This window comes from Ranitomeya variabilis, chromosome 3 (genome assembly GCF_051348905.1).
Source record: "Ranitomeya variabilis isolate aRanVar5 chromosome 3, aRanVar5.hap1, whole genome shotgun sequence".
In the NCBI taxonomy this organism is placed as follows: domain Eukaryota; kingdom Metazoa; phylum Chordata; class Amphibia; order Anura; family Dendrobatidae; genus Ranitomeya; species Ranitomeya variabilis.
In genome coordinates, this window is record NC_135234.1 from 622,167,022 (window position 1) to 622,311,200 (window position 144,179).

General features: G+C 45.0%; 1 protein-coding gene across 2 annotated transcripts; it reads left to right on the top strand.

Annotated features, from left to right (window-relative positions):
* Positions 1-30,080: 30,080 nt before the first annotated feature.
* On the top strand, positions 30,081-111,824 carry NR4A1 (nuclear receptor subfamily 4 group A member 1). 2 transcript variants are annotated; one of them, XM_077297425.1, is made up of 7 exons: positions 30,081-30,316; positions 105,053-105,867; positions 107,187-107,316; positions 107,939-108,090; positions 108,208-108,410; positions 108,839-109,017; positions 111,296-111,824. In XM_077297425.1, exons 2-7 carry the CDS (start codon positions 105,055-105,057, stop codon positions 111,550-111,552), a joined length of 1,734 nt encoding a protein of 577 aa, XP_077153540.1. In that variant the 5' UTR covers positions 30,081-30,316; positions 105,053-105,054; the 3' UTR covers positions 111,553-111,824. The 2 variants fall into 2 exon arrangements, with proteins under 2 accessions (XP_077153540.1, XP_077153539.1); XM_077297424.1 differs by lacking the exon at positions 30,081-30,316 and adding an exon at positions 103,334-103,463.
* Positions 111,825-144,179: the final 32,355 nt, after the last annotated feature.

Below are 144,179 nucleotides of genomic sequence, written 5' to 3' on the forward strand. Positions count from 1 at the left end.
AGCTAATCCTGGGGCCATAATAATGGCTCAGCCATACTGCTTGGTCTACATCTCTTCCCAGCCGGCTGGAATAAGAGGGAAATTACTTTTAGAGCCTAGCTTAAATTCCATCAGGGAACCTGACCTCCTTAAAAAGTGTGGTTCTAGTCAGCTTTTTGGCTTCAGCCATGAATTTTGTGTTATATCACTTCCACACCAAACTGGGTATTATGTTGTTTCTCTGGTAGGTTCGGGAATCGACCAGCAAAGCAGTTCTTTAGTTTCTATTAATGAGCCTGTGCATATACAGTGGGGAAAATAAGTATTTGATACACCGCTGATTCAACTGTGAGAGACAGAATCTTTAAAAAAATCTAGAAAATAACATTGTATGATTTTTCCATAATTAATTAGCATTTTATTGCATGAAGTAAGTATTTGCAAAAAAGAACGTAATATTTGGTACAGAAACCTTTGTTTGCAATTACAGAGGTCAGACGTTTCCTGTAGTTCTTCACCAAGTTAGCACACACTGCAGCAGGGATTTTGGTCCACTCCTCCATACAGATCTCCTCCAAATTTTTCAGGTTTCGGGGCTATCACCAGGCAAGATTGAGTTTCAGCTCCCTCCAAAGATTTTCTATTGGGTTCAGGCCTGGAGACTGGCTAGGCCACTCCAGGATCGTGAAATGCTTCTTACGTAGCCACTCCTTAGTTGACCTGTCTGTGTGTTTCAGGTCATTGTCATGCTGGAAGACCCAGCCAGCTGAGGGAAGAACGTTGTTGGCCAGTTTTGTCTGGTTATCAAAAATACAGGCGAACCCATGTCATTTTTTTTATCATTTATTTAGAGCGCAGGTGCTGGCTGATGAATACTCCCATCAGCCACTCCCGATCACAGCTGCAGGCTCACATTGTGATTTGACAGCGTTGGAACCGAGGCTGTCTGACCAGAGTTAATGCACATGACATCGCAACAAACACCTGGTGTTCGAGGGGCCAAACTTGAACATTATCACAGACTTCCTGGTGAAGTCCATGTTCTGTGTTCGTGTCCGAACAGTAGGTGTTCGGTACAGACACTGAACTTTCCTGGTCGGATTCGCCTATCTCTAATAGGTAATCAAATCTGGTAAATATTTTTAGATTCTGTCTCACAGGGGAAGTGTACCTAAGATATGAATTACAGACCTCTCCATTCTTTTGTGGACAAAAAAAAATGTGACAAAATTTTGGAAGCTGGATCAACCCCTCCTTTCATCCACATGTGATTGCATGTTGTCCTATTGATCTCGTGCCTCCAACTGTCTAGGGCAGTGGTGGAGAACTTATGGCACACGTCAGAGGCGTATCTAGGGTTTTGGTTCAGGGGGGCGAAGGTTCTGAGTGGGCCCCTAACCAGGTAACCTTAATTACAATTTGGTGACGCGCCCTAATACTGGAGGAGAATCTCAGCAGATGACCGCGCTATTACTGAAGATAATCTCTATATAACGGCCAACATGGATATTACCGCCATATGGTCAGTGGTAGATACCAGTCCTACAGAACATATAAGAGATCACAGCACAGTTACAGATAATGTCTTACCGCTGATGTTCTCTGATGGAATCGTTCACTTTTCCCTTCTTTTCCATCTGGCCCAGACCGACATGCTAACTTCTTCCAGCCAAGACTCGTCTGCAGAGAATACAACAAAGACACATTTCATTTCTCATATTCCAGCCCCATCACCATCTATCTATTCTCAACCTGCACAAACTCCTCATCCTGCTGATACCCCAATACTGAGCCGCTGCTGCCGTATGTGTCCCTATTACTGCCCCTGATACCCCAATACTGAGCCGCTGCTGCTGTATGTGTCCCTATTACTGCCCCTGATACCCCAATACTGAGCCGCTGCTGCTGTATGTGTCCCTATTACTGCCCCTGATACCCCAATACTGAGCCGCTGCTGCCGTATGTGTCCTTATTACTGCACCTGCTGTGCGGTTCTCTGTGCCTTCTAAATTCTAAAGCACCCCTCTATAATATAGTAATGCCAGGTGCAAGTGCCCTAGAAAACAGTGCCCACATTTTGCTCCCTAGAAAGTAATATTGCCATGTGTGCCCCTGTGATAGTCACAGTAACCTGAGATCCCCTATAACAAGAAGCGCCCACTTTACATTTAATAATGTCCCGAGTCTGCCCCCTGTAAAACTCCCCTATACAGTACAATGCCCCCTCACTCTATAGTATCATCCACATAGTATAATGACCCCTTAGTAGCCCCAAACTGTTTGATGGCTCCAACACTGTATAATGGCCCCTTAACTGTAATCTCCACACTGTATGACGGCCCACTAGATGGCCTCCATATAGTATAATGCACCAGATCATCCTAAATATAGTATAATGCACTCCCCATAGGTCTCCATATAGTATAATGCACTCCCCATAAGCCTCCAAATAGTATAATGCACTCCCCATAGGACTCCATATAGTATAATGCACTCCCCATAGGACGCCATATAGTATAATGCACTCCCCATAGGATGCCACAAAAGGTAACTGTATTGGCGCGCTGCGCGCGCCGATACAGTTACCGTAGCGTAGCTCCGGGTGGGCCCCCTCTGAGCACCGTGCCTGTAATAATTATAGGGGATAACTCAGGAGACTCTTTGCATGGAACAAGACAACTACAGGACACAGTTTTATAAGTGGTAAAGTCTATATTATCACACGGTGATTCAAACAGGTGCAGAGAGAAACTCAAGTCCACAACACTTGGTGTAAATATTAAACGCAGCTTAGCAGTTTATAGGGAACTTCAGAGGAAAATGCAATCAAGCAGAAAGTCTATGAAGCACAATTATTCTTGAGGATACTTGACACGAATAAGTCCTTGCTTAGTCCAAAACACAGATAGATACACTTATAAGGCAGTTCAAAAATATCTTAGCTCAACCAGGGAGGCCTGGGTAATAGTCTCATGTTTTTGCAGAGCAGCAACAGCTTACATGTCCAGCAAATGCAGATGGAAGTAAACACGAGCAGCAGATGAAGGAGGATTACTGGAAACTGGTGTATGCAGCAGGAACTCAGAACAGAGTAGCAGGATCACCACACAGGTTCACAGGAGCAGGTATACAGCCAGGGAGTAATCAGAGTCAGGAGCTGGATGCAAGGCAGAATACTCTAGCACAGACTGAAGGCTGGGGTGGAGTTTTATAGCAGGAAGACATAGTGAACATGAGACCAAAGACGCCATCTTGGAAAAGGGCAGTAATGCATAAAAGGTAAAAAAAATGTTCAGAGTACTGACATTACTCCCTCCTTAGAAGCGGCCTCAGGACGATCCTGGATCTGGTTTCCCAGGGAATCTCTGATGAAAACGAGAAATCTTCTGTTGGGCATTGACATTTTCCACAGGTTCCCAAGAGTCTTCCTCAGGGGGATATCCCTGCCATCTTATCAAATATTGGAGCCGATTCCTGCGAATCCTGGAATCAACAATTTCCTCCACCACAAATTGTTCTTTCCTATCAATCACCACAGGCTGCGGAGGTGGCACAACATGTCCCTTGAAGGTATTAGGAGATACAGGCTTTAGTAAAGATACATGAAAAACTGGATGTACCTTCATAGTCCTAGGCAGCTTCAGCCGGCAGGCCACAGAGCTCACAATACCGTTGATCTTGAAAGGGCCAATGAATTTCTGTCCAAGTTTTTGTGAAGGAACGTTTAACTTCAGATTCTTAGTTGCTAACCACACGGAATCTCCTACCTTGAACATGGGTGCAGGTTTACGGAATCTATCAGCCGATCTCTTATAACGTTCTTGAGCTGTGGTCAGGGATTCCTTCAGAACCTCCAGATTTTGCCTCATCGCAGTCAGCCTTTCCTCCACTGCCGGTACCGGAGAATTAATTGGAGACCTAGGTAAGATACACGGATGATAACCCAGATTGGCAAAGAAAGGTGTAAATTTAGTGGAGGCGCTCTGAGAATTTTTATATGAAAATTCGGCTAACGGCAGCAACTCCAACCAATCATCCTGGAGATGGCTGACATAGCATCTTAGATATTGTTCCAGCGTCTGGTTGGTACGCTCAGTCTGACCATTTGTCTGGGGATGGTAAGCGGAAGAGAGACAGACATTAATATTGAGTGCAGAGCAAAACCCCTTCCAGAATCTTGAAGTGAACTGTACTTGTCATGTCGGACGCTGTTCAGACCAGGTCGTCCGACAGACAGCGGTAATTCTGCTTTTGACCACTATTTGCTCATTGGCGTCTGCTAGATTTTATCTAGCTGTTCAGGGGTTAATTTACCTAATCCTTGGATTGGAAGCTGGGCCATGCCCACTGCCTTTAAATAGTTCTCCTGATCTTTGGGCGTCGCCGATTATAGCTTCTGTCTTGTGCGTTGTTATCTCGGTCTGGTGAGGAGAGCTGGTGGTTGGAGATTCGTTGCTGGTGGTGTATTTTCCTTTGTCTTATTTACTCCTTCCTATATTTGTATTTATTTTGCCCTGCACATTTATAGTGTATTCCTGAGTGACTGCGGCGTGGTGTATATTTTCCTTTATCCTTGTCTGTGCTAACTGTGGGTATTGGGGAATAACATCTTCACTGGGTGGTGGGCGGAGATTTCAGCCTAGGGCTGAGCTCAGGAGACAGGGTGAGGTTCGAGGCCTGGACATGCACACTTTCAGTGTAAACTCCAGGTAGAGGGTCAGTCAGGTTTTCCCTAGTCTGAGGGAAACTGCAGAGGCCCGGGTTATTAGCTCTCGCTCACCTAGTCTCTCCCTGACAGTACTCCATGGTCAGAGATGATCTCATCCGGCACCCCATGCAACCAAAAGACATTCTGTATAACCAAGTTCACTGTATCTTTAGCTGAGGGGAGACCGGTGCACGGAACAAAATGAGCAGCTTTAGTCAGGCGATCAACTACCACCATGATTGTATTCATACCCCCGATGTAGGCAGCTCCACAATAAAGTCCATTGATATAGACCCCCAAGGGCGGGACGGAACAGGTAATGGTTGTAGAAGACCCGTAGGTGCCACATGAGGAGTCTTGTAACGAGCTCATAACTCGCAAGAGAGAACATAATCCTTGGTATCCTTCAGGCAAGTTGGCCACCAGAAGAATCGGCTCAGGAACTCTTGTGTCTTCTGTACCCCCTGTGACCAGCCAACTTGGAGTCATGTACCAACTTGAGGATCTGCAGACGGACGACCTCAGGGACGTAGATACGTCGATCTCTGAAGCACATGCCACCCTTAAAGACAAGATTAATATCCACAGGTGGATTGGCCAGAAATACATCACCGTCATAGGCCTCCCTGAACTCCTTCCACAAGTCCTGATCGTGGATAACTCCGATGAAATTGGAATCAGATAGAATAGTCTTGGATGGGGCTCCAGGTACGGAATCCGCAGCATGGATTCAGGATAAAGTATCAGCCTTCCCATTACGAGAACCTGGACGGTACGAGATAACAAAGTTAAACTGATTTAAAAATAAGTTCCAACGAGCCTGACGAGGAGAAAGACATCTAGCGGATCTAAGGAACTCTAAATTGCGATGGTCAGTTAGCACTATGATCTGTTGTGCAGCTCCTTGCAGATGATGCCTCCATTCTTTGAAAGCCGCAATAATAGCCAGCAATTCCTTGTCTCCCACATCGTAATTCTTCTCTGCTGAGGTTAGTCTACGGGAAAAGAAAGCACAAGGATGTAGCAGACCCTTCTCTCCAGTCCTTTGGGAGAGAATAGCCCCCAAAGCATTATCAGAAGCGTCCACCTCCACAATGAAATAAAGTGTTGGATCTGGGTGTATCAACAGCAGTACTGATGTGAAACAAATCTTAAGCCGATGAAAAGCTTCTTGAGCCTGTGATGACCACTTAAAGGGCTTTTCCTTATTTGTCAAGGAAGTAATGGGACGGACAATATCAGAAAAATTTCCAATGAAGCGTCTGTAGAAATTAGCAAAACCAATAAAACGTTGGACCTCCTTAACGTTCTTGGGTACCGGCCAGTCAAGGATAGCCTGAATCTTACCAGATTCCATGTTCAGCCCCTGGGGAGAGATGATATAACCTAAGAACTGTATCTCAGAACGATGGAACTCGCATTTCTCCGGTTTAATATACAGATGGTTATCTTTCAGACGTCTTAAAACAGTTTTGACATGTTCTTCATGTTCCTGTAGAGAGTCAGAAAAGATTAGTATATCGTCCAAATAGATCACCACAAACTGGTCCAACAAATCTCTGAAAATGTCATTAGCAAGGTGTTGAAACGTTGCAGGGGCGTTACAAAGCCCGAAGGGCATCACAAGATATTCAAAGTGTCCATATCGGCAGCTGAATGCTGTCTTCCACTCATCCCCTGGATGAATACGCACCAAATTATAAGCCCCACGAAGATCCAGTTTAGAGAACACCTTAGCATGGCGGACTCTTTCCAGTAATTCGGGAATCAGAGGCAAAGGGTAACGGTTTCGTACGGTTACCTTATTGAGTTCCCGATAGTCAACACAGGGTCTCAGGGTCCCATCCTTCTTCTTTACAAAAAAGATAGGTGCCCTGCTGGTGAGGAAGAAGGACGTATGAAGCCTTTGGCCAGATTTTCAACAATATACTCCTTTAAGGTTTGAAGCTCAGGTGCCGCCAAAGGGTATAAGTTACCAAAAGGAATAGCTGCCCCATGAAGCAGCTCAATGGGACAGTCATAATGCCTGTGTGGAAGAAGCTGATCTGCATTCTTCTTGTCACAGATGTCAGAGAACTCTTTATATGCTGGAGGTAAAGAAAATACCTGTACATGTGGTTCCGTAGCCGTGGACTCAGGGACAGCTTCTGTTAACGCTGAGTTGCTCCTTGTTGGATAGATAATCTCCTTTGTCTCCCAGTTGATAATTGGGTTCTGAGAACGCAACCAAGGAATGCCTAAAATCACAGGAAAATTAGAAGAAATTAGCAAGAAAGAAAGTTGCTCCTGATGATTAGGCTCCAACAAAATTTCAAGGGGTACGGTCTCCTGATCCACAGGCCCAGAGATTAAAGGTGACCCATCCACTGTTTCCATGGTAATTGGAGAGGCTCTTTGCTGAATTTCAATACCATGTTTCTTGGCAAATGCAATATCCATGAAATTGCCACTTGCCCTAGAGTCAATCATAGCTGCACTGGAAATCCACTGTCCTGAACACAGGATCTTTATAGGGAGAGAACAGTGAGAGTTCTTTTCCTTAAGCTCCTTGGGGGGTGAAGTCATAGAAAGTGAATGGAATACAGCGTTTAAAGGCAGGCTACGGTGGCGCATGTGCGGGCTTTGATGGGGCTGGACGTGCTCTGCTAAGCTCCGCAGCCCGACGTCCACATATACCCTCTCTAAGCACCGGAACCGGAGATATTTTATAGCGATCGAGACCCCCTTGTACCGGAGACTCCCGAGAACTATAATGCCCAAAAAAATTGGTGCTGGACAGCCGGTGAGCCGCCCGATCTCCGAGCTCCTGGCGGGCAGCGGTGCAGGCAAAATGGCCGCCGCGCCTGTTTCCACTCCCGCCCCGTCCCCACAGATCAGTGAGGGAGCAGGTGAAGACGCTCCTACCATCGGAGATGAAGCGGTGGTCTCCACCGCAACGCTTTTAAAAACCCTCCAGGACACCTTCCGTACCGAGCTCCACTCCGCTATGCAAGCCATATCCTCCCAGCTACAGGATATAACTCAGCGCACAGCAAGCCTGGAAGACAAGATGGAGGTCACGGCGGAGGCCCTAGAGGCAGATCAGGAGACCCTGAAACACCATGCGGACCGTATCACAGAACTGGAGCTGAGGAATGAAGATCTTGAAAACAGGTCCCGCAGGGGAAATATTAGAATACGGGGTCTTCCAGAATCTTTTGTAAATCTAAAGGAGACAATTGCCTCCCTGTTTACGGCATTACTACCAGATATGGACCCTTCTTCACTACACATTACCAGGGTTCATAGAGCTCTGGGTAAGCCACGGTCCCCTACGATCCCTCGAGATGTGGTCCTTAAAATGCAATATGAGGAGTCCAGGGACCTCATTTTGAACGCTGCAAGACCACTCTCCACTTTGCCTGGTCTTCCTGATGCTGTACGCCTCTTTTCAGACATTTCACCGGCCACGCTTTTTCGCAGGAGAGCTCTCAGACCAGTCACTTTAGCCTTGCAATCGGCTCAAGTCAAATATCGTTGGGGTTTTCCTTTTTCCCTATCTTTCACCCATGGCAATGAACTACACATATGTCGTTCGTTAGAAGAAGGAAAAAAGATCCTCGAGCAAGCGGGAATATCCTTCCTTGATTCCCTTCCCCCACAACCTCATAGAATACCTCGACCGATCAAAGAATGGCAGACCGTTCCTAGAACTAGGAGCCAACGTTCACAAATTATCTGACTGTCTCTTTAGAACCCTTGGACACTAAGATATAGTTTTCCTTTACCACTCTGTTGCCTAGAGTTGCAATTACTAATTTGAGATAGTCTTACTGTTCCTCTATTTTAAGTGCACCATTTCGGTTCCATGTTTATTACGACGAGCCTGAATTATTACTTGCTCTCCCCCCTCTCCCCTACCCTTCCTCCCCCCTACCCCCCACCTCTCCCCCCTTACCTCCCCCTCCTCCCCTATTCCCCACCTCCCCCTCCCCTCCCCTACCCCCCACCTCTCCCCCCCTCCCCCCCCCCCACCTCTCCCCTCCTCCTCCCCCCCCACCTCCCCCCTCTATCTCCCCCCCCACCTCCTCCCTCTACCTTCCACCCACCTTCCCCCCCTCCCTAATCCCTCACCTCTCCCCCCCTCCTTCCCCCCCTCACCTTCCCCCCCTCCCTTATCCCCCACCTCTCTCCCCCTCCTCCCCCCCCCACCTCCCCCCCCTACCTTTCCCCCCTAACCCCCCCCCCCTTCTTCCTCCCCTATTATATTATAAGCGGGCTCTTAATTGTTATGGGTTGGACCTCGGGCCACTTACATGTTGCCCAACTTTGGAGATTCCCGGAAAGCTTTTTAATATGGCAATCCGGATCGCCATGTGTTCTGGGACTAAATCCCAGTCTCTTTGTCTTTCATTGTTTTATGTGTTTATTTACCCCTGTATCGTCTCCTTCCTATTGTTCTCCCTTAGATCTACTCATTGCTGTCTACCTCATCACCTGCGGCGAGAGGTTCTTCATTGGCTGAGCTGGCTGAGAGCCTGGGTCTACGGGTCTTTAGCGATACTTTTGATCAACTATGTGTAAGGTAATATCCCACAATGTGAGAGGGCTGAATTCTCCTACAAAACGGAAGAAGGCATTTTTAAATTATCAAAAATACAATCCTGATATTCTGTGTTTACAAGAAACGCATTTCTCTACTACCTCCGCTCCTAAGTTCTTCGATCCTGGTTACTCTCGCTTCTATTTGGCCTCCTGGGACCGCAAAACTAGAGGGGTGGCGATATTTCTCAAAAATACTTTCCCTTTCCATCTAACTGACTCCTATTCCGACTCAGAGGGTAGATTCATAATCTTGCAAGGGACTCTACAGGGTAAAACTATCTGTATAGTAAATAGTTATATTCCTGCCAATACTCAATTGTCGGTTTTTAAAAAAATAATATCTAAACTTTCCTCAATCTCATACCAATACATTGTATGGTGTGGAGATTTTAATTTAACTTTAAATCCGAGCCTCGATAGTACTGCTCTGCGAAGATCTGATCTCTCTAAGACTGACAGGAAAATAATTTTACACATGATGAGAGAAAATAGACTAGTGGACATATGGAGAGAGGTAAACGGGCCTATGAGAGGCTACACGTTCTTCTCACCTGTCCACAAATCATATTCCCGTATTGACCTTCATATCACGAATGCGAGTACGCTCGCAGCAGTTTTATACTCACGTCACATCCCCTCGATTTGGTCAGACCATGATCTAGTCATGTCGGTTTTTAAATTTGACATTGCCACATCTAATCTGTTCAAATGGCGCTTAAATGAGTCTCTAATTATGGATCCCTCAATCAAATCCCAAATAGAGGAAGAAATGAAATTCTTCTTCCAAACCAATGAGACCGAGGACTCCACTCCCGGAAATATCTGGATGGCTCATAAAAAGTTTATTACAGGCTCTTTTATTAAAATAGCCTCATTTCGTAAAAAAAGCAGAACTGATCTCCAAAACAGATTGGAGACCAAACTCTCCAAACTAGAACAAGCGAACCAGCTATCCACTTCTCGTTATTTAATAAAACAAATATATGATGTCAAAAAACAGCTAGATGTGATCCTCTCTAATAGAACGGAGAAGGCTCTGGCCTGGACCAGGGCTACTTTCTATAAGCAGGCTAACAAACCATCCAGAATGCTAGCCCGCCAATTGAGAGCCAGAGAATTTGTAAATACCATCCCTTCCATTAAAGATAACAAGGGACATTCATCCGCTCACCCGGAGACCATTTATAGAGTCTTCCAAGAATTCTACCATAAATTATACTCTTCCCCTTCAGAGCACCATGCTAACCTTCTGAATTCGTTTCTTCAGGGCATAAAACTCCCTAAAATTACAGATTCCATAGCACAGCAACTGCAGTCTGAAGCTTCACCTGAGGAAATTAATTTAATAATTAAAAAGTTAAAGACAGGTCGTGCGCCGGGTCCAGACGGACTCTCTGCCCTATACTATAAGAAATTTGGAAATCTCCTTCTTCCTCGCATTAAAAACTTCTGTGATGCTCTCCTTATGGGTTCCCAGATGCCTCCTGAATTTTATGTTGCCCATGTGACTGTTATCCCTAAACCAAAACGCGACAACCTTTTAGTCAAAAATTACAGGCCTATTTCATTATTAAACGTCGACTTAAAAATATTTACTTCACTTATCACTAATAGACTTAATAAAATTATTCCTACGCTAATTCACCAAGACCAGGTAGGCTTCATTCCCAAAAGGCAGGGCCCTGACAACATACGTAGAAATCTTAACATTATTCACTCAGCAAATTATTCCCAAAAACCTCTCATGGTATTAGCCCTAGATATAGAAAAGGCGTTCGATACTGTTTCTTGGTCCTACCTCTTCACAGTACTAGCGAAATTTGGCCTTCCACAAAAGCTAATTACATGCCTTCAACTCATATATGATAAACCAACTGCCTATCTCAAACTTCCTTCGACAAAACCCACCCCTATAACCATACAACGCGGCACTCGACAGGGTTGTCCTCTATCCCCTGCATTATTTGCACTGGCTATGGAGCCGTTAGCAGTAGCTATAAGAAATAATCCAGATATACTAGGTCCCACTGGACTAGGCGCACAATATAAAGTTAGTCTTTTCGCTGATGACCTTCTTTTGACACTGTCTAATCCCCACTCCACACTCCCTAACTTGTTCTCTCTCCTTCAGACTTTTGAAAAAATATCTGGTCTTAAAATCAATGTGGATAAATCGGAGGCTTTGTTTATCAACACCCCCAAGGTTGAGCAGGATTACTTAGTTTCACAATTCGGATTCACAAAGAAAGATCACTCCTTAACTTATCTGGGTATAAATCTTACAACTCATAAATCTTCTCTTTTCAAATGGAACTACGCCCCCCTAATTAGAACTTTTCATACAGATGTTGCCAGGTGGTCACGCATGGCATTGTCCTGGTTGGGCCGTCTACATACTATTAAAATGGTCTGTCTTCCGAGATTTCTCTATTTATTTAGGTCCCTTCCCATAATGGTACCTACAAAATGCCTTCGTGACATCCAGTCAACTATCTCTAAGTTTATCTGGAATGGTAAGAGACCCCGTATCAAGCAAAACGTCATGTTTCTACACAGGAAGATAGGTGGTCTATCACTGCCCAATTTTAAGTTATACTTTGAGTCTGCTCAAATAGCCCAAATGGCCAAGATCAATTCCAATAGTCTTAGTCCCAGGTGGGTTCATCTAGAATCTTTTTTTCTAAGACCATACTCGCTTAGAGGTCTTTTGTGGTCCACTGGGAAACTCCCGCAAAATATTTTCACTATAGCTCCCTTTTCAGCTCTCTCCCTCATCTTATGGAGAAAGGTGAGATTCAAATGCGGCCTACAGTCCAAACTGTCCCCACTCACTCCCCTATTTCATAACCCTATGTTCACCCCGGGATTAGAAATAGCACATTTTACCTGGTGGATCCTAAGGGATATCTCCACGCTGAAACATCTCTGCTCTCCATTCAATTTATTACTTACCGGACAAGAATTTGTCCAGAAATACGAGCCACCACCCAAGGAAGCCCTACGTATAAACCAGATTCTCCATTTCGCCAGACAGCATTCACCCTGTGGAGTCCCATTCAGTCCAACCAATTTTGAACAGAGGTGCATTGACGATCCTCTGGGTAGTGGAATTATATCCCTTCTATACTCTCTGTTTAACAAACCACACGTAGAAGGTAAGCAAAAATATATGCTACAGTGGGAGAGGGATCTGGGACTTACTATGCCCATAGAGACTTGGCACACTTGTTGTGACACGTTGTCAAGGGGTTGTCATCAGACATCTTTGACTGAGACATCACTTAAAGTTTTACACCGAACATATTATGTTCCAACAAAGCTCCATGCCATGTTTCCGCATATATCTGAGGGTTGCTTTAGGGGTTGTGCGGTCCCGGGAGACCTTCTACACATCTGGTGGAGATGTCCGGTGGTTGAAGCCTTATGGAAGGAAGTTAAGCTACTTATTGAACAATTATATGGTAAAACCATCCCGATGGATCCCACCGTTTTCTTGTTGGGCAAGAAACTCCCTGGGTTTTCAAATTGTTAACAGAAACTGGTGACCACTTTATGTATGGCGACCAAAATTCATATCGCTGTCAAGTGGAGAACCCCCTCATTGTCTATATCTTTGGTCAGGGATAGAATGGATGAGATCCTATTATGTGAGCGAATCCAGGCCACCAGAAATGACGAATGGGAAGTCTTTTTCAAGACCTGGAGCTCTTGGATAGATCTTGGCTCGGGCGCTCCTCTAGCTCAGGCCCTCTCGCTTTCTCCATAGATACCTATGACAACTGAGATGTGTTTTAACCTTGTTATTCCGTTCATTTTGACCCTCTAGACCTGGCAGCACTTTTTATTGTATACCTTTCATACAGCTCCTGAAGTCTGTCCGCTTGATACATGTTTAAGTTTAAATTTGGGGCTATATTACCTGGTTTCTCTATATACCTTCTGTAGGGATGTTTACAGTTAAGAAGCTTATTGTCCTCTTGTTCTTTCCCTTTGTCTGTCTTGTCTTATACCTTTCTCATTCTGTATTGATATTTTATGTTTTAGTTGTTTTACTCGATGTACGATAGACTCCCCTCCGTTGCAGATTTTGTACTTTATGAGTGTTGGCTCTCTCTTATGTTTGGAGGAGCATCTGCATTTGGTTTTTGTTATGTTGAAAATTTCAAATAAACAAATTGAAACTAAAGGCAGGCTACATTCAGAGATGTCAGACTCATCATCACAGTTGTCATACTCCCCTACTGCTGCTAGCACCTTGTTAGGCCATCTAGGGCACTTAGGACAATTGATCAAGAATTGGTCAGACTGGCCGCAGTAGAAACATAGAGTTTCACGAAGGCGATGCTCCCGGCGCTCATTGATCTCGCGCCTCTGAACGGAATCAATTTGCATGGGCACCTCCTCCACCTCCCGAGATGTTTTACCTGCAGGCTCTTTGGAAGGAAGGGAAAAGTTAGAAATACAGTTATATGCAGCAAATTTCTCCTGCCTACGCTCAGTAAGGCGAATGTCAATGCACACACAACGCTGTATAAATGTCTCTAGCTCTTGTGGTGACTCAGAGCAAGCTAGTTCATCTTTTACAATACTAGACAGACCACTTTTAAAAATAGGCAATTGTGCATAACTGTCCCAATTGGTATCTACCGCTAATCTCCTGAATTCAGTAGCATACTCAATAACAGAACGTTTAGCCTGGTGTAAAGACAATAAAGCAGATTCAGCGGTTGCATGGCGATTAGGATCATCAAACATTAATGCCATAGCGGCCAAAAAATCATCCAAGTTATTTAACCGTGGGTCACGAGACTCAATCATCGGATTCGCCCAGGCGAGCGCTCGTGTGGTCAGCAGCATTATTACACACAATACTTTGTATCTATCATTAGGAAAACGGTCAGCATGCACATCAAAATATAGCATACATTGATTCACAAAGCCACAAAATTTGTCGCGATCACCATTAAATCTGAATGGGGGCAACTTAGGTGGGCTAGCTGGTGGCGGTTGCCCGGAGGGTAAAGTCGCTTGTGCAGCTATTTGCATGCTTATGTCCTGAAAAGCCCGTCCATACTGGGACTCTATGCCAGCAAGTTTGTTTTCCTGGGCTGCCATGGGGGTGCTTAAGTCCTGCAAAGTCTGTCCAAACACTTGTTGATTGTGTTCAAAGCTTTCAAACTTCTTTTGCAGACCTTCCACATCTTTCTGCAGTGATCTAATTATGGAAAACACCTGCTCTAATCTGCTTTCTGCAGTCATTGTTCCAGCAGTCTCCTCTTTTCTGGCTAGAGTATCCTGTAATATTTATAGGGGATAACTCAGGAGACTCTTTGCATGGAACAAGACAAGATAGTACACGTTAATGTAACAACCGCACATCTTAAAGTATCACACACAATCATTTGCGCAATAAAAGTGGACTAATTTCACCCATCATCATAGACATATAACAGATACTACAAAAAGATGATGCTCAGGTCTTATAGTAAATGTAAAAAAAAATACAAAGCTTTATTATTAAAATACAGTGTATAAGAGGGTACGGGAAAACATAGTTACACACAATTGATCACATACATGAAAACAAAAAATTGGCCACGCCAGGGCCTGGTACCATACAATAGGGATATCACAAGTCGTTCAGATGTAAAAATAGTATATCACCCTATATACATCCCCACTCATAATGCCAAAATCCTATTGATATAACTTTATCTCTAGCCATTAATCATACTACCCAAGGGGAGTCATGTTACAACCAAAGTAAGACCTCACTAGTAGTGAGACACTACAAACAATAGCCAGTAATGGAGTGATCCCATGTTTTACCCACATCCCGGCATGGTAATGGCATTGATAATAACTCCTGATATTTACCGGCAATTAAAGGGGTGATGAGTATGTTCCAGTGCCCAGCGCGTCTGCCCTGACGCGCGTTTCGGACCTTCCTTCTTCGGGGGGCCTGCATGTCACAAAATATGAGCCCTTCTTATACGCACACCGCAGGTGCAGTAATCACCCCACACAAACGGAAGTGACGCGCCTGACCTCTCATGACGCGCACATCCCCACGGCAACCACAACGCCGGACGGCGACGGTGTCACGTGACTGCAGGTCCTAGCAGGACACCACTGAACACGATCAGACGCCGAGAGCCGCACCGAGCGGCGGAGCCAAGAGGAGATGCGCGTCAGGTCAGGAGCAGTTCACTTCTCTATTATGGGAAAAAAACGGTGCACATCAATCAATGATGCCCATTCAACCTTGTGAAAACCACAATACAGTGAATTATAAAAATAACATAGTACAGCAAATAAATCAATTAACAGAAATTAAATTTAATAACGGCATCTAGGACAAGTGTGATCGCTCCATCAGATGCTGTATTCATCATATTATGGGCTTCATCACCATCGATACATTCGTATAGATCAGGCATCTCCTTGGAGTGTGCGGAGCGGTTAACTCTTGATAGAAAGGGCTAAGTGACGTGACAAACTCGAATACATATAAACGCTATCACTGTAAATTAAAAACAACAGAAATAAAATTAATAAAATAATATATTAACATGATGATCACAACGATATACAACTATAACCAGGATATGATGTTATTATCCAAGGCGGAAAACCTATCATAAGAATGGGGCAGAACTTAAATTTTCATTAAGTCCAGATGGATGAACCGTGTCAAGGGTCCAAATCCATCTGGACTCCATTTGTGCCAATCTTTTAGACGCATCACCACCCTGAATACCAACTTCCAACTTATCAATAGCGCGAACCCTCAAGAGTTTCCCATCATAATTGTGGTATTCCCTAAAGTGACGTGGAAGAGTCTTTAACATCAATATGTCTTCCTGGGTTGCTGCAGATTCGATTCCTCTAACATGCTCCCTAATTCGTATTTTTAGTTGTCTCGTAGTTAGACCGATGTAGATTTTGTTACACGGACACACCGCGTAGTAGATGACATATCTATCGTTGCAAGAAATCCTCTTCCTGATTTCAAACTGCCTAGAACCACTTGAATTTGTAAATGTACTACAATAATCAACATTAGAGCAGGCAATGCAGCGGCCACAGGGCGCACAGCCACTGCTCTCTGTCATCGTGTTCAGAAAGGTAGTTCTAGGTTCCCCTACGTAGTGGCTATGAACCAAATAGTCACGTAAGTTCCTAGCTCGTCTCGCTGTAAAGGTACCTTCACACGAAGCGACGCTGCAGCGATAGCGACAACGATGCCGATCGCTGCAGCGTCGCTGTTTGATCGCTGGAGAGCTGTCACACAGACCGCTCTCCAGCGACCAACGATGCCGAGGCCCCCGGGTAACCAGGTTAAACATCGGGTTGCTAAGCGCAGGGCCGCGCTTAGTAACCCGATGTTTACCCTGGTTACCAGCGTAAAAGTAAAAAAAACAAACAGTACATGCTCACCTGCGCGTCCCCCAGCCTCTGCTTCCTGACCCTTACTGAGCGCCGGCCCTAAAGTGAAAGTGAAAGCACAGCGGTGACGTCACCGCTGTGCTGTTAGGGCCGGAGCTCAGTCAGTGTCAGGAAGCAGAGGCTGGGGGACGCGCAGGTGAGCATGTACTGTTTGTTTTTTTTACTTTTACGCTGGTAACCAGGGTAAACATCGGGTTACTAAGCGCGGCCCTGCGCTTGGTAACCCGATGTTTACCCTGGTTACCAGTGTAAAACATCGCTGGTATCGTTGCTTTTGCTTTCAAACACAACGATACACAGCGATCGGACGACCAAATAAAGTTCTGGACTTTATTCAGCGACCAGCGACATCACAGCAGGATCCTGATCGCTGCTGCGTGTCAAACGAAACGATATCGCTAGCGAGGACGCTGCAACGTCACGGATCGCTAGCGATGTCGTTTCGTGTGAAGGTACCTTTAGAGATGCCCTTTCTGGTAGAAACCTAGCAATAATAGGGTCAGCTCTTTAAATATGCCAAGATCTTTCTAGTGCCCTCATGTGGGGAAAATGTGAGTGAAAATTGGTCACAAAACGAACTATATCTTTACTCCTATTATCCTTTGTTCCATATAGCAAAGAGTTTCTAGACGTATGCCTGGCCCTATTAAAGGCCTTCTTAATTTGCCGTTTGCTATAGCGTCGATCCATCAACCGATGCTTAAGGTCTGTAGCCTGTATCATAAAGTCATTATCAGTAGAACACAGCCTACGAAGCCGCAAAAATTGTCCGGTGGGGACAGACTGAATCATGTGGCCAGGATGGGAGGAAGTAGCGTGCAAGAGTGTGTTTGTAGAAGTAGGCTTACAGAAGATGCTGGTTTGTATTTCACCTTGACTATCCCTTTTGAGTACCACATCAAGAAATTCTATTTTTTCTTCGTCACATTTATAAGTCTCAAAGATATTGCGGTCATTGATGTTTAAAGACAACATAAATTCCTGAAGGTGTTTTCTTGATCCTTGCCAGATCAGCAATATGTCGTCGATGTACTGCGCCCATGAAAGAACGTGGCCCACCGACGACGGCTGATCCGGCAGGGTGAGGTCCCTCTCCCACAGCCCCAGGAACAGGTTAGCATAAGCAGGGGCAAAGGATGCCCCCATAGCTGTTCCCTGTAGCTGCAGGAAGAAGGACCCCTTGAAAACGAAGAAACTATAAGTCAAGGTGAACCTAAGTAATTCAAGTATCAATTCCCTGATTGCTGCAGATAGATTAGATGTCTCCAAAAAAAATTCCACTGCCCTCAAACCGTCGTCATGCCTTATGCTCGTATAAAGTGATTCAATGTCTGCAGTCACAAACATTGTATCCACATCCAGGCATATGCCATCAAACTGCCTCAAAAGGTCACCTGTGTCTTTGAGAAACGGCGGCAGTTCCTCCACGAGAGGCTGTAATTTTGAGTCTATCCAATAGTTAACATTTGCGAGAAAATATACCCTGCCTGAAATTAGGTAACAAGTAAAAGTCCGTAGGTTCCGCCACCAAGAGGGCATCGGCCACCTCCTTAGTAATTGTCCCCGCTTCCCTCGCATTATAGATAATCGTCCGTAGCTGTGCCGAGTAGGCGGACAAGGGGTTAAATGTTAATTTCTTGTACCATGTGGGATTGTTCAATTGGCGAAAAGCCTCCTTCTCATAGAGGACCTTAGGCCATACCACAATGTTACCCCCCTGGGCCCTCTACTGGAACCGGCCCCCTGCCTGCTCAGGGGCCCCATAGCGGTCGGCAGAGCAGGGAGACTGATTCTCCCTGCTCTGCCGCAAAAAAGTAACTGTATTGGTGCGCTGCGCGCGCCGATACAGTTACAGTAGCGTAGCTCCAGGTGGGCCCCCTCTGAGCACCGTGCCTGTAATACAGTAATTATAGGGGATAACTCAGGAGACTCTTTGCATGGAACAAGACAACTACAGGACACAGTTTTATAAGTGGTAAAGTCTATATTATCACACGGTGATTCAAACAGGTGCAGAGAGAAACTCAAGTCCACAACACTTGGTGTAAATATTAAACGCAGCTTAGCAGTCTATAGGGAACTTCAGAGGAAAATGTAATCACGCAGAAAGTCTATGAAGCACAATTATTCTTGAGGATACTTGACACGAATAAGTCCTTGCTTAGTCCAAAACACAGATAGATATACTTATAAGGCAGTTCAAATAATATCTTAGCTCAACCAGGGAGGCCTGGGTAATAGTCTCATGTTTTTGCAGAGCAGCAACAGCTTACATGTCCAGCAAATGCAGATGGAAGTAAACACGAGCAGCAGATGAAGGAGGATTACTGGAAACTGGTGTATGCAGCAGGAACACAGAGAAGAGTAGCAGGATCACCACACAGGTTCACAGGAGCAGGTATACAGCCAGGGAGTAATCAGAGTCAGGAGCTGGATGCTAGGCAGAATACTCTAGCACAGACTGAAGGCTGGGGTGGAGTTTTATAGCAGGAAGACATAGTGCACATGAGACCAAAGACGCCATCTTGGAAAAGGGCAGTAATGCATAAAAGGTAAAAAAAATGTTCAGAGTCCTGACAGTGCCCGAGGCAATGGCCCCCTCTGCCCCCCCGGTAGCTATGCTACTGGCACGCATGCCAGAGGGGGCACGCAGAGCCCTCCCGGTGGGCACACATGGCGTCTACTCAAAACTAGGGCTGCCACCACTCTCCTCAGCCCGCTCGTAATCTACCTCACCACTAGTGCTCTGGCCACTCTTCTCTGCTCCTAACTCTCCCATCAGGCCCCGTGCCATTCCATCAGTCTGTGCATGTGCTGAGAACGAGGATCTCACATGGGCTGAGGAGAGTGGCGGAGGTATTGCCGAGATGGCACACATGCCCACAAGTAGGACTGATATATGAAGAGACCAGATCAGTGTTGGAATGGGCAGAGGTGAGTAGTTTTTTGTTTTTTAATGTGAGGCCATTACACAGTATGGAGCAGTATATGGGGCCATTATACAGTATGCAGCATCATGTGAGACCATTATACAGCATCATGTGTGGCCATTATACAGTATGGAGCATTATGTGTGTGCCATCATACAGTATGCAGCATCATGTGGGGCCATTATACAGTATGGAGCACTATGTGGGGCCATTATACAGTATGGAGCACTATGTGGGGACATTATACAGTATGGAGCACTATGTGGGGCCATTACACAGTATGGAGTACTATGTGGGGCCATTATACATTATGGAGCATCATGTGTGGCCATTTTACAGTATGGAGCATCATGTGGGGCCATTATACAGTATGGAGCACTATGTGTGGCCATTATACAGTATGCAGCATCATGTGTGGCCATTATACAGTATGCAGCATCATGTGTGACCATTATACAGTATGGAGCACTATGTGGGGCCATTATACAGTATGGAGCATCATGTGGGGCCATTATACAGCATGGAGCATCATGTGGGGCCATTATACAGTATGGAGCATCATGTGTGGCCATTATACAGTATGGAGCACTATGTGTGGCCATTATACAGTATGGAGCACTATGTGTGGCCATTATACAGTATTCAGCATAATTTGTGGCCATTATACAGTATGGAGCATCATGTGTGGCCATTATACAGTATGGAGCACTATGTGTGGCCATTATACAGTATGCAGCATAATTTGTGGCCATTATAGAGTATGGAGCACTATGTGGGGCCATTACACAGTATGGAGCACTATGTGGGGATATTATACAGTATGGAGCACTATGTGTGGTCATTATACAGTATGGAGTATTATGTGGGGCTATTATACAGTATGGAGCACTATGTGTGGCCATTATACAGTATGGAGCATCATGTGGGGCCATTATACAGAATAGAGCATCAAGTAGGGCCATTATACAGAATGGAGTATCATTTGGGGCCATTATACAGAATGGAGCATCATGTGTGGCCATTATACAGTATGGAGCATCACGCAGGACCATTATACAGTATGGAGTGTCATGTGGGGCCATTATACAGTATGGAGCACTATGTGGGGCCATTGTACTGTATGAAGGACTATGTGGGGCCATTGTACTGTATGCAGCATTATGTGGGGCTATTATACAGTTTGAAGCCTTATGTGAGACTATTATACCGTATGGAGCACTATATGAGGCCATTATACAGAATGGAGCATCATGTGGGGCCATAATACTGTATCAAGCACTATGTGGGGCCATAATACTGTATGGAAGGCAATGCAGGGCCCCGTTATACTGTTTAGAGCACTATGTGGAGCCCATTACACTTTATCCAGGACTATGTAGGGCCCATTACACTCTATGGAGCACTGTGTGAGGCTCATTACACTGTATGGAGGACTATGTGGAACCATTGTACTGTGTAGAGGACATTTTTGTGCACATTATACTATATGGAGAGCTGTGTGGGGATTACCTTTGAAGAATCACACTGTGATAGTCATCATTCTTTCTTGGGGGAATTGAGTGAGGGGGATAAAGTAGGGTCATCATATTGTGTATGGAGGAATACTGTGTTTATGTATCCTTCACATATTTATATCCGGCCATTGGGCTAAATGCTTTTTACTGTTATTACATAACATTATATTATTCCACTATAATTCCAAAAGTTAATTGTTTCATTTGATAAGGAAAAACTTCCTCAATTGTAGACATTTGTTTAAACAAATAACAAGGTTGGCCAGCGACTTTGTCAAAGCTTTTAATTTTGGCACAGTGTGTATTTAGTTTGACATCCCATGCTTAAAGGGTTATTCTCATCATGATAAAGGGTTACAATTGCAAAGAGGTTGTAAAAAACAAACAACTTGGCAATTTAACTTTTGAATTAAAAACCCCTACATTCTCAAGGACAGAGCTCCACTGCAATCGGTGGCTAGTATCTTAAGCTTGGAGTGCAGCGCTTACAAGCTCTTGCTATAGACATTATATTGCACTAATGTAGGAGTTGTTTTTCTAACCTAAAACCTCAGTATTCCGGATAAATTGCTGTGTTGGCACTTTGTGATAATTACGTGGGTTTTAGATTGCAGTTTGGGCACTTGGTCTCTAAAAGGTTCGCCATCACTGGTCTAGGGCGTGGGTGGGCTGGTATTTCTTTATCTACTCTCCATTCTTTGTAGGTGGGAAAACTTGCAAAATCAGCAGTGTATCAAATAATTATTTTCCCCACTGCATAGGCCTCCAAATCACATTTTTTGTGGTGTTGAATAAGCCACATTGGACATAACACAAATGCCCTCTACAATAAGTACCACCTGGCATGTGATGATACAATCCTAAATTATATTTTACATTATTTTGGATAATTAAAGTTCAGCTCTGTTTGGTTGATATGAGGAACAGAGTCATATTTATTATAAAACTGTTTTAATAACTGAGGCCCAATAAGCATTATCCAGTACAAAACACACAATGAAAGCAGGGTTCTGGGTCCTGGTTTTCATAGACCTCCCTGTACAATCAAAATAGCAATTACAACTTCACAGTGAATATATGGCTCATTATTGATGGTGTCTGTCCTTGCCCCATCCAATAACTGTAACAGGAATGTCATTGGCGTCCTGTTAATCACCATCAGATATGACGTCATAATCTGCGCTAATGATGACGCCTTTCTTACTGGACCGAATGGAACTGTAATGCACGCCTCCATAGCAAATAAGGATAAATATGGTCACAATTATACATATTGTAACAGTTATTAATTGTGATTTGAGAGATTTGTTTTTATTGTTTTCTAAGCTTCTTTCCAGAACACAATTTTTTACCAAGCAGCTGAATCCTTGAAATAAATGTCCAGTGCTAAGAATTCCCTGAGCTGAGCACAGAACCTTGAGAAGTGAGTCATACTGTACAATGTAAACAGTAAAACCACTGGAACTTGCCGAGTGTTTATGAAGAAAAGCACACAACACAGAGGAAAGTTTATGTTTGCAGTGCGTCATAGAACAGGATCTGGGGTCTCCATGTTTGCCCAAATATTACTGTGTAAAAGGAGATTATAAAAGAAATCCAATCTAAAAAATAGCTTCCGGATCCGGCAAAAAAGATTTAGCTCCTGGTTTATTAAAGTTTTTGTCTGTCTTCAAACATCAGTTTTAGGCTGGAGTCACACTTGGCGTAAGACAATACGCCACGTATTATACGTCCGTACTACGGCCGTAATACGGAGAAATGTTCCCAAAATAGTGATCCGTAGTCAGGGTGTGTCAGCGTATTTTGCGCATGGCATCCTCCGTATGTAATCCGTATGGCATCCGTACTTCGAGATTTTCGCGCAGGCTTGCAAAACCTACATCTAATGGATTTATGTGCTCAAATGTTAGGGAAAACATATATACAGTATATATGTATATATATATATATATATATATATATATATATATATATATATATATATGTCATTGAGACACATATATATATATTCTGTATTTAGATTTCATTCAGCGCGATATCTGTGAAAAGCCGGTAATTCAATTGCCGGCTTTTCATTTCTCCTGCACAAACCCGACAGGATATGAGACATGGTTTACATACAGTAAACCATCTCATATCCTCTTTTTTTGCATATTCCACACTACTAATGTTAGTAGTGTGTATGTGCAAAATTTCTGCGCTGTAGCTGCTGAAATAAAGGGTTAAATGGCGGAAAAAATTGGCGTGGGCTCCCGCGCAATTTTCTCCGCCAGAATGGTAAAGCCAGTGACTGAGGGCAGATATTAATAGCCAGGAGAGGGTCCATGGTTATTGGCCCCCCCTGGCTACAAACATCTGCCCCCAGCCACCCCAGAAAAGGCACATCTGGAAGATGCGCCTATTCTGGCACTTGGCCACTCTCTTCCCACTCCCGTGTAGCGGTGGGATATGGGGTAATGAAGGGTTAATGCCACCTTGCTATTGGAAGGTGACATTAAGCCAGATTAATAATGGAGAGGCGTCAATTATGACACCTCTCCATTATTAATCCAATTGTTTGAAAGGGTCCCCGCAAGGTGTACGGACATGCTGCGATCTGAAAAGACGCGCAGCATGTCCGGAGTCGCAGGGCCGCCGCGTGCGGGTTTCCACGCATAGTGGAGACGGGATTTCATAAAATCCCCTCCACTATGCTGGAACATCTGGACGCTGCTTGTTTGACGCTGCAGCGTCAAACAAGCAGCGTTTACTTACCGTGGAAACATACCCTAATACTGAACCGTAATATACGGCTAATAGGAGCAGCCCCATTGAGAATAATTGTGCCGTATGTAATGCGAGTTTTACGGACGTAGTTTCTGCGCTCTTACGTCCGTAAAACTCGCATGTGTGACCCCGGCCTTATACAGTTAAACACTATGGTAGCAATTCATTAAGACTGGCATTACAAACACCATTCTGAAAGTGGTTGGTCTTAAAGCCCCACTCCAGCATTTATTTTATTGCACCGCTGGAGTGGTGCAATAAAGTGTTTAATGGAGCTGAGCAGAGGTCACTTTTCAATACAAGTCTATGAGAGCCTTGCTGTGGCTCTCATAGACCTGTACTGAGAGATTGGGACGTAGCTTCTGACTACCGGCCAGTCAGAAGTTACTGTTACAAGATGGCTCTGCGGGGCCGGAGCAGCACAGAAAATCGGTGATGACGCTGGAAGGTGAGTATGTGACCGGGGCAGGGGGCTTACATTTACTGCGCCACTACAGCACCGAACCCCCTCTCCCCCCAAAGTGGTTCTTTAAGCTAGTAGTCTGCAGTGACACTATGTGACTGCAGACTTATGAATCCTCACATCACGCACATTTTAGGGGGCGAACCTACACAGAGGCGTGCCCCTTTGCAAGTGCAGTTTATATGCTCTTTGCAGTCAAATAGCTCATCATAAGACATTCATAAGCTTTTTCCTCCGTATATCTCTGAACTATTCTCCCGATATCTTCCAACATGTAACCTCCGGCCTTCCCAAGACCTCCTTCTCTTCTCCACACTTATACGTTTCTCACCCAATCTCCTCCAAAACTTCTCCCAAGTGCCCCCCATCCCCTGGAATTCTGTGCCTCAACATGTCAGATTATTCAACACATTTGTAACTTTTAACCCTACAGCCTGCATCAACCCCACTGCCACATCACCCAATCGGAGCTACTGAAACCCCCTACCTACTATTTCCCCATTACCCTACAGAAAGTAAACCCACAAGGGCATGGCTATCTCCTTTCTGCACCAGTTTGCCATTGTTAGATTATTGACTGTAATTTCCATTTGTATCTTGTATGTAACTGTCACGATATGTACAACAACCCAACGGGGAGGGGGGGGGGGCGGGCAGCACAACAAACACACAACGGGATGTAAAAAGAGAGAAGGGCCCTACCAATAGGGAAATGAGGGATGGACACCCCCTGAGCTCAAACCTGAGCCAGCCCCTGTACTCCCCTAATGCCCTAAGTGGGTCATTTCCCCCAATGTGGTCAGGAACCTCATCCCTCGCTTTCACCTCACACTGCCCTGGCTAGTGCACTGGCCGGCAAGGGCGCTAGCCTCACCACTGCAGATGGTACCACACAGGGCACAGTGACAAACACGAGATAGACAAAGAAAAAGCACAATAATTAGCTTCCAAGCTCTGCTGCCTAGCTCCACACCGCAGAAGACACAGACACAGGACTCCAAACACCAGAAGTAGCTGACACCAGAGAGATGCAACTGCACAGCTGGTCTCCATAGAGGAACTCTATCACCAACAGTCAGCTAATGCATCAGGTGGCCATTTAAAGGATGGTGGAAGTGGTCACCACCTACATCAGCTGACCTAGCAACTCTGCAGTTACAGAGAGGGAAACTGATATTAACTCCCACTGGCCTGAAAAGTAAAAAAGCTACATTTAATTTATAGAGGAGCCAGAGCTGCCATGCATCCAAAATTGGATCATTACAGTACCCCCCTTTCAATGAGGGGCCTCTGGACCCTCAACAACGGAAATGACGTACGGTGAGGATGTCTTGATTCACTAGTGTTCACTTCTGCAGTCACCTGATCCTCAGGTTTACGGCAAGCACAGCCCAATGAAGATGGCAATAACATAGGCTCCGGAGGCGCCACAAATCTCCAGAGCGTCGACCTGTGGAATTACTGGGGGTAACTGGAAAGTCCCCGAGCTGAGAATGGCCGACACCCGATATGGCCCAATCACTCTAGAACTCTAAGTCCCAGATGCACACTTCCACCTAATGCCCACACGTACTCATTCACACACAGGTCCGGACTTGAACTTTTATTTCCACGCATGCGTTTGCAACGGGATAGTGAACTCTTTGAGGAACCGACAGCAGAGGCGTCCCCCTGTGTCGTCAAACTCTTACCCTCACTACATATAGAGGGAACCACCACCCTCCCCTGACCCCTCCTCCATAGAGGACTCCTAGACTCAGGATTTACTTGTGGTGAGGGTTAAGTCTAGCCCCTACTCCCTGGCAGCACCTCAGCTGCTCCACCAGAGAAGGGGTAGGTTGGAGAAGGACGGCAGAGATCATAGCTCCCAGGCAGCAGTCCTTACACGACTGGTCCTAGCTAACTACTTCCCTGGACCGCCAATTTATGACCGGTTTGTGTTTCTTCAACCAAGATAGGCCTAAGACGATGGGAGTTGGCATATCCTCCAAGACGTAGCATGACAGGAACTCTTGATGAAGGCTACTTATACACAGGTTAATAATGTCTATGACTTGGGTCACCCTCCCCTGGCTGAGTGGGACAGAGTCAATTGCCTGAACACTAATGGGTCTCGCCAGCGTCCTACCCATCAGACCATGGGTCGGGGCAAAGCGACAATCCACCAAATTGACTCACGCTCCACTACCCACAAGCACTGATACAGCATGAGTAACCCCGCCAACCACTGCTTCAGCAGGAATGGTACACTGAGACGAAAAGATGGGGGAAATATACACACCCTGGTCGCCTCCCTCCACACGACCAGGGGGACGCGGCTTTTGAGATGGTGAACATACTATGGTGCAGACATTGATGTAATGACCTGTAAGACCACAGTAGAAACCTGCCCCCATCCCACTGTGAACCGCATGCAACCTAGTCTGAGAAGAGACTCCTCAAACCTGAATGGTTTCATCCGTCTGCACCAGTGTGTCCTTCTCCCTAGCAAGAACCACAGGGGGTAGATTTGGTGTATGTCTCTCCCTGAGGTGACTATCCACCCGGATAGCAAGAGCCATGGAGGCTTCCAACGACCCAGGAGTAGCATACTGTACCAGAGTATCCTGTTATCTAGCTGACAGACCCTGACAGAAATGACTCCAAAGGGCAGGGTCGTTCCTCTGCATGTCAGTGGCCCATCTCCTAAACTCTGGGCAGTACTCCTCAGCTGGCCAGCCCCCCTGCTTGATTTGACGTAGTCTAGACTCAGCCAGGGAGACGCCATCAGGATCCCCATACACAAGCGCCAATACCACAAAAACTAGCCCACCAACTGTAAAGATGGTGAATCGGTCGGCAGAGACAAGGCCCAGGATTGGGGGATCACCCTTGAGAAGGGAGACTATAATCCCCACACACTGTTCCTCACTCCCTGGAGAACAAGGGCGGAGCCTGAAATATAACTTACAGGCCTTCTTAAAAACCAAAAATGTATCTCTCCCTCCAGAGAACCTCAGGGAGAGATATCTTGGGTTCCGGTTGAGCCTGCACAAGAGCGGCGACTCAAAACCCCAACACCTGCTGAAGCTGCTGAACCACCTGACACCGCAGCTCCTTAACCTAATTAGTGAGGGTCTGGATCAGCTGAGCAAAAGCCTGAGCTTGAGCCATCGGTTCACCAGAAAAAAAAGTATAGGTTGGTGATAATGTCACGATATGTACAATGACCCAACGGGGGGTCAGTCAGCGTATGGCACAACAAGCACACAACGACAAACACATAACAGGATGGAAAAGGGGTGAGGAAGGCCCTACCAATAGGGAAATGAGAGATGGACACCCCCTGAGCTCAAACCTGAGCCTGTCCCTGCACTCCCCTAACGCCCTAAGTGGATCCTTCCTCCCACCACCATCCCACTGGCTGGCAAGTGCGCTAACCTCACCACACCAACCTCACCAACCTACAGATGGTACCACACAGAGGGCAGTGACAAACATAAGATAGACAAGGTATAAATACAACACTTAGCTTCCAGGCTCCGCTGCCAAGCTCCACACTGCAGAAGCTGAGCTGCAACTGTACTGCTGGTCTCCATAGAGGAACTCTATCACCAACAGTCAGCTGATGCATCAGGTGACCATTTAAAGGATGGTGGGAGTGGTCACCACCCACATCAGCTGACCTGGCAACTCTGCAGTTATAGTGAGGGAAACTGATATTAACCCCCTGGCCTGAAAGGAAAAAAACTACATTTAATTTATAGAGGAACCAGAGCTGCCACGCATCCAAAATTGGATTGTGACAGTAACCCTTTCTCATGTACAGTAGCATGGATCAATGGTCCTCTAAAAATAAATAATAATAATCCACCATTTTAGATGACTATGACAAAAGCTTTTGTTGATTTAGGGATAGAAATTATCCCCCTTACCACTTGGGCCACTGTGCGACTGCTCAGTTGGCACTGATGGTATTCCAGTCCTGCTCCCATGATTCAGTTATTCAATTAGTATTTAAAATACTCTCCTCTTATAGTATAAGGAATCCTGAACCTTTTACTACACATTATTAGGGATATTAGAAATCAGCCTGTAGTTCCATCACCTGTAGCCTTGTGCTATTATACGGTCACAGAATTAATGAGTGACTATAATTTACAGGGAACTGTACATTATAACTACAGTCACGTGTACCATGTGGGTCCATTAAAGTGTCCAGTTCTGAGAAGTGGCGTACTTTGATGCTCATGGGCCCCAATGTGAAATCTCTAAGAGGGCCCCAAACTATCATGTGTCTGTAAAGCTTTTAGTTTTTTTATTTCAGCACTGGAGTGGTGTCACTAATGTACGTTCCCTGATGCCAGAATTGTACCTACCAGCCACTGTCTTCAGATGTTCCTGACGCCATTCCGTTCCTGTGCTGCCATCTTGTGACACAACTTCTGACCCAAACATAGGTCAAAGGTAACGGTCACAAGATGTAAGTCTATGAGAACCTTGTTCTGGCTCTGACATACATTGAGTTGTGATTCTGGATTGCCCAGCAAACACTGGAGCGATCTGGCAGGTCACAAACTGCTAGAGACCAACCGGAGAGGAGCCAATAACAGAAGAAGATGGCGGCTGGTATAAGACCAAGCGCAGGGAACTTAGATTAGCTGCACCAATCCAGGGGTAAAATTAAAAAAATGCTGGAGTGGTGTTCAGTGTCGGACTGGGTTGCCAAGGGCCCACCGGTAACCAATTTCAAGGCCCCACTTTTCAGCTACATGCAAATATGACATTATTCTCAATCACAAATTTATATAACAATGATCCGGGTAGATAGTTAAATGAATAAGGTGTTGGCATTGTCTGTATGTAGTAATTCAAGTATTTATTGCCAAGTACTGCTCATATAAGAGGATGGTGGCCACTGGCGTAACTTGAAGCTCAGGGGTCCCAAAGCAAAAGCTCCAACTGGGCCCCCAATTATTGCTAGCTTGTAATAGTATTGACCTTTGTCTATAAGCCACATGGAGTTAGGCTCCAGGATCGGGGTGTGATTGCAACCTCTGCACCTATTGTAGTTACACCCCTGGTGGGGGCCCACTCTGGCACAGGGGCCCGCCGGAGGATTCTCCTGTTCTCCTGTGGGTCAGTCCGAGCCTGGTAGTGCTTAATATTCTTCTCCTGAGGGCCAAAGAGATCTCCTCCTTCCCACCCTTCTACCACAGGCTCCAGGACCCGGGGACCCCCACAATAGTTACGCCCCTGGTTCTGAGCCCATAGCCTCCTTTCTGTTGATACGCAGCATTTGTCATAGGCTCCTGTTAACCCTTTCTGGTCCAGCAGGAGCCATATCTGTAAACTCCAGGAGTGGAGGCGACAAGCAGAAGCGGCAGAGTCACAGGAGACTCTGTGTTATGGGAGCTGACGTCTTGAGCCGTCTATTTCAGAAGATAAGGACTTGGCATGCAGTTAGTGTCTGGAATTAGCTCCCCTTGTGCAGGATGAGCCTATAAATACAAGCTGCCCCCATTGTTGTCTGTGGAAGAACTGCTGGAGCTTGTGACACAAAAGGCATGAGAGTTATTTCGGTCCTTTCTTCTGCTCGGCTATATTTAGCTCATTGATGCAGATACAGGGATTCCACTGACGTCAATGGAGCTCGGCGCTGACGTCACCGGCCCTCCTCCCCCGGTCAGGAGAAGGAAGAACCTGGCAGAGAGAATGCGAGCAAGGCTGTGTGCTGTGCGCAAACAAAGGGGCATCATATTTCCATGCCGGTCTCCCCGCCTGGGCAATGGGCAGCCGGCTGCAACCGAGCAGGAGCTCGCCCAGCACAGGAGAGGGAGGCTCAGGGAGGGGGAGAGGGCAGTAAGTCACCCAGGGATCCCCGCTCCTCTCCCCCAGCAGCAGGTGGACGTGCCCGACTCCTGTAACCCGAGACACAGCGAGTGTAAGTACAGAGGCTTCTGTGCCCGCATGGCTCCTCATGCCCGCATGGCTCCTCATGCCCGGGACTATTCTTCTCCATGTCATTCTGTGTCTGTTGTTTCTGGTTTTGCAGTGTAAGAAACTTTTTAACAGTCTCTCCTGGTGTTACCTAGTAGGGTCCAAAAACACCTGAGTCTTAAAGGAATTCTCCATGTCTGTTACCTCCTGGCATTGGTGGGGCAGGAGACTTGGGAGCCATATGGAGATCTCAGACTGTGGGCATCAAAGTGGGCGGAAATGGTGGAGAATGGCGTTAGAGCAGCAGCCATGGCTTCTCTGCTAGGTACCTGACTTACCGTAGTGTATGGCTACTATAGCACCACACATGTATCCTCTGGACGTCCTCTATTGTGGAAGGCCGCTGTGGTACTTAGTTTGTGGAGCCGCTCCGCAATGTTAAGGTTATTAAAGGGGTATTCTGGTCTGAGCAAGTCAATACCCGTACACCGGACCCCTGGCGAATGTCAGAACTGGGGACTTGTGACTCCTGTTCTTCCCCGACTGTGGCCAGGACGGGATGAACACAGTGGCCAGGGCACACACACTCCACTGTCCTAGGTGCCATAGACTATGAATGGACTAACAGGTCTCATGTACGACTTGCCGTCCCATTCTACTCCTGGCCACGGCCTTTCTATCCAGGGGATTAGAGATCGGTGAGGGTCCCACTGATGTACCAGTTATCACATAGTGGGTACATAACTTGCTTAGACCGTAACACCACATTAGGCCACTGCTAGGGGGCTGTGGGCTTTACTGAAGGGCCTCATGAATCGGACGCTGGCTGGGATCTTGTAGCCATGTGTCTTGTACGCTGAAACGCTGCAGCATTTGAAAAGTCGGAAGTGTGGTCCCCGGCAGCTTCTCCTGGCCTCAATCCCCATGACTGACAGGCCTCTCTATGTACACTCATAGGGAAAGTTCTGTCAGTCAAGGGGACCGGGGCAGGGAGAGGCCGCCATGGATCTGCATTGGAATCGTCATCTGAAACTCATAGCTCCCAGCCGGCTTTCCAAAGTACATGAAACATGTCAGAGCAAAACATCACTGTTCCCTAGATGTTCCCCTTATGGAAAAATTATAAAAGGGCCTTGCTACACTCTCATTGATCCCCTCCTTGTTAACTCTGCCTTAGATGTCTCTACATCCGAGAAAAACAATCTGATTGTTCTGATCAGAGTTTGATCTGACTGGCATCAGTTTTTCTCGGACATGGAGAGCAAAAAAATATTCTTCACCTACTCCATTCTGTCAGTTCGTGAAAATCAGACTGGACTTGTATGTCATTTTTTTTCTTGGACATAGACTTGCATGCCAACACTTGGATCAAAATTGGATGTCTATAGACTATCACAGGTATACGTTCTATCCGTGGCAACCATGGGTAGCACTCATACTAGAAGATCGGTCTGGTGTGAGCCCTCATTGTCCTTCCACCTGGCATGTGAAATCATTGCTGGCTGTACAGAGTGGGACGTCAAGAGTCCTGCAGGATCCTGGCACTAGTGTAATGACCACATCTTTACTGACAGGTTCCTATTAAAAATGTTGCAAAACACATAAATAACATAATGGTATAAAGCCAATGGTATATTTTAAACTGATATTTTTTTATTATAAGATCCATGGTAAGGGTGCATTCATATTTCTGCTTGCACATATAATAATATTTTTTTATTTTTATAGCCCCAACTTTACATTTTAGCGGGGACTTGTACAGACAATAAAAGACATTGCAGAATAACAAAAATCAAATAAGTAACAGATAGCAAGAGGAATGATGGTCCTGCTCACAAGCTTACAATCTGATATATACGGTAATACATAAAAAACATAGAAAACATGTTTTCTGTATGATGGAACAGACACATGAAATTCATCCGCATGACAGATCCGCTGCATAACTAATGCACACAGAAGCTGCAAGACCCTGCCGTCCGTTTTATGTCAGCCAATGGAGGAATGTGGTTCTTCATACTGCGCTTCTTCTTCCATTCTAAAAACTGACACAAAACAAAACCCAAATGGACCCCATCATAATTTTTGCATTATTAACACAATAGGTCTGTTTTGCATATACCGTAGATTCCTTTTGCCTGAAACAGACAAACAGAATGTGCAAAAGGAAATGTGAACATAGCCTTACATATCTGGTTACATATGCCAGTGTCTTACTATTCTGTAGACTGTGGTGTGGTCATTACAGATCATGTAAGGCAAAGAACCCTCTGATTTCCTGAAAAGAATTATAGCCCACTTGGAAAATAAGTCGTTAGACCGCTATAGAGACCACTTTGATTTTGCTTTTAGTAGCCAGGCAGTATGTACAGCTGTAGATATACAGTAAGTAGAATTTCTGTGAGCCGTATGTGTAACCAATGTTTTTGGGATGTGATTTTGTACACTTACTAATATATAGCTATTAATGATGTGAGAACGTGCTCAGATAAGGTGTTATCTGGGCATGCTCGGGTGGTGACCGAGTGACCTCGGCGTGCCAGAATAATATGTCCTAGTCCCTGCGGCTGCATGTCTCACAGTTGTTCAACATCTGCAACACATGCAGGGATTACCTAACAGACAAGTAATGGCTGCATGTGTTGTGCATGGCGAACAACCACGAGACATGCAGCTGCAGGAACTCAAACATGTTTTGAGCACGCCGAAAACATCCAGTTAGCACACGATCATGCTCGGATAACACCTTATCTGAGCACATTCTCTCATCACTAAATAGGTATTACAGCCTTCCTCAGAGACTACACAGCTCCTCTGTTCTCAAAATGGCCGCCGTCATCTGAGGTGCACAAAATAACTCTTTTAGGCATTGAAAGTTTGCTTTTATCCTATAATAGGAACTAATATTACACACCCTTTCTCCTATTTTCCATTTATCGTGTTACGCGTGTTAATTTGGATGGCTGGGGTATAATCACATATTTTGGTCAAATCGTTGCCCTCGCTGCAATTCTTCATTATGACCAATAAAACCCACAATCGTATTTATCAAGCAAATTAAGCCATTTTTTTCCAGTAAACAAAGCCCCAGAGTCACAATTTGCATAAAAAGTTGCTTAAATTTTTTATTTTTGCACCATGTTGAAAAAGGGCGAGTGCTGTACATCTTTTAAACAGATTTATTAAACTTTACAGAAGAAAATGTCGCAGAGTCTGACCCAAATCTGCACCTGCTCATCAGAGGAATAGATTTTATTTTCAAACGTCTAAATCTGCTTTACTTGTTAATTGTTGTGCTCCTCTTAATACATTTTGGAGTAGATTTTAAATTGGCGTATTTCAATCTTGAAACTATATTCCCTAAGATTACTAGAGTTCAGCAAAAGATTCGCATTGCCCCGGTCCGGTGTCCAGTCTGGTCCTCCATGGGAACCACTTCGCATAGGCCTAGTCACTAGGCCGTGGCAACATCTTGAAGTGTGTCATTAATGAAAGGCAATGAGCTAAAGGGGGTCTTCTGGATCAATATAAACATGCTTGATTTATGCTATAAGATAAGCTGTTACCAGAGATGTCTACCAATAGCTTATTCCACCCTCATGACTGAAATTTAGGCCACACGTTCATGCTTGTTTATGGTAAAGTTGTATTGCAGGTGAAGGGTGTTTAGAAAACAGTTTTTTTTGTGTGATCAGATGTAAGGCTGGGTTCACACTGTGTCTTTGGCGTCCATTAGACGGACTACGTTACACCGCGGTATAACGCGGTGTAACGCAGTCCGTTAACGAAGCCATTAATTCCTATGTCGGACACATCACTAGCGCGCACCCACAATGGACCCTGGGATGTGGGCTGCAGCGTTTCCGGGTCCGTCACTGCTAGTGCAGATAGAGCATCTGCTAGCTCTATCTGCGCTAGCGCGATGGAATGTCGGCACTTGCGTTAACAGCAGCCCGTTAACACATGTGTTGAACGGGCTGCTGTTAACGCAATGTGAACCCAGCCTTAGGAATGTATCTACTCTCCAATTTAAAGCAGTGTTTCCATGCTTGAGTTTTTGCTGCGGATTGGACGCTGCATACAGCGTATGTTATAGCATAGTGGAGGGGATTTTAAGAAATCCTATCTCCACTATGCATGCAGGGCCGCATCCGGCGGCCCTGCGTATCCAGACATGTGGTGCGTCTTTATAGACCGCAGCATGTCTATTTATCTTGCGGAGACGCTCTGTCTCCGCAAGATAAATAACAGTCTATGAATACGATGCGGTGATTCTGCCTGTGTTCAATGAACACAGGCGGAATCACCGTGCATACAAAGGGGGCAGCACTTTGGGCGGAGTGTGGTATCCGCTGCGGCAGAAGCGCTGCCAATACGCCCCGTGGACACATAGCCTTACTTTAGCTCTAAAGACGTAAAGGTGAATTGGTCCCCTAAATGTGTTGTGATTGTGGCCCATACACCCTTAATATGTACTGGTACCAATTTTACTCAGCCATTTTATCTGACTTTCACACATATGCATGCTTTTACTCTCGGTTGGGAGAGGAAAATTCCTCTGGTGGTGATTTATCTACAGTGAGAATAAAGGATTGGGCATGTTATAATCAAACATGCCTAATCCCCCCTCCAATTAGCTATCATGGGAAGAATTGCACACCTTCTATAAACATAAGACAGTCAGTTTCTGTTTAATATGCCTTAATGTGAATAGGTTCTTTTAAGTTAAAAATGAAATCCTTTCTAAAAGTCCTAATGTTAAAGATGACACATTTCCTTTCCTTTTTAGGCAAAAAAGATATATAGTGTCACTTTTTTTTTTTTTTAATTTAAAAATAACAAAAAGGAATATTGGCCCTGATCCAGCTTTCACAGAGTACTGGGTGCTGGACCAGTGTTTTACAAATCTATTTGCTCTATAGGTGTTACTTAAGCAGATATGCAGTTTCTTATCCATTCAGGATATTGTTTGTCTAGTATGAGGCAGCGGATGTTCTGAGGGATCTCCTCTCAGACCTGGATTAAAGCATCAGTCAGCCTGGAAAGTCTGTGGAGCAATGTGGTGTAAGTGGATGCCACGAGACATGATGTCCCAGATGTGCTTGATTGGTTTCAGGTCTGGGGAATGAGCAGGCCAGTACATAACATCAATGCCTTCATCATGCAGGAACTGCTGACACTTCAGCCACATGAGGCCTAGCATTGTCATGCAACAGAAGGAACCCAGGGCCCACTGCACCTGCATAGGTCTCACAATGGGTCTGAGGATCTCACCCCGGTACCCAATTGCAGTCAGGGTACCTCTGGCTGGCACATGGAGGGCTGTGCGGCCATTTGGCCTGCACAGTGTTTGGCTGTAAGCACAACACCAATTTCTAGACGTCGGGTCCTCATACCACCCTTATGGAGTTAGTTTCTGACAATTAGAATACAATTTGAGCAGACACATGGATGTTAGTGGCTTGATGGAGGTCATTTTGCAGGGTTCTGGCACTGCTCCTCCTGTTCCTCCTTGCACAAAGGAGGAGGTAGCAGTCCTGCTGCTGAATTGTTGCCCTTCTACGGCCCTCTCCATGTTTCCTGGTGTACTGGCCATTCTCCTGGTATCTGCTCCATGCTCTGGACACTGTGTTGACAGACACAGCTACCATTCTTGCCACAGCTCACATTGATGGGCCTTCCTGGATGAACTGCACTACCTGAGCAACTTCTCTGGGTTGTACTATAGACACCGCCTCATGCTACTGTAGCTCTTGGGGTGAGAGGAATGACAAAATGTAAAAGTGAAAAAAAAAAACAATAGCCCAAAAGGATGAGAACAGAGAAATGGTCACTCCCTGCAGAACCACTCCTTTAGGCCGGTTTCACACGTCAGTGGCTCCGGTACGTGAGGTGACAGTTTCCTCACGTACCGGAGACACTGACACACGTAGACCCATAAAAATCAATGCATCTGTTCAGATGTCATTGATTTTTTGCGGACCGTGTCTCCGTGTGCCAAACACGGAGACATGTCAGTGTTCGTGGGAGCGCACGTTTTACACGGACCCAATAGAGTCAATGGGTCCGCGTAAAACACGGACCTCACACGGACATTCTCCGTCTGGGGTCCGTGTGCGTGCAGGAGACAGCGCTACAGTAAGCGCTGTCCCCCCCACATGGTGCTGAAGCCGCGATTCATATCTTCCCTGTAGCAGCGTTTGCTATAGAGAAAATATGAAGAATAGTGTTAAAAATAAAGATCCATGTGTCCGCCGCCCCCCCACCCCCTGTGCGCCCCCCCGCTGGTCAGAAAATACTTACCCGCTCCCTCGCTCCTTCCTGGTCTGGCCGCGCCTCCTACTGTATGCGGTCACGTGGGGCCGATCATTTACAATCATGAATAGTCGGCTCCGCCCCTATGGGAGGTGGAGCCACATATTCATGACTGTAAATGATCGGGCCCACGTGACCGCATGCAGGAGAAGCCGCGGCCAGACCAGGAAGGAGCGACAGCCGACGGGGGACCCGGGTAAGTATTTTCTGACCAGCGGGGGGGCGCACAGGGGGTGGGGGGGCGGCGGACACCTAAATCTTTATTTTTAACACTATTCTTCATATTTTCTCTGCAGCAAACGCTACTGCAGAGAGGATATGAATCGCAGCTTCAGCAGCTTCAGCACCATGCAGAGTGGGTACCACACGCTCCGTGTGGTACCCACTCGCCATACGGGCGGCACGCGTGTGCCGCACGTATGGCCTCCGTGAGTTCCCAGGCACACGGACACGGATAACTCCGGTACCGATTTATTCCGGTACCGGAATTATCTGGACGTGTGGGACAGCCCTTATAGGGGTTGTCTTGCTAATTGCCTATCATTTCTACCTGTTGTCTGCTCCATTTGCACAACAGCAGGAGAAATTGAGTCCCAATCGGAGTTGTTTCATAACTGGACAAGTTGATTTCACAGAAGTGTGATTGACTTCGAGTTACATTGTGTTAAGTGTTTCCTTTACTTTTTGGGGCAGTGCATATATATTTAGTTATTTTTATATATATAGAGAGAGAGAGAGAGAGAGAGAGAGAGAGAGACAGAGAGAGAAATTGGAACAGCATCAAATGTTACCTTAGATGACATGCAAAGCTTTCTCAACCAGCAATCCACTGGTTTCCAATAATAAAGTAAAAAAGGAACACCGCACAAAAAAATTGAAAACTCTTCGGATGTAATATCCTTTCTCAATGATATATAAAACACAAGGCATATTCCTTCTTTGTCAGTATTGATATTTTTTCCCTACAAAAGCTTGTATTAGTATCTACAGTTTCAAAAAAGTCAAAATAGGTGAAAAAAAACAAACACTGAGACAGCACAAAGCGACACCGCAGGAACATAAATAAACATCAGGCATATCTATGCTATGTGTCCACATTTACATCCGTATTTCATCTTTTTGAATTAACCCATGTGAATGAGGGCCTAGGTCTTTAGTCACATTTTGTTGCAACGGAAAAATCCAAATAAATGGCAAACATTTTATTTTATCATGTGCCTAAACCTCTGTCCCAGCATACATTATATGAATTAAAAGGCCTTTTATTTAACTGAAGTTGAAAATTATAATGAATTACTCCATACAATATAATGGATCCAGCAAAAAACAAACAAAGACTGTATATGTAAGGAGGTTGTATGCTCTCCTCGTGTTTTCGTGGTTTTCCTCCAGGTACTCCAGTTTCCTCCCACACTCCAAAAACGTAACGAATCTCTCCAAAACTGAGCTTCTCGTGTTTGGTCCTTTTACTAACCTACCTATACCCGATATTGCAATTGCTTTGCAAATATAACCCAAGCAGCACACTCGCTGTCTTGGGTCATATTTGCTCACTCGCTCATGATATCTGCATCTTAAAAACATGTCCAGAATCTGACCTTTTCTCACCTTTGAAACTGTAAAAACTCTTACTGTAACTCATGTATTCTCGTCTGCACCTTTCTACTGATCGGTCTCACTCTAACCAAACTTTATCCTCTTCAATCCCTTCTGAATGTGGCAGACTGGGTGTATTTCTGTCCAGCCGCTTCACCGATGCCTCCACCTTGTGCCAGTCATTACACTGGTTGCCCATTCGATACAAACTTATCTTTCTCACCCACAGAGCTCTAGACAGTTCTGCACCACCATACATCTCTTTGGTCATCTTTGTCTATCACCCCTCCCGTGCCCTCTGTTCTGCAACTGATATAAGACTAACATCCTCCATAATGTGAACCTCGCACCACTTTCTCCAAGACTTCTATCGTGCTGTGCCAGTTTTCTGGAATGCGCTGTCCCGAACGATCCGACTAATACGTAGCACTCACAATTTTAGGTGTGCTTTAAAAACACATCTTTTTAGATTGGCCTATCACTTCACTAATCTAAATTCCCCCCTTTCTACTCATCTGTCTCCACATCCTCCATGCCCCCATTATGACTTGGTGACTGTACTTAGACACATACTGGCCGATGACGGCACATGCAGCTTTATGTGAAATGCCCTATTAATTATAATGATGGCTGGAGCATACATGACAAGCACTTTCTACCTATTGTGTCCCCATTATTTCCTTATAGATTGTAAGCTGGTGGGCAGGACCCTCACTGCTCCTGTAACTAATGAACTAGGTGTTACTTTGTGATGTCTTTATTGTCTGTACATGTCCCATGTTAATTGTAAAGTGCTGCGGAACATGTTGGTGCCATATAAATAAAATTTATTATTATTATATCGATACGGAAGTTAGATTGTGAGAGAGTGATGATGTCTGTAAAGCACTGTAGGGTTATTACTGAAGTGAATAAAATAAATACTGCATGATAACAATATAAGTCTGTGGTTGAAGTATGGAATATTTTCTATATATACTTACCATGGTTTATTCCTATTTAACCAACATTCATACAAGTCTAGTTGTCCTGATCTGCCCTTTTTGCACATTTTTAGCCCTGTGTTAAATAAGCACAAATTCCCTATCCCCCTGTGCTGTAGACAGATGTCTAGATTTAATAATTATATCAGTCTGACTTCACATAGCTTATGTCACTTGATGATCTAATGACCCTGCTTGTAAGACAGTGTGTTTCAGATACAGTGATAGAAGCCTCTGCGGAGACTCAACAACAGCGACTGATTAGATAATGACCAGCAAAGTGTTCTCCTCCCGCTCTCCTATAGGAGACAGAGCTCGGGGTACAAGCAGAATATGTACTTGTGGGCTAATATTATCCATAGGTGCATGGGTTTTCTGACATATTCCTCATTAAATTACAATTCTGTAGCACCTTTTCTTTGTATTTTGTGTTGTGACACTCCTCTGTTACTCCTCCTGGAAATGCATGAAAAAATTGATAACTGGTTTCCTTTCCAAATACCAAAGGGATGTATCCTATCGGTACTGACGGTGTTAGTTAAGTTGAATATCATCTCCAATTTCATTCATATATTTCCAGGAGGAATAACAGAGGCAAAACAAAAACACAGAGTTCTCAGAAGCGGCACTCCTGCATTGTGCTCTCTCATTACCGTCCTACACAAGCAGCTACAGTCTGTTTATTTAGGTCCCAAAATTCTAGAATTCATTTGGGCAAAAAAGCTCCACTTGTGCACAAAGCCAAATCATCAGACTGGCAACATTTTAAGAGGCGCTGGCCATTTTTCACTCAGTAGTTGATAGGAGAAGCTTTTTATGACTTCTGTAATTTTTTATTTTTCACCCGAGAAAAACGGGTGATACACAGATTTTGAAAACTAAAGCACAGACCAAAAATGGACCCTGCACACTGAAGGGAGTAGAGAGAATCAGTTTTTCACATATGATGCGTGAAAGAGGTCTAACTGTACATAATGACTATGTTGTTAACCTCTTAGTCCAAAATTACATATATTTATGTCAGCACCAGGGTCACCGTGTATGGAGGGAGCTCAGTAGCTACGTTACATTGCCTACATCTGTCACCTACAGCAGCGAGCGGAGTTCAGCTCTGATTACTGCTGTTAACCATTTAGATCAGTGTTTCCCAAACTCCAGTCCTCATGGCCCCCCACAGCTCTTGTTTTCGGGATTTTCCTTAATATTGCACAGGTGATAGAACTGATGCCTTGATAATACTTCTTTCACCTGTGCAATACTATGGAAATCCTGAAAACATGACCCGAGTTTGGAAACACTGATTTAGATGCTGTTGTCAATCTGTAACAGTGTCATTTAAATGGAGCACTTCCATAGGCCCCATGCAACACAAAAACAGAGCACCAATGAGGTACCATGGCTGCTGTTATTGCCATCTTAGGCCTCCAATGATGCTCAGCCATGGACTGAGCTTCACAGGAGACCATGATTTTCACTATACACTGCAATACTGTAGTGTTTTAGTATATAAGGGGTTAGATGATCGCAGGTTCAAGTCCTCTAAGGGGATTACAAAGGTAAAATAAAATTGTTTTACAAAATATATAAACAAATATATATATATATATATATATATATATATATATATATATATATATATATATATATATATATTTGCAATGCCTAAAAAAGTTTGATCTATTAAAATATAAAATTGATCAATGCCTATGGTAAGGAGAAAAAAAAAGTACAGCACCAGTTTTAGGCTATGTGCAGACATTGCGGATTTTGCTGCGGATCTGCTTTCCATGCGTTTACAGTACAATGTAAACCTATGGAAACCGCAATCCGCAGTGCCCGTGCTGCGGAAAAAAACCGTGCGGAAACGCTGTGGGTTACATTCCGCAGCATGTCAATTCTTTGTGCGGATTCCGCTGCGGTTTACACCTGCTCCACAATAGTAATCCGCAGGTGTAAAACGGCAGGTGGAATCCGCACAAAATCCGCGGTAAATCCACGGTAAATCCGCAGGTAAAATGCAGTGCCTTTTACCTGCGGATTTCTCAAATCCGCGCTACGTGTGCACATACCCTTAAGGTTTTTCGGTCATCCCACCGCCCTAAAAAATATGTAAAAATAAGTCCAAACATTACATGTACTCCAAAATGGGATCCATAAAACCATCAGCTCTCCACACACAAAATCAAGCCCTCGCACAGCTCCATCGACCAAACAGTAAAAATGTTACAGGTGTTGAGAAATGTCATTATAATAAAATAGTTTTTTTTTCCCAAGCGTCTGAATTTCTTTGTTTTCCATTACTTAAATAAACAAAACCGTATTTACACAAGTTATGGTATTGCCGTCATTGTATTGACCTGGAGAATCCTGTTTCCAGGTTATCGTTACCATACCATGAATGCTGTAGAAACAAAACTTTTTTTCAGTACATTGTATGGTAAAATGAGTGGTGTCATTCAAAGCTGCAGCTCGTCCTGCAAAAAACAAGCCCTCATTTGGTTATTTGGACTAGAAAAATAAAAAAAAAATCATGGCTCTTGGACGAATTGGGGGGAGAAATGCAAACGTTAAAAAGGAAAATGAGCCTTGTAGACAAGGGGTTAATTTGTAAGTGACTGGTAGTGAGGGTTTAGGAGCAGAAATGACATTATACATAGCGCACAGGGACACTTGTAGGGTGCAGATGGGAGTGATTAGTAATTCATCAGATCTACATATTGATTGAAATCTAAGCTGGTTGTGCTATGTGGCATAATATTCCACGGGTCTCGGTGCCGGCGCTCCGTGTGCAGCTTCTGGTATTATTTTTTTGTAACAAAGCAGAATTTATCAGGCAGGGGCAGGGGCAGACTTTATACCACCATCTGCCTCATTGTCATGGTAACTGCATGTAAGACCGCTGCCTGCTCCACGCCATCACACACAATGAACCCGCATGCATAGAAAAACCCACCCCGCTTACAATAACACTAAAATCAGACCTTACAACAAGGATAAAGCCTCATAAATAAAATCCTAACGTGCCGGCAGTTTCTGGTCTAAACTACACTACAGCATTAGATTGGGAGGTTGAAGTGCGTCTCCTTGAGGACTCGCTCACACGAGCGTATAACTCGGATGATTTATCGGATGCAATAATGTTATATAATGGGACGGTGCCGACAGACCACATCTGTGGAAAAAATAGCAGTGTGCTGCTCCATTCAAGTCTATGGGAGCATGGAAAACACCATACTGCACTCAGATGACATCCGAGTGCAGTCAGACATCAGCGGACTCAGACAATGGAGAAGATGGAGAAAATAAGTTCTCCATCTTCTCACCTGTGCTACCATTTTCTTATCCGAGAGAACTGGAGCACAGTAGAGCACCTCAATCTTTTTCTCTAACAATCCACCAGCAAATGTAAGCTATGATGTTTATTATGTTCTCACGTGCAATTTACCGTAATTGATAGTAGAAAACTGCTTTTAAGATGGCCTCGGTCCTCCTAATGTTACTCCAGTGGCCCACAACGTGCACAATGCCAGTCTTCATGAATCGGCCTTAGTGAGTATATGGACACCTAGGCCAGCTTTACTCATCTGATATTAATGGTCTGCCATGTCTGGACCAACAGTGGCTCTTCTGACCTGAGCTTCACAGCTTCATGAGGCTGGATCAGGAGAGCCACAGCCAATGTGGACATCGTAGCCATTCCCAGATTGTGAATGTCGGCTTAGGGCTCGCTCACACTGCCATATAAGGGTATGTGCACACGTTGCGGATTATGCTGCGGATTTTTCCACAGCGGATTTGGAAAATCCGCAGTGCAAAACCACTGCGGTTTTCACTGCGGATTTTCTCGCGGTTTCTTCTGCGGGTTTTCAACTGCACTTTGCTATTGGTGCATGTTGAAAACCGCTGCGGAATCCGCAGAAAGAATTGACATGCTGCGGAAAATAATCCGCATGTGCACAGCGTTTTTTTTTTCCCATAGGTTTACATGGTGCTGTAAACTTTGGGAAAACTGCTGCGGATCCGCAGCGTCAAATCCGCTGCGGATCCGCAGCAAAATCCGCAGCGGATCCGCAGCAAAATCCGCAGCGTGTGCACATACCCTAACAGAACCGAGTGCTATCCAATGTTTTATCAGCTAGCACTCTTCCCTGTGTGATACTATGGGGCAGAGCAGATCAGTGATTATTGCTTATGCCATTTCCGCATGAGAAAACCAACACAGCATTCTGCGAGGTCATTGGACTGCACTCAGCCATTCAAGTCTACAGGTGCGTGTGAAACATCGGACTGCATTCAGATGTCATCTGAGTGCAGTCAAATGTATGTGCACAGAGAAAATGGAGAACATGGAGACATTAATTTCTCCGTCTTTGTACCTGTGCTATGAGAATTTGATCACACTAGGATGACACTAGGATCAAATTCTACCAGTGTTTGAGCCGAGTGTTCTTAGGATTATTGGCCTGATTCACTCACACGAGACCCGAGCCTTAGGGCTCATACTCACCTGCGAGAAACTCGGATGTGTCTCGCATGTTAATACCCGGCACTGCTGCCGCCACTCGGAGCGGAGCGTGCGGCCGCGTAGCAATACATGCAGCCCCACGTTCCGCTCCGGGTATTGACGTGTGAGACTCATCCGAGTTTCTCGCAGGTGAGTATGAGCCCTTACCATGAGGCCGGCCTCACACTAGCGAGTTTTACGGACGTATGAGCGCATAAACTACGTCCGTAAAATACGCATTACACACGGCCCAATGATTCTCTATGGCCCAGCTCCTATCTGCCGTATATTACGCATCCGTAATATACGGTCTTGTACGGCCATAGAAAATCGCAGCATGCTGCGTTTGTCACCGTATTGACATCGCCAATGAAAGTCTATGGGGGCGAGAAAAATACGGATTCCACACGGACCAGCAGTGTGACTTGCGAGATATACGCAGCGGTGTTAGCGAAAAGCCGGTAATTCAATTGCCGGCTTTTCATTTCTCCTTCACAAACCCGACATGATATGAGACATGGTTTACATACAGTAAACCATCTCATATCCCTTTTTTTTGCATATTCCACACTACTAATGTTAGTAGTGTGTATGTGCAAAATTTGGGCGCTGTAGCTGCTAAAATAAAGGTTAAATGGCGGAAAAAATTGGCGTGGGCTCCCGCGCAATTTTCTCCGCCAGATTGGTAAAGCCAGTGACTGAGGGCAGATATTAATAGCCTAGAGAGGGTCCATGGTTATTGGCCCCCCCCTGGCTACAAACATCTGCCCCCAGCCACCCCAGAAAAGGCACATCTGGAAGATGCGCCTATTCTGGCACTTGGCCACTCTCTTCCCACTCTCGTGTAGCGGTGGGATATGGGGTAATGAAGGGTTAATGTCACCTTGCTATTGTAAGGTGACATTAAGCCAGATTAATAATGGAGAGGCGTCAATTATGACACCTATCCATTATTAATCCAATTGTATGAAAGGGTTAAAAAAAACACACACAAATTATTAAAAAGTATAGAAAAGTTCCCACGCTCGAGTTCATATGAGGACATCCAGCAGAGGGCGCATCACCGCAACTCAAGGTAAGTACAGATCATCCTGCTTTCCTTTCAGCACCCGGGGTTTACAGGCACGAGCCAGTGCTTTAGCACAGCTCCTGGCTGTAAAATGATTTAACCCCTTCAGATGGATTTACTTCGTGGGACGTGACAGATCTTCTGAAGGTATGTATATTGTTGGTTTATTATTTTTCAGAGCGAGGGTCTTCAGGTGGATTGAGAGAGCAATAAAATATTAAAACAACCTGTGTGTTTATTTCATTAAAATACTTTTTAATAATGTGTGTGTGTGTGTGTGGTTTTTTAACCCTTTCATACAATTGGATTAATAATGGATAGGTGTCATAATTGACGCCTCTCCATTATTAATCTGGCTTAATGTCACCTTACAATAGCAAGGTGACATTAACCCTTCATTACCCCATATCCCACCGCTACACGAGAGTGGGAAGAGAGTGGCCAAGTGCCAGAATAGGCGCATCTTCCAGATGTGCCTTTTCTGGGGTGGCTGGGGGCAGATGTTTGTAGCCAGGGGGGGGCCAATAACCATGGACCCTCTCTAGGCTATTAATATCTGCCCTCAGTCACTGGCTTTACCACTCTGACGGAGAAAATTGCGCGGGAGCCCATGCCAATTTTTTCCGCCATTTAACCCTTTATTTTAGCAGCTACAGCGCCCAAATTTTGCACATACACACTACTAACATTAGTAGTGTGGAATATGCAAAAAAAAAAGGGGATATGAGATGGTTTACTGTATGTAAACCATGTCTCATATCCTGTCGGGTTTGTGAAGGAGAAATGAAAAGCCGGCAATTGAATTACCAGCTTTTCACATATATCGCGCTGAATTAAATATGAATACAGAATATATATATGTGTGTCTCAATGACATATATGTATATATACTGTATATATGTTTTAACGAATATTTGAGCACATAAATCCATTAGATGTTGGTTTTGCAAGCCTGTGAGAAAATATCGCAGTACGGATGCCATACGGATTACATACGGAGGATGCCATGCGCAAAATACGCTGACACACCCTGCCTACGGATGACATACGGATCACTATTTTGGGGACTTTTCTGCGTATTATGGCCGTAAAAAACGGACCGTATTTACATACGCTGAGTGTGAGGCCGGCCTGAGAAAGAGAAGCTAATGGAGAGGGGATCGTGGTACAGTTTCTTATATATAAATATTAGTAATATAAATTATTAAAACTTTTGGTCCCCATGCAGATTACATTAATGTCAGGTGATCCCACTAATTTCAGTGGAACGAACCTCCTCACTCTTCCTAGACTGCCATGGGGGAAAAAAGGCTGAGGCATGTAAAATTTCAATGCCCAATCTTTTTGTTCTTTTTTTTTTCCTGGGGAGATAAGATATTCGGGAATAGCTTCCTCCTCTTTACTCATAGACAACCCAGAAACAACCATGCCATCATCGGCTACATTTCTCCAGCCAAAGATAAGCAACCGCAATGTTTTACATAATATAGTGTGGGTTCTGGTCCATCTTTAATGGGTTCACAGCCATTTTTCAAAAGTATAGGGCCAGATAGTGCTGCTGACAACATGTGGACAACACTCGACAGTTGCCGCATGAGTTTGAGTCACAATCGGGCCTGCAGAGCTTCAACAACGCTGCTGCCGGTCGCCCGCTGCACTGACTGGCCGTACCCTAATAAGGCAGAAACACAACTGCAACGGTTAATGTGTCTGTCTGGTATAAACCAGGTATGCATGTGTAAGATTGCAGGGTTACAGCAGCGTTGTGATGGTCTCCATCATATGGACGTTCATCACAGGGGTTAATGCTCTTTGCTCACATTAGAAAACTAGCAGCGATGTGTATGGCACAAGGAGAATGAGGACAGACTTCCCAGACACGGAGTATGGCTCGGCCCCGTCACATCTCATTTTGCATACATCAGTGGCATTATTTTATACACTAATTTAATTTGTTATCCTCCACACATTGTGATTGACAGACCATCTGTCATGAGCCAGTCTTCCAAACTGCTGATGTACGCTCAACCTTGCTTTGTTATTGAGCAGCGTACATCTGCTAATTGTGTTACACGGAATAACTTAATAATGAGGCTGTTTTGGCAGATCTGTCATCTACGGTATCACACCGGACTCTTTTTCCTTAGCTTTTCTTATTCTTTCATCATTCTCACTTCAATGTTTTCTGTTTAAAATATCAAAAATCATTTCATATAACTGCATTGTTTGCTGTGTCATTTTTTTTATTGCAATTACCGTAAGCTAACATGAAGAGTGTTCTTTTTAACTGTTCATTGAGGGTTCTCACGTAAAGAACGTCCCTTTGAAAAAAGCAGGTACTTCTCCCATCCCCTGGGGATCAGCCCTTGTCACTGGGGGACGCCAAGCTGCATACAATCTGCAGGGACACATTCACTTCTGCTGACAGGTGGAGCCAGAACAAAGAGCTATCATTAAATGATGGGATCCACATAAAGGAAAATATTCTCTTATGTATTAGTCCATACATTTAATACGTTCTTAGGCTATGTGCACACGTTGCGGATTTTGCTGCAGATCTGCAGCTGTTTTCCATGCGTTGTAGAGTACCATGATGTAGAGTACCATGTAAACCTATGGAAAACAAAATGCACATGCTTAGGAAAAAAACACGTGGAAAAGCAGTGGTGTTTTTTCCGCAGCATGTCAATTCTTTGTGCGGATTCCGCAGCGGTTTACACCTGCTCCTCAATAGGAATCTGCAGGTGTAAAACCGCAGGTGGAATCCGCACAAAAACTGCGGTAAATCCTCTGCAAATCCGCGGTTAATCCGCAGTGCGGTTTACCTGCGGATTTTGCAAAAACAGTGCGGGAAAATACGCACACCAATCCGCAACGTGTGCACATAGCCTCACAGCAGCTAATGCAAAAACTCAGCATTTACTATACCTAGCATGGTAAGATGTTAATTAGTAATGAGCGAACACGTTATCCGACCATGCTTGGGTGTTATTCGAGTATCTTGGGTGTGCTTGAATAACATGTTCGAGTCCCTGCAGCTGCATGTTTTGCGGCTGTTAGACAAGTAGATAATCCCCACATGTGTTGTAGCCACAGCTGCAGCTGCAGGGACTCGAACATACTATTCGATCATTTACAAGATACTCGGATAACACCCGAGCATGACCGGATAACATGATACCACTCATCACTCATTTTTATATATAAAAAGAGAACATGTCACCTTGAAAAATGTTATTTATCTGCAGATATAGGGATAGTCTGCATATAAATAGCATTTAAATTCTATATAGATGGCTTAACGGAAGTACAGCTAAGGCCTCCTTCACATGTCCGTGTTTCCAGCATATGTATCATCTGTTTTTTTCATGGATTCAACACATAGCCATTATAACCTATGGGGTTGCTCACATGTCTGTATTTTTACACGGTCCGTGGCCCCGTGCAAACCACAAGGAGACAAGTCCATTTTTTTTTCTGGTAGCACAAATGACAATCCATGTGCCACCTTTATGCATGTTTAATAGTGATGAGCGAATATACTCGTTACGCGAGATTTCCCGAGCACGCTCGGGGGTCCTCCGAGTATTTGTAAGGCCAGTCTCACACGTCCAGATAATTCCGGTACCAGAGAAAACAGTACCGGAGTTATCCGTGTCCGTGTGCTCACGTAGGCCATCCGTGTGGGATCCGTGTGATGTCTGTGAGTACGTTTTTAACCCCTTTCTGCCATTGGACGTACTATTCCGTCCATGTGGGGTGGGCCCTAATTCCCAAGGACGGAATAGTACGTCCAGCACGATCGGCCGCGCTCACGGGGGGATCGCGGCCGGGTGTCAGCTGCCTATCGCAGCTGACATCCGGCACTATGTGCCAGGAGCAGTCACGGACCGCCCCCGGCACATTAACCCCCGGCACACCGCGATCAAACATGATCGCGGTGTGCCGACGGTACAGGGAAGCATCGCGCAGGGAGGGGGCTCCCTGCGGGCTTCCCTGAGACCCCCGGAGCAACGCGATGTGATCGCGTTGCTGCGAGGGTCTCCTACCTCCTATCCCTGCAGGCCCCGGATCCAAAATGGCCGCGGGGCTGCATCCGGGTCCTGCAGGGATTACTTCCGGGTGCCGTGCAGGTGCTTGTAAGCCTGCACGGCTGTAAGTGAGATCGGTGATCTGACAGAGTGCTGTGCACACTGTCAGATCACCGATCTGTAATGTCCCCCCCCTGGGACAAAGTAAAAAAGTTTAAAAAAAATTCCCACATGTGTAAAAAAAAAAAAGAAAAAAAAATTCCTAAATAAAAAAAAATATATATATATTATTCCCATAAATACATTCCTTTATCTAAATAAAAAAAACAAACAATAAAAGTACACATATTTAGTATCGCCGCATCCGTAACGACCCAACCTATAAAACTATATCACTAGTTAACCCCTTCAGTGAACACCGTAAAAAAAAAACAAAAAAAAACGAGGCTAAAAACAATGCTTTATTCTCATACCGCCAAACAAAAAGTAGAATAACACGCGATCAAAAAGACAGATATAAATAACCATGGTACCGCTGCAAACGTCATCTTGTCCCGCAAAAAACGAGCTGCCATAAAGCTTCATCAGCGAAAAAATAAAAGTTATAGTTCTCAGAATAAAGCGATGCCAAAATAATTATTTTGTCTATAAAATAGTTTTTATCGTATAAAAGCGCCAAAACATAAAAAAATGATAGAAATGAGGTATCGTTGTAATCGTACTGACCCGAAGAATAAAACTGCTTTATCAATTTTACCAAACGCGGAACGGTATAAACGCCTCCCCCAAAAGAATTTCATGAATAGCTGGTTTTTGGTCATTCTGCCTCACAAAAATCGGAATAAAAAGCGATCAAAAAATCTCCCGTGCCCGAGCATGTTACCAATAAAAACGTCAACTTGTTCTGCAAAAAACAAGACCTCACATGACTCTGTGGACTCAAATATGGAAAAATTATAGCTCTCAAAATGTGGTAATGCAAAAAATATTTTTTGCAATAAAAAGCTTCTTTCAGTGTGTGACAGCTGCCAATCATAAAAATCCGCTAAAAAACCCGCTATAAAAGTAAATCAAACCCCCCTTCATCACCCCCTTAGTTAGGGAAAAATAAAAAAATTTAAAAAATGTATTTATTTCCATTTTACCGTTAGGGTTAGGGCTAGGGTTGGGGCTAGGGTTAGGGCTAGGGTTGGGGCTAGGGTTGGGGCTAGGGTTAGGGTTGGGGCTAGGGTTGGGGCTAGGGTTAGGTTGGGGCTAGGGTTAGGGCTAGGGTTAGGGTTAAGGCTACAGTTAGGGTTGGGGCTAAAGTTAGGGTTAGGGTTGGGGCTAAAGTTAGGGTTAGGGTTTGGATTACATCTACGGTTGGGAATAGGGTTGGGATTAGGGTTAGGGGTGTGTCTGGGTTAGAGGTGTGGTTAGGGTTACCGTTGGGATTAGGGTTAGGGGTGTGTTTGGATTAGGGTTTCAGTTATAATTGGGGTGTTTCCACTGTTTAGGCACATCAGGGGCTCTCCAAACGCGACATGGCGTCCGATCTCAATTTCAGCCAATTCTGCGTTGAAAAAGTAAAACAGTGCTCCTTCCCTTCCGAGCTCTCCCGTGCGCCCAAACAGGGGTTTACCCCAACATATGGGGTATCAGCGTACTCGGAACACATTGGAGAACAACTTTTGGGGTCCAATTTCTCCTGTTACCCTTGGGAAAATACAAAACTGGGGGCTAAAAAATAATTTTGGGGGGAAAAATTTTTTTTTTTTTTCACGGCTATGCGTTATAAACTGTAGTGAAACACTTGAGGGTTCAAAACTCTCACAACACATCAAGATGAGTTGCTTAGGGGGTCTACTTTCCAAAATGGTGTCACTTGTGGTTTTTTTTTACTGTTTAGGTACATTAGGGCTCTGCAAACGCAATGTGACGCCTGCAGACCATTCCATCTAAGTCTGCATTCAAAATGGCGCTCCTTCCCTTCCGAGCCCTCCCATGCACCCAAACGGTGGTTCCCCTCCACATATGGGGTATCGGCGTACTCAAGACAAATTGGACAACAACTTTTGGGGTCCAATTTCTCCTGTTACCCTTGGGAAAATACAAAACTGGGGGCTAAAAAATAATTTTGGGGGGAAAATTTTTTATTTTTATTTTCACAGCTATGCGTTATAAACTGTAGTGAAACACTTGAGGGTTCAAAACGCTCACCACACATCTAGATGAGTTGCTTAGGGGGTCTACTTTCCAAAATGGTGTCACTTGTGGGGGGTTTCAATGTTTAGGCACATCAGTGGCTCTCCAAACGCAACATGGCTTCCCATCTCAATTCCTGTCAATTTTGCAGTGAAAAGTCAAACGGCGCTCCTTCCCTTCCGAGCTCTCCCATGCGCCCAAACAGTGGTTTACCCCCACATATGGGGTATCAGCGTACTCAGGACAAATTGTACATCAACTTTTGATGTCCAATTTCTTCTCTTACCCTTGGGAAAAGAAAAAATTGGGGGCGAAAAGATAATTTTTGTGAAAAAATATGATTTTTTATTTTTACGGTTCTGCATTATAAACTTCTGTGAAGCACTTGGTGAGTCAAAGTGCTCACCACACCTCTAGATAAGCTCCTTAGGGGGTCTACTTTCCAAAATGGTGTCACTTGTGGGGGGTTTCAATGTTTAGGCATATCAGGGGCTCTCCAAACGCAACATGGTGTCCCATCTCAATTCCAGTCAATTTTGCATTGAAAAGTCAAATAGCGCTCCTTCGCTTCCGAGCTCTGTCATGCGCCCAAACAGTGGTTTACCCCCACATATGGGGTATCGGCGTACTCAGGACAAATTGTACAACATCTTTTGGGGTCCATTTTCTCCTGTTACCCTTGGTAAAATAAAACAAATTGGAGCTGAAGTAAATTTTGTGTGAAAAAAAAGTGAAATGCTCATTTTTATTTAAACATTCCAAAAATTCCTGTGAAACACCTGAAGGGTTAATAAACTTCTTGAATGTGGTTTTGAGCACCTTGAGGGGTGCAGTTTTCAGAATGGTGTCACACTTGGGTATTTTCTATCCTATAGACCCCTCAAAATGACTTCAAATGAGATGTGGTCCCTAAAAAAAAATGGTGTTGTGAAAATGAGAAATTGCTGGTCAAATTTTAACCCTTATAACTCCCTAAAAAAAAAAGTTTTGGTTCCAAAATTGTGTTGATGTAAAGTAGACATGTGGGAAATGTTACTTATTAAGTATTTTGTGTGACATATCACTGTGATTTAATTGCATAAAAATTCAAAGTTGGAAAATTGCTAAATTTTCAAAATTTTCGCCAAATTTCCGTTTTTTTCACAAATAAACGCAGGTAATATCAAAGAAATTTTACCACTATCATGAAGTACAATATGTCATGAGAAAACAGTGTCAGAATCACCGGGATCCGTTGAAGCGTTCCAGAGTTATAACCTCATAAAGGGACAGTGGTCAGAATTGTAAAAATTGGCCCGGTCCATAACGTGCAAACCACCCTTGGGGGTGAAGGGGTTAAGGTCCGTGTGCTGTCTGTTTGCTGTCCGTGTGCTGTCCGTGTCCATGTATTGCAACAATTTTTACCATTTTAACCCTATGACAGGAAAAACGCACACGGACAGCACACGGATGTCACACGGACAGCATCCGTGTGCGGTACGTGTTTACACGGACCCATTGACTTTAATGGGTCCGTGTGATCCGTGCGCTCCCACGAACACTGACATGTCTCCGTGTTTTGCAAACGTACACACGGTACGGGAAAAATCACTGATATCTGCAGAGACACATTCATTTTAATTTGTCTACGTGTGTCAGTGTCTCCGGTACGTGAGAAAACTGTCTGTCACTACACGTACCGGAGCCACTGACGTGTGAAACCGGCCTAAGTACTCAGAGATTTAGTTTTCATCACCTCAGCTGAATGATTTACATCTGTTAGCTAGCTTGATTACATGTGAGAATTCCCTAGCAACCAGGCAACCCCCACATGTACTTATGCTGGGCAAGGCCTGTCCCACACGTCCAGATAATTCCGGTACCGGAAAAATCGGTACCGGAGTTATCCGTGTCCGTGTGCTCACGTGGCACATCAGTGTGGCACACGTACGGCAGCCGTGTGCCGCCCGTGTGCCGACTGGGTACCACACGGACCATGCAGGAGACAGCGCTAGAGTTAAGCGCTGTCCCCTGCTTTGGGTGCTGAAGCCGCCATTCATTTCTTCTCTCCAGCAGCGTTCGCTGGAGAGAAGAAATGAAAAATCTTTTTTTTTTTTTGTTAAAATAATGTTCCCGGTAACCTCCCCCCTCCGACCCCCTGTGCGCCCGCCCCCTGGAAAGAAAATACTCACCCGGCTCCCTCGATGCGTCCTCTCAGCATCGCAGCTCGTCCTGTATGAGCGGTCACGTGGTGCCGCTCATTACAGAAATGAATATGCGGCTCCACCCCTATGGGTAGTTACCGGGAACATTATTTTAACAACTAAAAAAAAAGATTTTTAATTTCTTCTCTCCAGCGAACGCTGCTGGAGAGAAGAAATGAATGGCGGCTTCAGCACCACGCTGGGGGGGACAGCGCTTACTGTAGCACTATCTCCTGAACGGCACACGGACGGCACACGGACAGCATCCGTGTGCGGTACGTGTTTTACACGGACCCATTGACTTTAATGGGTCCGTGTGATCCGTGCGCTCCCACGAACACTGACATGTCTCCGTGTTTTTCAAACGGACACACGGTCCGTGAAAACACGCTGACATGTGCAGAGACACATTGATTTTAATGTGTCTACATGCGTCAGTGTCTCCGGTACTTGAGAAAACTGTCACCACACGTACCGGAGCCACTGACGTGTGAAACCGGCCTTACAGATGTAAATCATTCAGCTGAGGCGATGAAAACTAAATCTACGAGCACTAAAAAATACTCGGAGGATACCTGAGCGTGCTCAGTAAATCTCAAGTAACTAGTATATTCGCTCATCACTAATGTTTAACAATGCAAAATACAGGAGAAGCTTTGTATAATTCATGTAATTAGCCATACCGGACAACCACTGATGCCACACTGATGGTAAGGCCGGCGTCACACTGGCGTATTGCATCCGATGCGAGAGCATCGGCTGCGATATGCTGACACTCGGCTCCTGCTCGCAGCAGAGCAGGAGCCGAGTGTCATGCGTCTGTGCTCTGATTCTCTCGCACAGGGAGGATCGGAGCACAGCTGCGGAGGAGGCGGAGAAAAGAATTTCTCCATCTCCTCCGTCTCGGATGATATCCGAGTGGTGTGCGCTGTCTCACTCGCACCCATAGGCTTATATGGGTGCGAGTGAGCCCAGAGTATTCCTCGGTCCGAGACAATCGCAGCATGCTGCGATTGTCTCGGACCGAAGAAACGGCCGACAAAAAGTCGGCTGCTGGGAGCTGCCCCATATGTTAACATTGGTCCGAGTGCAATGCGATTTTTTATCGCATTGCACTCGGCCGTTTAAAACGCCAGTGTGACGCCGGCCTAAAAAAGGACACACGGATGCCACAAGGACCCAAAACCTTGATGACACCGGTACCATTCTTTCACGTGTGTGTTTAAACACAGACGTGTGAAGGAGGCCTAAGCGTAGAAAACAAGGTTAAAATCTCCCAGCAGCCACTTGCTTGAAGTCATTGGGACAACTATTAGGCCACGTTCTTACATTTAGTATTTGGTCAGTATTTTACCTCAGTATTTGTAAGCCAAAACCAGGAGTGGAACAGAGGAAAAGTATAACAGAAACACGTCACCACTTCCGTATTTATCACACACTCATGGTCTTGGCTTACAAATACTGAGGTAAAATACTGTCTGTGTGAACGTGGCCTTACAGCAGCACTTAATCCCTGGCACTGTGATTGACAGCATGTTCTGCACGCACTACAGAGGGGCCGTCGGTCAATGTGCCGCTTAGTGATCACAGCTGCAGTTAACATAACCGGTCCCTATACTACCCCAATGACTGAAAGCGAGTGGCAGCAGGAAGAATAAAGCTTCATTTCCTCCCTCCATGCTTCCAGTAAACCAGCCAACTGTGATTTAGACAAAGTTTACTTGCAGAGTACCTTTATATCTGCAGTCACATAGTGTTTCCCAAGGTGACAGGTTTCCTTTACATGTAGAATGATGTCTCCGCCTGCGGTTGATGCTTATTTTTGAAGATGTACCGCTTTGTGGTTACAAAAAAAAGTAGTTGTAGTGTCTGCTACAGTGGAAATACCATCATCAGATTAGCTACGTGTTCGCCAACTGCTCTGGTAATGACAGTGCTGAGAGGTCGCAGGTGACACGTTACAGCACAGCTAGGACATCATGGCTGCACCATTGAAAGCTATCCCATTAACCCCTTTCTGACATTAGACGTACTATCCCGTCGAGGTGGGGTGGGCCCGTGTGACCACCGACGGGATAGTACGTCATATGCGATTGGCCGTGCTCACGGGGGGAGCGCAGCCGATCGCAGCCGGGTGTCAGCTGACTATCGCAGCTGACATCAGGCACTATGTGCCAGGAGCAGTCACGGACCGCCCTCGGCACATTAACCATGGCGTCCCATCTCAATTCCTGTCAATTTTGCATTGAAAAGTCAAACGGCACTCCTTCCCTTCCGAGCTCTCCCATGCGCCCAAACAGTGGTTTACCCCCACATATGGGGTATCAGCGTACTCAGGACAAATTGGACAACAACTTTTGGGGTCCACTTTCTTCTCTTACCCTTGGTAAAATAAAACAAATTGGAGCTGAAGTAAATTTTTTGTGAAAAAAAAGTTAAATGTTCATTTTTATTTAAACATTCCAAAAATTCCTGTGAAACACCTGAAGGGTTAATAAATTTCTTGAATGTGGTTTTGAGCACCTTGAGGGGTGCAATTTTTAGAATGGTGTCACACTTGGTTATTTTCTATCATATAGACCCCTCAAAATGACTTCAAATGAGATGTGGTCCCTATAATAAAATGGTGTTGTAAAAATGAGAAATTGCTGGTCAACTTTTAACCCTTATAACTCCCTAACAAAAAAAAATTTTGGTTCCAAAATTGTGCTGATGTAAAGTAGACATGTGGGAAATGTTACTGATTAAGTATTTTGTGTGACATATCTCTGTGATTTAATTGCATAAAAATTCAAAGTTGGAAAATTGCGAAATTTTCGCCAAATTTCCGTTTTTTTTCACAAATAACAACACAGGTAATATCAAAGAAATTTTACCACTATCATGAAGTACAATATGTCACGAGAAAACATTGTCAGAATCACCAGGATCTGTTGAAGCGTTCCAGAGTTACAGTATAACCTCATAAAGGGACAGTGGTCAGGATTGTAAAAATTGGCCCGGTCATTAACGTGCAAACCACCCTTGGGGGTAAAGGGGTTAGCATTATTCTGTGTGTGACCGCTATGAATGACCTTCGAGGTGAAATTGTAGCATAAAAAATTGTATGTCTAGTTCTACATAATACCATACACTTCTCTTAGCCTTTTGTGTATTTTTTCCATTGACTTCAATGAAGTACAACCACATATTTTTACATGCCGTACCACACCTGCATTTTTCAGTAGGAAACAGAACTAGAAGCATGGTGACAGGTGTGTGAACTTGGCCTAAGGCAGGCTGGCAGATGAAGGCTGTGACGTAACAAGTTGTAATGAACCATTCCTCCACCATGATCTGATTGTTGGTATGTTGACGTTAGTACCTGCAGCCATACCGTGCTATATTAAACCTCATCTTTTATGTCTTGTCAAACTTCATGACTTTCATGGTTTGCTTTGGGATTACTGCGTTATTAGCATATGATTTTCTGTAACATAACATTTATACTACCTTTGTACGCTGGCTTATCTAGCAATGCTGTGGCTGGTTGCATAAAACATAAGGCTATGTGCACACGTTGCGGATTGGTGTGCGGATTTTTCCGCACTGTTTTGGAAAATCCGCAGGTAAACCACACTGCGGATTACCCGCGGATTTACCGTGGTTTTTGTGCGGATTCCACATGCGGTTTTACACCTGCGGATTCCTATTGAGGAGCTAGTGTAAACCGCTGCAGAATTGACATGCTGCGGAATAAACAACGCTACGTTTCCTCACGTTTTTTTTCCGCAGCATGTGCACTGCGGATTTTGTTTTCCATACGTTTACATGGTACTATACAACGCATGGAAAACAGCTGCAGATCCACAGCTTCAAATCCGCTGCGGATCCGCAGCAAAATCCGCAACATGTGCACAGAGCCTAAATGGCTTGATTCTGTAATAAATTAGGCAGGCAAAAAAAATAACTACAACTTTAGTAACTTGGCACTACACATTAAGTAGGCTTTTTTTTAGGACCCACAGCTATATTAACCCCGAGGTGGTGTTTTATTTACATCCTATATGTTGCAGATATATTTAGTGAGTTAGTTGTGATCTTAGTTCTGTTTTTCGTGTCGGTTTCATAGAGAACTATGAAGACCTATTATACAGGGTGGGCCATTAATATGGATACACCTAAATAAAATGGGAATGGTTGGTGATATCAACTTCCTGTTTGTGGCACATTAGTATATGGGAGGGGGAAAACTTTTCAAGATGGGTGGTGACCATGGTGGCCATTTTGAAGTCGGCCATTATGGATCCAACTTTATTTTTTCCAATTGGAAGAGGGTCATGTGACACATCAGACTTACTGAGAATTTCACAAGAAAAACAATGGTGTGCTTGGTTTTAACGTAGCTTTTTCTTTCATGAGTTATTTACAAGTTTATGACCACTTATAAAATGTGTTCAAAGTGCTGCCCATTGTTTTGGATTGTCAATGCAACCCTCTTCTCCCACTCTTCACACACTGATAGCAACACCGCAGAAGAAATGCTTCTATGCTGTGAAGATACACGATGTGCAGCATCTGAAACAACGGATACTGGAAGCCTGTGCTAGCATTTCTTCTGCGGTGTTACTATCAGTGTGTGAAGAGTGGGAGAAGAGGGTTGCATTGACAATCCAACACAATGGGCAGCACTTTGAACACATTTTATAAGTGGTCATAAACTTGTAAATAAAGTTACGTTAAAACCAAGCACACCATTGTTTTTCTTGTGAAATTCTCAATAAGTTTGATGTGTCACATGACCCTCTTCTCATTGGAAAAAATAAAGTTGGATCCAAAATGGCTGACTTCAAAATGGCCGCCATGGTCACCACCCATCTTGAAAAGTTTTCCCCCTCCCACATACTAATGTGCCACAAACAGGAAGTTGATATCACCAACCATTCCCATTTTATTTAGGTGTATCCATATAAATGGCCCACCCTGTAGTCTCAATAACTAAGGCACGAATGACAAGCAATAAAAGGTCTATAAAAATTCCATATCCGGAAGGATTTTAATTCCTTTTTTTAGTGTAAGCGGTTTTCTTTCTGACTGTATATTAATTCCTATTCCGGTGCTGGTTTTATTGTATGGAAGGAATGTATAGAATCTGCGTGCATTATCACTGAGGTTAGGGAAAACACCAAAAGTTGTAAATTGTCGTCAGCAGGGGCCCACTCACATCATGTTTCTGTCAGTGCTGTGCTTCAATTTTCCACAGTTCAACGGCACGAACAGAAAATGTGGAAATATGTGAATCATCCTGGATACTCTTCTGAGACAGTTATCTAACACTAGTACACTGGTTATAAAGCGGGAATCTTCCTATTCATTGTAAAGTCAGATATTTCTGGTCTAAGAAAACAGACTCAGGCTAGGTGAAAGGGGTTTTTCCACAATATACATTTCTCATCAATCTGCAGAATGTGTCTGCTCTATGGGGGCTCACCACTGGGGACCCTCAAAGATCACAAGAACTGGGGTCTAAAGGTTCCCACACTCGTTGGACTAAAGTTGTCTGAACCCACCAATTTTGGCACGATCGGCTCGCAATGTGTGTGGGAACTTCTCGTCTCTCCCCGACATGTGATGATGTAGGAGAAAAGGATAGAACCTGTAGAATTATAGCAGCCAGTCCTTTGGCCTGATGGGGAGAGGGGTTTTCCCACAATATATGTTTCTCATCTATTTACAGGATAAGTGTCTGATCTATGGGGGCTCACCACTGGGACCGATCACAAGAACTGGTGTCTAAAGGTTCCCATACACAGTAGACTAAAGGTGTCTGAACCCACCAGTATTGGCACAATTGTCCGGCAATCTAATGCATATGGGGACTTCTCTGTTCCCCAACAGATGACGAGGGGGAAGAGAAGGACCAGCCTGTTGAATGGGGAAGAGAAGGAGCAGCCTGTTGAATTACAGCAGGTGATTTTTGGGGGCTGATGGGGAAAGAAGCCACTACCCTGAGAGTTCTTAAAGAAAACTCAGGAACGCTTGGCCTTCGTGAGTATGGGGGAGTCTGGAGCGATAATTGTCGGCTAGCAGCTATCTAATGTGTATGAGCTCCTTAAGCCCCTCACTGTATGAGCGCAATGAGAAGAATTCTGAATGGAGGAGCGGTAAAGTTTGGTTAGCGATTATGGGATTGACAGATGCAGCTGAATACAGCACTCGTTCTTGTCATCAGCCCATAGCCATTGACTATGGAGGATTATTAAGGACTCATTATTAGTGAAGGAGACTCATTCTTAGTAATTGGTGGGGGTCCCACATGTTGGGTGTCAATAGAGTCCCATAACTGGCCATGTTCTTTTGTCATCCAGTGTGCAGATATACAACAATTTCCATTTTATTTTTAATATATAGGACAAACACACGGTGCTTTCATTTTAACATGATGTCTTATACTTACACAGTTGCATGTGCTGAGTGATTACGTTTGTATTACCGGTGTATTTTATACATTATACAGAAACACAAAGTGAACGTTCTCTGTACTTCTGCTCTGTAGTTATGTCACTTCTAACAACTGTGTGTTCCAGCGTTGCTCTTGGTTATGTAATCTGTGGTCGAACTAAGTATCAAAGGTTCAACTCCTCAACTCTCTGCATGGGTAGTTGTGAGCTCTAGCTCACCAAACGGCTGAATGTTGTCTTACAAAAGATGTATTTCTTTTACCTTTCTTTTCTGGGTTACAATTTAACACGTGCTATCTGATATTGTCACTGATCTGATGTCCATTTGTTCCTCCAAAAGACAAATTAATGAACGTTTAACATGTAGATAATCAGAGCTAGTTAAATCCCACAAACCAAAAATGCACCCCCAAAAAAAACATTTTGGGTAATTTTCTTTTAAGTGTATAAAAATATGGCTAAAACTGGATCCTAATTGGCTTTTAACGTCCACAATATTTTGTTTAGCTGTATATTAGAATCCATTGCAAATTACTATATTAATGCAGTTACATGAAGGTGAAATATACATTTAAGCAAAATAAGAGACAAAAAGCTGAAATTACAAACCTCAATGAAATAAACATAATCTCTCAATTTCTAGAATGCCATCTGTGCAGACTTTGCCTTTCCTTAACTTATTGAAGCATGATGAATGCATGTAATTTAAAGTGTTTTTAGGCAGTGGCTAGGATCCCAGAAGGTTGTTGGCAAAGCATTCCATAATAATAACCACCATCACATTCCAAAAAGCAGCAGCCCTGGGCCTTTTTCCAAGAATCCGACGCAAACATGCCGTAAAGTTGTATTAATTACGCATGTGTGTGGACCTGCTTAACAGAACCCAGAGAGGACTCCCAAAATAGAATTTAACAATTGGAAAAGTGCATAACCTATTTCTGTTAGCACTTCCCTGTGCAGCAGTGGATTTCCATATCAACCATTTCCATTGCCAGCTTGTGACAGCATACGGGTATGTTTCAAGTGCAGAGCTTGGTTCTTTATCTGGAACAAAGCTTAGTATGCAAACGGGTGTGTTGATTATATGGTGACTAGGAGAAGTAACAAATATAACGTACTGGTTCATATTATTAAAAAGATATAAAATGTGGAGGTTTTCACATGATGCATTTTTCTTGACTAACCATGTTGTTTTTCATCAGCGAGGAACACAACCAGAGGTGTATGGCAGCCCCCCCAGCACAACCTAGAATAAGATGGTGTGTGTTAAAGAGGTTGTTACACAATTGCAAAGTGCTTGCAAAAACAAGTAACTTTGCAATTACTTCCTATTAAAAATTCTTCTCTGTTCTCCAAAATAGAAGAATTTTAATTTTATAGTGTACAGCTCATTGCCTGGGTAAACGGCCATCCTGTAGTCTCACAGTGGCCAGTTACCTAGGAAAGGGGCATATGATGCTTGCAGGCTCTAGGCTTTTAGATCCTACTTGTGCCACAAAAAGCTGGCCGGATCCAACAATATTTAGTCCCCCTGCGTTTCTCCCATGCCACTGCCTGTTCTAGCAGCCTTAAAGAGCTCTTAGTTCGGACTTGTGGTGCCTGGTTCAATCTGTCAATCGTCAAGAATGCACCCCCTACGGAACAGCGGTGCCTGGCCCAATCTGACAATCTTTAGGACTCCACCACCTCTACTGACCAGTGGTGCCTCGGCCAATCTGTCAATCTTCAGGACTGCACCAGCTCTACGGACGAGCGGTGCCTGGTCCAATCTGTCAATTTTCAGGACTCCACCACCTCTACGGACCAGTGGTGCCTCGTCCAATCTGTAAATCTCAAGGAGTGCACCGCCCATATGGACCAGCGATGCCTGAACCAATCTGTCTATCTTCAGGAGTGCACCGCCACTATGGACCAGTGATGCCTGGTCCAATCTGTCAGTCTTCAGGAGTGCACCAAATCTATAGTCCAGCGGTGTCTGGTCCAATCTGTCAATCTTCAGGACTGCACCGCCTCTACGGACCAGTGGTGCCTCGTCCAATCTGTTAATCTCAAGGAGTGCACCGCCCATATGGACCAGCGATGCCTGGTCCAATCTGTCAGTCTTCAGGAGTGCACCGAATCTACAGACCAGCGGTGTCTGGTCCAATCTGTCAATCTTCAGGACTCCACCACCTCTACGGACCATAGATGCCTCGTCCAATCTGTCAATTTTCAGGAGTGCACCACCTCTACGGATGAGCAGTGCCTGGTCCAATCTGTCAGTCTTCAGGACTGCACCGCCTCTATGGACCAGTGGTGCCTCGTCCAATCTGTTAATCTCAAGAAGTGCACCGCCATATGGACCAGCGATGCCTGGTCCAATCTGTCAGTCTTCAGGACTCCACCACCTCTACCGATCAGTGATACCTCATCCAATCTGTCAGTCTTCAGATGTGCACCGCCTCGACGGACGAGCGGTGCCTAGTAAGTCTGTCAATCTTCAGGACTGCGCCACCTCTACGTGCCAGCGATGCCTGGACCAATCTGTCAATAAGGGATCAGTGTAGTCCTGAAAATAACATAAGAACAGCCTTTTAATGGAATGACTGCTTGTCTTAAACATTTCCACCAATAGTTAAAGTGTACCTCCAGTTATTTAGAAAAACTATTATAGTACAGGTGTTTTTTTTTTTAAATAGCTTGAATAACAGACTCTGCCTTTAAACATACTGGGGCTTCTCATATCTATGCATTTGGAGACCACGCAAACTGCTCTGTTTATTTGGCTCTCGTACTGTAGGGACGTCATTTCTGTAGCATCACATTACTTGCTTTACCCTTAGAGGATGAATTCAGCTGTTACTTGCTAACAGTCCATTCAGTGCATTAAAGAGTCCCATTCTCGGGATTGGTGGGGGGCACAGCGGTTACCCCACAATGTCAAAATTCTTGGCAAACTTCTGTCAATAAATAATCTATACTTTTTTCTGTTCCTGATACATGAAAGCTAATTTCTGTTGACCACGGAACTACGAACTGACATTGTTAAGATAAAAACGCATGTAGATAATTCTGTTGTACGGAATCTGGTGGGTCGGTTTCTTGAGGACTTGAATGTGACCGAGGGTTTATCTGTCTTGGCATCTTTCTAACCCATAACTAGAGATAAACTCAGGGAAAACAATCAGACAGAAACATTGCATCTCGGTATCTCTCTCTTCCCCATGTCGGTTTTCCTACTGACGTAAGCGGCTGTTATCTCTGATGATTACTACTCTTATGCATGACTGCTTGACCATATGCAGCATAGAGAGTAATTACTAAGTAAGTATGATATGGGTTTTGTTTACACATTTAAGCTGGCTAATGACCCATAATCGACACAGCCAGCAGTACAAGAGGCCAATGAGGCCATTATATAGACATAAAACATACAACATTGTACATGTATTTCATTCTCACAGCCAGCGTGACAAAGCAGAAAAGTGCACGTCGTTTCAGGGTGCAGCGAGTTTATTGAGGAAGCTTAAAATTGTAATTAATTATTTCTTAGCTTTTATTTTGTCAGAAACCAGTATGGCTACCGTGAAGCACAAAAGGATTGACCCTGACTTTCCTAGGAATGAACTTCCAAAAACTGATAGGCATTCTTGCATCTATCAGCCTTTTACAGTATATCCCAGGGGATATGTCTTGATAGTCACACCTTTTAAAAGGAAATCTGTCACTGGGTTTTTGCTACCGCATCTGGAAGCAGCATGATGTAGGGGCAGAGACCCTGATTCCAGTGATATATCACTTACTTGGCTGCTTACTGCAGTTTTGATAAAATCACTATTTTATCTGCTGCTGATCTACCAGTTCTCTGAATGCTGAGCTTTGTATAACCCCGCCCACACCACTGATTGGCAGATTTCTGTGTACACTGTGTATAGGCAGAAAACTGCAATCAGTGATGAGGCACAGTTATACAGAGCTCATGAATATGGAGGACTACATGGCAGCAGATTTGCGAGTGCCCTAATGATAATATCCTGCTGATAAAACTGATTTTGTTAAAATTATAGCAAGCACCCCAGTAAGTGACACATCGCTGGAATCAGGGTCTCTCTCTCTAAATTATGCTGCTCTCAGATTAGGTAGCAAAAACCTGGTGACCGATTCCTTTTAAGTGGGGTATAAAGTTTTGATCCCGTAGGAGCCTGGAAAAGCTGTGTGTATTGTAATAGCCAAGTGAGCTGCTGCCAATGTCCCCCAGTTATAAATATGTGGCTCAGAAATATCCAGATAAAATGTTAACAATGATGCAGAAGGAAAAAAGACATTTTAATATTTACATTTTTGGATTGTTTTTTATTTCAGACGTCAAAATGTTAAAAAGCAAATGGGTAAAAGAAGGAGTGTAGTAGAATGGAGAGCGAGGCAGGGCTGTGCACGGTATTAATGGTGTATTTTTCCCTCAGTATCGGTATAGTTTATTGCTCAGCTTGCTCCCCTTCTTGGCGGCTGTCATGGTAACAAGCGTGAGTACGTTGCTAAAAATGCCTGGGTCAATAGTTCCAGGCAGGGTAGGTTACTGTGGTGCTATGTGAGAGGCCTCTATCCTGCTGACCATGAGCGCTGCCATGGCTAACATTTATTACAAAGCCAAGAAATGCCGTCTCACAGTGTTTATTGCTTCTTGTAGCCATTTGCTTCATTTTTTTTTTTTTTGTATGACATATTAAGCGCAGACAGAGAGTTCCTACAGAGGAAGTGTAACCACAATTGTATTCTGTGGTCTGCTGACATGGAGCGTTCTTCTGCTCTCCCCAAAACCATATGCCCTCAGCATGTGTGACATTGTTACTACTCCAATACGTCTGCTGTTCACATCTGACTTCAGCTCGTCTCATGGACCAAGTTTTATTATATGATCTGCAAATTACAATTTTTTTAAATTTTTTATGGGTGGCTCGTATGGCTATTTACTCAAAATAATCAGAACCTATAGTGCCCAACTTTCACAAAAACTTGCATGCTTGTATCGGCCAAGCATGTGAGCGTTTTTATTTTGGTAGAGATAGGATAGGGGAGACTTAAAGGGGTTGTCTGGTCTTATGCTACAGGTCTGCAGTCACACTATGTGAGCTGTGGGGATTCTCCGGTGCCGGAGAGCATTGGGCCTGTGATCACCAGTATGTGATTTTCATACGTGCGGTCACATGCCGACTAGATGGGCGCAGGTCAGAAAAAGTCTAGTTGAAATGTGGCTGGACATATGCAAATTGCATACTTGTAGTCACATGACCACCTGCTTCCAGCATTGACAAATCATCACAGCTTCGTCAGGGGTGCACAATGTAAGGGAGATTATTCACCAGTAGTATGCAGAATGTCATGTTTGTCGAACATTTTGCGTTTAAATCCCTTATGTAATGCAGCGGTTTTCACAACAGTGCGGTAAAGAGGCAGTGACCCAGGTTAGTCTAACTTTAATGTCTTTATTTTGTCAATTCACAAAAATGACTCAAACTTTATCCTCTGGTTCGCAGCCGGATCATCCATAATAGTCCGTATCAAATCTGTTACTGAGGGCGACTTCACCGCCATATCACACTTCTGTGGCGTGTGTTCAGACTAACACAGACCTGTCCTGCATACAACCTCCTGCTCTGCTGCTTGCAAAACAAACACTGAAACACCCAAACCTTAACTGAAAGTTTAAAGGGAACCTGTCACCTCAAATTGGCGGGATATGTAAATGCCTTTTTTCCCGGTCCGATGGGCGGCGTTTCGTCTTCATTTTTCCACTCCATCCGTCTCTGTTGTCCGCAATATGTTTGTGAATTAGAGTACTTGTCCTCCATAGTTCGCACGTGCGCAATGCAATCTTCGCTCGTACACATGCAATATGCTTTGCCCAGCTGCGGGCAAAGCCGAAAAGTATTACTGCGCATTCACCCGTGCACTATGTCCCAGAACACAGCGAAATACTTCCGGGACATAGTGCGCGGGCGCATGCGCAGTAATACTTTTTGGCTTTGCCCACAGTTGGGCAAAGCATATTGCACGTGCGCGAGTGAAGATTGCATTGCGCACGCGCGAACTATGGAGGACAAGTACTCTAATTCACGAATTGCAGACAACAGGGACGGATGGGGTGGAGAAATAAAGACGAAACGCCCCTCATCAGACCGGAAAAAAGGCATTTACATATCCCGCCAATTTGAGGTGACAGGTTCCCTTCAAATGGGAATCGTGGACATGGGCCACTCCCAAGATCCGGAGTGGAGGGAAATATTCGTCCCACTACCGTCCTACAGATATCTCAAAAAATAAAAGCCCATGTCAGGTTTTCCAAAATCTGACTTGGTCTACTAGTAGCTTGACTGAGTCCACACTCTCTTACTTTGCATTGTAACCACAATGCTCTCTAATGGTTTTAGTATGCTTCTATGCGAATCCTGAGGGACACATAACGACCCTCGTATATGATTCCCCTCACTGCCTCACACAAAAACTTGATAAAAGTGAAAACTGAAAATGGTATGGCTTGCTGGGAAGGGTATGTTATATGCTATGTGTGAACGCAGCCTAGTAACCCTGCATTCTGCACCTCATTACCACATCAATACCCAGTGCAAACATTACTTTCTCGAAGAACAAGATTCTTGTGTCATCAAGTCTAACAACAAATCGGGAATTTAGAAATTTCATACAGTAGCTGATTTATTGAGAGTAGAGCAGATATTTAGCCGTTAGGTTTTATACCAGACTGTGAGGGGGCAGAGGTGGAAAATAAATTGTATGACAGAAGATTACGTGCTAAATAGAATAGGTGGGACAGAAATTCACTTCTTCTGAAAAGACTGACGTACGAGATGCAGATTGACTGCCACTTAAAACAATGAGTCTGAGTTATAATTACCAAAGCCAGAAATATATCATTTTGCACATAACACAGCGAATACAAAATCTTCCATTTTATGTTCAACTTAGTACAAAAGTAAAAAAAAAATCCATTGAAGATGGCAGGTCTTTGATATTGAAGGCTAGACCCCCGCAGCACCCCCACCAATATAAATGATGTATGGAGTTGGATTCCTCCGTGCTCCGAGTTTCCAAGGATGTCGATCATGGTGAGCAGGACTTTGTTTATGGCCGTTTTCACACGTCAGTGATTCGGTAAGTGAGGTGTCAGTTTTCTCACATACCGGAGACACTGACACACGTAGACACATTAAGATCAATGTGTCTCTGCACATGTCAGCGTGTTTTCGCGGACCGTGTGTCCGCGTGCAAAACACGGAGACATGTCAGTGTTCGTGGGAGTGCACGGATCACACAGACCCATTAAAGTCAATGGGTCCGTGTAAAACACGTACCGCACACGGATGCTGTCCGTGTGCAGTCCGTGTGCCGTGCAGGAGACAGCGCTACAGTAAGCGCTGTCCCCCTAGCATGGTGCTGAAGCCCCCATTCATTTCTTCTCTCCAGCAGCGTTCGCTGGAGAGAAATTAAAAATCATTGTTTTTGGGATTTTTTTGCGGTTGAAATAAAGATCTTTGTCACCACCCCCCTCCCACCCCCTGTGCGCCCCAGCGCTGGAAAGAAAATACTCACCCGGCTCCCTCGAAGCGTCCTCTCTCCCTATGGGAGTTGGAGCCGTATATTCATCACTGTAATAAGCGGCACCACGTGACCGCTCATACAGGAAGAAGCTGCGACGGTGAGAGGAAGCATCGAGGGAGCCGGGTGAGTATTTTCTTTCCAGCGGTGGGGCGCACAGGGGGTGGGAGGGGGGTGGTGACAAAGATCTTTATTTCAACCTCAAAAAAAACAATGATTTTTCATTTCTTCTCTCCAGCGAACGCTGCTGGAGAGAAGAAATGAATGGCGGCTTAAGCACCCAAAGCAGGGAACAGCGCTTAACTCTAGCGCTGTCTCCTGCACGGTTCGTGTGGTACCCAGTCGGCACACGGGCGGCACATGGCTGCCGCACGTGTGCCACACTGATGTGCCACGTGAGCTCACGGACATGGATAACTTCGGTACCGATTTTTCCAGTACCGGAATTATCTGGACGTGTGGGACAGGCCTGATGGAGTTGGAACAGCACAGCTTCTTATATTGTGACATAGCCACAACTGAACTTCCAGTCATTTAAAGGGAACCTAACAGGTCCATGAGTGGCATGTATCAGACACTGGATGCTTGGATTCAACCATGTATGTTTCACTCTGAAATGTGATGTTTTAGAGAAAAACCCACTTTAAGGCCGGCGTCACACTGGCGAGTTTTACGGACGTAAGAGCGCAGAAACTACGTCCGTAAAACTCGCATAACATACGGCACAATTATTCTCAATGGGGCTGCTCCTATTAGCCGTATATTACGGTTCAGTATTATACGGCTTTCTACGGCCGTACAAAATCGCAGCATGCTGCGTTTGTCAGCGTACTGCGCAAAAAAATCGCCAATAAAAGTCTATGGGGGCGAGAAAAATACGGATTCCACACGGACCAGCAGTGTGACTTGCGAGAAATACGCAGCGGTGTTAGTGAAAAGTCGGTAATTCAATTGCCGGCTTTTCATTTCTCCTGCACAAACCCGACAGGATATGAGACATGGTTTACATACAGTAAACCATCTCATATCCCCCTTTTTTTTGCATATTCCACACTACTAATGTTAGTAGTGTGTATGTGCAAAATTTCAGCGCTGTAGCTGCTAAAATAAAGGGTTAAATGGCGGAAAAAATTGGCGTGGGCTCCCGCGCAATTTTCTCCGCCAGAGCGGTAAAGCCAGTGACTGAGGGCAGATATTAATAGCCAGGAGAGGGTCCATGGTTATTGGCCCCCCCGTGGCTAAAAACATCTGCCCCCAGCCACCCCAGAAAAGGCACATCTGGAAGATGCGCCTATTCTGGCACTTGGCCACTCTCTTCCCACTCCCTGTAGCGGTGGGATATGGGGTAATGAAGGGTTAATGCCACCTTGCTATTGGAAGGTGACATTAAGCCAGATTAATGATGGAGAGGCGTCAATTATGACACCTATCCATTATTAATCCAATTGTAGGAAAGGGTTAAAAACACACACACACATGATTGAAAAGTATTTTAATGAAATAAACACAGCGGTTGTTGTAATAATTTATTGTTCTCTCAAATCCATTTGCAGTCCCTCGCTTGGCAACATAATAAACGCACAAGATACATACCTTCTGATGTACTGTCAGGTCCAACGATGTAATCCATCTGAAGGGGTTAACTAATATTACAGGCAGGAGCCCTGCTATAATGCAGCTGTGCTCCGTGCTTGTAATTCCCCTGCGAATGAATGAAATGTAGGTCATTGACCTACATTTCCTTCAGTCGCGGTGATGCGCCCCCTGGTGGATGTCCTCATATGACCTGGAGCGTGGGAAAAAGTTCCCAGGCTGCAGTTCATGAGAACATCCACCAGAGGGCGCCTCACCGCGAATGGAAAAAGGGAGAAGCTTGGAAGCCTAAGAACACCATCCCAACTGTGAAACACGGGGGTGGCAACATCATGTTGGGGGTTGTTTTGCTGCAGGAGGGACTGATGCACTTCACAAAATAGATGGCATCATGAGAAAAGAAGATTATGTGGCAATACTGAAGCAACATTTCAAGACATCAGCCATGAAGTTAAAGCTTTGGCGGAAATGGGTCTTCCAAATGGACAATGACCCGAAGCATACTGCCAAAATGGTAACAAAATGGCATAAGGATAACTAAGTCAATGTTTTGGAGTGGCCATCACAAAGCCCTGATCTCAATCCTATTGAAAATTTATGGGCAAAGTTGAAAAGGCAGGTGCGAGCAAGGAGACCTACAAACCTGGATCAATTAATCCAGTTTTGCAGGAGGAATGGGCTGAAATTCCAACCAACTATTGTGAGAAGCTTGTGCAAAGATATTCCAAACATTTGACCCAAGGCATTCAGTTTAAGGGCAATGGTACCAAATACTAGTGAAATGTATGTCAACTTTTGACTTTGTCATAAGTAATAAAAATGCCTTAAACATTCTCTCTCTCTCTCATTAATCTGGCATTTGGCAAATATTAATAATTATGGTAATGCTAATTATATGATCACACTAGAGGAGTAGTAGTAGTGTCTCCTGGGTCACATTATTACATGATCACACTGGTGGAGCAGTAGTAGTGTAAATTCACCGCCGGGCCCAGCTCACCGTCTTGTGTCTCCACACAGCCTCAGCTCCTCACGCTCCGCCTCCAAAAGCCGGTAGCCGGCCTCACATGTGCAGCTACTTCTGGCCGGGCTCAGCATACACTGCTCTCTCTGGCTGGAAAGCGATGTAAGAGCCAGGAGGCGTGGCATCCTTATGCAAATCCAGACAGAGAGTTCAGCTGGGAGCAGTACAGGACTAGAAAGGAGGAGTTAGGAGGAGCCAGGTACAGAGTGACGGCGGCGCGCACATTTAATTAAAGGCACACGGCTGTTGTGAACTGTGTTTCTGGGCTCCCTCTGGTGGTCACTAACGGTATTGTGTTAGGTATGTCTTGTTGCAGGCCTGAGCTCCAGCTGTGTCGTTAAGCAGCGGGTGTTTCCTATTTGAGTCTCCTCTGGACTCAGTCTCTTGCCTGGCATCGTTGTATCCAGACCTATTTGGTCTCCTCCGGATTCCTTTCAGTCTGCCTCATGCAAGAAAAGCTAAGTCTGTTTTGTACAATTTGGATCGTTTGCATTATTCAGTGTTTTTGTCCAGCTTGCTTTACATTTGATTTTTGACTCGCTGGAATCTCTAGGGGGCTGATATTCTCCCTCCACACCGTTAGTCGGTGTGGGGGTTCTTGAATGTTCAGCGTGGATGTTTTGTAGGGTTTTCTGCTAACCGCATAGTCCACTATCTATTTTCTGTTTTGGGCTGTTTTGTCGCAAAAAAGTTCTGATGGCTCCGTGATGAAGCCATGCGCCTTCTTTTCAAGGAAATTTTCGCCTGCTGAGCGGAACTACGATGTTGGTAATCGGGAGTTGTTGGCCATGAAGTGGGCATTTGAGGAGTGGCGACATTGGCTCGAGGGAGCTAGACATCGTGTGGTGGTCTTGACTGACCATAAAAATCTGATTTACCTCGAGTCTGCCAAGCGCCTGAATCCTAGACAGGCCCGTTGGTCGTTGTTTTTCTCCCGTTTTGACTTTGTGGTCTCGTACCTGCCTGGTTCGAAGAACGTGAAGGCTGATGCACTTTCTAGGAGTTTTGTGCCTGATTCTCCGGGAGTCTCTGAGCCGGCTGGTATTCTCAGAGAGGGAGTAATTTTGTCTGCCATTTCCCCAGATTTGCGACGAGGGCTGCAAAAATTTCAGGCTGATAGGCCTGATCGTTGTCCACCAGAGAGATTGTTTGTCCCTGATGGATGGACCAACAGATTTATTTCTGAGGTTCATTCTTCGGTGTTGGCGGGACATCCTGGGATTTTCGGTACCAGAGATTTGGTGGCCAGGTCCTTTTGGTGGCCTTCCTTGTCGCGGGATGTGCGTTCTTTTGTGCAGTCCTGTGGGATTTGTGCTCGGGCTAAGCCTTGCTGTTCTCGTACCAGCGGGTTGCTTTTGCCCTTGCCTATCCCGAAGAGGCCTTGGACGCACATTTCCATGGATTTCATTTCGGATCTTCCGGTGTCTCGGAAGATGTCTGTCATCTGGGTGGTGTGCGATCGTTTTTCTAAAATGGTCCATTTGGTGCCCTTGCCTAAGTTGCCTTCCTCCTCTGATTTGGTTCCTTTGTTCTTTCAGAATGTGGTTCGTTTGCATGGCATCCCTGAGAATATTGTATCTGACAGAGGATCCCAGTTTGTGTCCAGATTCTGGCGATCCTTTTGTGCTAAGATGGGTATTGATTTGTCTTTTTCGTTGGCTTTTCATCCTCAGACTAATGGTCAGACCGAGCGAACTAATCAGACGTTAGAGACTTATTTGAGATGTTTTGTTTCTGCTGATCAGGACGACTGGGTTACCTTTTTGCCACTGGCCGAGTTTGCCCTTAATAATCGGGCTAGTTCTGCCACCTTGGTTTCACCCTTTTTCTGCAACTCTGGTTTTCATCCTCGTTTCTCCTCGGGTCAGGTTGAACCTTCTGACTGTCCTGGGGTTGGTTCTGTGGTGGATAGGTTGCAGCGGATTTGGAACCATGTGGTGGACAATTTGAAATTGTCACAAGACAAGGCCCAGTGGTTTGCCAACCGCCGCCGCGGTGTGGGTCCCCGACTTCATGTTGGGGATTTGGTTTGGTTGTCTTCTCGGCATGTTCCTTTGAAAGTCTCCTCTCCTAAGTTCAAGCCTTGCTTTATCGGTCCTTATAAGATTTTGGAAATCCTTAAACCGGTGTCTTTTCGCTTGGACCTTCCAGCGTCTTTTGCTATTCATAATGTGTTCCATAGGTCCTTGTTGCGGCGGTACGTGGTGCCTATGGTTCCTGCTGTTGAGCCTCCTGCCCCGGTTTTGGTTGAGGACGAGTTGGAGTACGTGGTGGAGAAGATTCTGGATTCTCGTATCTCTAGACGGAAACTCCAGTATTTAGTTAAGTGGAAAGGCTATGGTCAGGAGGATAATTCCTGGGTTGTCGCCTCTGATGTTCATGCGGCTGATTTGGTTCATGCCTTTCACGCTGCTCATCCTGATCGCCCTGGGGGTCTTGGTGAGGGTTCGGTGACCCCTCCTCAAGGGCGGGGTACTGTTGTGAACTGTGTTTCTGGGCTCCCTCTGGTGGTCACTAACGGTATTGTGTTAGGTATGTCTTGTTGCAGGCCTGAGCTCCAGCTGTGTCGTTAAGCAGCGGGTGTTTCCTATTTGAGTCTCCTCTGGACTCAGTCTCTTGCCTGGCATCGTTGTATCCAGACCTATTTGGTCTCCTCCGGATTCCTTTCAGTCTGCCTCATGCAAGAAAAGCTAAGTCTGTTTTGTACAATTTGGATCGTTTGCATTATTCAGTGTTTTTGTCCAGCTTGCTTTACATTTGATTTTTGACTCGCTGGAATCTCTAGGGGGCTGATATTCTCCCTCCACACCGTTAGTCGGTGTGGGGGTTCTTGAATGTTCAGCGTGGATGTTTTGTAGGGTTTTCTGCTAACCGCATAGTCCACTATCTATTTTCTGCTATCTAGACTATTGGGCCTCACTTTGCTGAATCTAGTTCATCTCTACGTTTGTGTTTTCCTCTTGCCTCACCGTTATTATTTGTTGGGGGCTTTCTATATCTTTGGGGTTCAATTTCTCTGGAGGCAAGCGAGGTCTTATTTTTTCCCTCTAGGGGTAGTCAGTTCTCCGGCTGGCTCGAGACGTCTAGAACCAACGTAGGCACGTTCACCGGCTACTTTTAGTTGTTTGTGTCAGGATCAGGTATGCGGTTAGCCCAGTTTCCACCTCCCTAGAGCAGTATTTATATTTTTGCTATCTTGCCGGAATATCAGATCCTCTGCCATTGGGATCATAACACACGGCACAGCCCAGGGGCGGACACTGACAGCTTGGGGCCCCTGTGCAAGAAATGTGTCTGGGCTCCCTCCTTTTATGGCGACAAAGCTACGCGCACAGTCTCTGATTGGTCAAGGCCGGATGGCCTGTGCGCGTCGCTGATTGGTCGAGGCCGCCAGGCCGGGCACAGTCTCTGATCAGCGACGGGCACAGTCTGCCGCGAATTCTGGAATCATCATTGTCCTCCACTGCTGTCAAGTGCCACCATTGTGTTGTCTAAGGGTCTAATTGTCTGTCTGTCTTGGATATCAGCTAATCAGCGATATTAGTGCGGGATTTAAACACCACTGACAGCGCAACATACATACATACATACATATTCTAGAATACCCGATGCTTTTGAATCGGGCCAACATCTAGTATATATATATACTAGCTGAAGAGCCCGGCGTTGCCTGGGCATAGTAAATATCTGTGGTTAGTTATAGCACCTCACCTCTCTTATTTTCCCATCACGCCTCTCATTTTCCCCATCACATCTTTCATTTTCCCCCTCACATCTCTCATTTTCTCCCTCACACCTCTCATTTTCCCCCTCACTCCTCTTATTTTCCCCCTCACTCCTCTCATTCCCCCCTAACACTTGTCATTTCGACCTCCCATCTGTCATTTTCCGATCACTCCACTATTTTCCCTCACTCCTCTCATTTTGCACTCACACCTTTTCATTTTCACCTCACACCTCTCATTTTCACCTCAGTATATACATGTTTGTCATCTCCCTTATATATAGTATACACCTGTATGTCATCTCCTGTATATAGTATATACCTGTATGTCATCTCCCCTGTATATCGTATATACCTGCTGTGTGTCATCTCCCCTGTATATAGTATATACCTGTATGTCATCTCCTCCTATATATAGTATATACCTGTATGTAATCTCCTGTATATAGTATATACCTGTGTGTCATCTCACCTATATATAGTATATATCTGTGTGTCATCTCCTCCTATACATAGCATATACCTGTATGTCATCTCCTGTATATACTATATACCTGTAGATAATCTGCTCCTGTATATAGTATATACCTGTGTGTCATCTCCTCCTGTATATAGTATATACCTGTATGTCATCTCCTCCTATATGTAGTATGTACCTGTATGTCATCTCCTCCTCTATATAGTATATACCTGTGTGTCATCTCTCCTGTATATAGTATATATCTGTGTGTCATCTCCTGTATATAGTATATACCTGTGTGTCATCTCCCCTGTAAATAGTATATACCTGTGTGTCATCTCCTCCTGTATATAGTATATACCTGTGTGTCATCTCCTGCATTAGACCTCATTCACACGTTATTTGGTCAGTATTTTTACCTCAGTATTTGTAAGCTAAATTGGCAGCCTGATAAATCCCCAGCCAACAGTAAGCCCACCCCCTGGCAGTATATATTAGCTCACACATACACATAATTGACTGGTCATGTGACTGACAGCTGCCGGATTCCTATATGGTACATTTGTTGCTCTTGTAGTTTGTCTGCTTATTAATCAGATTTTTATTTTGAAGGATAATACCAGACTTGTGTGTGTTTTAGGGCGAGTTTCGTGTGTCAAGTTGTGTGTGTTGAGTTGCGTGTGGCGACATGCATGTAGCGACTTTTCTGAGATGAGTTTTGTGTGGCGACATGCGTGTAGCAACTTTTTGTGTGTCGAGTTGCATGTGACAGGTTAGTGTAGCAAGTTGTGTGCAGCAAGTTTTGCGCATGGCGAGTTTTGCGCGTGGCGAGTTTTATGTGTGGTGCCTTTTGAGTATGTGCAAGTTTTGTGTGAGGCAACTTTTGCATGTGTTGCAACTTTTGTGCATGTGGCAATTTTTCCGCGTGTGCAAGTTTTGCGTGTGGCGAGTTTTCCATGAGGTGAGTTTTGCACGTGTGGCGAGTTTTGCATGTGGAGAGTTTTGCACGTGGCGAGTTTTGAGCGGCGACTTTTGTGTTTCGACTTTTATGTGGCGAGGTTGGTGTATGTGTGGTGAAATGTGCGCTGAGGGTGGTATATGTGTTCGAGCACGTGGTAGTGTGTGGCGCATTTTGTGTGTGTGTTCATATCCCCGTGGTGGTGTGGTGATTATCCCATGTCGGGGCCCCATCGCTATCATTCTTTAAGTCCCCCTTGTTCACATCTGGCAGCTGTTAATTTGCCTCCAACACTTTTCCTTTCATTTTTTCCCCATTATGTAGATAGGGGCAAAATTGTTTGGTGAATTGGAAAGCACGGGGTTAAAATTTCACCTCACAACATAGCTTTGACGCTCTCGGGGTCCAGACGTGTGACTGCAAAATTTTGTGCCTGTAGCTGCGACGCCTCCAACACTTTTCCTTTCACTTTTTCCCCATTATGTAGATAGGGGCAAAATTGTTTGGTGAATTGGAAAGCGCGGGGTTAAAATTTCACCTCACAACATAGCTTTGACGCTCTCGGGGTCCAGACGTGTGACTGTGCAAAATTTTGTGCCTGTAGCTGCGACGCCTCCAACACTTTTCCTTTCACTTTTTCCCCATTATGTAGATAGGGGCAAAATTGTTTGGTGAATTGGAAAGCGCGGGGTTAAAATTTCACCTCACAACATAGCCTATGACGCTCTCGGGGTCCAGACGTGTGACTGTGCAAAATTTTGTGGCTGTAGCTGCGACGGTTCAGATGCCAATCCCGGACATACATACACACATACATACACACATTCAGCTTTATATATTAGATATACACTCACCGGCCACTTTATTAGGTACACCTGTCCAACTTCTTGTTAACACTTAATTTCTAATCAGCCAATCACATGGCGGCAACTCAGTGCATTTAGGCATGTAGACATGGTCAAGACAATCTCCTGCAGTTCAAACCGAGCATCAGTATGGGGAAGAAAGGTGATTTGAGTGCCTTTGAACGTGGCATGGTTGTTGGTGCCAGAAGGGCTGGTCTGAGTATTTCAGAAACTGCTGATCTACTGGGATTTTCACGCACAACCATCTCTAGGGTTTACAGAGAATGGTCCGAAAAAGAAAAAAAATCCAGTGAGCGGCAGTTCTATGGGCGGAAATGCCTTGTTGATGCCAGAGGTCAGAGGAGAATGGGCAGACTGGTTCGAGCTGATAGAAAGGCAACAGTGACTCAAATCGCCACCCGTTACAACCAAGGTAGGCCTAAGAGCATCTCTGAACGCACAGTGCGTCGAACTTTGAGGCAGATGGGCTACAGCAGCAGAAGACCACACCGGGTACCACTCCTTTCAGCTAAGAACAGGAAACTGAGGCTACAATTTGTACAAGCTCATCGAAATTGGACAGTAGAAGATTGGAAAAACGTTGCTTGGTCTGATGAGTCTCGATTTCTGCTGCGACATTCGGATGGTAGGGTCAGAATTTGGCGTAAACAACATGAAAGCATGGATCCATCCTGCCTTGTATGGAGCATCTTTGGGATGTGCAGCCGACAAATCTGCGGCAACTGTGTGATGCCATCATGTCAATATGGACCAAAATCTCTGAGGAATGCTTCCAGCACCTTGTTGAATCTATGCCACGAAGAATTGAGGCAGTTCTGAAGGCAAAAGGGGGTCCAACCCGTTACTAGCATGGTGTACCTAATAAAGTGGCCGGTGAGTGTATATCCACACACACATACATGTATATATAACATAGTCTCAGAGGCATAGCTAGGGTTTTGGTTCAGGGGGAACAAAGCTACTGAGTGGGCCCCTAACCAGGTAACCTTGATTACAACTAGGTGACGCACCCTAATACTGGAGGAGAACCTCAGCAGATGACCGCGCTGTTACTGAAAATAATCTCTATACAAAGAGCAACACTGATATTACCACCATATGGTCAGTGGTAAATGCCAGCCCTGCAAAACATATAACAGATCAGAGTACAGTCACAGATGGTGGCTTACCGCTGACGTTCTTTCTGATGGAGTCGTTCACATTTCCGTCTTTTCTATCTGGCCCAGACCGACATGGCGACTTCTTCCACCCAGGACTCGTATGCAGAGAATACAACAAAGACATGTTTCACTTCTCATATTTTCAGCATGTCGCCATCTATTCCCAACCTGCACAAACTCCTCGTCCTGCTGGTACCCCAATGCTGCTGTCATATGTGTCCCTATTACTGCACCTGCTGTGTGGTTCTCTGTGCCTTCTAAATTCTAAAGCAACCCTCTAGAATTAAAATAATAACGGGTGCAAGTGCCCTAGAAAACAGTGCCCACATTTTACCCCCTAGAAAGTAATAGTGCCCTATGTGCCCCTTTGATAGTCACAGTACCCTGAGTTCCCCTATAACAATAAGTGACCATTTAACATTGAATAATGTCCAGAGTCTCCCCCCCGTACAGCTCCTCTATACACAGCATGATGCGCTCTTATACATAACATGATGCCTCCTCACTGTAATGTACCCCCACACAGTATACTGACCCCTTAGTAGCCCCCAAACTGCTTGATGGCCCAGTCACTGTAATCCCCACACTGTATGATGGCCCCCTAGATAGCCTCCATATACTATAATGTGCCAGATAGTCCTCAATATAGTGTAATACATTCCCCATAGGTCTGTATAGTATAATGCATTCCCCATAGGCCTGTATAGTATAATGCACTCCCCATAGACCTGTATAGTATAATGCACTCCCCATAGGCCTGTATAGTATAATGCACTCCACATAGGCCTATATAGTATAATATACTCCCCATAGGCCTGTATAGTATAATGCACTCCCCATAGACCTGTATAGTATAATGCATTCCCCATAGACCTGTATAGTATAATGCACTCCACATAGGCCTATATAGTATAATATACTCCCCATAGGCCTGTATAGTATAATGCACTCCCCATAGGCCTGTATAGTATAATGCACTCAGCATAGGCCAGTATAGTATAATGCATTCACCATAGGCCTGTATAGCATAATACACTCCCCATAGGCCTGTATAGTATAATGCACTCCCCATAGGCCTGCATAGTATAATGCTCTCCCTATAGACCAGTACCATATAATGCACCCCCATAGGCAGCCAGAACAGTATAATGCACCCCCATTAGGCAGCCAGTACAGTATAGTGCACCCCCATAGGCAGCCAGTACAATGTAATGCACCCCCATAGGCAGCCTGCAGGTATAATGCACCCCCATTAGGCAGTCTGTATAGTATAATGCACCCCATTAGGCAGCCTGTATAGTATGCACCCCCATTAGGCAGCCTGTATAGTATGTTTGCACCCCCATTAGGCAGTCTGGATAGTATAATGCACCCACATTAGGCAGCCAGTACACTATATTGCACCTCCATAAGGCAGTCAGTACAGTATAGCGCACCCCCATTAGGCATCCAGTATAGTATAATGCACCCCATTAGGCAGCCAGCACAGTATAATGCACCCCCATTAGGCAGCCAGTACAGTATAGTGCACCCCCATAAGGCAGTCAGTATAGTATAATACACACCCATTAGACAGCCTGTATAGTATAATGCACCCCCATTAGGCAGCCAGGACAGTATATATTATTATATGATCACACTGGTGGTGGAGCAGTAGTAGTGTCTCCGGGAACACATTATTATATGATCACACGGGTGGTGGAGAAGTAATAGTGTCTCTGGGGTCACATTATTATATGATCACACTGGTGGAGCAGTAGTAGTGTCTCTGGGGTTATATGATCACACTGGTAGTGGAGCAGTAGTAGTGTCTCAGGTGTCACATTATTATATGATCACACTGGTGGAGCAGTAATAATAATAATAATTTTTATATAGCGCCAAAATATTCCGCAGCACTTTACAATTAAGCGGGGACATGTACAGACAATAAATTCAGTACAAGTTAGACAATTTAAACAGTGACATTAGGAGTGAGGTCCCTGCTCGCAAGCTTACAATCTACTGTACAAGGAAATGGGGGGACACAATAAGTGAAAAGTGATTGTTATTTCAGGTCTGGCAATTATAATAAATAGGGATTTTTATATAAAGCTGCATGATCCGGTCATCAGCCCGTGTGTTTAAGTGCAATAGTCAAGTATCAAGTGCAGTTATCGTGTGCATGGAGGGTGAGGAGACAGATGAAAAGTAGGGTGCAGATTCAGAGTAATATTTGGAAGGAGGGAACAGGGCAAAGTTAGTTTACTGAGTAGTTGATGTGGTAGGCTTGTTTGACGAGATGGGTTTTTAAAGCGCGCTTGAATAGCTCGGGGCTAGGTATCAGCAGTAGTAGTGTCTCCTGGGTCACACTTATATGATCACACTGGTGGAGCAGTAGTAGTGTCTCCTGGGTCACATTATTATATGATGACACTGGTGGAGCAGTAGTAGTGTCTCCTGGGTCACATTATTATATGATCACACTGGTGGAGCAGTAGTAGTGTCTCCGGGGTCACATTATTATATGATCACACTAGTGGTGGAGCAGTAGTAGTGTCTCCTGGGTCACACTTATATGATCACACTGGTGGTGGAGCAGTAGTAGTGTCTCAGGTGTCACATTATTATATGGAGCAGTAGTAGTGTCTCCGGGGTCACATTATTATATGATCAAAACTTAATTCTGAGCGGGCACCATCCACTAATCACTAAGGGGATCACCAACTGCATACATAATTAAAGTACAGCCATGAAGAGAGAAAAGCGTATGCAAAAGAAGAAATGGGATCACCACAACAGTATCAATATACAAAAACAGCTTTTATTGAGAACACCACACAAATTTTTTTTTTAAAAAAAAAAACAATTAAAAAAGGCCCCCACCACATGGGTGTTGTGAATTCTGCTCTTGGGTTCCCTCCGGTGGTTGTTGGTGGTAATGCAGTTGTCCCTGGCTTGCAATCCTGGGCAGGTGTCCCTGCTGATTGCAGTGCTGACTGGGGTATTTAAGGTTGCTGGATTCATTAGTCCTTGCCAGTTGTCCATTGTTCTTGGAAGTTTTGGATCTCAGTCTGGTCCTCCTGCCCTGCTACCAAATCAGCAAAGATAAGTGTCTGGTTTTTGTTTCTGCAGCACACATGCTGTGTGCTTTACAGATCAGTGCTATTCATTGTATTTTCTTGTCCAGCTTAGACTGTGTCAGGATTTTTCCAGTCAAGTTGGATTCTCAGGAGATTCAGATATACGTTCCATGTCTTTAGTTAGATGGTGGAATTTTTGTATTATCTGCTGTGGATATTTTCAGGGTTGTAATACTGACCGCTTAGCATTCTGTCCTATCCTTTCCTATTTAGCAAGAGTGGCCTCTTTTGCTAAACCCTGTTTTCTGCCTGCGTGTGTGTCTTTCCTCTAATACTCACAGTCAATATTTGTGGGGGGCTGCCTATCCTTTGGGGTTCTGCTCTGAGGCAAGATAGGATTCCCATTTCCATCTATAGGGGTATTTAGTCCTCCGGCTGTGTCGAGGTGTCTAGGATTGTTAGGTACACCCCACGGCTACTTCTAGTTGCGGTGTCAGTTTAGGGTTGCGGTCAGTATAGGTTCCACCTACTCCTGAGAAAGTCTCATGCGGCTCCAAGGTCAGCGGATCATAACACATGGGTAGAGGTCACGGGTCTACATTGATTAAATATCAGAAAAAAGTACACTGACAAACCGACCATAATTTATAATGTAATCACATATCAATTACCCTCCAACCAGGTATGTACAGGTTGTTAATTCACAGGATATAACCATAATACAAAACAATGGTATAGATGTCCATGAAAAACAAAATCCTGACAGAATAATATGACCTCGTTCATTCAATATACCCGACACAGTTGGTCTGTTCGGCCCAAGCGGTACTTGAAATCAATGTTTGTAGGCGAATCATCAAAAAATTAATTAACAAACATGCCATCTATGATGCACAATACAAACACATCACGATTTCCCTTTGTCAGATATAGACATGCTATTATTTTATAATGGTATACCCATAGCATTTTTAACAAAGGTGTACATGCCCACCAAAAAACACAGAAGATTACCCAACAGGGGCTGTAAAGGGTACACGAGCGGTTAAAGAGTTGACTGCCAACAGATTTTCACCTTCAATATATGCGATCTTACCCAGCCCAACTCGACAATAACCCCTCACATATCGATACACTGAGGTAAATAATAGCTCTGGCAGGCTGAAGTTAGTGTACCAGACCCACGTGTATCGACGCAAAAAACGTCTTCCTCAGGGTCAAGAAGATACCATACTGGTGTGTTCCCAGTGTTTAAATAAGCTGAAAAATTGTTAATTCACCTACCAGGTGTGAGCAGCAATGGCGACACTTAGATAACCATCCAGCGTGTAAAGATATCCACTGCGCATGCGCGAAAACATGTAGTGTCCGAAAGGAACCCAATCCCACATGACGCCTGCGCACACGGCGATATTCAACTAAAGACATTTAGGGATCAGAATTAGTGTTGAGCATTCCGATACCGCAAGTTACATAGTTACATAGTTACATAGTTATTGAGGTTGAAGGAAGACTTTAAGTCCATCTAGTTCAACCCATAGCCTAACCTAACATGCCCTAACATGTTGATCCAGGGGAAGGCAAAAAAACCCCATGTGGTAAGAGTAAGCTCCACATTGGGGAAAAAAATTCCTTCCCGACTCCACATACGGCAATCAGACTAGTTCCCTGGATCAACGCCTTATCAAGGAATCTAGTGTATATACCCTGTAATATTATACTTTTCCAGAAAGGTATCCAGTCCCCTCTTAAATTTAATTAATGAATCACTCATTACAACATCATACAGCAGAGAGTTCCATAGTCTCACTGCTCTTACAGTAAAGAATCCGCGTCTGTTATTATGCTTAAAGGGAACCTGTCACCACGTTTTTGGAAGATGGGATAAAAATAGCGTTAAATAGGGGCAGAGGTGGGCGTTACATTAGTGTGTTTGTTATGCGTTTATTACCCACCTAAGTTGCCGAAATACCTTTGCAAAGTCTCCGTTTTCGCCTGTCAATCAGGCTGGTCTGGTCAAAAGGGCGTTGTCTTCCCCCAGATTTTGCGTAGTTTTCCGTTGGTGGCGTAGTGGTGTGCGCATGCCCAAAGTCCTGAATCCTCTGCCAGGGGATTTAAAAGAGCGCGCTGTTCGTTTTCATTGGTGATCGGTGGGCGCGGCCATCTTCCTTTGGCCGCGCGTGCGCAGAAGCGGCGCTCTGCTGGCCGCGGCTTCAGGAAAATGGCCGCGGGATGCCGCGCGTGCGCAGATGGATATCGCGGCGGCCATTTTCCTGAAGCCGCGGCCAGCAGAGCGCCGCTTCTGCGCACGCGCGGCCAAAGGAAGATGGCCGCGCCCACCGATCACCAATGAAAACGAACAGCGCGCTCTTTTAAATCCCCTGGCAGAGGATTCGGGACCTTGGGCATGCGCACACCACTACGCCACCAACGGAAAACTACGCAAAATCTGGGGGAAGACAACGCCCTTTTGACCAGACCAGCCTGATTGACAGGCGAAAACGGAGACTTTGCAAAGGTATTTCGGCAACTTAGGTGGGTAATAAACGCATAACAAACACACTAATGTAATGCCCACCTCTGCCCCTATTTAACGCTATTTTTATCCCATCTTCCAAAAACGTGGTGACAGGTTCCCTTTAAACCTTCTTTCCTCCAGACGTAGAGGATGCCCCCTTGTCCCTGTCTCAGATCTATGATTAAAAAGATCATCAGAAAGGTCTTTGTACTGTCCCCTCATATATTTATACATTAAAATAAGATCACCCCTTAGTCTTCGTTTTTCCAAACTAAATAGCCCCAAGTGTAATAACCTATCTTGGTATTGCAGACCCCCCAGTCCTCTAATAACCTTGGTCGCTCTTCTCTGCACCCGCTCTAGTTCAGCTATGTCTTTCTTATACACCGGAGACCAGAACTGTGCACAGTATTCTAAGTGTGGTCGAACTAGTGACTTGTATAGAGGTAAAATTATGTTCTCCTCATGAGCATCTATGCCTCTTTTAATACATCCCATTATTTTATTTGCCTTTGTAGCAGCTGCCTGACACTGGCCACTGAATATGAGTCTGTCATCCACCCATACACCCAGGTCTTTTTCATTGATGGTTTTGCCCAGAGTTTTAGAATTAAGCACATAGTTATACATCTTATTACTTCTACCCAAGTGCATGACCTTACATTTATCCCCATTAAAGCTCATTTGCCATTTATCAGTCCAAGCTTCTAGTTTACATAAATCATCCTGTAATATAAAATTGTCCTCCCCTGTATTGATTACCCTACAGAGTTTAGTGTCATCTGCAAATATTGAAATTCTACTCTGAATGCCCCCTACAAGGTCATTAATAAATATGTTAAAAAGAAGAGGGCCCAATACTGACCCCTGTGGTACCCCACTGCTAACCGCGACCCAGTCCGAGTGTGCTCCATTAATAACCACCCTTTGTTTCCTATCCCTGAGCCAGCTCTCAACCCACTTACACATATTTTCCCCTATCCCCATTACTCTCATTTTATGTATCAACCTTTTGTGTGGCACCGTATCAAAAGCTTTGGAAAAGTCCATATACACTACGTCCACTGGGTTCCCTTGGTCCAGTCCGGAACTTACCTCTTCATAGAAGCTGATCAAATTAGTCTGACATGAGCGGTCCCTAGTAAACCCGTGCTGATACTGGGTCATGAGGTTATTCCTCTTCAGATACTCCAGTATAGCATCCCTTAGAATGCCCTCCAGGATTTTACCCACAGTAGAGGTTAAACTTACTGGCCTATAATTACCGAGTTCAGTTTTTGCCCCTTTTTTGAATATTGGCACCACATTTGCTATACGCCAGTCCTGTGGTACAGACCCTGTTATTATGGACTCTTTAAAGATTAAAAATAATGGTCTATCAATGACTGTACTTAGTTCCTGCAGTACTCGGGGGTGTATCCCATCCGGGCCCGGAGATTTGTCAATTTTAGTGATTTTTAGACGCCGCTGTACTTCCTGCTGGGTTAAGCAGGTGACATTTAATGGGGAATTTTTATCACTAGTCATATTGGCTGCCATGGGATCTTCTTTTGTAAATACTGATGAAAAAAAGTCATTTAGCATATTGGCTTTTTCCTCATCCTCATCCACCATTTCACCCAGACTATTTTTAAGGGGGCCAACACTGTCATTTTTTAGTTTCTTACTATTTATATAGTTAAAGAATATTTTGGGATTATTTTTACTCTCTCTGGCAATGAGTCTCTCTGTCTCAATCTTTGCTGCCTTGATTTGCTTTTTACAGAATTTATTTAATTTTCTGTATTTATTTAATGCCTCATCACTACCTACTTCCTTTAATTCTCTAAATGCTTTCTTTTTGTTCCTTATTGCGCCCCTAACAGCTCTATTTAGCCATATTGGTTTCCTCCTATTTCTAGTATGTTTATTCCCATACGGTATATACTGTGCACAGGTCCTATCCAGGATGCTAATAAACGTCTCCCATTTTCTTTGTGTATTTTTGTGTCTCAGGATATCGTCCCAGTTAATTGCACCAAGATCCTCTCTCATCCGTTGGAAATTTGCCCTCCTGAAGTTTAGTGTCCTTGTCACCCCCCTACTACCCATCTTATTAAAGGTTACATGAAAACTTATTATTTTATGATCACTATTCCCCAAGTGACCCCCAACCCTTATATTTGATATGCGGTCTGGCCTGTTGGTTAATATTAGGTCTAGCAGTGCCCCCCTCCTTGTTGGGTCCTGAACCAGCTGTGAAAGGTAATTGTCTCTCATAGTTGTCAAAAACCGATTACCTTTGCTGGAACTGCAGGTTTCTGTTCCCCAATCTATTTCAGGGTAGTTGAAGTCCCCCATAATAATGACTTCTCCTTGAGTCGCAGCTTCATCTATTTGCTTTACGAGGATATTCTCCATTGCTTCCATTATTTTTGGAGATTTATAACAAACCCCTATCAGTAATTTATTATTTTTTCCCCCTCCCCTTATCTCCACCCACAGGGACTCCACATTTTCATTAAATTCACCTATATTATCACGCAGGATGGGTTTTAAGGAAGATTTTACATATAGACACACCCCTCCCCCTCGCTTATCTGTACGGTCATTTCTGAACAGGCTATAGCCCTGCAAGTTAACAGCCCAGTCATGGCTCTCATCCAGCCACGTCTCAGATATCCCCACCATGTCATAATTATGCTCCAACAACATTAGTTCTAATTCGTCCATTTTGTTGGCGAGGCTTCTGGCATTAGTATACATGCACTTGATGTTACTCTCTGTACCTCTATTCTTTCTTAAATTATTAACTGTTCTAACCCCACCCCCCATGCCACCGCCACCCCCAACTTCCTTATTTGTGCCCAGCTCTCTATCTGCACTATCTTCCCCTCCTATAAAATGAATACCCTCCCTCCCAATCCCTAGTTTAAACACTCCTCCAACCTTCTAACCATTTTCTCCCCCAGCACAGCTGCCCCTTCCCCATTGAGGTGCAGCCCGTCCCTAGCGTAGAGCCTGTAGCCCACTGAGAAGTCGGCCCAGTTCTGCAGGAACCCAAACCCCTCCTTCCTACACCAATTCTTGAGCCACTTATTAACCTCCCTAATCTCCCGTTGCCTCTCTGGCGTGGCACGTGGTACAGGCAGTATTTCGGAAAATACCACGTTGGAGGTCCTTGCTTTCAGCTTGCAGCCTAATTCCCTGAAATCATCTTTAAGGACCTTCCACCTACCTCTAACTTTGTCATTTGTGCCAATGTGCACCATGACTGCTGGGTCCTCACCAGCCCCTCCCAGTAATCTGTCCACCCGATCAGCGATGTGTCGGACTCGAGCGCCAGGTAGGCAGCACACCGTCCGACGATCCCTGTCTTTGTGACAGATTGCCCTATCTGTTCCCCTAATAATTGAGTCCCCCACTACCAGCACCTGTCTGGCCTGCCCTGCTCTCCTATTTCCCTCCTTACTGGAGCAGTCACTCCTCCGGCTTTCAGAGGACATGCCTGGCTGCAGCAGTGCTACCCCTGTACTGGCACCCCCCTCATCTGCCAACTTAGCAAACTTATTGGGGTTTGCCAGATCAGGACTAGCCTCCCTGGCACTCTTCCCTCTACCCCGCCTTCTATCTGTCACCCAGCTAACTGCCACACTGTCCTGCAGCTCCATCCTACCATCCCCCTCCTCATCTATCCCATTGAGCGTCTGCTCTGTGAGCAGAAGACTCCTCTCCATATTGTCTATGGATCTCAGTGTTGCCAGCTGCACATTTAGATCCAAAATCTGGGCTTCCAAATGCACAATGTGCTCACATCTCGCACAGCAGTATGCACCCTCGACCAGCTGGTCAAGGACTGCATACATGTGGCAAGATGTACACTGGATGGCATTAACAATTGTGGAGCACATTTCCTAATGGGGATTGCACCACACAGAAACTTTAATTAAAAATATCGGCCGATATTTGCTGTATCGGAATTCCGATACCGAGATCCGATACTTTTGTGGTATCGGGTATCGGTATCGAAACAACATTAATGTGTAAAATAAAGAATTAAAATAAAAAATATTGCTATACTCACCTCTCCGACGCAGCCTGCACCTTACCGAGGGAACCGGCAGCGTTGTTTGCTTAAAATTCGCGCTTTAACATCCTTACGCGAAGTCCCGGCTTGTGATTGGTCGCGCGCCGCCCATGTGGCCGGGACGCAACCAATCACAGCAAGCCGTGACGTAATTTCAGGTCCTTCAGGATTTTAAAATTACGTTCCGGCGTTGTGATTGGTTGCGTCGCGGTCGCATGGGCGACGCAGCCAATCACAAGCCGTGACGTCACGGGAGGCAGGAGTCTCCTGCCTCCCGTGACGTCACGGCTTGTGATTGGCTGCGTCGCCCATGCGACCGCGACGCAACCAATCACATCGCCGGAACGTAATTTTAAAATCCTGAAGGACCTGAAATTACGTCACGGCTTGCTGTGATTGGTTGCGTCCCGGCCACATGGGCGGCGCGCGACCAATCACAAGCCGGGACTTCGCGTAAGGATGTTAAAGCGCGAATTTTAAGCAAACAACGCTGCCGGTTCCATCGGTAAGGTGCAGGCTGCGTCGGAGAGGTGAGTATAGGAATATTTTTTATTTTAATTCTTTATTTTACACATTAATATAGTTCCCAGGGCCTGAAGGAGAGTTTCCTCTCCTTCAGACCCTGGGAACCATCAGGGATACCGTCCGATACATGAGTCCCATTGACTTGTATTGGTATCGGGTATCGGTATCGGATTAGATCCGATACTTTGCCGGTATCGGCCGATACTTTCCGATACCGATACTTTCAAGTATCGGACGGTATCGCTCAACACTAATCAGAATTTTATGATAATCATACCTATAAACTCACGGCGCATAAGTCCTCCTCTGTCTATTGCAGTTCAATTCCTCATTTATCGCTGAGGCGCATACCCTCACCAGGTTGTCATGGCAACAACCATGAACCAACTAAGCGCATGCGCAGATACAAATGGCGCAAACGACAAGATACTTGAGAATCCAACTATATGAACACTATATCTGAAGGCTGGCGGCGCACAAAACTGCCGCTGCCTGTTGCAGTTAAAATACTTATTCGTACATAAAGCGTATAATCTGACCCAGTTGTCATAATAACACCCCTGAACCAACTTAACGCATGAGCAGTTGCAGGAGTAAAGGTATCCAGCCACAGCAGCCTTATGCGCCCGGATACTACATACAGAGCTAGCGGCCATAATAGGAAAGCCGATATCATGCAGCGCAAACGCCAATGGCGGTAACTGATAAGCGGATACTTAACAAATAATGTTTCAACAGTAACATACTTAAAAGGGTAACAACGCTTATATTTGCTTATAATATGCGAATTGGTCTTGTTTATAAACTACAAAAAACGCACACAGGTGATCTCAATACCCAACTCTAATGCATTGAACATGTGTTGTAAAGACAAGAGTATCATCTCCCCAATGCAACAGTCAGGAGGAAGAAATAGAGAGCAAATGGACCCTAATACTATGTTCCTAAGGAATGCCTCAGGCATAAGCCTGTAGGCTCGTAGTCAAACCCCTTCATGTAATAAAGCGCAAATATGTTTCCAATAGTACATTAAACACACTCAATTCCACATTATAAAGATAACAGCATGAATATATACAAAAAAAAAAATAACAATATATCATTATAATTTGGTAATTATAATTTACCAAATAATATATTTGATAATAATGTATACATATATATAATAGCATAATTCTTTTCTGCTGCTTGGAGGGTCCATATTCTTGATTCTTTCTACTGTTCGAACGATGTATGAGACACAGGTCGCGAGACCTAAAGAAGCGGGTCTGCAATAGACAAAGGGACATAAATGTAACTGTAAGTCACTGCAACAGGCACTTTGGTATATAACTGTACTCATGACCATCCACAAATTAAACATAGGACAGAGTCACTATAGTTTTTTGTAGAAACCTGTATACAGTAACTCCTCGTTTAGGCCCCCCGGTGTTAAGCTTTTAAGATCATAAATCCAACGGGATTCCTTTCTTAATAGTTCATCAGTTAGTTTCCCCCCTCTAATACTGGGGGTAACTCCTTCCAATCCCATAACTCGGAGGGTCCTCATGCTGCCATTGTGTTGTTCCAAAAAATGGGTTGCCACAGAAGTCAATTGTTTACCCTTTTCCCTATCAGTTTTGGCCAAAGAGATATTCCAAACATGCTGTTGCACTCGTCGGCGCAGCTCCTGGGTCGTTTGGCCCACATAAATCTTATTGCAGCCACAAATCAGGGCATAAACCAAATTTCGTGTCCGACAATTAAAATATGATCTTGATTTGATCTGAAAGGGTACTGATGGAATTGAAATTCCTGGGCTAGCCATCATCAATGGGCATATAGAACACCCCCCACAAGGAAAAGAACCAATAATTTTATTACCTGAGCCAGTTTTGGACATGGAACGTTTGAAGTGGCTCCTGGACAAACAGTCTTTTAGATTCCTCGCTCGCCTTGCCACCACCCTAGGTCTATTCGGGATAAGTGGTCCGAGCCTCGTATCACTCAGGAGGATCCCCCAGTTCTCCTCCATGATTTGACGGACATTGCCCCACTGGTTGTTAAATTTAGTTATGAGGCTCAATTGATTTGGGTTGGCTCTCTGTCGTGTTTGCAGAACCTCATCCCTAGATCTCTGCCGGGAATGTTCATATGCCTTCGAGATAATCTTCCGTGGATAACCACGTTCCTGAAAACGGTTTGTAAGTGATTTTGCTTCCTCCCGGAAGTCCGACATGGTGCTACAATTCCTTCTGAGGTGCAGAAACTGCCCTTTGGGGATGCTGTTGCGTAAATGGCTGGGATGGAAACTGGAGTAGTGTAGTACATTGTTTGTGGCTGTGCTCTTCCGGAAAAGAGTGGTATTGATCCTGTTGTCACGGATCATGATCTTCAAGTCAAGGAAGTCAACCGCGCTGGTGGAGTAGTGAGATGTCAGCCGAATGTTGCACTGATTCGTATTTAACTCCTCAACAAAATTCTCCAGTGCTTCCGCTGTACCTGTCCACAAAACAATAATATCGTCAATGAAGCGGTACCATTTCAGAACAAAACCTTCAAAGTACCGATTCTTATACACCTGCGTTTCCTCCCACCACCCCATAAAGAGGTTTGCATATGGGAGCACGCACCTAGCCCCCATAGCTGTGCCTGACACTTGTTTATAAAAAAACTCTGTCAAAGATGAAATAGTTTTTTTCAAGGATCATCCCCAGAAGGTCTAAGATGAAAGAATCGTGACCCCTATTCCCCGTTGAGTACTTATCCAAAAAATATGCCACAGCCGAAATACCTAAGTCATGCTTGATGTTGGTGTATAACGCTTCCACATCAAATGTGGCAAGAATGATGTCATCAGGTAGCATCAAAGGGTCAGCTCACAGAAGGGATCCCCCAAAAATGTGTATAGAAATAAAATTTAACCTTTATTAAATTAGTTATTAAAAAGACCAAAAATGTGCACTTGCAAAAACCATCACCAAAACACAACCAAACCACAGGAAAGGCCAGGACAGTGCCGAGCCCTACACTCACTGAATGCACCCTACCTACTTGCGGAGGTTGGCATCCTATATCCTGCGCAATGGCGCCCCCGCTCCTCGTCGGCTCACCCTACTATCCCTGCAAAACCCTTTCTGGAACAGGGGAATGGAAATATTCATCCATACGGGTGCAGAAAGTAGATTGGGTCGATGAAAATATCTGAATAAACCTATATAACTATCTAGCTAGAACTAATGTTCTTTAACTAACTAGATAAGCTTAGAGTAGGAAAAAGTGCTTCAGTGCTATACTATAAAGATTTCATAAAAATTCATCATAAAAACATATGCATATATCTCCTTGGTTGGTAATATATTTTGGGGACACCTCTCAAGATGCTGTCCCAGTAATATAAGGAGACAACTACTGTGCTACACAGTCATACCTCATATAGCCACACATTGCCATGATGTCTCACCACAAGATAAGCGCTGTATAGCGCTATACAGATAGGGGATTGGCCCGGTGGTGCAGCTATCCACATCGCTCAAAATACCGAAAACATACGAAAGCTAAGTAACCCTTTGTTATCTGGTTGTACTCCTGATGAACCTCTTTAAAAAGAAGGAAGAGGGGAAACGCGTTTAGTTAAAAGGGATGTTTCTAATTGAGCTAAAAGGGATTTACCTGATTTAAATATATTGAACGGCATTGATCAACTGGTTGGTTGATTTTGGTACTGTAAATAGCTTATCTTGTGGTGAGACATCATGGCAATGTGTGGCTATATGAGGTATGACTGTGTAGCACAGTAGTTGTCTCCTTATATTACTGGGACAGCATCTTGAGAGGTGTCCCCAATATATATTACCAACCAAGGAGATATATGCATATGTTTTTATGATGAATTTTTATGAAATCTTTATAGTATAGCACTGAAGCACTTTTTCCTACTCTAAGCTTATCTAGTTAGTTAAAGAACATTAGTTCTAGCTAGATAGTTATATAGGTTTATTCAGATATTTTCATCGACCCAATCTACTTTCTGCACCCGTATGGATGAATATTTCCATTCCCCTGTTCCAGAAAGGGTTTTGCAGGGATAGTAGGGTGAGCCGACGAGGAGCGGGGGCGCCATTGCGCAGGATATAGGGTGCCAACCTCCGCAAGTAGGTAGGGTGCATTCAGTGAGTGTAGGGCTCGGCACTGTCCTGGCCTTTCCTGTGGTTTGGTTGTGTTTTGGTGATGGTTTTTGCAAGTGCACATTTTTGGTCTTTTTAATAACTAATTTAATAAAGGTTAAATTTTATTTCTATACACATTTTTGGGGGATCCCTTCTGTGAGCTGAGTTTTATTTACCCCAAAATTACCTTTCTTTGTGAAATAGCATCAAAGGGTCCAGCTGTTGGATCAGGAATGAGGAGTCCCGAATATAAGACTCTAGTTTAAGGACGATGGGCTGCAAGAAAAAATCAAGATAGATACATTTTTCGTATAGACCCCCGATGCCCGATACAATGGGCCTTCCCGGTGGTTCAGACAGAGATTTGTGCACTTTAGACAACATATAAAAAGTCGGAACAACCGGGTGCCTAACTGTAAGGAAGTCCAGTTCTTTCTTATCAATAATATTAAGAGAGTGGGCATTGTTCAACAGCCCATCCAAACTGGATTTAAATACTCTTGTCGGATCCGAGGGTAAGGTAACATAGTGCTGCGAATTACCCAGTTGCCTCTTTGCTTCCTTGCAATATAAATCTTTCGGCCACAGCACTTGTCTGCCTCCCTAATCTCAAACAGGTCATTGGACTTCAAATTTAATAGTGCCTGTTTTTCTTCTCTGGACAAGTTGTTCTGACCAAATCTGTCTATCTTCAATTCCTGAATGTCCCTGCTAGTCTTTTCAAAACAGATTTGAATGGCTGGAAACAAGGAAAATGACGGGGTGGCCTGTGAGGGTAGCCTACCACTAAATTTGCGCCTACCTTGGTGGTTTTCATTTTCCTCCAATAATTCCGTCAGATCCCTCAGAAGAAGCCTCTCCATTTCAGACATGTCATCCATTATTGAGGGGTTTTGATATAACAATCTTATTATATGATCACACTGGTGGAGCAGTAGTAGTGTCTCCGGGGTCACATTATTATATGATCACACTGGTGATGGAGCAGTAGTAGTGTCTCCAAGGTCACATTATTACATGATTACACTGGTGGTGGAGCAGTAGTAGTGTCTCAGGTGTCACATTATTATATGATCACACTGGTGGAGCAGTAGTAGTGTCTCCAAGGTCGCATTATTACATGATTACACTGGTGGAGCAGTAGTAGTGTCTCCTGGGTCACATTATTATATGATCACACTGGTGGAGCAGTAGTAGTGTCTCCTGGGTCACATTATTATATGATCACACTGGTGGAGCAGTAGTAGTGTCTCCGGGGTCACATTATTATATGATCACACTGGTGGTGGAGCAGTAGTAGTGTTTCAGGTATCACATTATTATATGATCACACTGGTGGTGGAGCAGTAGTAGTGTCTCCGGGGTCACATTATTATATGATCACACTGGTGGTGGAGCAGTAGTAGTAGTAGTGTCTCCTGGGTCACACTTATATGATCACACTGGTGGTGGAGCAGTAGTAGTGTCTCCTGGGTCACACTTATATGATCACACTGGTGGAGCAGTAGTAGTGTCTCCTGGGTCACACTTATATGATCACACTGGTGGAGCAGTAGTAGTGTCTCAGGTATCACATTATTATATTGGAGCGCCCCCACACCGCCGCAGGGCCGAGGGGTACCCGGAGCCGGGCCTCTGGGATCTCAGTCCTGGGGTTGTCACGGTGGCTAGACCCGGTCCGTGGCCCTGTCTGTCAGTGGGGGACGTCCGTTGCAAATAGGTGCTGTTAACGGTGGTATAGCGGTGCAGTTGTGGGGTGCAGGTCGCGGTAAATAACGAGGACACCAGGTTGCAGTCTCTTTACCTCTTTACTGGAGATCTCTCGGTCCTCAGTCCAGAATCCGGTCCACCAGGCTGCGCAAGTCCGGCCGGTCCAATGGCACCTCCAGAGTTCTCCTCACAGGTGGAAATCAGTGCCTTCCTTCTTAGCGCTTTGTGTTGTAGTCCTTCCCTGCTGTGCTTACGGAAAGTACCCCACAACTGTTGTGTCTATTTCTTAAGTTCCCTCACAACTCGATTAACTGCTCTTCTGCTAATCTTCCGTCCCTTCCTGATGTTCCAGTCAGAACGGCACCCGTATGTCAGGTAGGCCTGGAGTTCTTCCGGGACCCTAGAGACGCCCCTCTCCCGCAATTGCCCCCCAAGACTTCATAGGTGATATGTGGTAGACAGCCCGCCTGAGACTGACTGTCCTGCCGCTGTTTGGAGTATGGCTTAAAGCTGTATATTATTCCACTCCCTCGGCGTTCCGGCCACCGGTAATGCGCCTCAGCAAGGTGCTGCCTCTTTCAACAAAACCCCTGCTGGTATTCTCCTTCTGCTTGATTTCGTTTCTCACTCAGCACAATCTATCTCGCTTCTAATCCTTTCTTAGGGCACCGCCGCTATTCTGAGCAGGCACGGTCCCGTTACGTTCTTTCAATGCCAAGCCTCTGCCAGGATCCCACCCCTGGCAGAGACCCTTCTGTCTCTTCCTCCACAACACCCTCTCTCACTAGGTGTTGCTTCGTTCGATCCAGTCAGCTTTCTCTACTAACTTCCTGCCTGACCCCCAGTTTACCCACTATGGTGGGGAGTGGCCTAATGAATAGCACCCTTAGCTCCCCCCGGAGGCCCAGCTGTGAAACATATTGGTGTCTGTGATACCTGATTGGAGGAACTCCTTCAGTGCCATCGAACGCACCATGGCTCCCCTTAGTGGCGGAGCCACAGTACTGCAACGACCAGGACTCTGGGGCGCTGCACTCCCCCCTGGTTAAACACAGTACTCCGGGACTGGGAAGAAAACAACAATACAGGTTAGCAAAAAGACATACAAATTTGTTGAGTGCAAAACAATAAGCATACTTGAACAGGCTTCCCTTTATGGGAGGTGAGGACACTTTAACGTTACAAAACATAATCAAATATCATAGCAACAGGCTACAATTAACTCTCATTACCCAACCGGGTATTCTACTAAGTGCAAATGCTGGAACAATAAATTAACATTGCCTTTAGGAAACATACACTCTTAGTTTACCAAAGGCCTTCCTATAATCACATTACAGGGCAAGGTAACTTCACATTCTCCTACTTTGAACCTGCAGGACCGCCTGTCCCTATGGCACCAGACCTACTGCCTCTCCTTTCTTTTACAGGACCGCCCCGTTCAGCCAGGGCCTACTGCCTTTCTCTACTATACATAGTATAGACATAACATTCCTTTCAATTTGAGAGCATGGAGCACACTCTGCTTGGCTCCTATAAGGACTCACTCACTAACCCCTACGGGTCTACTTTCTGTCCTTAGTAACGAACTAACTTTCTATGGGGACGCAGGGTTTACCTTCTATCCTCACCTTCGTTATTACTTCTTTACTTTCAGTTAAACGGAACTCTACATCTACCCCTACGGGCTTTCTACATCTTTCTCTTCAAAGAACATTATCTAGGTTTCACATTTTAAACAAATTAAACACACATAACTTTTCCATGAAAAACAGTTACATTTCCTTCAAAGCATTATCTTGACATTACTGTTCTAAAACAGTATCACTTTCAAGTTCAATTCTAACCTCCCCTTTAAGAGGAGATCAAGTCTTTCTGAGGTAGCTCTTCTTCTCAGCCTACCAGTCCATGCAAAGGCTCCGGAATGGTATCTTCGCAAAATGTCTTTAAACAAAACCAGTAGGAAGCACCTTTAAGAAGGTGCAAACTATTTACAAGAAAGTTCAAATCATGCACAGTCCATGATTTCGCAGTTTGTGTAACTTTGTGCAAAACTTCAAGAAAACAACAATAGTGACCCCGGGTCAACAAAGGGGTCGCCTTTTTAAAGTTTACCCTGGACGGGTTTAGCAGCAACTTAAAGAACAAACAGTAACTATTTACATTTTCAGGTTTCCGAGGTTTACTCTTGCTCAGGTGGCTTGGGCTCCTGCCCCCCGGCCACCGTGGTGCCAGTGTCCGCGGTTCGAACGTGCAGATGAACTCGACTGGCCAACTCGGTGGCCGCTACCAGGCGCACTGTCGCGATGGTGACAAGGTCGGGTGCTCCTGGGACCAGGTCCGAGGTGGTAAGGGTCGCGGCTCCAAACATACACCGCCGAACATTCCGTGCATACCACCCGAGCGGGTTCTGGTGGCGGCTGTAGGTCACCTGATCCCCCTTTTGCAATGGTTCTCCACTTCGGCCACAGCAGGGAGCCCTCACGTTACAGTGCGCAACAAAAACGTCAGTATCCAATCCCGGCTCGTGTATGAGGCCCCACCCCCTTCTTGCATGGTAGGCCAACACAGTGCCCCGCCTTATCACGTCTCTGTCATCCCATGCCGGAGGGGATTGTTGTATTTTCGATGGACCCATCGGCTCGGCCTCTTTCCGGCCTTTCCACTGTAGAATCAAGCACTGTCTATATTGTTCCCACGTAAGCACCGCAAGAGTGGACCCGTTCTCCTGGGATCCATCTGTCCCAACCCAGGGGCTGTCCCACCGAAGAACTACTCCATCTAGACTCACATCCACGGGCTCTCCCACTCTAGTCGACAGCGGTGGCACCATCCTCCCCAGGTCACCAGGGGATAACACCATTAACCCTGCCGAGAAGGGTCGACCTTTACTGAGATGGAGGTGGGTCGTGGAAGCGGACTCGTGAGGGGGAGCAGGGGCGTCTTCCGTACCTACGCCTGATGTGGTTCCACCGATGTCGATCCGGTCCGCTGACAAGAACGCTGGAGTCGGCTGCTGCTCGGACCGCGGCTCTTCCGATGCGGCCCCCGAACGCTGTTCCGCTCGCTGTGGTTCCTCCTCCGCTGACTCCGAGGCCAGGATTGGGGAACTCGGCCCCGCTATCTGTTCCAAGGGCTTCGGATCCGCCGGCTGTAGAGGACACGGGTCCACTTCCAGTGAACGAGGGTAAGCCGGGACTGTTCCTTCCTCGCTCAGGCACTTGCTGTTCATCATCGCTGCCTGATAGTCGGTGGCAGTGCATGCACCTGACTCCACCATTTCTCCGAGGTCGGGCTTCTCCATCTCCTGCTTCCCGCCGTCGCAAATCAGGAGGTTGTCTTCTGCTTTGGGGCAGGTCATCTCCTTGCAGCCCGAAGCGCAGAGGGCGGTATCCATTTCTCGCGCCATTCTGGTAGTCTCCTCCCATAGCACGCCCTCCTTCTTCTCCAAAGTAGCAATGGCGGCGGCTTTTGGCGGGAACTTCTATTGGTCAGTGGTAGCACACAGTCTCTCAATAAAGCTACAGTTCATGCACAACAAATCACAGTCTCTAGGCACACATGACCTGATTCTTCAGGCTTAAGTAGATCCTGTTCGTGACGCCAAAATTTGGAGCGCCCCCACACCGCCGCAGGGCCGAGGGGTACCCGGAGCCGGGCCTCTGGGATCTCAGTCCTGGGGTTGTCACGGTGGCTAGACCCGGTCCGTGGCCCTGTCTGTCAGTGGGGGACGTCCGTTGCAAATAGGTGCTGTTAACGGTGGTATAGCGGTGCAGTTGTGGGGTGCAGGTCGCGGTAAATAACGAGGACACCAGGTTGCAGTCTCTTTACCTCTTTACTGGAGATCTCTCGGTCCTCAGTCCGGAATCCGGTCCACCAGGCTGCGCAAGTCCGGCCGGTCCAATGGCACCTCCAGAGTTCTCCTCACAGGTGGAAATCAGTGCCTTCCTTCTTAGCGCTTTGTGTTGTAGTCCTTCCCTGCTGTGCTTACGGAAAGTACCCCACAACTGTTGTGTCTGTTTCTTAAGTTCCCTCACAACTCGATTAACTGATCTTCTGCTAATCTTCCGTCCCTTCCTGATGTTCCAGTCAGAACGGCACCCGTATGTCAGGTAGGCCTGGAGTTCTTCCGGGACCCTAGAGACGCCCCTCTCCCGCAATTGCCCCCCAAGACTTCATAGGTGATATGTGGTAGACAGCCCGCCTGAGACTGACTGTCCTGCCGCTGTTTGGAGTATGGCTTAAAGCTGTATATTATTCCACTCCCTCGGCGTTCCGGCCACCGGTAATGCGCCTCAGCAAGGTGCTGCCTCTTTCAACAAAACCCCTGCTGGTATTCTCCTTCTGCTTGATTTCGTTTCTCACTCAGCACAATCTATCTCGCTTCTAATCCTTTCTTAGGGCACCGCCGCTATTCTGAGCAGGCACGGTCCCGTTACGTTCTTTCAATGCCAAGCCTCTGCCAGGATCCCACCCCTGGCAGAGACCCTTCTGTCTCTTCCTCCACAACACCCTCTCTCACTAGGTGTTGCTTCGTTCGATCCAGTCAGCTTTCTCTACTAACTTCCTGCCTGACCCCCAGTTTACCCACTATGGTGGGGAGTGGCCTAATGAATAGCACCCTTAGCTCCCCCCGGAGGCCCAGCTGTGAAACATATTGGTGTCTGTGATACCTGATTGGAGGAACTCCTTCAGTGCCATCGAACGCACCATGGCTCCCCTTAGTGGCGGAGCCACAGTACTGCAACGACCAGGACTCTGGGGCGCTGCAATATGATCACACTGGTGGAGCAGTAGTAGTGTCTCCTGGGTCACATTATTATATGATCACACTGGTGGAGCAGCAGTAGTGTCTCAGGTATCACATTATTATATGATCACACTGGTGGAGCAGTAGTAGTGTCTCCTGGGTCACATTATTATATGATCACACTGGTGGAGCAGTAGTAGTGTCTCCGGGGTTACACTTATATGATCACACTGGTGGAGCAGTAGTAGTGTCTCCTGGGTCACATTATTATATGATCACACTGGTGGAGCAGTAGTAGTGTCTCTGGGGTCACATTATTATATGATCACACTGGTGGAGCAGCAGTAGTGTCTCCTGGGTCACATTATTATATGATCACACTGATGGAGCAGTAGTAGTGTCTCCGGGGTCACACTTATATGATCACACTGGTGGAGCAGCAGTAGTGTCTCAGGTATCACATTATTATATGATCACACTGGTGGAGCAGTAGTAGTGTCTCCTGGGTCACATTATTATATGATCACACTGGTGGTGGAGCAGTAGTAGTGTCTCCTGGGTCACATTATTATATGATCACTCTGGTGGAGCAGTAGAAGTGTCTCCTGGGTCACATTATTATATGATCACACTGGTGGAGCAGTAGTAGTGTCTCAGGTATCACATTATTATATGATCACACTGGTGGTGGAGCAGTAGTAGTGTCTCCTGGGTCACATTATTATATGATCACACTGGTGGAGCAGTAGTAGTGTCTCAGGTATCACATTATTATATGATCACACTGGTGGAGCAGTAGTAGTGTCTCTGGGGTCACATTATTATATGATCACACTGGTGGAGCAGTAGTAGTGTCTCCTGGGTCACATTATTATATGATCACACTGGTGGAGCAGTAGTAGTGTCTCCAGGGTCACACTTATATGATCACACTGGTGGAGCAGTAGTAGTGTCTCCAGGGTCACACTTATATGATCACACTGGTGGAGCAGTAGTAGTGTCTCCAGGGTCACACTTATATGATCACACTGGTGGAGCAGTAGTAGTGTCTCCAGGGTCACACTTATATGATCACACTGGTGGAGCAGTAGTAGTGTCTCCAGGGTCACACTTATATGATCACACTGGTGGAGCAGTAGTAGTGTCTCCTGGGTCACATTATTATATGATCACACTGGTGGAGCAGTAGTAGTGTCTCCAGGGTCACATTATTATATGATCACACTGGTGGAGCAGTAGTAGTGTCTCCTGGGTCACATTATTATATGATCACACTGGTGATGGAGCAGTAGTAGTGTCTCCAAGGTCACATTATTATATGATCACACTGGTGGAGCAGTAGTAGTGTCTCAGGTGTCACATTATTATATGATCACACTGGTGGAGCAGTAGTAGTGTCTCCAAGGTCACATTATTACATGATTACACTGGTGGAGCAGTAGTAGTGTCTCCTGGGTCACATTATTATATGATCACACTGGTGGAGCAGTAGTAGTGTCTCCTGGGTCACATTATTATATGATCACACTGGTGGAGCAGTAGTAGTGTCTCCGGGGTCACATTATTATATGATCACACTGGTGGTGGAGCAGTAGTAGTGTTTCAGGTATCACATTATTATATGATCGCACTGGTGGTGGAGCAGTAGTAGTGTTTCAGGTATCACATTATTATATGATCACACTGGTGGTGGAGCAGTAGTAGTGTCTCCTGGGTCACATTATTATATGATCACACTGGTGGAGCAGCAGTAGTGTCTCCTGGGTCACATTATTATATGATCACTCTGGTGGAGCAGTAGTAGTGTCTCCTGGGTCACACTTATATGATCACACTGGTGGTGGAGCAGTAGTAGTGTCTCCTGGGTCACACTTATATGATCACACTGGTGGAGCAGTAGTAGTGTCTCCTGGGTCACACTTATATGATCACACTGGTGGAGCAGTAGTAGTGTCTCCGGGGTCACACTTATATGATCACACTGGTGGTGGAGCAGTAGTAGTGTCTCAGGTATCACATTATTATATGATCACACTGGTGGTGGAGCAGTAGTAGTGTTTCAGGTATCACATTATTATATGATCACACTGGTGGAGCAGTAGTAGTGTCTCCGGGGTCACATTATTATATGATCATACTGGTGGTGGAGCAGTAGTAGTGTCTCCTGGGTCACACTTATATGATCACACTGGTGGAGCAGTAGTAGTGTCTCCTGGGTCACACTTATATGATCACACTGGTGGAGCAGTAGTAGTGTCTCCGGGGTCACATTATTATATGATCACACTGGTGGTGGAGCAGTAGTAGTGTCTCCTGGGTCACACTTATATGATCACACTGGTGGAGCAGTAGTAGTGTCTCCTGGGTCACACTTATATGATCACACTGGTGGAGCAGTAGTAGTGTCTCCTGGGTCACACTTATATGATCACACTGGTGGAGCAGTAGTAGTGTCTCAGGTATCACATTATTATATGATCACACTGGTGGAGCAGTAGTAGTGTCTCCTGGGTCACATTATTATATGATCACACTGGTGGAGCAGCAGTAGTGTCTCAGGTATCACATTATTATATGATCACACTGGTGGAGCAGTAGTAGTGTCTCCTGGGTCACATTATTATATGATCACACTGGTGGAGCAGTAGTAGTGTCTCCGGGGTCACACTTATATGATCACACTGGTGGAGCAGTAGTAGTGTCTCCTGGGTCACATTATTATATGATCACACTGGTGGAGCAGTAGTAGTGTCTCTGGGGTCACATTATTATATGATCACACTGGTGGAGCAGCAGTAGTGTCTCCGGGGTCACACTTATATGATCACACTGGTGGAGCAGCAGTAGTGTCTCAGGTATCACATTATTATATGATCACACTGGTGGAGCAGTAGTAGTGTCTCCTGTGTCACATTATTATATGATCACACTGGTGGAGCAGTAGTAGTGTCTCCTGGGTCACATTATTATATGATCACACTGGTGGTGGAGCAGTAGTAGTGTCTCAGGTATCACATTATTATATGATCACACTGGTGGTGGAGCAGTAGTAGTGTCTCCTGGGTCACATTATTATATGATCACACTGGTGGAGCAGTAGTAGTGTCTCAGGTATCACATTATTATATGATCACACTGGTGGAGCAGTAGTAGTGTCTCTGGGGTCACATTATTATATGATCACACTGGTGGAGCAGTAGTAGTGTCTCCTGGGTCACATTATTATATGATCACACTGGTGGAGCAGTAGTAGTGTCTCCTGGGTCACATTATTATATGATCACACTGGTGGAGCAGTAGTAGTGTCTCCTGGGTCGCACTTATATGATCACACTGGTGGAGCAGTAGTAGTGTCTCGGGTGTCACATTATTATATGATCACACTGGTGGAGCAGTAGTAGTGTCTCCTGGGTCACATTATGATATGATTACACTGGTGGAGCAGTAGTAGTGTCTCCTGGGTCACATTATTATATGATCACACTGGTGGAGCAGTAGTAGTGTCTCCTGGGTCACATTATTATATGATCACACTGGTGGAGCAGTAGTAGTGTCTCCTGGGTCACACTTATATGATCACACTGGTGGAGCAGTAGTAGTGTCTCCTGGGTCACATTATTATATGATCACACTGGTGGAGCAGTAGTAGTGTCTCAGGTGTCACATTATTATATGATCACACTGGTGGAGCAGTAGTAGTGTCTCCAGGGTCACATTATTATATGATCACACTGGTGGAGCAGTAGTAGTGTCTCCTGGGTCACATTATTATATGATCACACTGGTGGAGCAGTAGTAGTGTCTCCTGGGTCACACTTATATGATCACACTGGTGGAGCAGTAGTAGTGTCTCAGGTGTCACATTATTATATGATCACACTGGTGGAGCAGTAGTAGTGTCTCCTGGGTCACATTATTATATGATCACACTGGTGGAGCAGTAGTAGTGTCTCAGGTGTCACATTATTATATGATCACACTGTTGGAGCAGTAGTAGTGTCTCCGGGGTCACATTATTATATGATCACACTGGTGGAGCAGTAGTAGGGTCTCCAGGGTCACATTATTATATGATCACACTGGTGGAGCAGTAGTAGTGTCTCCAGGGTCACATTATTATATGATCACACTGGTGGAGCAGTAGTAGTGTCTCAGGTGTCACATTATTATATGATCACACTGGTGGAGCAGTAGTAGTGTCTCCAGGGTCACATTATTATATGATCACACTGATGGAGCAGTAGTAGTGTCTCCTGGGTCACATTATTATATGATCACACTGGTGGAGCAGTAGTAGTGTCTCCTGGGTCACATTATGAATGATATGATTACACTGGTGGAGCAGTAGTAGTGTCTCCTGGGTCACATTATTATATGATCACACTGGTGGAGCAGTAGTAGTGTCTCCTGGGTCACACTTATATGATCACACTGGTGGAGCAGTAGTAGTGTCTCAGGTGTCACATTATTATATGATCACACTGGTGGAGCAGTAGTAGTGTCTCCTGGGTCACATTATTATATGATCACACTGGTGGAGCAGTAGTAGTGTCTCAGGTGTCACATTATTATATGATCACACTGTTGGAGCAGTAGTAGTGTCTCCGGGGTCACATTATTATATGATCACACTGGTGGAGCAGTAGTAGGGTCTCCAGGGTCACATTATTATATGATCACACTGGTGGAGCAGTAGTAGTGTCTCCAGGGTCACATTATTATATGATCACACTGGTGGAGCAGTAGTAGTGTCTCAGGTGTCACATTATTATATGATCACACTGGTGGAGCAGTAGTAGTGTCTCCAGGGTCACATTATTATATGATCACACTGATGGAGCAGTAGTAGTGTCTCCTGGGTCACATTATTATATGATCACACTGGTGGAGCAGTAGTAGTGTCTCCTGGGTCACATTATGAATGATATGATTACACTGGTGGAGCAGTAGTAGTGTCTCCTGGGTCACATTATTATATGATTACACTGGTGGAGCAGTAGTAGTGTCTCCTGGGTCACATTATTATATGATCACACTGGTGGAGCAGTAGTAGTGTCTCCTGGGTCACACTTATATGATCACACTGGTGGAGCAGTAGCTGTCCAGGGTCAGGTGCAGGGTGACCAGTCCCAGGTCTCGTGTTGTCACCTGCCGTCATAAGCACATGACAGTCCTGCGCTGTGTCCCGGTATAAACACTGTGGCAGCCTATGGAATCCCTCGTGCCGTGAATATGCCGAGAATCCCAGGGAAGCCTCCTGCCCGTGCTATATCCGCCGGGTGATGACGTTCTTTGGGGTCTCCCCTCCCCTGGCTGCTATTTCAGGGCCGCGTCCCTCCAGCCGCCTGCCTATTAATAGAGCGTAAGCTATTAATAGATCAAACAATGCGGCCTGCGTCATAGGAAACGGCGTGCGTCACCAGATACATTCCAGCGACGTGCCGGAAAGGCCACGCCCCCTGTCGCCTTCTATGGAGAGCGGAGAAGAATCACCCATGTGCGTCATACTCCCCCTGCCCGAGGCCACGCCTCCTCGCATGCGTCACAGAGGCTTTAATAGAATGTAGCTTGCAGGAGTGGAGCACAGTGAGCAGCGCAGGCTCTGGGAGACGCAGTCCGTGCTGGAGGAGCTGGACCGCGGCAGCGCACCCTGCGGACAGCCCGCGCCGGGGACCTGCAGCTGACACATCTGGTATGTCGTGCCCAGTCACTGGCACACATCGGGGGGCTTCTGTGCTGGGGTCCTCGCACTGCACTTGGTGGTGCTGCAGATGTTTGTGGCAACAGGTGCACGATGTGGCTGCAGCAGCCGTGTAGACCCGGCTCCGGTGCTCGGGAGATGCAGCTCTGTGCACCTGCACATACTCCCCAGTGTCTGCTCCGTGCTGCAGGGGCAGGTTCTGCACGGCTCCCACTCAGTCCCATCAGTTAGGGGTCAGTCTCAGTCATTCTTCCACCTTCTGAAGCTCATCCTTGTCATTTGGGTTTCTGTAGGTTGCCTGCACCAGGCAGATCTGGATTTATTGGAATTCTTGCATCTTCGGATGCGATGCTTCGGTGCTGTGTGCAGGACATGTATGTATCTGGTGGACTATCAGGAGCTCATCTCTTGCTCGGCCTTTGTTTTCCAGTGCAAAGTGCTTTCTTGGCTCCGCAGCCTCCTATCTCGCAGTCCTGGCCGCATTTCCTCAGGGGGACAGTCTATAAGGCTCACAAAACGGTTTGATTGTGCGGATCACAATGGTGTTTGTCCGCAGCGGTTTCACTGTAATGGACCCCGACTTGTGGGCATTGCTGAATGCGATGGTGGAGTTACAGATGGGCGCTGTATGATTCAGAAGGCACTCTGGCTTTATTGCAGTAAGCCCCCGGAGCTATGGCTTGTGCAGCTGCTGCAGAGCCTCTTGAGGCGTCTGTGCTGTGCCGTAAAGCAGCAGTAAGCTCATTACAGCTCTTAGATGTGAGCAGTCAGAAGTCCGTTATCCTGACAGATCCCTGCTTGCTCTATAAATATAGTGAGAATACTGACAGCTACGCTGTGGCCTAATGCTTGGCTATTTATTATTGTATTAAATTGTCTCTGGAGGAGCGCTGGGAGTTGTAGTGAATTCATGCTAAAATGGACATTCTATTACTTTCTTTGCTCTAGTTTGCAACTAGAAATTTCCCTGACTATATTAAATAAATGAAATATTATTTTTCTCACTAGATTCTTCTTGTAGCGTTTACTATTCAAGTGTCTTAGGTTGGAAACATGACATCTCGTTACCGTAAGGTGTTTGTTTAGCGTTGCTGCATGTAATGGCCATACGTGTCAGACAGCGGTCATAACCGGAGCCTGGCTGGCTTGCACCCAATTATTAGTAGTGTTGACAAGGAAATTTATGGCACTTTGTGCTCAAAAAAGAACTGACTGATGCTTCGTAATGTCAAAGGAGCCTGGTGTAGGAGAGCGTTTGCAGCAGAATTGGATCCCCTGCTTCCTACTGAAACCATACTAATGAGCCATTGCCACGCTGCCAACATTACCATGATGTAGGGTGTGGGGGAGATCTTCAGATATATCTTACCATGAAGGCAAGTGCAATAGTGTCATTTACTGGTCTACAATATTTAGGTTTTTTAAGTACTACAACAGATGGACGTCTGACACATGGGGGAAACTTTACTACAACGGTGATAAGACTGTCTCTTTAATGTGTGTGTATTTTATATACATACCGTCTATCTATCTATTACAAGACTAATGTGAACTTTTTCCCGTCTTTCTCATTTTCCCAGAAATGCCCTGTATTCAAGCTCAGTATGGAAGTCTGTCTCAGTGCGCAGGCCCCACTGACTGTTACGTTCAAGACCTCTTAAACTCTGAGTTCAGTAAGTTCACCATGGACCTTGTTAACAGTGAAATTGCAGCTTCAACTTCATTGCCCAGCTTCAGCACCTTCATGGACGGTTACACAGGAGAATTTGATGCTTTTCTGTACCAGATACCTTCTTCAACACCCCAGTCATCACCAAAGGTGGAGGAGTTTCAAGTGTTCGGCTGTTACCCAGGTTCTTTCACACATCAGGTGGATGAAACCATGTCCTCAAGTGGATCAGATTATTACGGAAGCCCTTGCTCCATCCCATCTCCATCTACGCCAGGTTTCCAGAATCCTCAAGTTCCTACGTGGGAGAGCTCTTACGGAGCCTACTCTCCAACTCAGAATTTCGACAGCATGAGGCCATGGACTGATCAACAGAAAAGCAGCATTCCACAGTCTTCTTTTTTCTCTTTTGGAACACCATCTCACAGCCCAAGCATGGCTCCTAATTTATTAAAGATGAACCAAGGTCCACATAGACTTGAACAGCAGGTTTTGGATCCTGATGTGTTTGCACTAGCACAGAGCTCTTCTGCCGGATTTCCCACTATCCCTATTGGTCAGGGGCCCGTGGTACTGGATAGCTCAGTTATATTGGACAGTCCACTTTCTCCCTCTAAAGCACGGAGCCCCAGCTCAAATGAGGGGCGCTGTGCTGTCTGTGGAGATAACGCTTCATGTCAACATTACGGTGTACGAACCTGTGAAGGATGCAAAGGTTTTTTTAAGGTAAGCATTTTCCCTTTGGTCTCTGCATTTATTGATTGTCATCAAACTTTGATTGCCTCACCTCTTCGTCTCCCAGTGTGCTCATTGCCCTGCAGACTTGGCAGGTAGTCTTGGCACATAAATTTTGGTTCTGAGCCACCCTGTCTTTGCACTACAGCTGATACGCGTTCCTAGGGATGAAGAAAAGGGGCTCGTCCCAAAACTGTCCTATGGTGTTAAAAACCAGCTGTCCTACCCGTGTACAGTTTCTTGGCCCGCTTTTACAGCAGTTGATCATCCCTGCTGCCTTTACCTAACGTCAACTGAAAGGATTGCTCTCGGGCAAATGGGGGATAAGAGGAGGAACCCAACACCAATTATACAGCAGATAGAAGAGTAGAAGTTTCCATTAGGCAGCAGGTGTTGGCACGGTGTGAAATAGACAGCCCTCCAGAGCTGAGAACTAGAATCCTGTAGTCTACATTAATCGTACACAATGAGTTTTGGTGTGTCTGTCTATTCTTGTGTACCCTGGTACTCGTTGAATTTAGTGGGAATGATACACTGCGTACAGGAAGGAAGTCTTTAGTAGCCTACTTAATTATAGGAAAAATATGGGCATGGAGAGTCTTAAAATTCTATGATGTTAATATGAATTATGCATACATCCATAAATTATCACACGTCTCATAGTGATACATTGCCAATCAGTCCTTTATGGAGGGAAACTGACATATCCATCTAGAACTGTTAAGCAGTCAATACTTCTTTGTAAGGAAACTAGTTGGTAGTGATTGTCTGCAAGTAATGTAGATGATTCCCTAAGTACGTTGACTTCAGTCTGAAAGGATCATTGTTTCTGGAGTTCAAAATTGTCGTTCAGTTGGCGTGTATTCAAACGTCCGAGAACCAATCGCAGTGCATGGATTGGCCATGGGTCCCGTGACCTGTGTGTGAGAGCTTCATAGAGACATATGAAGCTGTCATGCTCGGGTAGGGAGACCCACAGCCAGTCCGTTCTCGGATCAATTTATATGGATATCTGATTGCGCCCCAAGTCAAATAGTTCAAATTTATTGCTTTCTGGCCAGTGTAGTAAAACTCTACAAATACTATTTGCTACAAGTGACTTCTGAGAAGCAAATCGGGTGCTTTAGAAGAGATGCTCCGCTAATTAAGATAGGTGAATCACTCCCTTTTGCTTGGAGCCAAATGTCAACTTGATATTAGGAACAGTCCGACACTAGAGAAATGTTACAAAAATAAATAGGAACAGACGGGGCTTTGTGTTGGTCTGGCATCTTGCTTCCCCTGACAATTGTTCCCTTTTCTCCCCACAGAGGACTGTACAGAAAAATGCCAAGTACATCTGCTTGGCTAACAAGGACTGTCCCGTGGACAAAAGGCGCAGGAATCGCTGCCAGTTCTGTCGGTTTCAAAAATGCTTAGCAGTGGGAATGGTAAAGGAAGGTATGTACTTAATATATTTTGTCACGTGTTCGTAATAAATTTCCATTTTAGCTTTGACTTGTAATGAAAATATGCTTGTGTACAAATTGCAGAATTTAGTCCCATTTGGGAGGGAGAGTTTATAAAAATGGGGGGGAAAATGTGAAATGTTAATAGATGGAAAATTATTACATCTTTAAAAAAGGTGGCTGGTCAGTTTAAAAAGTTTGAGTAACATCTCTTCTGAGCACCCACCACTTCTGTTTTGATTCTTCCTAGTCCCAGTTGACATGTTGAAAATGGCCAACCACTGGCCAGAAGTAGCCCACCTCATCTGCTGAGCAGCAATTCCTGCATGTCAACCAAGGATCAGCAGTGAATTTTCCTTTTTTGGTGGGGAGCCTATTTAAAAAAAAAAAAAAAAAAATCGGTCAGGCAACCCTTTTATTTTCCAGTAGAAGTAGATACCACCTCTCACTGACTGATTATTATAGAATTTGTACCTAAAATAAAATATAAACTTTAGTCCTTTTGTACAGATGTTTTGATAGTTTTGCATTGGTTTTTCATAAAAACTTACCAAACTTCTGATCCTTTCCCAGATTGTACTAACCAGGACTATATTACTTTTTTTGGTTTTTAGTTGTACGTACAGACAGTTTGAAGGGCAGGAGGGGTCGCCTTCCATCAAAACCAAGACAAGTTTCAGACTCTTCTCCAGTTAGTCTCATCAACTCCCTGGTGAGAGCGCACATAGACACCATCCCCAATTCTAGCAATCTCGATTACTCCCAGGTAAGTCATTATTAAGGTTTCCAAAGTGGAATAACCCATATTTACTTGGGTAATATGCAGTATAATTTTTTTTTTTTTTTTTAGTCCAATAACATATTTTACTGTTTTTCATATTAGTACCAAGAGAATGTCCCCGTTCTGCTGGAGAAGGAGAATCCTGTTGATGTGCAGCAGTTCTACGACCTTCTCTCTGGTTCTTTGGAAGTCATCCGCAAATGGGCAGAGAAAATCCAGGGCTTTGCAGAGCTTCCGAAAGAAGACCAGTATCTTCTTCTAGAGTCTTCTTTCCTGGAACTCTTCATCCTTCGACTTGCTTACAGGTAAAGCAGGTGTCATGTGCTAGAAAACCTAGCTCCTTTTGAGCTGCTAATCCTGTTCTGAACATTGGACAGAACATGAAGGAAGAAATAAATGCATTAAAAAATGTAACTTCCTGCATATTGGAGAAATTACAATCCCCTTAAAGAAGACCTATTACAAGATTATATATATAATAAAGATAGATAGATTGATTTATGGGGTCCAATTTGTAGTGACTGATTTGTTTGTTAAAAAAAATGCAATTTACCTAATTCTATTCTTATAAAGTAATAAACAAAAGGTAGAAGTAATGGTATTAAGCACTTTCGGCCAGATCACTTTAAATTGATTTCTTTTGATTAACACCAGTCTTGCTATATAGGTAGATTATTTGGTAGGAAAAATGTAGTACTCCCTGTTTAATCTTGACTTTATTTTCTACCAACAGCTCGAAACCTGAGGAGGGGAAGCTGATATTCTGTAATGGCGTGGTGCTTCATCGCATGCAGTGTGTCAGAGGGTTTGGCGAGTGGATAGACTCTATCATTGACTTCTCACACAGCCTCCAGCGTATGAACATCGACGTCCCATCATTTTCCTGTCTCTCGGCTCTTGTTATCATCACAGGTAAGCCCTAAGCTTATACTAGAGCATCTCTACTTAGACAAGTGCTTCAACTTGGAACTACAATTTTTCACTTTATCCTCCTTCTATTGACAAAGATATTGATGATCTTTACGGTACAAATCTCTTGTTCCAATTTCCCTTTTCCGACGGATTACCCAAGCTACAAACCTAAAACTCTGGAGTCTTCTAGAATCTTCCCTGACAGTTGATGTTGGGGGAGAGACCATACTTACTTTGGTATGGAGAAAAAAACACTGAGGGCGTTTCTAGATACTGAGATGAGATCTCAGAGCAAATGGAATATTCATTAACACTTTACTGACATATGACGTATTGGTACGTGCTGCAGCATTTACAGGACACATCCAGAGGGGCACGCTGTTCTAATTACCAATCGACATCCCTACAAAGCGATTGAGATATATATATATATATATATATATATATATATATATATAATCTCTCAATCACACAAGCGATCAGACAATCACAAGTTCAAGTCACCTAAGGAGACTAACAAATGCAGTAAAAATAAAAGATTTCATAAAATTAAGTTCAAATCACCCCCGTTTTCCCCCACTAAAAATTAAGAATTTAAAAAAAAAAAAAAAAAAAAACTTTTCGTAACAGTCCGATCTATAATATTAGTGAATGGCGTATCGTAAAAAAAAATCAAAATGACCAATTTTTTCGGCCACTACAACGGGGCAAAATAATGCATTGAGGAGATCAAAACATTTTATCTACCCTCAAATAGTATCTCTTAAAACATTGGCTGATGGCACTTAAAAAATCAAACTCTCACACAGAAAATGAAAAACTTAAATTATAAATTTTTATCTTTTCTTCAGATTTTTTTTTTTTTTTTTTTATCACGAAATAAATTAAAAAAAGAGCCTATGCATGTTTGGTATACCTGTAATAGTACTGACCTGGAGAAGTACAGTATATTTCTTCAGGTGATTGTTATCGTATGATGAGAGCAGTCAATAAAGTACCCAACAAACAACTGCGGAATTGTACTTTTCTGCTATTTCACTGTATGTGGAATTTTGTTGCTGTTTTCCAGTCAATTACATGATAAAATAGTGTCATTCCAAAGTACAACTCGTCCTCATACTGTTATGTCGACAGAACAATTAAAAAAAAGTTTGGGATTTTGGAGGAAGGGGAGGGGGAAAAAAAAACAAAAACAGAAAATTGCCGTGTCGGGAACAGGATAAAAAAACATGCCTGTGCAGTAAAATATTGTCCTTTATTTTGGAGTTTGTGACTCATTTCAGGGTGTATTTACTACCGGAAACAGTGAATATTTAACTGCATAGTCATCTCTTCCATCTGCTCTGCAGCCTCGACATCTTATTTTGGTGTGCCCTCAAGGTGTTGGTTCCATACTACCATATTATAGTACTACTGGCTCTAGTGTGACCTTTACAGTGTTCCTCCACTTTCACAAGAAATTGCCTGTAGTGCAGGACACTGCAGTATAATATTTCTAAGTGACTTTTAGCAATTTCTGCCGCTAATCGACTGTACAGACTACCTAAATTTTATGTTGCGGGCTGCACTAAAATATCCAGTGTCCTGCTTGGCTACCATCTTCGGTGCAGGAGCGAGTGCTAGAAGACACTATGACGCTTACTGCTATAGTGAAGATGGTATCTTAGCAGCTGGAAATGGACTATGCATATTTTAGTGACTTCAGGCGCTTCTGCTGCTGTTTATAGGCAGAAATCTTTGATTTTCTCTATTACGGGAGAGGAGGATCAGGCATGTTGAGTTTGTTATTCGCACTGGAAATGGGCCTTCACCAGAGCTGCCTTAGTCACCTCTCCCCATTGAAAACCATGCAAGCTCCGCCATACTGAGCACGAATGTATGCCGCGAGTTTATTAGGGAAAGTTGGTGGCCAAATGTTCATTCGGATGACTGTTAAGTGAATGGGTAGCTGAATATATATAAATGGGCGACAGTGTTGACCATTTAGCACAAGGTGTGGTCTGCCTTGTCATAATAGTTGCACGCTGCCTTTTACTTCTTATTTCTTTGATTCTAGTTTCTTACATAAATCTCAGACTGTATGGATGCAAGGGTTCAGTGCAGAGAGAGGAACCTTTAATATTGTGTATCTGAATTTTACTATGACAGCCCTTCTCACTTATATGTACTACTCCATTGATGGCAAACGCAAAGTAGATGGACTGCAATAAATCTCTACTGCACACATTGTAAATGTTGCATCTACCAATATTAAGTTCTATTCTTTCTTCTATTACAGACAGACATGGCCTGAAAGAATCCAAGAAAGTAGAAGAGCTGCAAAGCAGGATTATTAATTGCCTTAAAGAGCATGTACCATCAAGCCTGATTGAGCAGAACCGATCCAACTGTCTGTCCAAGTTACTGGGCAAACTTCCCGAGCTCCGCACCTTGTGTACGCAGGGTCTCCAGCGTATTTTTTACCTGAAGTTAGAGGACCTTGTACCACCTCCTCCTATTGTGGAGAAGATCTTCATGGACACACTGCCCTTCTAAACCAGCACTGCACTTTTCTTTTGTTCTTACACGTACAGAGAGAAGGAAACCCACGTGTGGACAGCAGAGGATCCTGTTACAAACTTGTGGGACCTTTTCTTTGATTTTAGGTGCCTAACCCAGTTTATCCTTTTTGTCTTTGGGATTTTCCGGGTCTTATCTGAAGACTTCATTTTTATTATTCTATAATATCCAGATGTGCCTTTGGCTTAAAAGAAAAAAAACAGACTTCTTGTGTTCATCTTTTGTTTCACTTGTAAAAGTATTTTTTTTTAAATACTTGCAGAATTCATTGGACTCCTACACTGCCTTTCTTACAGCACTCCGGGACTGGACCAGTCCTTTGTAAAAGACGTCATTTCAAAATCTAGAGGGGAGAAACAGGCGCCATCTCCCCTCTCTGTTATCCCATCTACCTTGCGACAGGCCGAGAGGGATGGACCCCATTTCAGTCACAGCCACTTTGTAAAGTCTTGTACATAAATGAAGCGTGAACTGTACATAGTATTAAATACAAAGCTACCCCTTGTTATGGTCACTATGGTTTTCACAGTGTTCTGGACTGTGTGTAAATATGTGTAATTTTTGAATAGAAACATTTATATTTGTGTATCCTACTGGATTTACAGTATGTGTTTTTCTGATTAATATATATTTAATATATTGAATAAAAAATGCTGTAATAGTATTAAGCCATCCCTTATTAATTGCTTTTCTATGTATAAACCAATTGGGGCTCCTATATATTTTTAGTAGCTGGAAGCTTGTTATATAAAGACACTCGTAGAAATGATGTACTCCTTGTCATGCCTGTACCGATGGTTCCGTTTAATGGCTCACAGAGAGGGTCTGTCTGATGGACCCTACTTGTGGTTACTGTACACTGTTGGCTGGAATGTATACATATAAGACCAGGTGCAGACAAGCGTATTTTTGATCTGAGTGTGATCCGACAAAACATCAGATCACACTCGGACCAATGTTCTATGAGGCCGTACACATGACAGGTTTTTTTTTTTTTTTTTTTGTTATCTTCTGACTGAGCCAGTCCGAAGAAGAAAAGAAAAAAAAAAAATTGCTGCATGCCCGAGTTTGATCGCGCTCAGCCATGCAAGTCAATGAGTTCATGGAAACCCTCGGACTGCACTTGGATGACACTTGTGTGCGGACCGATTTCAACAGAATAAACCCTTTTTTTTTTTCTTTTTTTTTTTTTTTTTTCTGCGTTCTAATCAAGCTGGTAAATCCACATGTGTTAACTATATCCAATACAGCGTCTCTGCATCAGAGATTGATGTGCTGCTTTTTGTAAACCCACAACGCGGCTCCATTTACGCAGTGGTGAATAGAATCACAGCCGATATGGGATTTCTATAAATCCCCTCCACTGTGCTTCTAATGTACAATGCAGCATTTTACACGCAGCGCAGGTGAGCTGTGTCCAAAGCGCTGCTATTCCTGATCGTGGGCACATACCCGCAGAGATACCATTAAATTGGCAGATCCTTTACCCATTCCTAAAAAGTCTTGTAAAATTAGTAGCTGTAGGAAACTTATAGAATTTGTTTTAATTTTATAGTATTTTTAATGCTACATGCCTCACACTGGTAACACCATTTCATTTAATAGGAGCTCTGAATTCAGATCCTTTACATATTCCAGAAATCCATATTTTTCTTAAGACATTGAATTGAAGCTTTTTATGTCATACATGCCCATTTTGGAGGGTTGATCCTACTGACTCACTTTTTAATAGTGCACTTTTAATCATGAGTTTTATTTGTATTTGCTTAACAGCTGATAACTTGTATATGGGACCATAAATTTATGGTAATAATAGTGTCATCTTATGTTAGAAACCAAACATTTCAGCTGAACATAAATGAAGTTAATAGCATTGGATTCTCTAAAGGTTCTCATTTGGTCCTGTCCTATGAATCACCTTTTCCCACTGGACAGGAATCTGGATTCAGGCAAACAGTTATACCGGTCTACATAGCGTTCACTGCGAAATGCATCAGGCTAAAGTCATAAAGAGAATCAAACGATGCTCTATCGGAAGTAGACGTGTTATCTGAGGCTGTTGTCAAAAGAACTACCATTTAGGCTTTACTGCTATTTAAAACTAGACCTTAAGTAAGATACGTCTGCATGCCGTTATGGAGATAAATAAGGTATCTGTTCTGGGGAGTCCTAGCCTTTAACTGTTCATCTGTAAATAAGCAAATAATTATTTGCAATTCTCAAACTCTGAATGAGCAGCCGCAGGGAAAACAAATTCACTGTGGTTGCCCCAGGAACCCATTGAACACTACCTATAAATTTCAGTTTACAGCTGTCTGCAGCTTGTCTTTGGCCAGCAGCCTTTGGACTACAGCAAAACAATCTGGAACTGGTTGATGGGATGCAGGGAAACTTCAGAGAATTTAGTTTCCCTGTTCTAGCTGAAGGACACGTTGCTGTAAGCAAATAGAAGAGTATTGGGGATTGTAAAATATTGCAATTCTTACGTGTAGTAAACTGCATTTGTACACTTTGAGGGAACCTGGGGAAAAAATTCTGCAAATCTAAAGAGGTTATTCAGAAAAAAAAAAAAACGCAACCAAACCTGATTGCCCTTTCCTTGGCATAGGTCCTCAATATTAGAACAGTAGGTGTCCAAATCTTTGCATCTCAATCACTCAACTGTTTGAAGGCGCCGAGAGACGGACCCCACTGATCTCATTGATGGTCTACACTAGCAAAGGCCACCACTGGATAACCCTTAACCTTTTCAGTAATACGATGACTTTTATAACTTTACAACTGCGCATGTGACTCTCCGTGACATTCACACCACCATTGGTGACAGCTTTGTCATGATGTAGGCATGTTAAATAAGACCTATCGTTTTCATATTACAAAATACCAGCAGATTGCCTTAAAGATTGAAGTTTGTTTTGACCAAACTAGAGTTGAAGTTGGTGATTACCAGGAGAGAGGGGTTTACCCCCAACACATTCTCACCACCACCCCATTGTAGTTAAAAAATGCCATACACATCATTTCCCATCTCATCTCTGCACTACTGGGGGAAGAAAAGAAATAGGAGGAACCACTCGGGATTCTGCTGCATCATCTGCTCCTTGTGATGGACACCTTTGAACTTGCTGAGCAACAAAGTCTTAAAGAATAAAAATTAAAATGATGAAATATACAACAAAGCTGTGGCAAAGTTCCCATGTTACAAATAGAATATTTTTTATGTTTGGATCATACTTGATGGAGGCTCCTTAAAGCTATATGTAAATGCCTACAACAAAGTCTGGGAGCACAATAGCATATTACAGATACAAACTAATTACTTTTCTTTTTTTACATTTAAATGGTTATATTTCAGATTTTTAAACTATGTGCACTTTTAAAAAAAATATATTACATGTTTTCTGCTCTGAAGAAGCTCTTTACTTTACCATAGTCAGTGGGAAGACTCAATTGATGCCCTGAAGACACCATGCAAGAAAAAAAAGTGAAGCGCTGTTTTGGCACTACCAAAGGTATCACACATCTTGAGTTATAACAAGTTAATTCATGTGTACATACGTTTCGCAGTGGATTTAACTCCTTCAGGCACCGATCCTATGTGCTGGAGCAGCAGTCTTCATTCAGATCTACTATTGCACAAATCGGCATTGTGTCGCGCACAAGTTGTCCAGGTAAGCGGTTTTATGTCAGGTCTCTTACAATTACACTAATAGCGATATCACACTGGGAACGCTTCTTTCATTCCATGAAGACACCATGATCATCTTTTTCAACGTTTTGCTTGAAAAACTGATAACAGTTTCTTTATTGTTGAATGGAGTTTTAAAAAAAGTTTGTAAAACGCCAATATAAACAGCTGACACAAAAACGCTGGAAGAAAGCTCAAAAGAACAAAAAGAATAGTCAAAATAGCTGAAAAGCGCTTAGAGAACGACCCAAAAAAAATGGTTCAGAAAAAAAAGCACTGGCTGAGGCATCTTCCTCTTGAAACACTAGGCAGGATGCCCCACTTGATAAAGACTAGAGATGAGCGGTGTTCGAGTCGAACTGTTTGCCAATTTCAAATTCGAGCTGTTTTGGGCGGTGTTTGAGTCGTTCGACGAACCCGAACAATTTGCTTAAAATTCGGCTGTTCGAGTTTCTGTTCGATAACTGTTCATTTACCAAAAGCCTAGCTTGATTTGCACATTAAAACAGTTTATCATTGTTAATAGACTGTTTCAGTGTATAGGGGGCGGGGGATAGATCTGTGCTGAAATAATTCCGATCTCCATTTTTTTTTTATATTTCCCGCATTTACAGTGGGGCGGTGCAGTCTCTCAGCCTATCAGCAGTGCACACACACACACAGCAATGTGCATGTGATGCACACAAGCAAGGGCATGTGTAATTGGCTGTGTATGTCACATGTCCTTGTCCTATAAGAACCAGCCATTTTCCCGGTCGCCACCATTTCCTCACTGCTGCAGCTTAGTGTAAGACGGCACCGCTGCTGCTGTGGGCGCTATACAGGCTAAGAGTCTTTTTTGGGAGCGAATTTTCAGAGAGATAGGTTTAGGGAGTCGGGACTAGTTGTAATATCAGCCCTTTTCAGGGTAGGTTACAGCAGTTCCTAGCACTTTTTGCCAGGCAGGTCTGTGCCAGTGCTGTGCAAGTGTTTGTCACAGCATTTGGTGTAATCTAGCTCAGCCAATCCTTTTGGGCTAGTAGCATTGTCTGGCAGTCATCTGAGTAGCCCGCCTGTGAAGCTAGCTACACCGCCTGTGTATCTCAATTTTTACTGCATCTAACCCAGTTAATAGTTTTGAGCCTAGGAGCAGTGTCTGCACGTCAGCGGAGTAGCCCACCTGTGAAGCTAGCTACACCACCTGTGTATCTAAATTTTTACTGCATCTAACACAGTTAATAGTTTTGGGCCTAGGAGCAGTGTCTGCACGTCAGCGGAGTAGCCCGCCTGTGAAACTAACTATACCGCCTGTGTATCTAAATTTTTACAGCATCTAACCCAGTAAATCTTTTTGGGCTTAGTAGCAGTGTCTGCACGTCAGCGTAGTAGCCCACCTGTGAAGCTAGCTACACCGCCTGTGAATCTAAATTTTTACTGCATCTGGCCCAGGAAATCCTTTTGGGCCTAGTAGCAATTTCTGCTACTCAGCAGAGTACCCCACCCATGAAGCAAGCTACACCGCCTGTTTACCTAAGTACTATTTTTTAACGGCATCTAGCTCCTTCTCAGAGGTGGACTACCACGTGTATTCACACTGTGGCAAATCTTTAGGGCCCAGGCATAAGAAGTCATCGAGGTAATGGATAATATGTGCCGCCTTAGAAACGTCCATGACGACCCATTCGACAAAGCAACTAAACGCCTCAAATAGTGACCAGGATATGGAGCAGCACCCCATGGGCAAACAGCGATCTATGTAGTATGCTCCTTCACAGAAGGAGCCCAATGGGAGGACACTATTCGGAGGCACAGGTAGTAACCGGAACGCCCCCTCAATGTCTGTTTTGGCCATTAGGGTGCCCCTTCCCAACTTCTTGACCCGCCTGATTGCCTCGTCAAAGGATGTACAGTACATAATACTGTACTTGGTTCCGCGTCTATGTTGTCATTTACTGACCTGCCCCTTGGATATGATAAATGGTGGTTTAGTCTGAATGTATTGGGTTCATTTTTTGGCACAACTCCCAACGGGGGTACCACTACGTCTTCTCAGGAAAGTGTTCTGAATGGACCCGCCGCCATTCTACCTAAAGATATTTATTTTTTAATTTTTTTTGTCACGACGTCTGGGTGTTGGTAGGGTGATTTTAGATTTTTACTCCAGCCATTCTTGATTTTAGAAGGGCATGACATGCCTATATCTGTGTCTCCTCCTCCTTTTACTCCTCCACCTCTTTTCTTTTCGCATGACTATATGTAGTTCTGACTTTTCTTTGTCAGCTTTTGGACACCTTTTAAGGTGTTTTCTATGTGTTTTCTATGTGATTGTGTTTGCCTGCCATTGGTTTAAATGGGGTTCGACAGTGTTTGACGAACATTTGTCGAACACGCCTCAGTTCGACAAACCGAACCGAACACTAAAGGGGTGGCTCAACACTAATAAAGACGTGCACATAGCTTTAGACTGAATTAAACTCTGGTGGACGACATTATTTTTAATGGAGATGGCTTAGAACAGTGGTTCATTTTCTCAGGTGTGTCTGGTTCTCAAAACTTCCCACATAAGCATTTAACTTGCCAACGTTTCAGCCATGGTTAATGGTCAAAACTATAATGAAAATGGGATCTATGGGAGAAAAATAATAATAATAAAAAATAATAAAAATAATGCAAAAGCCATTACTGTTCAAGAGTAACCCCAATGCTTGTCTCCCAATTTACCTTAAAACACTATGGCCCCGATTCAATAATTCTGTTTTTTAACACTAGTTTTAATGAAAAGAGCGCAGTTAAATGCACCAAATTCATTAAAAGTTATGCGCCTGGTAATATTCACTCCTCCCACAGCTGTTAAAGGCAGATGATGGCTGAATAAATCAGCTGCCATGTGCGAGGAAAGATGCGGCCTCAGCGTTTGAGCCCACATCAAAAGCAGGAACACGACATATACATAATAATATATACATATAATGTTCATCCGACAATTTTTTTGTAGTCAGGGTCTTGTATATCTTCAATGCATTGATGTGAATTAATTAATAGTAATTTTGACTTTCAAAACCCTAAGATGAAAAAAATACCAAAAATTGAGAAAAATATACTAAATTTGAAGAGAATTTTGCATTTTGTGGCAGGAAATTAGATGAAAATAATCAAACAGCTTTTTAGTCGCAGACCTGTGTAATTGATCATTGTATGACAATAATAATTGAGGGGAAAACACAGTAGAAAACTAAGAAACAAACCTTCAACTTTATTTTTTTTATTCCTTTTATTTTTATTATTGAATGTTTCATCAGTACTAATGGACACAACATTATGTAACATGCTATTAGCTGAGCACCTTTCGCTAAGTTGAACATGGAGCAGAGCACAGCAGGGATAATTGGATCAAACTTCTGTGGCTAGGGAAGCACTTCCACAATCAATTTTGAGTGGTTATATTATTTAACCCTTTAAGGACCAAACCACTTTGTAGGTTAATTACCGGGCCTCATTTTTCAAATCTGAATGGTGCTACCTTATGAAGTAATAAATCTGGAATGCTTCAATGAGTCCCAGTGATTCTGAAAATGTTCTCATGGCATATTGTTCTTCATGATAGTGGTAACATTAGTTCGATATGACTTGCCTTTATTTGTGAAAATATCGGAAATTTGGTGAAAATTTAAAACATTTCACAATTTTCAAACTTGTAATTCTTATGCCTTTAAACCAGCTATGTCACACAAAATAGTTAATAAATAACATTTACCCCATGCCTAGTTTACATCAGCACAATTTTTGAAACATAATTTTTTTTTGTTAGGAAGTTAGAAGGGTTAAAAGTTGATTAGCAATTTCTAATTTTTCCAACAAAATTTACAAAACCATTTTTTAAAGTGACTTTGGGGGACCTATATGACAGAAAATATCCAAACATTATACCATTCTAAAAACTATACCCTTTAGGGTATGTGCACACGTAGAATGGTCCTCTGCGGATTTTTCCGCAGCGGACTTGATAAATCTGCAGTGCAAAAACGCGTTTTTGCTGCAGATTTATCGCGGATTTACCGCGGTTTTTGTGCGGATTGCACTGCGGTTTTACACCTGCGGTTTTCTATTGGAGCAGGTGCAAAACCACTGCGGAATCCGCAGAAAGAAGTGACATGCTGCGGAATGTAAAGCGCTGCATTTCCGCGCGTTTTTTTCCGCAGCATGTGCACAGCGTTTTCTGTTTCCCATAGGTTTACCTTGTAATGTAAACTCATGGGAAACTGCTGCGGATCCGCAGCTGCAGAAACGCTGCAGATCCGCAGCAAAATCCGCAGCGTGTGCACATACCCTTAAAGTCCATAAAACCACATTTAAGAAGTTTATTAACTCTTTAGGTGCTTCAAAGGAAGTAATGCAATGTGGAAGGAAAAAAGAACATTTTACTTTTTTTCACAAAAATTTTACTTTAGCCCCAATTGTTTTTTCACAAAGATAACAGGAGAAATTGAACCTCAAAATATGTTGTGTAATTTCTCCTGAGTACGCTGATGCCCTATATGTGGGGGAAAATGCTGTTTGGTCACATGGCAGGGCTCGGAAGGGAAGGAGCACCATTTGACTTTTTGAACGCAAAAACGGATTAAATCGAGAGCGGACACCATGTCGCGTTTGGAGAGCCCTTGATGTACCTAAACAGTGGAAACACCCCCACAAGTGACCCCATTTTGGAAACTAGACCCCTCAAAGAATATATCTAGATGTGTGGGGATCTCCTTGAACCCCAAGGTGCTTCACAGAAGTTTATAACCTAGAGCTGCAGAAATAAAAAAAATCACATTTTTACCACAGAAATATTCTTTTAGCCCCAATTTTTTTATTTTCACAATGTTTTGTGCAATTTCTCCTTAGTTCACAAATACCTCAGAAGTTTTAAAAAACTACTTTTGAGGCACAGTGCAATGCTCAGAAGGAAATAAGTGCCATATTGGATTCAGATTTTACTGAAATGGTTTGAGGGTGCAATGTCACATTGGCAGAGTCCCTGAGGTACCAGAACAGCAGAAACCCCTCATAAGTGACACCACTTTAAACCTACACCTCTCGATGAATTCTAGGGAAGTAGTGAGCATATTGACAACCAGAGGTGTATCTAGCCTTTCCTGCACCCGGGGCAAAGGATCAGTTTGGCGCCCCCCCACCAGAACCTCCCCCATTTGAACCTTAACTGTATTGAAACTGTATGACCAAGCCAAGGTACATTCCTGAATCTCCATAATGTTAAAATAGATACCAATAAAAGTAAAATGAATTGAGACATCAGTAGGTTAAGTGTTAATAATGGCCCCATAAGATGCTCCATAGACACATTTGCCCAACATAGTGCTGCAGAAACGTTGATTATGGCCCCATAAGATGCTCCATAGAGACATTTGCCCCATATAGTGCTGCACAAACGTTATGGCCCCATACAGACGCTTGCCCCATATAGTGCTGCACAAATGTTATGGCCCCATAGATGCTCCATACAGACACTTGCCCCGTTATAGTGCTGCACAAACGTTATGGCCCCATATAGTGCTGCACAAACGTTATGGCCCCATATAGTGCTGCACAAACGTTATGGCCCCCATATAGTGCTGCACAAACGTTATGGCCCCCATATAGTGCTGCACAAACGTTATGGCCCCATATAGTGCTGCACAAACGTTATGGCCCCATATAGGGCTGCACAAATGTTATGGCCCCATAAGATGCCCCATACAGATATTTGCCCCATTTGCTGTTGCTGAGATAAAAAATCACATACTCACCTCTCCGTCGCTCAGGCCCCCAGCACTTTCAATATTCACCTGCTCCTCGTTCCAGCCGCCGCTCCATCTTCCGCCTCCTCTGCACTGACGTTCAGGCAGAGGGCGTGCACTAACTACGTCATCGTGCCCTCTGACCTCAGCGTCACTGCAGAAGATGGAGCGGCGGCTGGAACGAGCAGCAGGTGAATATCGCGCAGCGCTGCACTCCCCTCCCCATTATACTCACCTACTCCTGGTGCGGTCCCTGCAGGACTCTGCTTCCCCGGCGCTGCTGCTTCTTCCTGTACTGAGCGGTCAGCGTTAACGCTCATTACAGTAATGAATATGCGGCTCCACCCCTATGGGAGGTGGAGACGCATATTTATTACTGTAATGAGCGGCACCATGTGACCACTCAGTACAGGAAGAAGCCGGGGCGCCGGGCAGCCAGGGACCTGCAGAGACCGCGCCAGGAGTAGGTGAGTATAATTAGATCGCTCCCTGGCCCTGCCAACCCCCTCCTTGGACCGCCGCATCATCAGGCGGCCCGCTGGCACCCCCCTGTCGGCTGCACCCAGGTCACATGCCCCGGCTGCCCCCCCCCGGATACGCCACTGTTGACAACACATGTGCCGAAATTTATACTATTGGACGGTGAAGAAAGAATAATTACATGTTTACTGCTAAAATGTTGTTTTAGTCACAAATTTTATATTTATATAAGGCTAATAGGAAAAAATGGAGCTCTAAGTTTTTTGTGCAATTTCTCCTGATTGGGGCAATACCCTACATGCAATCGGGAACTACTTTTCAAGCACAGTGCAAAACTCAGAAGGGAAGGAGCGCCATAATATAGTGCAGATTTTACTTTTATGGTTTGTGCATGCTATGACCCACTGGGAGTGCCCTTGAGGTACCAGAACAGCAGACCCCCCCTCCCCCCATAAGTGAACCCATTTTACAAACTACAGTCATGGCCAAAAGTTTTGAGAATGACACCAAAATTATATTTTCACATGATCTGCTGCCCTCTGGTTTTTATTAGTATTTGTCTGATGTTTATATCACATACAGAAATATAATTGCAATCATATTATGAGTACCAATAGGTTATGTTGACAGTTAGAATGAGTTAATGCAGCAAGTCAATATTTGCAGTGTTGACCCTTCTTCTTCAAGACCTCTGCAATTCTCCCTGGCATGCTCTCAATCAACTTCTGGACCAAATCCTGACTGATAGCAGTCCATTCTTGCATAATCAATGCTTGCATTTTGCCAGAATTTGTTGGTTTTTGTTTGTCCACCCGTCTCTTGATGATTGACCACAAGTTCTCAAAGGGATTAAGATCTGGGGAGTTTCCAGGCCATGGACCCAAAATCTCTATGTTTTGTTCCATGAGCCATTTAGTTATCACCTTTGCTTTATGGCAAGGTGCTCCATCATGCTGGAAAAGGCATTGTTGGGCACCAAACTGCTCTTGGACGGTTGGGAGAAGTTGCTCTTGGAGGACATTCTGGTACCATTCTTTATTCATGGCTGTGTTTTTAGGCAAGACTGTGAGTGAGCCGATTCCCTTGGCTGAGAAGCAACCCCACACATGAATGGTTTCAGGATGCTTTACAGTTGGCATGAGACAAGACTGGTGGTAGCGCTCACCTCTTCTTCTCCAAATAAGCTGTTTTCCAGATGTCCCAAACAATCGAAAAGGGGATTCATCAGAGAAAATGACTTTGCCCCAGTCCTCAGCAGTCCACTCCCTGTACCTTTTGCAGAATATCAGTCGGTCCCTGATGTTTTTTCCGGAGAGAAGTGGCTTCTTTGCTGCCCTCCTTGAAACCAGGCCTTGCTCAAAGTGTCTCCGCCTCACAGTGCGTGCAGAAGCACTCACACCAGCCTGCTGCCATTCCTGAGCAAGCTCGGCACTGCTGGTAGTCCGATCCCGCAGCTGAAACAGTTTTAAGATACGGTCCTGGCGCTTGCTGGTCTTTCTTGGGCGCCCTGGAGCCTTTTTGACAACAATGGAAGCTCTCTCCTTGAAGTTCTTGATGATGCGATAGATTGTTGACTGAGGTGCAATCTTTGTAGCTGCGATACTCTTCCCTGTTAGGCCATTTTTGTGCAGTGCAATGATGGCTGCACGTGTTTCTTTAGAGATAACCATGGTTAACTGAAGAGAAACAATGATACCAAGCACCAGCCTCCTTTTAAAGTGTCCAGTGATGTCATTCTTACTTAATCATGACTGATTGATCGCCAGCCCTGTCCTCATCAACACCCACACCTGTGTTAATGGATCAATCACTAAAATGATGTTAGCTGCTCCTTTTAAGGCCGGTTTCACACGTCAGTGGCTCCGGTACGTGAGGTGACAGTTTCCTCACGTACCGGAGACACTGACACACGTAGACCCATAAAAATCAATGCATCTGTTCAGATGTCATTGATTTTTTGCGGACCGTGTCTCCGTGTGCCAAACACGGAGACATGTCAATGTTCGTGGGAGCGCACGTATTACACGGACCCAATAGAGTCAATGGGTCCGTGTAAAACACGGACCTCACACGGACATTCTCCGTCTGGGGTCCGTGTGCGTGCAGGAGACAGCGCTACAGTAAGCGCTGTCCCCCCCACATGGTGCTGAAGCCGCGATTCATATGTTCCCTGCAGCAGCGTTTGCTGCAGAGAAAATATGAATAATAGTGTTTAAAATAAAGATCTAAGTGTCCGCCGTCCCCCCCACCCCCTGTGCCCCCCCCCCCCCCGCTGTTCAGAAAATACTTACCCGCTCCCTCGTTGGCTGTTGCTCCTTCCTGGTCTGGCCGTGGCTTCCACTGTATGCGGTCACGTGGGGCCGATCATTTACAATCATGAATAGTCGGCTCCGCCCCTATGGGAGGTGGAGCCACATATTCATGACTGTAAATGATCGGCCCCACGTGACCGCATACACTAGAAGTCGTGGCCAGACCAGGAAGCAGCGAGGGAGGCGGGTAAGTATTTTTTGAACAGCGGGGGGGGGCGCACGGGGGGTGGGGGGGCGGCGGACACATAGATCTTTATTTTAAACACTATTCTTCATATTTTCTCTGCAGCAAACGCTGCTGCAGGGAACATATGAATCCGCGATGCAGGGTACCACACGCGTGGGTACCACACGCTCCGTGTGGTACCCACTCGCCATACGGGCGGCACACGTGTGCCGCACGTATGTCCTACGTGAGTTTCCAGGCACACGGACATGGATAACTCCGGTACCGATTTATTCCGGTACCGGAATTATCTGGACGTGTGGGACAGCCCTAAGGCAGGACTGCAATGATGTTGAAATGTGTTTTGGGGGTTAAAGTTCATTTTCTGGGCAAATATTGACTTTGCAAGTACAGTAATTGCTGTTAAGCTGATCACTCTGACATTCAGGAGTATATGCAAATTGCCATTAGAAAAAATGAAGCAGTAGACTTTGGAAAAATTAATATTTGTCTCATTCTCAAAATTTTTGTCCATGACTGTACATCTCTCAATGAATTAATCTAGGGTTGCAGGGATCATATTGAAACTGCGGTTGTGTCACAGAATTTTATATTATTGGGCTGTGAAGAAAAAATAATTTAATTTTTACCACAAAAATGTTGTTTTAGCCCCAGTTTTTACATTTTCACCCTGGGAAATGGGTAAAAATAGCACCACAATTTGTCACATAATTTCTGCTGAATGTGGCAATACTGTACAGTACTGTTTAGCCACACGGCAAGACTCGAGAGGGACGGAGCACTATTTGCCTCCTGGTGTACATTTACAGAACCCCTAAGAGCTAGAAGAGCAGAATACCCCCCTCAAGACCTCAAGTGACCCCATTTTAGAAATTCTACCCCTGCCAAACATGTGGATGCTTAACCCCTTCACGACCTTGCCCTTTTCCGTTTTTGCGTTCTCGTTTTTCGCTCCCCTCCTTCCCAGAGCCATTACTTTTTTATTTTTCCAAAATATGGCCATGTGAGGGCTTGTTTTTTGCGGGACAAGTTGCACTTTTGAACAACATCATTGGTTTTAGCATGTTGTGTACTAGAAAACGGGAAAAAAATTCCAACTGCGGTGAAATTGCAAAAAAAGTGCAATCCCACACTTGTTTTTTGTTTGGCTTTTTTGCTAGGTTCACCAAATGCTAAAAGTGACCTGCCATTGTGATTCTCCAGGTCATTACAAGATCATAGACACCAAACATGTCTAGGTTACGTTTTATCTAAGTGGTAAAAAAAAATTCCAAACTTTGCTAAAAAAAAAAAATTGTGAAATTTTCCAATACCTGTAGCGTCTCCATTTTTCGTGATCTGGGGTCAGGTGAGGGCTTATTTTTTGCGTGCCGAGCTGACTTTTTTAATGATACCATTTTGGTGCAGATATGTTCTTTTGATCGCCCGTTATTGAATTTTAATGCAATGTCGCAGTGACCAAAAAAACGTAATTCTGGCGTTTCAAATTTTTTTCTAGCTACGCTGTTTAGCGATCAGGTTAATCCTTTTTTTTTATTGATAGATTGGGCGATTCTGAACGCGTCGATACCAAATATGTGTAGGTTTGATTTTTTTTTTATTGTTTTATTTTGAATGGGGCGAAAGGGGGGTGATTTAAACTTTTATATATTTTTTTTTTTTTCATATTTTCTAAAACTTTTTTTTAACTTTTGCCATGCTTCAATAGCCTCCATGGGAGGCTAGAAGCTGGCACCACTGGATCGGCTCAGCTACATAGCAGCGATCATCAGATTGCTGCTATGTAGCTGAATTGCAGGCTTGCTATGAGCGCCGACCACAGGGTGGCCCTCACAGCAAGCTGGCATCAGCAACAATAGAGGTCTCAAGACCTCTGGTTACTATGCCGATGCATTGCTGACCTCCAATCATGTGACGGGTCGGCGATGCGCTCATTTCCGGCCCGATGGCCGGAAGCGCTGGTTAAATGCCGCTGCCAGCGTTTGACAGCGGCATTTAACTAGTTAATATTGTGGGCACATGTCACCTGTTCAAAACAGTTGACATGTCCCGGCTTTGAGGTGGGCTCAGCGCCGGAGCCCACATCAAAGCAGGGGATCCGACCTCCACAGTAATAGTACGGCGGAGGTCGTGAAGTTTGGATGTGGTTTGGAATATTTTACATAACGTTTGGCATCACATTTATCCTGCACTCTACACTGACCACTTACATCGGTGTTTCCATCTAAATCTCCAAATGATGTAATGAAACCCCCTAGGGATCCATTCACTATAATGAGGCAGCCAAGTTACTCTGGACTCCATCTGGTCTCTGTTCAGCGGTGTCTTTCTTTTCAGAAATGCGCAAACCTGTGGTTGACCGTGTTTTATGCACTCCTAAAAAGATGGATACAGCCGGATCATAGGCCAGACGGCGTCCACAGTACCTCCATCTGCCTCATTAGAGGGAATCTTCCAACATGGATTCCATCTGAATCACATATTTCAGACATTTACACAGAAACCCTGGTGTAAGCGCTCAGCATTGAGCACAGGATAAATGTGAGCCGAGCCTTACTGCGATTTTTGGGAGACCGAATGAACAAATCAACAGCAGGTGAAGAATTGGTTTTACTTTTTTTACGCCATTCCTCATGCAGTGTAAGTGATTAGACGACTTTATTCTTTGGGTCGGTGCAATTACAGCGATACCAATTTATATCTTTTTTTGCTTGGCTGCTGTCACACACTAAAAAACGCTTTTTTTGTTTCTTGCAAAACCTAGAATTTGCATCACCATATTTTGAGAGCTACAATTTTTCCATATTTCTGCCAACAGAGTTATGTGATGGCTTTTTTTTGTGGGACATTAATTTTTTATCGCTTTCTATTCTGATTTTTGCAGCGCATAATTAACTAAAACCAGCAATTCAGGCATTGTGTTTTGTTTTGTTTGGGGGGGTTGGTGGCTAGGCACAGTAACAGAGACTTGCCTGCGCAGAAGCAGAATGAAGACACTGCCCATAGAAGGGAGGATTAGGCATCCATAACCCATAATGGCACATGCGAGGGATTGCGGAACCTAGAAGAATTCATTAACATAAAACATTAAAAGTGCATTTCTCAACATCCATACTGCAGCTATAGGTAAGGTAAGACTATTTTAACCATTTTATTAACTTTATGTCCATAGTAATAGCTTAAAAGCGTCCAGGGATGACATATTCCGTTTAAAGGGGTTTCAGTAATTTCATTTATGCCAGTTGTGCTCATCCCTGTGCATTGAGAATTGATTATGGGGTCATTATATCTCACACAGGAAAAACCTGTTCTGAACTTTTGTAGGGCATGATTTTTTTTCTCCTCTGTGTTTCTGACTGCTCAAGAATTGACTTTGTCAAACAGCAGTTTCAAGTACACACCCCAGTAAAATCTCTCTGATAACGCACACTTGGAAAATTAACTTATAAGGTGGGACATAATGAAGAGGCGAAATGAAAAAAAAAGTGTTTTTTCTACTCGAAGCCACCATTATATTGTGTGTCCAGTTCAACATGAAAAAAAATTGGTGAACGACCCTCTTTAAAAGTGGAGCCACAAAAATACAGGCACAAAGCGAAATACCAAATAAAGTTACCGAGCAAGATCACTGAGTGTTGAAGTCTGTAGGGCATAATCACCAACACACTGCTGACTCAACAACTACCAAACACTTTTTGGCATTAACATCAGCACAAAAATTGTGCTCCAAGAGCTTCATGGCATAAGTTTTCATGGCTGAGCAGCTGCAAGCCAGCATTACATCACTAAGAAAAATGCCAAGTGTCAGATGGAGTGATGTAAAGCAAGACACTACTGGACCCTGGAAAAGTGGAAACATGATCTGTCCAGTGACAAATCATAGTTCTCCACCTGCTAGTGTGATGGATGTGTCTAGGTTTGGTGAATGTCAAGTGAACATTACCTGACTGACCACATTGATCAGTTTGGTGAAGAAGGGATGTGGGGTTGTTTTTCAGGTGATGGCCTAGGTTCCTTAGTTCCAGTGAAGGGAAATCTTAGGTTTTAGCATACCAAGACATTTTAGACGACAATTGTATGCTTCCAACTTTGTGGAAACAGTTTATGGAAGGCCCTTTTCTGTTCAGTATTGACAGTAATGCAGAACACAAAGCAAGGTCCAGAAAGGCATGGTAGGGTGAGTTTTATGTGGAAAAACTTGACTTGTGACACAGAGTCCTGACCTCTACCCAATCGGATTGAACAATTTTGGTATCAACTAGAATATATAATACGAGCCAGGCCCTCTCCACCAACACAAAAGTCTGACACCACAAATACTTTTATTGATGAATCAGCTACATTTCAAACAAACACATTGCAAAATCTTATTAAAGCCTTCACAGAAGAGTGGACGCTGTTTTAATTGCAAAGTGGTGAACAACTGCATATTAATGCCTATGGATTTGGAAAGGGATGTCATAAAAGCTCCTGTAGGTGTAATGTGTAGGTGTACAAAATATGTTGGTCAATTTAGTGTATTTAGAAATTTTTGTGTTGTTAAAGTCTAAATAATGTTATAGAAAGTCAAAATACAGAACTCTCATATGCTTCTTTTGTTTTTATTACTAAATCCAAAGAAAGATTATGAATCAAACTTTGTAATCCACATATGGAGATTATTATATTTTAGAAATTACATATTATAAGTATTGTGAACCATTTGCTAATTTTCTGTCACAACCACAAGGGTTGTCGGTCAGCGGACGGGACAACACACACTCAACAGGATGGTAAAGGGGAGAGGAAAGCCCTAACAAATAGGGAATGAGGGATGGGACACCTCCTGAGCTCCAACCTGAGCCTGGCCCTGCACTCCCCTAATGCCCTAAGCGGGTCCTTCCCCCTCGCTGCTGTCACAAACCTCATCCCTCGCTGTCACCTCATACTGTCCTGGCTAGTGCACTGGCCGGCAAAGCGGCAAAGGTGCTAGCCTCACCACTGCAGATGGCAGAAACACAGGGGGTAGTGACAAGCTCGAGACAGACAAGGTAAAAAACACAAAACTTAGCTCCAGGCACCGCTGCAAAGCTCCACACCGCAGAGGACATGGAAACAGGACCCTGAACTCCAGAAGTAGCTGATACAGCGCTAACACCAGAGAGTTTCACACCCCAGGGCTGGTCTGCATTACTCTAGCACCAACACTCAGCTGATACATCAGGTGACTATTTAAAGGATGGTGGGAGTGGTCACCACCCACATAAGCTGACCTAGCAATTCAGCAGCTGCAGCACTCTGCTAGCAAGAAAAACTTACATTAACTCCCGCTGGCCTGAAAGGAAAAAAAGCTACATTTAAATTATAGAGGAACCAGAGCTGCCACAAATCCAAAAATGGATCTTGACATTTTCCATAATCACTATACAGGTGCTTCTCACAAAATTAGGATATCATAAAAAAGTTAATTTGTTTCAGTTCTTGTCATGTCGGACGCTATTCACACTAGGGCGTCCGACAGACAGCGGTAATTCCGCATTCGTCCACTATGCGCTCAGTGGCGCCGGCTAGATTTCTTCTAGGTTGTCCGGGGTTAATCTAGCTGGTACTCGGATTGGAGGCTGGGTCTCGCCCACTGCCTTTAAATAGTTCTGCTGAACTTTGGGCGTCGCCGATTATAGCTTGTGTCTTGTGCCTGGTGATGTCGGTCTGGAGTGGTGGTCTAGGAGAGGAAATATCGTATCTGGTGGTGTATTATCCTTCGTCTTATTTCTCCTTCCTATATTTGTATTTGTTTGCCCTGTGCACATTATAGTGTTTTCCTGTGTGTCTGCGGTGTGGTGCGTTTTTAGTTTTCCCTGTCTGTGCTTTCTGTAGGGGTTGGTGTGAGGTTTTATCACTGGGTAGCGGGTGGAGGTTTCAGCTTAGTACTGAAACAGGAATCAGGGTCAGGCCTGGTGGCCCAGACATGCCCACCTTCAGTGTAAACTCTGGGAGAGGGACAGACAGGGTTTCCCTAGTCTGAGGGATATTGCAGGGGCCCGGGTAATCAGCTGTAGTCTACCAGTACCCCCGTGACATTATAATCGGCCCCAAAATTTTGTATTCCATGGATTCCATGACTTCCATAACCCGCCAGCTGGAGGCGCTGTCCTTACAGGTCACAGTTGAAAGGGGCAGTCCAGCAGCAGGGTCTTGTAGTATCTAATGTGCAAGCTGAAAATGCAGGTAGAGTTGCAGAGCCAAAGATCCCTTTGCCTGAGCGGTTTGCTGGGGAACGCAGTAAATTTGTTGTCTTTCATGAAGCTTGCAAATTATATTTTTGTATGCGCCCGCTTTCCTCAGGTAATGAGGCTCAGCGTGTGGGCCTGGTGTTGTCCTTGCTGAACGGAGACTGTTGTGAATTTACTTTTTGCTCCCTCTAGTGGTTACTAGTTTTTTGACTCTGGTTTTTCTGTCATTCCTTTTATCCGCACCTGGGTCGTTAGTTAAGGGTGTTGCTATTTAAGCTCCCTGGACCTTCAGTTCAATGCCTGGCAACGTAGTTATCAGAGCTAGTCTGCTGTGCTCTTGTCTACTGATCCTGGTTCCAGTTATATCAGCTAAGTCCGCTTTTTGCTTTTTGCTATTTTGTTTTGGTTTTGTATTTTTGTCCAGCTTGTTCCAAATATATATCCTGACCTTTGCTGGAAGCTCTAGGGGGCTGGTGTTCTCCCCCCGGACCGTTAGACGGTTCGGGGGTTCTTGAATTTCCAGTGTGGATTTTGATAGGGTTTTTGTTGACCATATAAGTTACCTTTCTTTATTCTGCTATCAGTAAGCGGGCCTCTCTGTGCTAAACCTGGTTCATTTCTGTGTTTGTCATTTCCTCTTACCTCACCGTTATTATTTGTGGGGGGCTTCTATCCAGCTTTGGGGTCCCCTTCTCTGGAGGCAAGAAAGGTCTTTTGTTTTCCTCTACTAGGGGTAGCTAGATTCTCCGGCTGGAGCGTGTCATCTAGAATCAACGTAGGAATGATCCCCGGCTACTTCTAGTGTTGGCGTTAGGAGTAGATATATGGTCAACCCAGCTACCACTGCCCTATGAGCTGGATTTTTGTATTCTGCAGACTTCCACGTTCCTCTGAGACCCTCGCCATTGGGGTCATAACAGGAGACCCCCAAGCTTGGGCGTTTTCTTTACCATCTGATTCAGCTGCATTTAACTCTTTGGAGAGGTTTTTTTCTGCTCTTGGACTCATTTATGATGATCCTGACAGATTGGCTTTAGCAGAATCTAAAATTCGCGCTCTCCACCAGGGGGAGCGAATGGCGGAGGATTACTGTTCTGAATTTCGCCGCTGGGCAGTGGACACGCAGTGGAATGACCCGGCGCTGCGGAGTCAATGGAGCTCCAATGTTTAGGCACACAGGGGCTCTCCAAACGCGACATGGTGTCCGCTAACGATTGGAGCTAATTTTCCATTCAAAAAGTCAAATGGCACGCCTCCCCTTCCGAGCCTTGCCGTGCACCCAAACAGTGGTTTACCCCCACATATGAGGTATCAACATACTCAGGAGAAATTGCCCAACAAATTTTAGGATCCATTTTATCCTGTTGCCCATGTGAAAATGAAAAAATTAAGGCTAAAAGAAATTTTGTGTGAAAAAAAAGTACTTTTTCATGTTTACGGATCAATTTGTGAAGCACCTGAGAGTTTAAAGTGCTCACTATGCTTCTAGATAAGTTCCTTGGGGGGTCTAGTTTCCAAAATGGGGTCACTTGTGGGAGCGCTCCAATGTTTAGGCACACAGGGGCTCTCCAAACGTGACATGGTGTCTGCTAGCGATGGAGATAATTTTTCATTCAAAAAGTCAAATGGCGCTCCTTCCCTTCCGAGCCTTACCATGTGCCCAAACAGTGGTTTACCCCCACATGTGAGGTATCGGTGTACTCAGGAGAAATTGTCCAACAAATTTTAGGATCCATTTTATCCTGTTGCCCATGTGAAAATGAAAAAATTGAGGCTAAAATAATTTTTTTGTGAAAAAAAAGTACTGTTTCATTTTTACGGATCAATTTGTGAAGCACCTGGGGGTTTAAAGTGCTCACTATGCTTCTAGATAAGTTCCTTGGGGGGTCTAGTTTCCAAAATGGGGTCACTTGTGGGGGAGCTCCAATGTTTAGGCACACGGGGGCTCTCCAAACGCGACATGGTGTCCGCTAAAGATTGGAGCCAATTTTTCATTGAAAAAGTCAAATGGCGCTCCTTCCCTTCCGAGCCCTGCCGTGCGCCCAAACAGTGGTTTACCCCCACATATGAGGTATCAGCGTACTCAGGACAAATTGGACAACAACGTTCGTGGTCCAGTTTCTCCTTTTACCCTTGGGAAAATAAAAAAAATTTCGCTAAAAGATCATTTTTGTGACTAAAAAGTTAAATGTTCATTTTTTCCTTCCATGTTGCTTCTGCTGCTGTGAAACACCCGAAGGGTTAATAAACTTCTTGAATGTGGTTTTGAGCACCTTGAGGGGTGCAGTTTTTAGAATGGTGTCACTTTTGGGTATTTTCAGCCATATAGAACCCTCAAACTGACTTCAAATGTGAGGTGGTCCCTAAAAAAAATGGTTTTGTAAATTTTGTTGTAAAAATGAGAAATCACTGGTCAAATTTTAACCCTTATGGGAAATGTTATTTATTAACTATTTTGTGTCACATAACTCTCTGGTTTAACAGAATAAAAATTCAAAATGTGAAAATTGCAAAATTTTCAAAATTTTTGCCAAATTTCCGTTTTTTTCACAAATAAACTCAGAAATTATCGACCTAAATTTACCAATAACATGAAGCCCAATATGTCACGAAAAAACAATCTCAGAATCGCTAGGATCCGTTGAAGCGTTCCTGAGTTATTACCTCATAAAGGGACACTGGTCAGAATTGCAAAAAACGGCAAGGTCATTAAGGCCAAAATAGGCTGGGTCATGAAGTGGTTAATCGAAGCTGGTGGCGGAAATACCGTGTGCAGGCCTTTGGGTGACATTGCAGCGACTGCGGCATTGATAATTATTGTTCCTGCCTGAGTGGGAGTAGTTCATCGCGTCGCTGCAGCGTGCCCAATAGCCAGTACTGTTATGGTTCTCAATGGCAAGAGAACATAGCCCAGCAAACATACGAACTAGCTCTTGGAAGGATGGAAACTAAACTGACCATGAACTAAACCTGCCGCACAACTAACAGTAGCCGGGTAGCGTAGCCTGCGTTTTATCCCTAGACGCCCAGCGCCGGCCGGAGGACTAACTAATCCTGGCAGAGGAAAATATAGTCCTGGCTCACCTCTAGAGAAATTTCCCCGAAAGGCAGACAGAGGCCCCCACAAATATTGGCGGTGATTTTAGATGAAATGACAAACGTAGTATGAAAATAGGTTTAGCAAAATTGAGGTCCGCTTACTAGATAGCAGGAAGACAGAAAGGGCACTTTCATGGTCAGCTGAAAACCCTATCAAAATACCATCCTGAAATTACTTTAAGACTCTAGTATTAACTCATAACATCAGAGTGGCAATTTCAGATCACAAGAGCTTTCCAGACACAGAAACGAAACTACAGCTGTGAACTGGAACAAAATGCAAAAACAAACAAGGACTAAGTCCAACTTAGCTGGGAGTTGTCTAGCAGCAGGAACATGCACAGAAAGGCTTCTGATTACAATGTTGACCGGCATGGAAGTGACAGAGGAGCAAGGCTAAATAGCGACTCCCACATCCTGATGGAAACAGGTGAACAGAGAGGATGATGCACACCAGTTCAATTCCACCAGTGGCCACCGGGGGAGCCCAAAATCCAACTTCACAACAGTACCCCCCCCCTCAAGGAGGGGGCACCGAACCCTCACCAGAACCACCAGGGCGATCAGGATGAGCCCTATGAAAGGCACGGACCAAATCGGAGGCATGAACATCAGAGGCAGTCACCCAAGAATTATCCTCCTGACCGTATCCCTTCCATTTGACCAGATACTGGAGTTTCCGTCTGGAAACACGGGAGTCCAAGATTTTTTCCACAACGTACTCCAACTCGCCCTCAACCAACACCGGAGCAGGAGGCTCAACGGAAGGCACAACCGGTACCTCATACCTGCGCAATAATGACCGATGAAAAACAGTATGAATAGAAAAAGATGCAGGGAGGTCCAAACGGAAGGACACAGGGTTAAGAATCTCCAATATCTTGTACGGGCCGATGAACCGAGGCTTAAACTTGGGAGAAGAAACCCTCATAGGGACAAAACGAGAAGACAACCACACCAAGTCCCCAACACAAAGCCGAGGACCAACCCGACGCCGGCGGTTGGCAAAAAGCTGAGTCTTCTCCTGGGACAACTTCAAATTGTCCACTACCTGCCCCCAAATCTGATGCAACCTCTCCACCACAGCATCCACTCCAGGACAATCCGAAGATTCCACCTGACCAGAAGAAAATCGAGGATGAAACCCCGAATTACAGAAAAAGGGAGACACCAAGGTGGCAGAACTGGCCCGATTATTGAGGGCAAACTCCGCTAAAGGCAAAAAAGCAACCCAATCATCCTGATCTGCAGACACAAAACAACTCAAATATGTTTCCAAGGTCTGATTCGTCCGCTCGGTCTGGCCATTAGTCTGAGGATGGAAAGCAGACGAGAAAGACAAATCTATGCCCATCCTAGCACAGAATGCTCGCCAAAATCTAGACACGAATTGGGTACCTCTGTCAGAAACGATATTCTCCGGAATACCATGCAAACGGACCACATTTTGAAAAAACAGAGGAACCAACTCGGAAGAAGAAGGCAACTTAGGCAGGGGAACCAAATGGACCATCTTAGAGAAACGATCACACACCACCCAGATGACAGACATCTTCTGAGAAACAGGAAGATCCGAAATAAAATCCATCGAGATGTGCGTCCAGGGCCTCTTCGGGATAGGCAAGGGCAACAACAATCCACTAGCCCGAGAACAACAAGGCTTGGCCCGAGCACAAACGTCACAAGACTGCACGAAGCCTCGCACATCTCGAGACAGGGAAGGCCACCAGAAGGACCTTGCCACCAAATCCCTGGTACCAAAGATTCCAGGATGACCTGCCAACGCAGAAGAATGAACCTCAGAAATGACTTTACTGGTCCAATCATCAGGAACAAACAGTCTACCAGGTGGGCAACGATCAGGTCTATCCGCCTGAAACTCCTGCAAGGCCCGCCGCAGGTCTGGAGAAACGGCAGACAATATCACTCCATCCTTAAGGATACCTGTAGGTTCAGAATTACCAGGGGAGTCAGGCTCAAAACTCCTAGAAAGGGCATCCGCCTTAACATTCTTAGAACCCGGCAGGTAGGACACCACAAAATTAAACCGAGAGAAAAACAACGACCAGCGCGCCTGTCTAGGATTCAGGCGTCTGGCGGACTCAAGATAAATTAGATTTTTGTGGTCAGTCAATACCACCACCTGATGTCTAGCCCCCTCAAGCCAATGACGCCACTCCTCAAAAGCCCACTTCATGGCCAAAAGCTCCCGATTCCCAACATCATAATTCCGCTCGGCGGGCGAAAATTTACGCGAGAAAAAAGCACAAGGTCTCATCACGGAGCAATCGGAACTTCTCTGCGACAAAACCGCCCCAGCTCCGATTTCAGAAGCGTCGACCTCAACCTGAAAAGGAAGAGCAACATCAGGCTGACGCAACACAGGGGCGGAAGAAAAGCGGCGCTTAAGCTCCCGAAAGGCCTCCACAGCAGCAGGGGACCAATCAGCAACATCAGCACCCTTCTTAGTCAAATCAGTCAATGGTTTAACAACATCAGAAAAACCAGCAATAAATCGACGATAAAAGTTAGCAAAGCCCAAAAATTTCTGAAGACTCTTAAGAGAAGAGGGTTGCGTCCAATCACAAATAGCCTGAACCTTGACAGGATCCATCTCGATGGAAGAGGGGGAAAAAATATATCCCAAAAAGGAAATCTTTTGAACCCCAAAAACGCACTTAGAACCCTTCACACACAAGGAATTAGACCGCAAAACCTGAAAAACCCTCCTGACCTGCTGGACATGAGAGTCCCAGTCATCCGAAAAAATCAAAATATCATCCAGATACACAATCATAAATTTATCCAAATAATCACGGAAAATGTCATGCATAAAGGACTGAAAGACTGAAGGGGCATTTGAAAGACCAAAAGGCATCACCAAATACTCAAAGTGGCCCTCTCTGAAATTCGCCGCCAGGGCGCACTCATTCCACTGAGTAAGCACAGCCCATTTACGGAATTTCTGGCAGTATATTTCAGCTTCGTCTTGCCCCTGAGATAGGGACATCAAGGCCTTTTCCGCCTGAAGTTCTAACTGAGGTTCCTCATAAAGCAACCCCAAGGCCAGAAAAAACGCATCCACATTGAGCAACGCAGGATCCCCTGGAGCCAATGCAAAAGCCCAATCCTGAGGGTCGCCCCGGAGCAAGGAAATCACAATCCTGACCTGCTGAGCAGGATCTCCAGCAGAGCGAGATTTCAGGGACAAAAACAACTTGCAATTATTTTTGAAATTTTGAAAGCAAGATCTATTCCCCGAGAAAAATTCAGGCAAAGGAATTCTAGGTTCAGATATAGGAACATGAACAACAAAATCTTGTAAGTTTTGAACTTTCGTGGTGAGATTATTCAAACCTGCAGCTAAACTCTGAATATCCATTTTAAACAGGTGAACACAGAGCCATTCCAGGATTAGAAGGAGAGAGAGAGAGAAAGGCTGCAATATAGGCAGACTTGCAAGAGATTCAATTACAAGCACACTCAGAACTGAGAAAAAAAAAAAAAAAAAATCTTCAGCAGACTTCTCTTTTCTCTCCTTTCTCTGTCAATTAATTTAACCCTTTTAGGCCGGTCAAACTGTTATGGTTCTCAATGGCAAGAGAACATAGCCCAGCAAACATACGAACTAGCTCTTGGAAGGATGGAAACTAAACTGACCATGAACTAAACCTGCCGCACAACTAACAGTAGCCGGGTAGCGTAGCCTGCGTTTTATCCCTAGACGCCCAGCGCCGGCCGGAGGACTAACTAATCCTGGCAGAGGAAAATATAGTCCTGGCTCACCTCTAGAGAAATTTCCCCGAAAGGCAGACAGAGGCCCCCACAAATATTGGCGGTGATTTTAGATGAAATGACAAACGTAGTATGAAAATAGGTTTAGCAAAATTGAGGTCCGCTTACTAGATAGCAGGAAGACAGAAAGGGCACTTTCATGGTCAGCTGAAAACCCTATCAAAATACCATCCTGAAATTACTTTAAGACTCTAGTATTAACTCATAACATCAGAGTGGCAATTTCAGATCACAAGAGCTTTCCAGACACAGAAACGAAACTACAGCTGTGAACTGGAACAAAATGCAAAAACAAACAAGGACTAAGTCCAACTTAGCTGGGAGTTGTCTAGCAGCAGGAACATGCACAGAAAGGCTTCTGATTACAATGTTGACCGGCATGGAAGTGACAGAGGAGCAAGGCTAAATAGCGACTCCCACATCCTGATGGAAACAGGTGAACAGAGAGGATGATGCACACCAGTTCAATTCCACCAGTGGCCACCGGGGGAGCCCAAAATCCAACTTCACAACACAGTACATAGCAGGCAGCCTTTCTGGCGACCAATTACCCTAGGTGCAGTACCTAATCTGACCTGACAGAAAGGGGGGAGCCAGAGAGCTGCAAGGTTTAAGTGGAACTGTAAGCGGGATATGCACAAATCCCTGCAGTTCCTGGTATATTGAAGAGCAGTGGGATACCTAAAATAAGCCCCTGCTGTAAACTAAGAGGTCCCTAGCCTTGTGTGTGTTTCTTTTTTTTCATCACATTGTGGCAGTGGAGGGATAACTAAGCTAAGCCCCCTGCACATGTGATAGCCGTCTGTTGGTCTAAAGTCACCCCAATCCGTGACATATTGGTGACAGTGGTCAGGAATCCCTGTGGATTTTGTGACCAATTGGTGGCAGCGGCCAAGGGATCGTGACAATTGGTGGCAAGGCGGTGGGATATTAGAGCATTAGTGATTTGGTTTGAGCAATCATTCCTCTCACTAAAAACTTGCAGAAAGTTCTTGCGAGGACTCTGCGCAAATACGTTTGGAGAACGAACTCAGTGTTTATTAGTTGTGAGACAATTGTGTACTGGTAATTATCCCCTCCCTTTCTCTTTGTTTTTCTATCCTATCTTTTATTTGGCAACCATGGTTGGGCTGGGAGAAACCTTTTATGAACAGCAGACCAGAGACACCCTTGTTGCCTTATGCAAGTCACAGCACATTGACTATGCAAGCAAAAACAAAAGCCAACTGGTCGCAGTCCTGATGCAATGGGAAGCCGCTCTAGACCACTCACAGAGCCCAGAGGCCGCAGAAGCCAGCACCAGTTAACATGGTGCTGCAGCAGAGGTCCAACCACTGAATGCTGGCCCTGTTAGCAATCCGGGCGAATTGGACCCCCACCTGCAGGCGGCCTTGAAAGAATTCCCCACTGACGACCATGAGGGACGTCGGCAGCTGATTCAGCAATACCGGCAGGAGGCCGAGGCCCGAGCCGAGTGAGAGGCCCAGCGAGAGGCAGAGAGAGCCAAGCGAGAGGCCCAGCGAGCCGAGCGAGAGGCCCAAGTGGAGCGGGAGTACCAGCTGCAGATGGGCCAACTGCAAATGCAGGGGTCGTCCCAGTCCAGCCGTGAGCCCAGCAGCGCTCAGATACCGAAGCCCCGGCCTGACCACTTTCCTGTTATGGAAAAGGATGGGGACTTGGACACTTTTCTGCGGGCCTTTGAGAAAGCCTGCAGGCAGTACCGACTGCCTACAGATGAATGGGCATGATACCTGACACCAGGGCTGAGAGGCAAAGCTCTGGAGGCGTTTGCTGCACTCCCTCAAGAACAAGATGGTGACTATGAGGCTATCAAGCAGGCCCTCATAGCCAAGTACCAGCTTACCCCCGAGGTGTACCGTAAGAAGTTCCGGACCCTCCAACGTGGCCCACACGACAGTTACAGTGATGTGGTGCATGGACTGGGGACCCACTTTGACCAGTGGACCCAAGGACTGTCAGTGACCACCTTTGCACAGCTGCGAGACCTGATGATCAAAGACCAGTTCTTCCATCTTTGCCCAGCTGAGGTGCGACAGTTCGTGATGGACAGAGAACCCAAAGACGTGACGAAAGCAGCGCAGATTGCCGATGCCTATGAGGCCAACCGTTGATCGGAAGTGCTGAAGCCGGTCACCACCAGCTGGAGAGGGGGTAAGCCTGCAACCAACGCCAGTACCCCTGCCAGCCAACACACCAGAGGTCCTGTCCCCGTGGCCATCAGCACCAGACCTACCACCGAACTTCGCCAGTGTTACCACTGCAGGCAGCCTGGTCATATCAGTACCTTCTGTCCAAACAAGCAGAAGAACCTCCCAGCCAAGGCCCCAGGGCCTAATGCAGCAGTTCTTTTGGTGGGTGGTGTGGTTGGGAGGGTGTGTGACAACGTACAGCACGTCACTGTGGGAGGCCATGTTGCTACAGGCCTCAAGGACACCGGGGCTGAACGAACCCTCATCCGACCCGAACTGGCGGCCCCTGAAGAAATCATTCCGGGGAAAACCCTAACTGTCACTGGGATTGGGGGCATCAGCTGTCCCTTGCCAATGGCCCGGGTTTATATTGATTGGGGTGCCGGGAGCGGGGTGAAGGAAGTGGGGCTGTCTGATAATTTGCCCACTGATGTTTTGTTGGGGACTGATTTGGGGAGGCTGGTTGCATACTACGTCCCTGACACCCCTCCCCAATCTACTAATGAGGGTAAAGTTAACCCTGATGATGATGATGATGGGAAATCACATGTGTTACCTGACCATGCTTTATCTTGTAATGATGCATCTGTTAACCATTTCTTCCCTAGGATTGATGGTGAAAATGTTGTACCTGTGCCAGCTGAAGCTGATAATGATTTTTCTGCAAAGGTTAATGTGTCCATAGGTACAGGCGTGCTCCGCCACGTCGCTCTGCTGAGTGAGACGGCTGAGGAACCCCTAGCAGGGGCAAGTGTCGGTGCTACCGAAAATGGGGAGATGCATGGGAACCATGAGAAAGGTGACGCCATGAAATTGACCAGTGCCACCGAGGAAGGTAACTGGCCCATAAGTAGCACTGCCCCTGAAGTGTTGGGGGTGGATGGGGAGGTAGAGCCCATAGCAGCGTCGGCTGATGGGTCTGTAGAAATCCCCGGGGAGACAGCCTACGTAGCTGCTGTCACCCGCAGTCAGAGTGCCTGGAACGCAGATAACTGTCTGCCTTCCGGACCCTCCTCAGTCATCGCTGTGACTGAACCAGAGGTGGACCCAGAGCAGGTCCCAGAGGGCTCCCGTGGGGAAGCGACCCTGACGTCGCTTCTGGCTTCCCCTAGCCAGGAGTTTCAGGCCGCTCTGCACACAGATGCGAGCCTAGAGAGTTTGAGACAACTCGCCGGGACGCGCTTTTCCGAGGCTGATAAGGAGAAGGTGTTCTTGGAAGGAGGAAAGTTGTACCGGGAGACAGTACCCGGAGAATCACAAAAGGAGTGGTTGAGGGAAAGACAGCTGGTCGTCCCACAGCAATTCCAGGGTGAGTTGTTGCGGATTGCCCATGAGATCCCGCTAGCTGGACACTTGGGGATCAGCAAAACAAAGGCCCGGCTGTCTCAACACTTCTATTGGCCTAAGATGGGGACAGATGTGTCAAACTACTGCCGCTCCTGTGTCACCTGTCAAAGAGTGGGGAAGGCGGGGCCTGCTCTTAAGGCTCCCCTGATCCGTTTGCCAGTGATAGAGGAGCCTTTCCAGAGGATCGAGGTGGACATTGTGGGCCCGCTGGCCATCTCCAGCAGCTCTGGAAAGCGATATATTCTTACTGTGGTAGACTATGCTACCCGGTACCCAGAGGCAGTAGCTCTGTCGTCAACTAGGGCAGATAAGGTGGCGGATGCCCTGTTGGCTATCTTTTCACGTGTAGGATTTCCCAGGGAAATGCTTACTGATCAAGGGACCCAATTTATGTCTCGCCTAATGGAGGCTCTCTGTAAGAAAATGCAGGTGAAGCACCTGGTATCGAGTGCGTATCACCCACAGACCAATGGCTTGTGTGAACGCTTCAATGGTACCCTCAAACAGATGCTACGCATGCTGGTTGAGACACAAGGGCGCGACTGGGAGCGGTACCTCCCACACCTGCTGTTCGCTTACCGAGAGGTTCCGCAGGCCTCGACGGGGTTCTCCCCCTTCGAACTCCTGTATGGCAGGCGAGTCCGGGGACCCCTTGGGTTGGTAAGAGAATCCTGGGAAGAGGAGCCGAACCCTTCTGAAGTGTCCCTAGTGGAGTATGTCATGCGCTTCCGTGACAAGATGCAGACCTTGACGCAGTTGGTGCATGACCACATGACGCAGGCTCAGGCTGATCAGAAGCACTGGTACGACCAGAACGCCCGGGAGCGGACCTACGACGTGGGTCAAAAGGTGTGGGTGCTGGTCCCCGTACCAACGGATAAGCTTCAGGCAGCCTGGGAGGGCCCGTACGTCGTCCACCAACAGCTCAACCCGGTCACCTACGTGGTCACGCTTGACCACGCTCGGGGTAGGCGAAAGGCCTTTCACGTCAACATGATGAAGGCTCATCACGAACGTGAACCTTTCATCCTACCGGTCTGCAGCGCACCCGAAGACGGGGAGGAAGACACCCTCCTGGACATGCTGGCCCAAGCCAAGGCCAATGGGTCCATTGAGGTAAGCACCTCGCTAGATGAACCACAGCGGTTGCAGTTGCAAACCACACTGGAACCCTTCCGGGTCGTGTTCTCGAACCGGCCTGGAAGGACTGAGTTAGCAGTCCACAAGGTGGACACTGGGAATCACGCCCCACTACGGCGAACACCCTATCGAATCTCTGACCAGGTGCAGCAGATTATGCGCCAGGAGATCGATGAGATGTTACAGCTGGGGGTGATTCGATGGTCAAAGAGCGCGTGGGCCTCACCTGTAGTTCTCGTGCCAAAAAAGGACCGGACCACCTGGTTCTGCGTGGACTACAGGGGGCTCAACGCCATTACAGCCTCTGACGCGCACCCAATGCCGCGCATCGAGGAGCTGCTTGAGAAGTTAGCTGGCGCAAAATACCTGACAATAATGGATCTGAGTCGCGGATACTGGCAGATTCCCCTGAGCCCTGAGGCACAGGAGAAGTCCGCCTTTATCACACCCTTTGGACTGTACGAGTCCACGGTCATGCCCTTCGGCATGAAGAATGCCCCTGCCACTTTCCAGCGGATGGTCAACCTCCTGCTTCAGGGACTAGAGAAGTACGCAGTGGCGTACTTGGATGACATTGCCATCTTCAGTCCCTCCCGGGGGGAACACCTGCAGCATCTCGAGGAGGTGCTCAGGCGAATTCACCAAGCAGGACTGACTATCAAGCTGGGAAAGTGCCAGATGGGCATGAGGGAGGTCCACTACCTGGGGCACCGGGTAGGCGGAGGCACCCTAAAGCCAGAGCCTGACAAAGTGGGCGCAATCGTGAACTGGCCCACTCCTGGGACCAAGAAACAGGTGATGTCTGTTATGATCCTTAGTGGCTGAGGATCACAGAATAACTAGCTAAGTTACTGAACATAGAACGAGCTCTAGGGAGGTGGTAACTGGACTGACCGCAAACCTGATCCTAACCAAACACACTGAAGGTAGCCGGTGAACGTGCCTAAATTCCTGGACGTCTCGACGCAGCCTGAGAAACTTGCTACCCCTATAGAGAAAGTAAGACCTCACTTACCTCAGAGAAATGACCCCAAAGATATAGGAAGCCCCCAACAAATAATAACGGTGAGGTAAGGGGAAAATACAAAACGTAGAAATGAAAACAGATTCAGCAAATGAGGCCCACTAATACTAGATAGCAGAAGACAGGCAGGGAACTGTGCGGTCAGTAAAAAACCCTATACAAAATATCCACGCTGAGAATTCAAGAACCCCCACACCAACTAACGGTGTGAGGGGAGAAACTCAGCCCCCTAGAGCTACCAGCAAGCAAGGAAATCACATATTAGCAAGCTGGACAAGGACAAATAAATAACCAAGAAACATATTGAACACTGATGAGCAAAAAATAACCAAACAGAAAACTTAGCTTCTCTTGGAGAGACTGATAGCGAAGGAATTCAGGAGAGATCAAAATAGCACTGAATACATCGACAGCAGGCAAACACTGAAAGTCCAGGTGAGCTAAATAGGAAACCAGCTAACAGATAACGAGACAGATGATCAGCCTCAGACCTGCAGAATGACACAAAGAGCCACCAGGGGGAGCCCAAAGACAGCACTCACACAGTACCACTTGTGACCACAAGAGGGAGCCCAAAAACAGAGTTCACAACAGTACCCCCCCCCTTGAGGAGGGGTGACCGAACCCTCATCAAAACCCCCAGGGCGATCAGGATGAGCCACATGGAAGGCATGAACCAAATCGGCCGCATGAACATCAGAGGCGACAACCCAGGAATTATCCTCCTGACCATAGCCCTTCCACTTAACCAAATACTGAAGCCTCCATCTAGAAATACGAGAATCCAAGATCTTCTCCACCACGTACTCCAATTCACCCTCAACCAGCACCGGGGCAGGGGGCTCAACAGAAGGAACCATAGGCACCACATACCTCCGCAACAAAGACCTATGGAACACGTTATGAATGGCAAACGACGCTGGGAGGTCCAAACGAAATGACACCGGGTTAAGGATTTCCAAAATCTTATAAGGACCGATGAAGCGAGGCTTGAATTTAGGAGAGGAGACCTTCATAGGAACATACCGAGAAGACAGCCATACCAAATCCCCAACACGAAGTCGGGGACCCACACCGCGACGGCGGTTGGCAAAGCGCTGAGCCTTCTCCTGTGACAACTTCAAATTGTCCACCACATGGTTCCAAATCTGCTGCAACCTATCCACCACAGAATCCACCCCTGGACAGTCAGAAGGCTCAACCTGACCCGAGGAAAAACGAGGATGAAAACCAGAATTGCAGAAAAAAGGCGAAACCAAAGTAGCAGAACTAGCCCGATTATTAAGGGCAAACTCGGCCAATGGCAAAAAAGTCACCCAATCATCCTGATCAGCGGAAACAAAACATCTT

Excerpts from the sequence above, each read along its gene's own strand:
- NR4A1 (XM_077297425.1), top strand. The coding sequence starts at position 105,055 with ATGCCCTGTATTCAAGCTCAGTATGGAAGTCTGTCTCAGTGCGCAGGC. Across the intron at positions 105,868-107,186 it reads GATGCAAAGGTTTTTTTAAG|AGGACTGTACAGAAAAATGC; the intron begins GTAAGCATTTTC and ends TTCTCCCCACAG. Across the intron at positions 108,411-108,838 it reads ATCCTTCGACTTGCTTACAG|CTCGAAACCTGAGGAGGGGA; the intron begins GTAAAGCAGGTG and ends TTCTACCAACAG.